The sequence below is a fragment of the Gallinula chloropus genome (genome assembly GCF_964237585.1).
Source record: "Gallinula chloropus genome assembly, chromosome: 12".
Classification (NCBI taxonomy): domain Eukaryota; kingdom Metazoa; phylum Chordata; class Aves; order Gruiformes; family Rallidae; genus Gallinula; species Gallinula chloropus.
This window is the reverse complement of record NC_140097.1, coordinates 6,614,637-6,736,532: the sequence shown is the minus strand read 5'-3', so window position 1 is coordinate 6,736,532 and position 121,896 is coordinate 6,614,637. Positions and strand designations below refer to the sequence as shown.

Sequence of the window (121,896 nt, the reverse complement as noted above, 5' to 3'; positions counted from 1 at the left end):
TCAGAAGCAATTTTAGGGGGTGAGGAGGAGATTTATAATTGTCTTTTAAAAAGCAAACTTCTATTTCCTATTAAAGCTCTTCAAACATGATGAGAAGTTTAGCACAGCGGTGGGTGCATTGAGTTAATTGAGCTGAAAATAACCCTGCCTTGAAGTCATTGGGTCCAAACGCAGCGTTTGTGTTGGTTTTACTTAATATTTGCATGATCAGTTTTTGTCATCACTGCTTTTTTTAATTTAAAAAAAAAAAAAACCAAGCCCAAATAACTAGCCATGTTGTTTTAGCAAATTCAAGGGGCTGGGAAGAGCCGACCCTGAGTGCTTCCTTTTCCCATGTGCCCAGGGGCCTGCTCTGCACGCCCCCCCCCCCCCAGTTTGGCTAAATCAGCTGAGAAGTTACACTTTAGTTATGGACTGTGTGGGGAAAAGACCTAAAAATGTTTGGATTTCCCCCCCTTTGCCTTCAGTTTTAGCGGTGTTTTGTTTCAAGTTTACCAAAACTTGGCAGATTCAGCTTTAGCCCCCCCTTGGCCAGGGATAGTGTGGAATAATGACAGGTGAGCACCAGACCAGACCCCCACCTCTTAAAGGTCCTTTCTTTTCCATGTTCAATTATGGTAACTCCTACACTTAATCAGAGTAGTCTCAGACTTTTATACCCAAAATGGTAATTTGGAGAAGGAAATAATTTGGGTTTTGGTTTGGTTTCTTTGATACACAGAAACTGAAGGGAGATGGGTAGTTAAAGCCAGAGGTGTTCACATCTGCAGCTGCATCTGCTGCCCAGTTTTCTTATACACTGTCCCACTGCTGGTGCCAAGGTAAGGGGACTGCACACATGCTTAACAAGCTGATACATTGGAAATGTATTTCTTAGGAGATGTGTCTTTATGTACAGCCCCACATCTCTCCCTGTGCACAGGTGGGGCTGCCAGGGCCTTATGCTGATCTATAGCAGCTCATGGTAAGACAGGGCCCCAGTTTTGGCAGTGAGCCTGTGTGTTCACCAGACAAAGACAGCAGAGGGTATAGCAATGGATTAGAATTTTATTTAATTCTCAACTGAAACTCCCAGAAGTCTCTCTCGACAAAGCAGCTGTAATATTATAAATGAACCTTTATTAAAGACACTTTAATGCCGTTTGTTAGACACTTCAATATCTTACACATTTTTCAATGTACAACATTGTACCAAATTTTCTAATAAATAAATAACTTTGTACACAAAAGTAATACTTCCTCTTTCACATTGCCTCTTAGAAGCAGCAAATTCACATATTTAGTGGAAGTCATAACGTTAGGCAGTTAAATTTATTCAGAAACATCATTTTCAAATGTTACCGTGGCAAATCCTCTTTGTGTCTGCAGAGGTGACAACGTGTCCACCAGTCACACCCTCCCCGTCCCCGGTTCCCCGGCTGTCCCCGCGCGAGCCGGTGCCAAAGCCTGCTGCTCCCTGGAGCAGAGGGGGAGTGACACTCGGGTTGCAGTGTTCTAACAGCCCTTTCCTTCGCTCTGGCTACACTCAGCACCTGCCTCGAAGTGCAAATGTGTCAATGGGACAGGCACAGGCCACATCCTGCTTCACCCCGGCCAGGCTCCGCAGCCCAGCGCCCGGAGACTTTCCCTTCTGTGGGCTGCGGCTTCTCAGGGTAAGTCTGGACCAGCCCAGCACAGCAGGTACCTGCTTGCTGGAACCCTGCAGGGGCAGCAGGGCTCAGGCAGAGCCCAGAGCTGTCATCAAACCTTTCTGCCTGTGTTTGTGATGCTTCTTCTGAGCCACAGTAATAGCAAAGGTGGATTTTCCACCAGACTCAGCTTCAGTGGAACTGGAGTTGAATTGCTCCTAAGGAAAAAAGTAACAACCCTCCCCCCCCACTAAACCTTCCCCCAGAGTAGTCATCACCAGAGATAGCAACCTCATGTTAGCAGAACTCAAATTACAAATAACTGGAAGGGAGTCCTCCATCCACAGGTACCAACACCAACAGACAGCAGCCTTTCTATAAATAAAAAGCGTCATAGTGAATCCAGAAGTGACGAAGATCTGTTTGACCAAGGTGGGTATTTCTTTTTCCCCCCCATTCATGGATGAACTTAAAAAGACTGCATAAAAATACCTGGGTCGTCTCCATTAGCCAGAGTACTTCCAACCATCAATAGTTTCCTTTCTAAACGACTCCCAACAGCCCAGAACTGCCACCCAAAGTAGCATGGCTCATCTGAAGCCACTAACTTCATAGAGTCTGGCTGCAGCTGGGGGTAATCGTGCTCAACAAGAGAGCGAAACGTTTTGGCACCGGACAGAAAGTATCAGATGAATTAAGGGTACAGCTGTCAGCTTCAGAGTGCCAGTTGAGTTCTGATGTCAAAACAGCTCTATGGTTTCAGACCCAAAACAGATGTCTCTGGGTGGGGAAATGCATTGTACCAGCACAGGTTATTCTTCTGACCAGGCCCAGGCTGCATAGATACACGCACCATAGAGAGGGCAAAGCTGCAGGGGCAGGGTCTGCCCTCTTAGTGCTGTAACAGCACATACAGGCAGATAATGCCTCCTGGCTATGATGTTCTCTGAAGGGTGCAATATCTGAGACCACCCCGCAGCTCACCCCATGGATTATTTGTTTTGGTAACGAGCTCTCACTGGTTCCAACAGCCTTTGTGTCTGGTTGGTTCTGGGGCTCTGTGCTGTTCCCGAATTATTTAGTGCCTCCTGTGTGGTCCACTCTAACGCCACGCACTCACAGTTCAAATACTAATTTTTATGCAGTTTTGAAAAGTAATGGAATTTTAAGTTCTTCCACCAACAGGAAAAAATCAGGTTGCTAGGGAATTTCTCACTGTGGGTTTTTTTTTTTTCCCTCCTATAAACGTCATCTGTAACAGCTGAAGATCTCTGTTTCAATGTGTTAAGTGCAATAAATTTCAAAGGGGAAAGAAATTTGTGCTAAGTAACCCAATTGATACTTGGTTTTAAGGAACTTCCATTGAGAAGAGGACAATCCCCTTTGAATAGTCTGGCTTGGTAAAGTTCTGCTTATGCATTTAAGGCACCAGGATTATTTCTCTCACAAAGTTTTAACAGCAACCTGATACTGAAAACAATATTGCCAAAATTGTAAAATTTCACTCAGTTTTCCATGCACTAAAGATTAAAATAGCCTCTGTAAAAGATATATATATATTTTTATATATATATATTTATATATGAAAACTCTTATGTACAGTTGTATCAAATACTTTTCTCTTTACACAATAATCCCTTGCATTTATGTGCTTCATATGCAAGTCAACTTTTGAATGCTTCATACTTCTCAGGGAAGTTTTAAAACTATGTACAAACAGATGACGCTCGAACAGGAGTTTGTGCCCCATACAAGCTTGTTTCTCATACCTCAGTTGTTTGCCTTTGACAGGTCATCAGTTCAAGAGTTGAGGTAGAAGTAAGTAGCCTATATACTCTGTGCAAAAAAAAAAAAAAAAGAATTAAAAAAAAATAGCGTGTTTGTTAATTTGCAGGTGGCAGTTTGTCCTCTCAGTCCTGCGCTGTGTTCGGGGGCTTCGGCTCGTGCAGGGAGTCGCAGGGCTTGGGCGCGCAGCTGTTGGCCAGGAGAGCCTGCTTCGCCTCCGCTTGGCTCTGCAGATCCAGTAGTGCTGGGGAGGGTTCAGGGAACACGTTCAGTTGCTTTAACGACCCTCCTGCTGGTGAAGCTCTCACCAAATTCAGGTTGTTAAGCTCTGAAGGTTTTGCTACTGCTTGTGAAGAGCCTGCAAGAAACCAAAGCAGCGGTGGGGTTAGGTGCTGCTCAGCCGGCCAGCGCCCCGCAGAAAGCCAACCCTGCCTCTGCCAGCTGTACTTGAGCCAGTGACAGAAGCTGATGGGAGCAAAAAGGGCTCTGTGGTCACCCCAGGGGCAGCCTACCACAGCTGGAGAGAGACAGACATCCCCAAGGAGGCACATACCGTGTTTGTCTGCAAGCAGCGGGGTGGTCAAGCTCGCAGGTCTTATTCTGTCGTGGTTGCTGGGGTAGAGGGTCCTGTCTGTTTCCATCCTCTTGCCGCTGGCAACACCGTTGCAGGGCTGAGGGTGAAGAAGGCTGGTGCCTGCAGCCCTCTTCCTGCTCAGTGTGTTGGGGTAGTTGTTATCCATGGTGTTAAGGCTCTCGGAGTAGTACTCGGACTCCTTGGGGTACATATGGAGGTTCATGCTGTCCGTGCTGCCGCTGCAATCTGTGCACACGACTGGCAGGCTGTAGCCTTTATCAGGGGAAAAGAAACAGCAACACATGAAGACTGAGCAGCTGGAAGCTGTCAGCACTGAAGCACACAACTTGGGGAAGGATGAGGCAGCCATTGAGCTCATCTGTCCCCTGGCAGAACAGGAATCTCTCCCACTAAGTGATATGGACACTTTTTGGGTTTACACAGGGCTAGTAAGTACCTGTGTTCTTCAGAACTCTGTAGCTGTCACTAAAGGCTGTTCAAATTAATACATATGTCCAGTAGTTGGATTATTTTACTCCAAAGAAGTTGTGGCTTTCTTGGTTCTAAATAACTACACATCTGTTTCCTTCTCCAGACCTTCTAGTCAGGAACTTTCCTGGACCTGCTTTAAAGCCCCAGGTTACCTTTCCTCTCCTGGTGCTGCTGCTGTATAGGGATGGCTGTCAGCTCCTGTTGCTATCTCAAGACACGTTATTACTGTTTGCAGGAACAGCAGAGGAGCAGAATTCAAAGCAGCAAATGGCAACTGCTGAAAGTTTATTTCCTCAGTGCACTTGACAACTTTCCATTATTGAACTTTAGTGTTTCTCCTGGAGAAAGTCCCTCTTGCGAGCTGCTTCTCTGGCTGTTACAATACAGCCTGAGCACAGAAATCCCACTCCAAAAACAGAAAAGTATGAGTGCAACACCCAAGACATTGGCAAAGGGCTGAGGCAGGTGTAGTGCCCAAAACAACCTTTAAATTTTGGGAATTAAAGAAAAGCTGAGATTTGAAGTTGACAGCCCCTTTAAAGACCATCAGCATTTCTAACACCCTCAGCCCGAGTGTGCTCTCACACTGTGGGAGAAGCTCAAATAGAAATTCCCATCTACCAGCTGCACCAACAGCTACCGTGAGCTGGAGTCTGCCTCTTGCTGATGGTTCCTTGAGTTCAAACTATCCAAGCTGGAGACAGGATCAAAGGAAGGAGGAGAAAGTAAATTTACTGTGCTCACACCTGAGAGCCATTCTGGGCTTTTTTTTTGTGTGTAGGTAACAATTTCTTGTCTCAAAATGCTGCCTGACTTAGAGTGCCTTCTGATCTGTACAAACACGAAATACCTTTCCAGATTAATGGATTTTGTACCTGTCTTATCTGGAACCAGCATTCCATCAGCCATGTCTTCAGTTTTCCAAGTGTCTTTATTACAGCCGATGCACAGCTTTGGCTGTCTGCAACCTACAGCGGTGGGAGCTTCAACATCTGGACACCTTCCAGCATCAGTCTGACACATACCTGTAACAAATGAACCATCTGGCTAAAGATTACAACCATCTGCTCTCAGCTGAACGACTTGTTAGTCTGATTTCTACTGTAAAGGCTCAGAAGGGAGGTGGGGGGAGAAACAGCACCGGAGATGAGATGATAGATAATTTTAAGCTAATATTTAACAGAATAAATGCTGTACAATCTCAGGAGAGTCTTCATTCCAAACACTTAACTTTTCCTTCCTAACCTGCTGTATTTAAATGCTGTAAAATCCCAGCATTTAATTTCTAAGCCTGAAGGCAGGGACAGGCAACGCTAATGTATTTTCTGGTTAACTAGAGCTAACTCTGGTGCCAAAGAACTAATCCAAAATTAGCAAAAAACTAGTCCTTAGGGCCTGACTGAGCAGTTTGCGAAGCACCCTGCTTGTGTGAACACTGTTGTTACTGGGAGAGGATAGCTCTGCGAAGGGAGAGACATAAATGCAGTAGCTGGAGAATTACACTGTGAAGATCCTGCAGATAACAGACACCAAGCACAGGAGCACTCTGTGCTGTGCTTCCTCCCTCCTCACATCACGTTCAGATAGAGCATTAGAGAAGATCATTAACCAGGCTCTCACCGTTGCTGTCTATGTGCCCGTTGGGCTGCGGGTTCTCCACTCGGACAACCACTTCCTGCCGGTCGGAGAGAGTCCCTTGTGAAGACAAGTAGCTCGGCACATCGGGAGGCACAATGGTCTCGTCTAGAGCAATGGGAAGAGAGAAATGTCAGTTTCCCAGGAGGATATAAAGGCTTCTGGTTCCAAAGGCATGTAAAAGCACATTTTCAGGAGGGATTTAGGACCAGATCTGTACCTGGTGTTCTCTGTGACTAAGGACTCCCCTCAGAAGCCTCAGGGCTGACTTCTCAAAGCTTAAAACTGTGAGAATAGAGTGCTGATAAAACCATTTGGGGAGTCTGCATTTGGCATGGTCAGTGCAAGGTAGGTGGAGGTGGAACTGTCTCTTCAGAACCAGTAAATCCTTCTTTTTCCCCTGAAATTCAAGTCCCTCATTTGACTCAACGACTCTGTCTCGAGTAAAAGACTTCTGGAGAACAGGGTCTCCGATTCACTTGAGCAGAAGTAAGCCTGAACCCCTCAGGACTCTCAGCTTTCTCCATTTTACAGCAGACAACTTCAGTTTCCCACTCCCACAAACTCAGTTATGCCAGACATGAAAAGCCTGAGGTTTTTCAGGACTGGAAAAAAGGGTGAGAACTGCAACCCCCCCCACCCTGCCTGGTCATACAGGTCACACAGTATCCAAGACTTCCTGCCTAGCCCAGTCTTTCAAATCCTATGTTGTACTCATCTAAAGCTAAGGGTAATACAGGAAGGCAGGCTGCAAATCCCAGTGAGCCTTAGGCTGGTTCTTCCATACCTCTGCTCACAGCCTGTACAGGGTTGAGGGCAGAAGAGTTATTCTCACTGCAACACTTATTTCAGCACCGAATTATCCCCTTTGAAGATCAGCAGGAACCAATAAACACCGCTTCTTCCCCTGAAAAGCTTGGGATGCCCCTCATCAGCAGGGCTACAGCAGCTCTTACAGGCAACATGCAAAAAGGGATTCAGCTTCAAAGTCCAATTTTTCTATGCTTTAAACACAAAGCCTTTGAAAATACAGATTCCCAAGAAGTGAGACAGGTTCCCAGCACTGTGGACATAATCCAGATTGTCTCAACAGTTATCATTTACGGTCATGGAAAATCAAAGTAAGAACGCAATGGGTGAAACTACTGCCAAGGGGAAAAGACCTTTCTGAAGAGCCAGCCAAGGGTAGAAATGCAGCTCTGAACATGCTTCCACAGCAAGTGAAAGCTGATTCCAGCTTTGCGAGCCAAGAGAACCATGGAGATAAGCCAACTGCCTTGCCAGTGTGCTTGTGTGACTACTGACAGGCTGATTCAGCCTCAGAGGGAAAGGTGACAGCATGGAAGGTTAGGGAAAGCCTTAGCAGGAGCCTAGAGCTACCTGTGTTGGTGACGCTGTATTCTTCACTTTTCTTCCTGGTTTGGTAGATGATGCAGACCCAGACCAGAGACGTCAGCACGATGCTGCACACCACAGCGATGGTGATGATCCCCACCGTGGTACGGTCCTTCCTACAGCCCAGAGACTGTAAGATGCTCACGTGGCTGTGCGCACGCTCCGTCCCCACCGTGTTGGACATCTCACAGGTGTATTTCCCAGCGTCCTCCAAGACAACGTTCCTAACAATCAGCAGCTGGTTGCCCGAGGTGAAGTGATGCCTGTCTGTCACGACCAGGGGCTGGTCACCTTTCAGCCAGGTAATGCGAGGAGCTGGGCTGCCTGTGGCTTTGCACTGAAGAGCCACAGTCTCACCTACGGACACGACGTGGTCTTCCAGTGGGTGAACCAAAGATGGTGTCTCTGCAGGGGAATAAACACAGGCATTAATTCCCAGGGACACAGGAACAACAGAAGATTTTTAACAGTATTGAGCATAACTGATGTTCCTGCAGATAAAGACACAGCATGGCACCACACGGCCACACACCCAGAAGCGTAGTGGCTGCAAACCTCAACAGATCTAACAGTCACAACCAAAGCCTTTCGACAACCTGTTGGTCTTAGTCTTCCCTGCAAAGAAACCCCCAAGGAGAAGGGGCAATGGCTGGCACACATGAATTATTTTGTAGGGCAAGAGATGGAGTGCAATTTCCTTTGGAATTCACTTTCCCAGACAGCAAACAGGGTGGTTGGAGGGGCTTCCTCAGCACTAGAAGGAACGCACCCTTATGGCTCCTTCTCTTCAGCAGCAGGGCATTTGTCATTAGTCAAATACAGTGGAAAAGAATGAAACAAACCCAATGCAGAGCACTGCCCCTTTGTCCCTTTCCTGTATCTCAGCTGCTGAACAGCTTGAACAGCAACCCCTTCCAGACCCCTGTGTCTCCTGGGGCACTAATGAGTCTTACCCAGCACAGTGAGGGTGGCGTTTGCAAGCACAGAGCCCGCAGAGTTCTGTGCTGTGCAGCTGTAGACGCCCATGTCCTCGATCTTCACGTCCGTGATGAAGAAGACGTCATCATCGGGCATGACGTGCATGCGGCGTTCCCGGGCCGCGGGGAAGTCTGTGCCCCCATCCTTCTGCCAGGCGATTTGTGGGGTGGGGTGTCCTTCAGCCGCACACTCCAGCCGTGCCATTGTCCCTGTGCGCTTGGTGATGTCATGGGGAATCTTGATAAATGAGGGCAGCACTGATAAAGGAAACAAGAAAAAGGGATGAGCAATTCCACGGGGAAAACACCATCTTCTGGTTTCCTTCCTAGGCAGGAGACCAGCACGTCAACTGCCCACAGACAAGAGGATGGCAAGCTGCTTTTGCAGGATACATCTCAACTGCTGAGGACCAACACTTGTTTCTACACCACAGACCTCTCTGCACTGTAGACACCACCCCCCACTCAGGATCATTAGAGCTGGGATCAGAGCTCTAATCACTGGGTGAAGACTCTAACAGAGCAGCCAAGGGGAAGCCACTAAAGCCATTAAGAACATACTGAAGTGCTTGGCTGGACGGCAGCCATCACAAGCATGGCATGTGCTTCTCACATGGCATTTCTCAGCATGCACTGCGATGCAAGCAGATGGCGTGAAGAGGTTAAGAGCTCCTCACCATCAGGAACGGACCCTTAGGAGTAACTGCCTGCCAAAAGTGGGTGCCCAGAGAATTATATACCAGCTAAGGCTGAGGAAAGGAATGAGAAAGCAGCTTCCTTACTCACCATTAACAGTGAGTCGGGCCTTGTTGGAGTAGGTAGAGCCAAAGTGGTTGGTGATGATACACTGGTAACGCCCTTCGTGAGCGAAGGTGACGTGCCGGAGGTGCAGAATGGTGGTGTACTCCATCACCTCACCGTCCTTGGCCCTCACGTGTGCAAAGTTCTCAATCTCAGCATTGTGCAGCATCTCGTTGTCTTTTTTCCACGCAAACATCATGGGGGAGCTGCTGCTGCTGGCGGCCGAGCAAGTAAAGCTGATGTCCTTCCCAAGCACAGCCACTGTTGTCTCAGGCTGGATGATGATCTGTGGCTTGGGGAAGTCATCTAAGAGAAAACAGCAGGCATAGTTAGTTCTGGAACATGAGGAAAGACTGGAGCAAGCAACAAGTTGCAATGAGAAATGAGTAGTGCATCAGTGAAAGACATTATTGCACATCTGCTCTTACATCCACTCCACCACGAGACTGGCTCTACAGTGCCATGCAGAACTCTGCTGAGTGGCTGGGCTAAGCTAGGAAAGCTAGGACTCTGTCTCCTCCTATAATCAGTGGACCAAGATCGTCACTTAGTGACCTCAAACATCAACAAGATGCCTAGCCAATATAGCTGAACCTCCTAAAGATACTATGGTCTGAAGAAAATATCCCTCCTTCTACAAATCATGTGTGAAGAGTGATACTGAACTCAAAAACATGAGCCTCTGGCCTGATTTAGTGTGAAGTAGGAGGGGAGAGCAGGACAGTTAGCAGGGCTCCACATGCCCCCTCTCAGGATAAATGCTCACGGAAAGGCGGCTGCAGCACGCGCTGTCAAAGCGGAAGCAGCTGTATTTGCCTGTCACCTATCTGAGGTGGAAAGCTTTGCACACTCTCTCTCTGCCCTGAAGATTGTTGGTTTTAGCAAGGTTCCAAGCAGATTCATTTATTAGATTCCTACAAATGGTGTAATTTAATATTTGAGTAAGGTTTAATTAAACAGCCAGGCCTCTGGAACCAGGAGTACTGGTGCCTGGAGGACTTGGCAGGCAGCAGAGAAGCAAAGCTGTCTTCGCTTTGTGATGTTGCTGTGGGGATGGAGCCTTCATGATCTCTTCTTCCAGATGAACACAGCAAGCCTCCCAGACTCGCTCAGACAGAGGCCACCTAGGCAGAGCCCTACCACTCTGGAATCGAGGGGGACACGGGAGAGCAGCTGGAACAAAGCTTTTGCTCTGTGGTTCAACGCAAGTCGTGCATTTAACTTAGTCAAACAATGTTCTCAAAGGCTCGTCTCCCTCCATCAAACAACCATGTGCAGCTCCACCCAGGATCCATGCTGGCTGGCTCCACAGCACAGGGTTTGGCTCACCAAACCAGGACTTGATTTTGCCCAAAAGCTGGATGCCTGAGCAGCATCACTCTGGCCTCCTCTGATCTTTTAAATTTGTTTTCTTTGCAAGAGAAGTAGCAGATATTTGTGTGTGTCAAGTATTGAGTAAGGCTGCTTTGCCACCACAGCTCAGGTGCAGAGTCAACTGCAGTGTTTGGGGGGGGCAAACAGCTGTAGGTGCTGTTCAGAGTGAAGAACAATGGCAGGACAAAAAAAGGGTTAGAATGAAACTGTTAGCTGCCAGTGGGCTCATGTGCAACGCCTTACTGGCTCCAAAAAAGAGCTGTGATGCAGACATTCTCCTCTGCTCCTTCCCCCTCCTTTTCTTTAACCCTTTGTTATTCTCCAGAGGGAGAAAAGGAGAGTGGAGAACACAAAGCCACGGAAGTACTTCAGCACACTGCAGAGTGAGAAAAGTGACAGCAGCTGCCTTGGTAGTATCAAACCAGAAGGACTGGAGGAATCTTTGCACAGCCCCATTTGGAACTGGAACAAGCCTTAGTCCCTTTTGATTTAACACTCAGAGCGCCCTGTGAGGAATCCACTAGATACAAGCTGTGTGCTGGGTGGTTTTGGTGGAAAATAAATTGTAGCCAATGACAAATGTTTAAAACGCAGACTGGGCTTCCTTTGATCCCACTCCATAACAAAACCAAACAGAAACCCTCTCATAACAACACGCTAGTAGGCAAAGAAAATGTTCCCCAAGTGAGTCCTCCCCTTCACACAACCTCAAAACACAGAGGCAAGACTTACCACACACAAAACTCTCTGGCAGGACGGCAAAAATGCTCTTGCTTTTCAGTGACTCGGGATGGGCGCAGGTGGCCACCACATAGGACTGCAGCTCCTTCTCAACTAACCACTGGGGCAACCATTTCAGCTGGCAATCGCAGAGGAAGCTCTCGCTGTTTATGTGGCTGCAGAGGAACAGAACAGGCAGGGTCCTGCTGTGAGTCCCCCATGGAAATGGCTGGAAAGCTCACAGCCCGTTCATGTTAGGCACATTTTCCCCCCCCAGCATGGGTGGAAGGATAAAAAGGACAGTGGAGTTGTCCTCGAGGCATTAATGATGTTGAATACATAACATGCTTAAACGGCATTTCATCCCCACACAGAGCAACCCTGCACTCCAGTGACACTCCCCAGTGCCCTGGATTTATTAACCAGCTTCCAGAGTGATCCCCAGGAACACATGAGCAATGTCATCCCTGGCTGGAGTGAGAGAAACTGAGGCAGGTCATCTACAAAGCAGAGACACAGCAGAGGCACAAGCCAGCAGCAGAGCCTGTCCTGCTCCCATTTCTCATAACTCATTATCACACACGCTCCTTCTCTGCCTCCACGGCTTGAGCATCTTTGCTGGGGACTGAATTCAGGACTCCATTGCTTAACAGCACGAGGATGCCAAGTCACCACTCTAAGACCTTTGGCTTCCTCAGCAGCCAACACCATGGAAATCCTGAGGTCTGAAACTAGTCAGGATAGGGGAGAAGAAAGAAATGGACTGGAGAGGGAGGGAATGGGGAACCTAGGGATCTCATTTTCCGAAGTTGACCACTTAGCTGTCCTACAAAGACAGGTAGCCTCTAACACACGTGATGGCATCGACACTGCTGGCTAGCTGGGACAGGTCAGAGACCCTCAGGATTTAAGACTTCAGCACAATGCATTCTGCATCTGTATGTCCCATCTGAAAGCCACCTTCTCCATGGTATAAAGGTTCCTTCACTACAGCTGGGATCTCATAAGCTCTTCTCTAAAAAGACCAATCTTTTGCCTCAGTTTTGTTTCCAGAGCCGGTGGGAAAGATAAGGTGGTTAAACAAACAATGGACACGCAATGTTTATCTTGCTTGTTCCCAGTCACTGGTATTATGTGTCACTTCTTACAGTGACTATCTGATTCCCATTTCCAATGTTAGGAAGAAGAATCTGAACCTACCCAAATACCAAATATGTGATTTCTTGTTCCACAGACACTGCATTACTCCAGAGTGTAGCACTGCACAGAGAGCGGGTTAAAAATTTATGGAGAAAAAGAGAAAAGGAAACCAGGCAAGACTGGAAACAGTGTTATAACAGTGCAGAGCCCCAGTCTGGAGCACAAACAGCAGCTCTGGTAACACAACTGTACTTTCACACCAGGAGGCTAGATGGGACGTGGATCCAGTGCAAATGGTGCTGTACACAAACCCTTAACATAGGTACAGCGAAGGAGCAGATGGGCCACTGGGAATTAAATCAGTGGCAGCTTAAGAAGGAGAGATGGCTAACAGGACCAGGGAGGACTTCCTGAGAGGAGATGAATAATGGCACAGATGTGAACCTGATGGAAGAACCTGTTCCAATGATCTAATTTAACTCACTACTAAATGCAAGATGTTCCTGTGACATCTTCTCATGTGTAAAAATACCCTGCAGAGGACAGAGGGGAGGAGGAAATAATAAATGAGTGGTAATGCAAATAACAACCCACTGGAAACACCGTGCTACTCCTCATGTCCAGGGGAAGAAGGTTCCCTGCCTCCTTAATGGTGTGTGCACTCCAGTTACTTACAGCTGCCGCAGGCTCTTCATCTTCGCAAAAGCATCTGCCTGGATTGAGCGGATGGCGTTATCCCCAAGGTTCCTGCAGAAGACAACCAAGGCCAACATGAACAAAAAGGATGTTATGGCTCTGATAAAGTCTCTTCATAGTTAAGCAATGACTCCAGTAGCAGTTGATTTGCTAGCTCCTTGTCAAGGCCATATGCACTTGACAAACGTACAAAGCTTGTTTGTAGCCATACAAAGTCACTCCATACCCCACCTTCTCACTGCATTTTCTCAGCCTCAACTACCTCCATCACCCACAGCTCAGAAATTCCTCAACCCTCTCGATAACCAAAGATAGACAGGAATGTCATATCCCAGGCTAGACTTCCAGAAAACATAAAGAAAGCAAAAACTTGCACTAAACAGCATCTGAGAAGTTATTTGACAGTGACTTTGAGAGGATACTAAGCTGTTCTTAAAAGCTCCCCTCTCTCAACTACTGCCAATTAAAAACTTCACTTGTCACTGAACAAGCAGAGTGTCAGATTTAGGGCTCAAGTTTACTAAGTGAAGGGTAAGACAGACAAGCACTGCTTGCAGGGGAAAATCTCAGCAGAGTATTAATAAGGGACCTGTTATCTGGGAATGTACCCCCACAGCAGCCCCAACCCTTCAGTGTACTCTCAATGGTCCTAACATTTCATATGCTTAACAGCCAACAGAACACATAGAGCAAAATGACATGTACTTTAACTTGTCTTAATTCAGAAAGGAAGTTATTCCTGAATCACTGCTGCAGTCATCAGCCTTGGGACACAGAAAAAAAGGAATTACACAGCAGCAGCTGAAATGTAGTTCCTACAAAGTGCTCTGAGGCAGAGTTGTGCTGAACGGGGATGCTCGGTGCCTGCACTGTAAGCAGTCATTTGCTACACGTGTCACTGCCAGAGCCCGGATTTAGGAGGAAGTTGGGGCAAGGGAGGAGGAGAGGGGGCTACATCTCAAATAGCACATTTAGCTAGCAGCCTCCAAAGAAGCAATGTGCAAGTCAAGGAGGTATTTATCCAAGGACAAATCAAAAAATTGAGAGCATGCAGATTTGCCATATGTTCTGTAACTTCGTTCCTGGCACAAAAAAAGGCCAAAGTTGAGGCGAACTTATAATGAGAAGGAAGCAGGTGGCCCCCACAAATGGACTGGCTTCTCAGTTTACAAAGACCCTATTAAATTGCTAGCAGATCTCTCAAGCAGCTACTTCTGGCAGACCCCCATTCCCAAACTTCGAGCCATGGTGGGTTACTCACAGGTGCTCCAGGGCCTCCAACCCTGAGAACGCTTTCTTGGCCACCGACTTGATCTTGTTTCCAAACAGAGTTCTGCAGTTTCCAAACATCCAGTGCCAGATAAACAGAAAAGAAAATGGGGAGAGGGGGGCAGAAAAAGAAGGAACACAATTAGTGTGGTTTTATCTGATATACACACTCAGTGTAAGTCCTGGGAAATCTGAACTGCATGGAGATTAAGAGGGTTGAAGTACACTCGCTTTCCCGCTCCTGAAATTAAATCCTTTTATCTGTGTTTGAATTTAGTAGTGATGACAGCACAAGAGGGAATGTGCCATATCATGTAAAAAGGCAGGTTTGCTCCAGTGCCTGAAAACCAGCTTGCTGAGTAACAGAAGGTCCCCTCTATTCTTTGCAGGCTGGCTGTGGACAGGATTAAGTGCAATGACAGTTTAACAAGATTTTGTTCTCTCCCCGCGACACTTCTCATTTCTGACTTATCCCCAGATAGTAAGAGAGTAGTAATTTATTCACTGCTGCTTGGTCTGAACAGACATCCACACGCAAGGGCTGAGGGCTGGCTGCATGTTTACACAGCAGCTAACTAAAGCAACTGCTGACTTCCTTCCTTGGCTGATGATAAATACAACAGTAATGCAGTAAAAAATAGCTGAGTGGTAGCTTCAAGGGGCAAAAAGGAAAGAAAAGGTAATGTACAGAGTAAGGAGAGTGCTTGCTTGCATTCCTCTGAATCAGCAGACAGTGCTACACAGCAGCAAGAGGGGAACTATCAGCAGGCAACAGCCAGCTGGAGCGATCACAGCCCAGCTGCTATCTGCAGAGTAACAGTTCTCTATAAATATTGACCAGTGGTGATCGCTCAGGGGCAGGGTTCATGCAAAATGGATAGTCTCCTCACCTGTTTTAATAAAACATCAACCAATGTCATTAATTAGGAATGCTTTCCTTCCCCAGGAAGGCCTGGGGAAGATAAAGCTTAGACAGAGGTCCAGGGTTTATCTTCAAGGTGTATCTTTTATCACCACCTGCTTCACACGGTGTCCGATACATGTCATCACTAACACCTCAGGTAAAAATCTGACATACAGGGTGCTGCATCTGCCTGAGCTTCCATTCAAGATTTTCCAGTCAATATAGGGTGCAAGCTGTATTTGCACCCTAAAAAGGATATGATGGTCTCACTGCTTGCTACCAGATGGGGCAAGGAGGCTGGGGTACAAGATGGAGCATGCGCAGCCACTACACAGGCAAACAGATTTGCAGGAGCTTGTTATGGCATTCCACACAGCACCCTTCAAGTATCAGGATAATTTGGTGTATGAACAGGCACCCAGAAAGCCCAGTTTCTGTGTGAATGAAATGGTGGATGCCACAATGAGTAGAAAGGAAAATTTGAGCTCATCATGCTGTCATAACAATGAGAACTGAGACTGAACAACACTGTGACCTGGAGTAGGTCCTCACAAAGTCAATCATCCTGATGGTGGCATTGCTGGATGAGCCTCAACTCTAATTCCTGGGCAGAAAGGAAATCTGGGTTACTTGTAGCTCCATACAAAAGGTCTGTGGCCCCTGAATCACAAATTTGGCCATTCTAGAGCAAAACACAACCAAAGCTTCAGCTTCTGGCAAAGACATCTCCTGGCCTACATAATGTCACATCCTTGAAGCCCTTTCTTACAACCTGGTACAAAACCACAGCTAAATGTTCAGAGCTGTATCCCTTTGTTAATTACCTGGCTTGAGGTGAGAGTAAGGACAGCTATCATAGGCTTGCTGGTGGCTGATTAAAGGCTCCAGAGACCTGCAACCTGCTTTGACATTATCGTTCTGAACATCTACAGTGAGCTTTACTGAGCTCCTTGTTACAGCACCAAAACCAGGGTGTCAGAGCTGCTAGTTACTGCATGAGCATGTGTGGCTTTTTGCTCAGGGTGAAATACCCCAAAGCACCATAGGACGTGTGCAATCATGTGTACCATCATTTGGTAAAAGGGATGCTGTATTAATGAGGGCTTTGAAAAATCCATTAGAATGATTAATACAGTAAATAATTTACTAGATGCAAACTCTGGTCACATGGCTGCACCCATATACGCTAATTTCTGGCGCATATTCCTAAACGAGGATGCTGTGCTGAGCTTGGGTTTGAGAACTGGGGATTTCTGTTTATTGTTTACAGTGGACCTTGGCCTTTAAAAAATGAAGATACTGATGGTATCTGTTTACTTATCTGTGCACAGATAAGCAGCCTGGGGATGCGAGTACACAACGCAGTCACCACCTCTATAGATGCACACAATTTTACCGCTACATCCATGAGAACTAGGCCGGTAATAATGCCATGCCCTAGAAAACCCATTAAAATCATCACACCTTTCAAAATCTAACTAACCAAACCTCTCCAATTCTGCCATGGTTTGAAGCCAGCAGCCCCTTCCAAAGGGCTGTGGCACGCTGGAATGCAGCTCCACAGTTAGCCTGCCTGCTGCCACCCAGAAAGGCTGCTGGGCTGTGGGCAGAGCTAGGCCCGAGCCAGGCCCGAGCCTGCTCTCCCGGCGATTGCACAAGTGTAATTACACGCCAGGCACGCAATTCATTAGAAAGCAGCATTTTCTCCTCCAGCCAGTTTTGCACCTGCAGGAAGATCTCAGTCACTGAGTGAGCCATCAGAAAACCGGTTACGTTTAGCAGCTTGAATAATTAGCAATGGGGTTGTTCCCCCGCGATTCCAGCGATGCTGCTTCTGCTCCGGTGCTTCTCACTCCCCCCTTCTTGAAGCAACGTTTTAATTTAGGCCTGTGCTCTCCATCCTGGAGAGCTTCATATATAATTCAGAGAAGGGTAAAGTGACTGGCCTCCCCAGCTCTCAGTTTAACACCTTCATTTCAGCCAACAACCCCTCCCTGTGCTAAATCCTTTCAGAGGCTAATCTGTGCCAGATCAAAGGGGAACGGCTTTTAAGGCAATCTCCACAGAGCTGAGGTGATTATTAATTCATTGGAAGGTCTCCTCTGAAGTGCCCATTTATTTTTTGTATGCTAATGCATTTAAAGCTGGTTGAGGGTTTAAACACAGGCCCTAAATCACACACAGTGAAATGCCTGCTGTGAAGGCTGATATTATTACATTATTTTATTCTATTTACAAAGAAATCCTGCCAGCAAGAATGATACTCGCTGCAGCCTCAGACCAAATTACAAGTTTGAGATGTATGCCCTGATGACCTACAATAGACTCAAGCAGATCCCTTTAAAACCAACCACTCCCAAGTGCCCCCAGAACCCCTCAAGAAATACAATGAAAGAATCTCATATTCTGAGTGCTTTCCTAGCCTTACTCTCTGGCTGGCAATGAATAATCCCTGCGATCTGTCTGTCCTACTGCAGATTCTCTCTGTTCAGAATCGAATCACTCCCGCCTGCCCAAGAACCACCTGATCCACATGCTCTTCCAGGCCACAAAATTCGCTGCAATTCCCCCCACAAACCACAGGCACATGTCCTTCCCCGTGGTCAACCAAACCCAGAACTGGCTGCCCAAATCCATGTGCAACACAAGACAGACATCACCAGTGTAAAAAAAGAGGCAAACCTGGCTGGTTTAGACTGGTGCAAGCCCCTGTTGCATCCTTTGCTAATGGCAGACAAAACTGGACACCTTTTGAAGCAGTTCAGTGTGCTGGATGATAAACATCAGATCAGGCCGTGGCTATTTCACAGGGGAGCGATAGCTGCTCTGCCCAGAGCTCCAAACACACAACCCCGCAGGCTGCCTCTGCTTCCTTCCTTCCTCCTCCCGCTCCTTGTACCTCCTGGCCTCTGCCTGACCCCCACAACTCATCAGTGCTCATTTCTCCTGGTTGCTGAGTCAATCCTTTTGCTGAACTCTTTCCCTTGATGCTGTCTCCTCTGGCTTTTCCATCTCTCCTGTTATCTGCACCCAGCATTTCTAATATATCCCAAACACTTGAGACTGACACTTCTGCCCCCATGGCAGTGGCCACACTGGAGGGATGGCCCTGCAATGGATGTGGCACCAGGACAGCTTGCTCTCTACACTCCTCCACTTTTTCTCTCCCCTGTCAAAGGAGCACTGCAGACTCGGAATGCTATAGCCTCCAAATCCCTCAGTCAAAGCCCCACTGCCCTTCTAATGGCTCGTGTGGTTTCACTGGTTTATTTCAGACAACCCAAAAACTTCAGCAACTGTAGCCAAGGACTCACTCACCCACCACACGTGCTCCTCTGCCTTTTCTCTAGTGACTTGAGAAGCTTTCCCAACTCCACCTGCGATTCCTACCAGTCTCTCTCTCTCTCTCCCTCACATTTCTTGTGCCTCCTTGCCTGACTCCCCTGGTCCTTACATCCTTCTCCGCCTTTCTGCCTCACTTTACTCGCAACTACATAGTTCCTCTCTTCTTGGATCCAGAGACTACCCTCAACGCTGATCAAATGCCCTCCTACAACTGATTCCAAAATTCTTCTTCTCCATCTAAGCATTACATCCCAGCAAATCCTGCCGTGGCTCTTCCCACTCCTGCCGGAGTCTCTAATGAGATCGTGACAATATACCGCCTGCTAGGATTCATTCTAGCCATCTGCTATCCATCGAGGTACTTTTACTGCACCTCTGGCTGTGCCATCTCAGCATCAGAGACAGCGTGATTGGGGGGGGTGCTGAGAACTTAAACAAAGGCAAGAGGTAATGATTAGAAAGACTCTTGATTTGTCACAAGCCATCAGAGGCTTCTCTGACAGGGCTGATTTATATAGCCGATTTCAAATGCAACGCGAAGCAGCACAGAGCAATGTGAAAACACTTCTGGAAGCAAAGCAAGCTGTAAACATTTGCAAGGCGCACGATTGCCTTTGGTTTCTTTTTATCCCTTTAAGAGTCTATGCCCCATGGTGCCTTTTATTGTCGCTGCACATGGAAGCAAGCCCAAAAGATCACTCTCAGAGTACCCCACAGAAATGAATCCTGTTTCAATCCTCTGTTGTCACAGGAAGTGGAGCTGTTTTTTCTCCTCTGTTTATTGTTATTTGCTGCATCAGTCGGTGCTGTGCTGACGATTGCAAGGGGTCTCTTTTGTTGCTGTTTGCTTTTGGAAGATCAGAACAGTTGTGTCAAATCTTACAGATGAAACAAGTTTCTCTCTCCTGTGTCTCAGAACTATGTGGCACCATGGGCTCATCACTTTATAAGCGCCATATTCTCCTCATACCTCAGAAACACAAGCTCAATGACCACATTTTCACTCTTGCAGTAAGCCTACAGAGCTACTAGATCTCAGATCTTCTGCTGATTTTCACGTTGTTCCAAAGGTAGGAAGGCTGTGTCAGAGACCCACCCGCACACAGACACACAACACAACCGCTCTGCCCAACTTCACACCCAGGGATACTCACAGCTTGCTTAGGCTCTCTAGGCCTGTAAAGGCTCCGTTGGTATCTTCTATGGTGCCTGAGATGTCGTTGTGGTCCAGTTCCCTAGGGAGAGCACAAAAGAGAGCTCATTATCTGTATCTTAGTACTAGGCTCATCTTTAAAAACAAACAGGAGGAGGAAGAGCTCCCCACTTTCTCCTGTCAGTTACCAGAAAAAGCCAAGTCCTGCAGCAAAGCAGCACTAATCGCTTTTCCAGCACTGATGCATGCTGAGATGGTGCATTCCAAAAAGAGCCCTGGCTTTTTCCTAGCAGAAACCCTCTGAGACAGCAGCAGTAGCAGATAGCTACTTATTTAACATGTTGGTTTAAGTCCTTTTCTAATTCTGTGCATCCAAAAAAATAAAGGAGGAAAAAAGGAAAGTCCCAAAGCAAGACTGCAACAAACAGCTGCCCTTAAATGCTACTATAATGAATTAAAAGATATTTGGCTATTCCCATGTATAAATGTCTATGGCTCTAGCTTCAGAAGATGATTTGGTGTGTTTTCTATGAAGCTGCATTTTCTTCTGGCAGTGAACTTGAAAGCTCAATAAAGAACGCCCCATCCTCACTACACAAGCTTAACTTGCTGTACTTTAAAAAAATAATAAAAGTTAGAATTCCTTTTTCAGAGTTAGCTTCTTTTGGCTTTCAAATTGACCATCAATTACAAGAGTCAAAGAGGTCTGAAGAAAAACAAGCACATAGAACAAACAGAGATCCACAAAAGCTGTTTAAACGGTCTGTTTAAAAATCCTTCCCTCCAAGCTTTAATTCCAGCTAGCGATGAATACCCAGCAGCACAGGCAGAAATTTATCATTTCTAATGTTAAGTAAAAAGAAAGAAAAAATAAATAGGCTTTGTTTTATCACTCTGATTTAAAACCTAGCAGAAACCACCAACAAAGCAAACTAAACCGTCCAGATAACCCCCCTGAACCCTCAAGTACTCCTTTCGCACCTTTTGAAGATTATCATCAGAACATTTCAAGTTTAAATATATGAAGACCAAAGAAGAAAAATACTTCCAAGACAAAGCCCTCTGTACTTTGCAGCACTCCAGACACAGGCAGCACAGTGTAGCTCCTGGGCTATGCAGCACAAACACACCATAACCCAAAAGAAGAGAACAGAAATTTAAAACCCCCAAAGTTTCAATGTTGGCCTGCTTTTCCTCAGCTGAGATGGGGCTGAGACCTTTGCTCTCCATACCTAAGGTGGCTGCAGTTTTTGGTGGTTTCTCAGCTTTGGTGCATGAATTAAAGGTGTGAATGGGAATGGCCAAAAGGCACAATTCCTGTTTCTCTGCTGGCTTCAGCCTCAGACTTGAGTCTCATGTCCTTGGGGAACCCCAGCCTTAGCCAGCATCACTGTGGATGTCAGGGTGATCTGTGGGTAGGTCTATGCCAAAGGGATCGCTAAAAACCCAACATTCCCATAGGGTCTGGGCACACATAATGCTGTGGTGGCACAAGAGACAAGTCCAGGAGAGATCCTTTGATGTGCTGACAATTTTGGCACTATCTGAGCTGGGCAGGAGCAAATAAATCCTCTTGGTGTTAAGCTTCTACATTTTCCCTGTGGTTGCCAAGCCAATACCTGTGGCTCTGTTTGTCTTTTAAGGGCAAATCCCTTCTCAGACATTTTTCCTCTTCAGTTTCACCATGAGCTACTGGCATTTGAACCAGCAAACCCTTTCCCATGGCAGAGACAGGCAAGTGGGAACAGCCTGGAGGAGCTCCCTGACACCCACTTTTATTAATTGACCGCTGAGCATTGTGCTTCCTTGAAAAAGGGAAAGAAAACGGTATTGCTTGTTCATCTAGAGGCAGCTCAAAAGGTTTAGTGTTAGAAAAGAGGAATAAAAACCTTTTTAACAAATGAGTGAAAATAGAGAGAAGGAAAGAAAAAAAAGAGTGGGGTATTTTGGCCCAGGTCTCTTTGTATTCAAACTCCTCTCCCAGCCCCTGTTGCCAATTTCCTATTCTTTCTGGCTGGCTGAGCTTGAATGCTTGAAGCCTTGTTAATCATTGTGCTCTGAGGTCTCCGGGCCTGACCTCTATTTGAATAGCTCCACATTTCAGCAGTTTCACACCCACCAAAGGCTCCCCCAACAATAGGCCATAATTAAAGCATGCTCGGGTCTTTTTCACCAGGTGCAGGACCCAATAGGCCTTTCTCTTTATTAAATTAGAGCTCGCTCACACACTCCCTCTCCTCCTCCCCCCTCCCACCCCCTTGGCCCTAGACATAAAAGAGGCTCCACATTCACTGCAGAGCAAAGAGAACTACCAGCTCCCCTTCCCCTCCATTTTTCTTTGGAAACCTTTAGTTCCGGTCTTGACAGCTGCCTCAGAGAGGTCCCTTTCTCAATGCCCAGTGGCTGAAAGCCTTTGGCTTAAGTTTAAAAAAAGGGGGGAAAAAAGCAAACAAAACCCAAACTCACTTTCCAGTCACTTCCTTCACTGTGAACTTCAATAAAGGGAAGAATAAGATGCAAAAAGTACTGTAAAGGGGGGAGATCTTTCTGTTCCCGCTTCCTTTTAATTACTCGGGCCACAATGGGCTTCTAAAGAGGAATAAAAGTATCAAAGTGTGGGTTTTTTTCCTTTGAAGGAAGAAGTAAATCAGCCTGGTTGGACTCAGCTAGCCTGGGAGCTTGGACAGCACTATAATGCAGAGCTGTGAGAACTCTGTGGTGTGCTGGATGAAGGTGCTGAGCCCACAGGCTCTGGAGGGGAGGAGAGCAGCCAGCAGCTCTGCAGGTATGAAGAAGGGAGGCAGAGGCAGCACAGCTGCAGGAATGGACAAACTGAATTTCCCATCCTCTTATGTTCTAAGGCAAGTCCAGATGTACCTCAATCTAACATAGCTCTTGAGTTTAACAGTGTGTAACAGTGTGATCCTACAGCTGGCATCCCAGAGCAGGTCAGGCTGATCTGCCCAAAGGTCTCTGCAGCCTGAAAATCTCAAAGTTGCTATCTAGAAGACAGCAAACTCATTTCCAGTGTGACACTTCCAGGTGTGATGCAGTCTCTAGTAGATAGCATAGCCACCACTGGGTGGATCACTTTGCAATTCCATATTAGGCCACATGAAACTTTTCTCTTGATAGTAGAGCACTTTAAGAGGATATTCAGATTTCCAGTGTTGTCACTGGAAGAAATAATTTACTCCTCCTGCATGCAGAATGTTCCAACAGAACCTATCCTTTTCTAAGAATTTCAATTAAAGCCAATACAATGGCAAAAGAAATTCTGCTGTAAACTGAAAGACTGCAACCTCAGGGATTATTGCTCAGCTGGGCTAGATTCAGGATCCTATCCTAAGTTCCTACTATCCTAAATTCCTATCGCTGTACTCTGTAGCCCTCTAGTCTGAATGCACCCTACAACACTGAGAAGTCCAACTGCAATTCTCCCAACTACTCTGAGTTTAAATAAAAAATTCAAGTTTACAGAAATTGAATAAGGGGTCAGGTGCTGAAAAACAACTGAGCAATGTGTTGGGGAGTTTGCTGCTGAGGACACAGGTACCCAAAGCATAGCAGAACAGTTTTACAGAACACAAACTGAGGAGGGGAGACAGGTGCTAGTTGACAAAAGCTGGGTGCAACTTACAGGACCCGTAGGTTTTTGAGTCCCTTGAAGGCACCTTCTGCAATATGGTTGATGGAATTGTGGCTCAGGCGCAGCACGTGCAGTCCCCCAAGGTCTGCCAAGCTTCCATCATCCAGCCTGGTTAGGTTGTTGTAAGAGAGTATTCTGAGGGAAAGAAACAACAGCCTTTGTCAATTCAACCAACATTTTCCAAACTCCTCTGTGCCAACCTGTTCCTGCCTCCCACAACCACCTTGTGAGAGGCAATGTGTGCTGGGTGGATACGTGACAGCTTGATGAGGAAACAAGATTGCAGTGTGCAAACATTCCCACAAGATACCCAGGGAGCAGCCTGGATGACCATATGAGAACAGGAAGCGTTATGGTTAGAGGGAAGTTTTCTCCACAGGCCACAGAGAGAGGCTCCTCCAGAAGTGAGGGCAAGCAATACACTACTGGGCCTGCTGTCAGTGATGGTGGGGAGGAGCTACCCTTTTCTCCATGGCCTGTACAGTTAGGTTAGGGCCTGGGAGCACCACCCTACCTCAGTGCACAGACATACAGGTAACACTCCTGCACTGGTCCTGGTTGTGTTCAATCCTCACACCCACTTGTGCTGCCTCTGTGGCAGGCAAAAGGAGTCTCCCTCCTTCCCCACACCCTGCAAGGTGGAGAGTGACGTCAAACAGATGGGTTTTTGAAGTTCACATGCACTCTTGGCAAGGTCCAGACTTCTGTATTCAGGAGGTGTCTTATCATTCTGCACTTGTGCACAGCAAGCCCCAGGCATCTGGGTGTGGGTGTCTTCACAGCCCGCTCCACCCCAGTGCAGAGCCAAAAGCATTTCACCACAAGGCAATTGAATGCTTCCTTTCATGCACAGGAAGGAGCTATCTGTTGTAAACCAGCCACCTTCCCTCCCTCTCCCTTTTGTCAAGGAGCATAGTCTGCTTGAAATCTTTTCCACTTCCAAGTGACTAACACTGGAGGGTTGGGTTTTTTCCCTAGTTTTCTATCCATCTCTTCCCCTTGTCTGTATTCTCTCTAGTTTGGGAGATTTAAGTGCTACTCCTGCTGCAGGTTGAAAGCTGCTACAGCTATTATTCTCTCCCAGCCAGGGTACAGACGAGGCTTCTGAGATTTGGTATGAAGGGCAGGGCACAGGAAGCTACAAGCCACTGCAGACACCTCATACAATATGCAACCACCATCCCTGCAAGCAGTAAAGCTGCAGTGTTGCTGATGTTGAAGGCCAGCTTGGCTTGTCAAATGATGGACCTCCAGGGGTAACAGCAGGCAGAGTCACTCTACGAAGGACAGCTACATAGGATTTCTGAAAACTACCTTAGTGACTTGGGAGCACAAAATGTGAGGGTTTGGGCTGCTAAACTCTTCAAAAAGTAGTGTTACACTGCTTTGAACAAGCACTGAAATCAGACAACAAGGAAAAAAAAACCCATCTCACTGAGTTCCAAGTCTCCAAATTCCTCTTCTAGTACTGCCTGTTAATGAGCCTGCTTAAAAATGTGTCTAGGGCTTGCACGAAAGTCACTGCAAAGCCAAAACCAAAGTCCAAACAGGCACATACTCTGAAGCACTGAGAATGTCATTTACTTGGCAAATGAGCTGTCGATCTTTTAGCCATGTGAGTGGGCAGAGGGCAGGCTTTGGAAAAAATTCAGCAAAGATTAATGAGTTTGAAGAAGGTATGGGACCACATACTTTCAGTGCTAAAGGAGTTGTAGTGTTAGCTATGAAGAACTGGCATCCAGCCAAAATTATGTCCTCACCTGTGGTTAAAGAATTTGGCTTTTTTTTTTTTTCTGGAAAAAAAAAGTGTTCAAAAGTAATCCTAAACCTGGCTGAGAAAAAAAAAAAATAGTTCCTTTTGATTCTACACAGAAAGTTCCTGCCACAACTGGTGAAGGCATGTTCCCCTCCGTTCGTCCTGACATCACCTCGAGATGGACAGACAGCAGCAGAGGGCTCTCAATAGCTGCAACCAGCTGGAAGGTTTCAGGAGCTAACACACCTGGCACTGGCTTCCTTCAACAGGTAAGGGCTCTGCTTCCTGCCAGTGGGACAGGTCAATTTGCTAAACAGCATGTTCCCCTCCTCAGCAGTTTGGGTTCTAGGGATTGAGAGAAGTCAGCTCCTTAGCTTTTACATCAGACCACAGCCTTGGAGTTACATTTTTATCCCAACAACTAAGAGACAACTCATCCATCAGATGACCACCTCTTTCCTTAGCACATACAAGCAGGGGTCTGGCCATCCCTCTTTCTCAGGTCCAGGACCTTGAAATTCATTTCTTGTACATCCACAATGTTTTCTGATAACCAAAACCCAGTAGATTCAGCAGTAGGGGAGGTGAGTACAGACCTTTTGGGAGGGAATGAAATGTACACATTCAAAGAACTGCACAGAAGCAGTCTAGATGTAGCTAAAGCTTCCTTTCTTCACCCTTCAGTTTCAGAGCAGACCTCTCCTAAAAGCACTCTTTGGCTGTGGGAGTTTCATTTAGGTGTATCTGATGGCTTCCTGCAGCAGCCTTACCCTAAAGGCAACACCTGCAAGAGCTTGTAATATTTTGCAGAGATGTGTGCTAACACCCCCATAATCACCTTTCCAATCTCAGCTGGTGTCATCTCTGGCCTCACACTCCAGCACAATCCTGTTTGTCAGGCCCTGCACACCCCAGTGGCTCCTACCACTTCACATCACCAGGTGTTTTCCAAATCTACCCCATCCTGCACCAGGGCAAGTGAGTCCTGCACTGGGTCACTGCAGTTACTGCAGAGGTTGGCTTCTAAGCCAGGAGAGTTCTCCTTCTGCACTACTTGTTGGCAAGGGATCCCAATCCATACCTGACAAAGGACTCAGCATGATGTGCAACCTCCCAGCTAAACCTTGAGGGTTTACAAAGAATGTCAGGCAGAAAAGACAAGCATAGTTCTCCCTGAAAAAGTTCTGACACAAGCTCTGCAAGACACAGATGGGGCTTACCCATCCCATCTGAACCCAGGCTGAAATAAAGCTTCTACAGGTACCAGATACTGGGTCTCCAAGAGCAGAAAGCTCTCAGAGCTGTGCTACTAACACACTGCAGTGATTTGAATTTGGCTGTTCCAGAAGTCCACCTGTGAGTGCCTTAGGAAGGTACACTCTCCTTTTTTGATGCTTCAGATTTAAGCAGATCATGGGTGGAGCACGATCCAGATTCTGATCTGTTGTGTTGAAGATTTCTCCATTGACACTGCATTAATCTAGTGTAATATCACATGAGGATCTGCACATGAAGGAACTGTAGCTGTCTGCAGTGCTGTGCCAAGCAAAGAAGGCCTTTAGGCATGGGCAGTTTCACAGCAATTTGAAAAATTAAGTAAATAATTCCATATGTATTTAACTAAAAGCAAAAATAAAATGTTTCCTTTGCCACAAAAAAATAATCCACATCTGAACACGTAATTTGGGTTCAAGAGAAGATCACAGTTGGTCGTGGGATTAACATGTTAATTCTACAGCTTCTAAACTTAAAGGAATGACTTGTGTCCTATCCATGTATCTCTTGAGTCCACACGCCCAAAGACTAGAAACTCACAGCTGGGTAGGCAGATACCAACCTTGAGTCTGAGTGAGGCCTCTGAAGCAGGAACCTGCTTTACCATACTGCTTTTTGGTGGCTAGGAGAACCCCTGACAATGTTTAACAAGAGATTTCTCAGCACGGAGCAGGGTGAATTACAGTTCCACCAGCCACATGTGTCAAGTTCTCCAAAGAAAAAAGCAAATCTTTCCACAGTCCCATGGAAGGGATGACAGGTATTTCTGTAAACCCTGCAAGCGTCCATATGGGGCCCTTCAAGAAGGAATTAAGCAGTGCCACAGACCCAAAAGACACCCTTGCTGGGCTGGTCTCAGCAGCAAGGCTTTCTTTCATAGAGACTGTATTCACAGGTGGGAATCTCAGGAGAACAAAGTCAATGTATTTACTTTTCAACAACTGAGCCCTGCAGGAAGGGTAAGTGTAAACAGGAGAAGCAAGGAAAACTGCCTTTAAAGGGCCAAATCTCTACTGCTTAAAAACACAACTGTTCTTTGTAAATAGAGGATGAAGGAAAGCTTCCCTCAAGCTGTACAGTCATTACATGGCAAACCATGCATGTCTTTTAACTAGCTAGCTAAAACACATTGGTAAGCCATAGGTCACAAACTCTGCTCTCCAGGTCTTTTGGCACTGTATACTCTTAGTGGGTTCTAGTCTTTGCTCCTGGTGCAAATATATTTTAATCAGGTGCTCTGAAGGCCACAACATCATGAATAACAAGAGCATCACTCAGGAGGCTGCAGTTCCCAGTACTGGATTTCTACAGGTTGGTATAGCAGGAGCTGTACTCTAAGTGAACAGGAAAAATCCTTGCTCCCTCGGTCTTGCCAACCTTACATCAGCATCAAACCCTGGCCAACCAACCACAAAAGAAAACTACTTACAGCTCATGCAGCTTCTGACAGAAGCTCCAGCCATCAGGGTTGATGCGGGATATGGAGTTGTTACTGAGGTGAAGCTGGTGCAGAGACGAAAGGCCATAGAGGGAGCCACTGTTTACTTCTGTCAGGCTGTTATACTCCAGGTGGCTGTGGAGAAAAATCAGAAGGAATTCACAGATAAACAGCACTGGTCAAATACTAATTTCCAACAAGGACCAGGATTTTGGCCATTCCTACACACCCTTCTTTGTACCCATGTGGGTACATGCATGCGTGGGCATTTCCTAAGCAAGCGAAGGAGAGAAAATCAAGGCAAACACAAAGGAAATAGTCAGAATTCTTGTGACTGCAGAGGTATGATCCACTGCAAGTAAACTGGGCTTTCCATTCAAATTTATATGTGCAAAGTCCCAGTTGTGTGACAGCAGCATCCAGAAAAATGCTGCCTTAAATCACCTGTGACCTTGGAAACACGTGAAAACCAACCATGCTGGATGCTTCAAGTATTTCATGGCAATGACTATTCAATTTGTTCTCTCATATGGAAAGAACACATCACTAAGATAAGCCAGCTTGGTTTCTAGGTATCCCAAGAGACAGAATAATCAGGTCTGTAACACATAGTTTCCACGTATCAGTCAAAACAAATTTGCCAGATGAGCATTTATTTAAAGACCAATTGAGATCTTACTGAACGTTCAAACAGTCGATTTTCCAAAGGAGTGCTGCCACAGCTTGAAAAATAGAACTTTGGGCTTGTTTTATTGAACACCAGGTAAAGCAGTGAGGTTTAGTAAACTGTGGGTCAACCAAAGAGAATCTGCTGAAGCACAGCAGAGTTCTGTGCATGCACGACACAAAAAAGCTCAAGGACTGGCACAAGTGCCCATGGGTGTCTGGCAGGAGCACTTGCAAAACTGCAGAGAAGGACATCACAGCGTGGTGAAGCCTAGGGGGAAAGTGCCCATTGCTCCAACTTACAGGACTTGCATCTTGGCTAGGCCCCAGAAAGCCCCATCAGTCAGTTTGCTTATGTTGTTGCGCTGGAGTTTGAGGACTTCCAAGCTGTCCAGTCCCTGGAACGTCAGGCCTTCAATCAGGCGGATGCGATTCCGGTTCAGCTCCCTAAAATCACCAAGGCCATACAAAAGTTTATTAAACCCCAGCCCCTTCTCATGAAATCATCTGTGCAGCATACAATGGGGACAGCAATGCCAGCAACTCCTCTGTCAACGGTTCCCAGGGGAGAGCAGAGGCACACCGGAAACTTTCAATCCCAGACCCAGCCAGTGATTGCTTAAATAAACTCACCCTGGGACAGACTCTCTCTACAGAAGAATAACAGAGACAATGTGACAATTCCTCTTCATCCCTCCCCTCTCTGCATTTCTTTTAAGCCATTTATCCTTTTCACCAGTTTTTGTCACCTCTCACACCCCGTTTGAATCAATACAGTTAAACATCAGCATTATTTCCCTCATGACCCACTGGTTTTGCCAGACCTGCAATCGCCCAGTAAAAATCTGCTCTCAAACAAGCTGTGCTGTACAAACTGGGACCCCACGAGGAAATTTTGTGGGTAAGTTTGAAAGGGAAGCTTTCAGCTCCCTGACAGATTTAACATTTTTGCCTATTATAAGGAACTAATATATAAAGAATGAAAGAAGTTGTTTCCAATAACAGCACAGCCTTAGTATTGTGCGTAGCAACTTCCACTTGGTTTATTAAGTCTCAGGGGACAGGTTTATTAAATCAGGGGACAAAAATAGTCCCCTGGGTGGGCAGGGACCCCTAAATCTTAAGACTTTTTTTTTTTTCCCCCAATTAGCAATATGAACATCATCCAGCATGCTATACCAACTCCTATGAAACAAGTGTTATGGATCACTAGACCCAGACATCCCAGGTGAAAATCCAGTTCCATAAAGTCAGCAGAAAAATTCATCAGAGCAAAGAGGGAGCTTTTGAAACAGATACCACTCTGCACATACAAGGCTAACCCCTAAGGGTAGTCCCCTAGTCAGTGTTTGCGTTGAAGAAAACTGTGGAGGTTACATCACAAACTTGTTTTGGAAAAGATGAGGAAGCTGTAGGAATTTTAAGCTTACTTTTTAACTGCCTAAAAAAAACCAACGATGTTGAACTTGCACTTAACTTGAGTGTAATTAAAGTCAAGTAAGCAATTAAAAAGTTTTCTGTCCTAAATACTCTTGCCTTACTGCACTTCCTAGGCTGTAAGGGAATTGCTCTTTGCCAGAAAAAGAACTGTACACAAATTCTACAACACATTGAGTCTGTATATCTTGCAATTCACTTATGTTTATCTATAGGGTTAAGCAACCAGCTGTGAAGACTGTCTTTAAGAGTACCAATTACTCCAACTTTCAGTGAAAACTGTGTTCCTAAACAGACTGAATTGACCCTCGTTTTTATTAGTTCTGCACATGATGCAGACACACATGGTGGATTACAAGCTCTCAGTCAATGAGCAGTAACTTCCAACTGAGAGGCAACAGACTTAAGATGTAGATGGTATTGTACAAATGCACACTCACTCCTTAGACACATCTTGGCTTAAGGATTTGTCTCTCAATCAAGAGGTGGTGTTTCAGAGGTGTGAGTTCCAACAGCTTTAGTGCTCTTTATGTTACCAGCCAGAGGTTGACCTTTTGCCTATCAAATGTGATGGAAACACTGCAACAGGCCTCAGGCTGGGCCCATTTCTCCAACAGCAGCAGAGGAGAAAAGCTAAACCATTAGCACAACTATTTCACACATAAAGCATGTTTACAGCTGCAGATGCCTACGTGTCCCCATGCAGGTCCTGCCATACCAGACCGCAGGCAGGACAGCGATGTGTGTGTTAACTCATCTAGAGCTCGATTTTCTCTGCCCAAGTATCACCACAGAGTTTAACAACCTTCCGTCATTACTGTTTTATTGCCACATAAAGATACCTGTGTGGTCTTGGAAAACTAACATCGTAGCTGAGCTCTGTCACTCAGGATAAAAACCATCTTCCCAACCCTCCTTGAGCCACAGATACTAGCAGCTTTTAAGGGAATGGATTTTTCTTACGCTCTCAAGTGCATAAGATGCTGATGTTTGCTGCAGCATCCTTCCCTTCCCACCTGATCAAAAGAATGGCCTGAGAAGCCAATAGCTGCAAGACCAAAAGGACCCTCTCCCAACATGTTTTACTAGGTGCTGGCAGAGGACGACTGCACAGTGTATTGGAAGTTTTATAGACAGCAGGTGAGGACGGGTGACATTTGGCATGTTTATCCTCAGGGATATTTTGTCTCCATAAAAGAGTGGCTGAGTTTAATTAAAGTGCACGTTTCTACTCACAGTTGTGTTAGCCTTGGTAGCCTGAACGCCTTGACAGGAAGCTGAGTGATCCTGTTTTTACTCAGACGAAGTGTCAGCAGGGACCGTGACAGACTATCAAAAGCACCAGGCTCCAGGGTGCTGATTCTGTTGCTCCCCAGGTAGCTGCAATAAATCACAAGAGAAAAATGAACGGTTCTGTCAGAAACCTCCTTTTATCAGCATTTGGTTGGTCTCCAGACAAGCTAGTGAAATTACTGAGGTGACTTCAAATCAGTTGGATTGCTGGCTGCACAAAGGGCTCAGTGCCTTTTCCCAGAGCCATGTGGCAAATATGGAGAAGTGCTGTGCACCTCTCAAGAGCTCCTTGACACCCTCCTACTTCAGCAAGGCAATTGGGATTGGCAGCCAGAAACTGGAGAACGTTCCAGTGCAGGATGACTTTATTCATTTCCTTCAGCATCTGTCCCCAGGCTCTTTCTCACCTGGACCCCAGTCTTAGCCCCAGAGGCTATTTTTACAGGACAATAAGTGAACAGCAGTCCCAACACCCTCTCTTATACCCTCTTATAACCAGGGGCCAGAAACTTTGGCACAAACTTTATTGCAAGTGGGTTATCTGTCTGCACCTCTTCAAAGGTACCTACAACACAGATTATTTTGTTTCCCTGAACAGACAAACATCTCTGTTGGGAGGGTGTTACTCTGGTTTCCTTCAAATAAGCAATTAGAGATTTCTGTTCTCAACATTCAGCAGCCATTTTTATGATGAAATAATCATTCACCTCCCCTCTTCCAGACAGATGTGCACAGGCTGATCTGGGAAACAGCACATCCACTTCCCAGGGGGGAAGAGACACAGACAGTCCTTATAGCTTTTACGTGCCTGTAAAGACACCTGAGGGATGTGGAATACCTTTTCTCTGTTGCATTCCCATGCAACACAATTAATAACAACCTACATTCTTTACAGATACATCAGAAACAAAAAACACTTCAAAGAAAAACCTGTCAGTAGGGACAAGATGCTGCCTTCTAATTCTCCTTTGCACTTAAAATCCTGACAAATAACCCCACAGTTTGCATGTTCAGTCCCTCTCTATTTTTTTTTTTAAAGGAAGGTTTGAGGCCCTTTTCTCTGCTGTGGTAACTCAACAAAAGCTGTTCCCAGCTAGAAAAACTCACAGCTCCTTTATGTGGAGTCCCTGTGGAAAGCAGCCGTTTCGGATTTCCGTGATGTCATTGAAACTCAGGTCCAATGTTTCCAGGGTAACGTAGGGCTTCAGTTGACTTGCTTCAATACTGCGGATCCTGTTGTGGTGCCTGAAACAGTCAGGAAGAGAAACAGAGACAATTTAAGTTCTCTTAGGCCCACAGGTTGGCCCCTGAGTTCATATATTCAGATTTCTTCAACAGCTGTCCAAGAAGAAACCTGCTCCAGGGAGATCTTCCCTAATCCCCATGCTGTTTGCATGGCTAGAGAGACCAGTTTACAGGTATTTGCAAACTTCCAGACACTTTTTCTCTGCACAGTACAAGACTTTCCTTTCTAAAGAACTGCTGACTCCATTCATCAGCTTTCCTTCCAGTAATTTGGGCTCAGTCTCCTGCAAACCTGCATTTCCAGAATGGCTTTGTTACTTGCAAGGACTGCAGGGCTGGATTTTAATCCCACAGGCAAGGAGTGCTGATCCATGGTTTAAGCAACCTGCCAGTGTTTTACACAGAGGACTGGATTTTCAGAGCGGTCTGTAGGTAACGGATAAGCAAATATGAGCTCAGCAAAGGTTACAAAACATTGTTTCCTTAATTCCCAAGGATCCTTCTGAAAACTCCCAGCTTTAGGCTACGTTACAATGATTTGTAATACTCAGAAATACTATAACAGGGCTTGTTCTTGCAAGCAGTTCCTCCTCTTCAACCCACCGTGCAATTAGGACAGCCCTGCAGTGCCAGCGCTCTGCCCAAGCACCTACTGCATGATGAGGCCCTACAGCCTGCATTTGCTGCCTTACCAGTATCAGCCTGAAGGATTCAATCTAATGTTTTTCTTTAGAGATGGTAGGAAGGTACTACGAGCTGTCCTCCACATCAAACAGTTAAATGCCTCTAGACCTTATCTGTACTCAACCAGGTCTAAGTAAAAATCCCGAGCCCTTTCCTCTGACTGCTCTCTGGCCTGAATTCAGTAGAGAGAACAGTAACCAATTTAAAAAATACATTGGGTATTAGTCACAAGAAGTGGAGCACATGCCTGATGTGAATTCAGACCAGTCACTGATATTACTGGCAAGGCTGCAAGTGAGGCACTCCAAACAGAGACGCTCACCAGACACTTGAGAACTTGCTGAATAATAGCAGAGAGATAGCAGAGAGGGTTCAGACAAGTACTGGGCCTTCATCTGGCTGCTACCCACTGAGAATCCAGAGGAGGAGACGCAGCAGCCAGTGAAAGCAAGCACTCCTGAATACAAAACAGGATGTCCCAGCTCTCAACAAAGCATCTCTGAAGCAAAAAAAAACCTAACAGGTGAGCTGAACGCAGCCCTCCAGGTGCTGAAGCTGATGGGTGTCTGGGAGCACATCTCCTCCAACTTCACCTTCATTTCAGGTTCTCCCAGGGGTTCAGACATGCCTCTTTCAAAGAAAACCTCTCCTTGCCACAGAAAGTACCAATAGCACATGGCAAGGGACCTATTCAATGCACTGTGATCTGCTCTTTCACCTGTTGTTATAACCAGACTGTTTTGCAACCACGTCTGCTGGTGTCTGTAACAGGAAAAGGGTGAAAACTGCATCCCCAGAGCAATTTCCAGTCCAGAAACTCACCCTTTTTAAAGCCAGCCCAGGATCCTCACACTGGAGCTTTGACTAAAGAGTTTAAATGCTACTTAATTAACTCAGTGTACGCTCACAAATCATGAAGGACAAATTTGACACCACTATAGCAATGCACTGCTAACGCGGTGCAAAAAGGTGTCAGGAAAATCAAAGGAAAGGCATTAACCTGTGTTCCCAAACTGGTTATTCCATGAGTTGCAGGAACACAGGTCTCTGCAATCACAAACTGTGGAAAAGGCAAGGTTATGGCTGCTATCCAAGTGACCAATACTCATTTACAGACAAGAGTAAGGATTGAGTTTTCACATCCGTGGCACACAATGGAGCAGAGCTCACTGAAGTTATGCTAACAGTATGACTGTGATCCAGGAAAACTCACTATACCCAGAATTTTGTGACCTCCAGAAACTGAACATGAGTGAGGGAGCTTTTGTTTCCCCAAGAACCAGTTTGCTTTGCGAGGCCTCAATTATTAGAATCAGTGAGTTCAAAAACTTCAATCATATTTCCTCCTCCAAATAAGAGTCCATTAAATGTGTGCGTGACCCTGATTCAGGAAAGTACCTCCCCACAGCTGGAAGTGAGAGCAAGCCCCAAGCATGTTTTCCATAGTTCTCCTGAAGCAGGAGCTATGAGTTCAACTCTGATCTCATCTAGGCTCTGATGGCCGAGATGAATCTGGCTGTAAATTAACAGGAAATGAAGGTTTGTCCAAATGAACATGAAGAATCTATAAATTACTGGACCATTCCTGCACGGTGCAGCTAAGTCTGCAAGGGAGTGAGAGCAGAGATTGAGCTTGGACATGAAGTGCTCTTCAGAAGCCAATGTTATTTTTTCTGAATATTAATATTTCTGTACTGTAGTTGTTCAACATATATCCAGTCTGCCTGCCTGCCAGATCTCCCAGCCCATCCCAGAGGACAGACTTTAGGAAAGGAAGAAGTGGACAGGAAAGCACAATTTTGTTTGAGCCGCATTCACAGTTTCCAGGTGACTTTTGTCGGTTTGCCTCTTGCTTTCCACATGCTGCAGCTGGCAGATGAGATGGATGCGTTATTTCACACAGGAAAGAAACAGGCTCCTTTCTCTCCCTCTCTCCTTCAAACATGGGCTGACTCCAAATGTAACTCCGGGCTCCAAACCCCAGCGGCGGCCAGTCCCAGCTGGGGAATGTCAGGCAGTTTGCTGCAGAGCACTGCACCCTCTCCGAGCGCTGCACTTCAAACAAAACCAGCCCGGCTGACTTTTCCTATACACACCATGTGATGTGAACGCAGCGCCGGCCAAACCTTTTACTAGCTTGATTACATTTTTAGTTTTCATTCTCTCAGTAAGAGCTGAAATGGGATTTAACCCTTCCTGTGATGACTCAGATCCGTTCGGCTCATCTGCCTTTGCTCCCAATCTCATCGCAAGGGTGTTTTACAGGGAGAAAGACCAGTGGTTCATGACTCTGCCTCTCCTCTTTAAGCGACTAGAAAAGGGCTGGATTTTTCCCAAATAGCTCCTTAGTTTACATTTCCTTGGCTTCAAAGGCGACAGATCAGATTTTAGTACCAATTGCAGAAACCAGGCTTTAAAGCACAAATTATCAGGGCTTCCACAACCAATTTGCCTCCAGGTGTCTTTTCTTCTCCCCACTCCTTAGGTATCAGAGCCTGGAAACAGCTTTCCCTGTCTCACTTCAGTCAGTGTTACCTCAAGAGTATAGGATGACAGGGTTCAATGTGAGATTGAGCAATTAGAGCCTGGAGCAGGAGCCAAGTCTCCACTTCTATTCCCAGCTCTGGCACTGACTCATCTGCCTTGGGCAAGTTTCTTAACCCCTCTCTACCTCTGGTTTACCAATGTGTATGGGAGCATGATAGAGGACTAGGATGATACAGGACTGCCTTTGCTGAGGGCTAAGAATTTGGAGTGAAAGCCACTCACACATGACAGAAAGCATAGGAACTAAGGACCCCATCCAAGTCCATTTGGGTTTGCTCACAAATGTAGGAGGATCAGGCTAAACCAGTTTAACTTCCCAGCTCATACCCAACCTCCTTCCCAGAGACACCCCACTTGCAGCTAATGGAAATATTGAACTGTAGCATCTTTATGCTAGACCTGAAGTCAGCCACGGGTTACTTGCAGACCCGGAGCTGCAATACACATGGCACTTGTGCAGGAAATGCTTCACCCTCAGGTCAGCACCAACTACAGCTGGAAAGGAACAGAGAGAACTGAGGGGAGCTACCCTCCAGCCACGGCCACTTAACCCACCTGCACCCCCAGGTACCACAGCCACTAAGCCCTTGCTCTCTGGCCTGCTCTTGAATGGATCTCTCCGGATTACAGGAGATTTGGATTAACCTCAGCCAGCTCTTTGCTGTGCCGAGGCTGTGAGGACCACGTCAGGCAGCGAACACGCTCTCTGCGCTCCTCCAAGACAGAAAAACAAGGCAAGTGTTGCAGGGAAGCCAAAGCGTGTTTGGGTTTGCTCTGAGTCGGGAGGGAGCCCAAGGGGGTGGCAGGAAAACAACAGGTGGCGCAAAGTCAAAAGCCCGCAGCGTTTCCAGGAACCTCAGCCTGTATTCCAGAGGTAAAGTTACACTTTAATCCCGGTGGGTTTCCTCCTTCAAATTGTCTTTGTGAATATTTATTTGATAAACAGGCTGGGAAACATTTTCCACTAGACCTAACAGGGGAAGAATTCACCTAACCCTTTGCAGCGAGCCTGTCCTTTGGAGAACTCTAATCAGTTTAATTTAGACCGTGGCTTCACACTCCTCGTGTGAAATGGATGCAGAGAGCAGTGCAAACACACTCCTTTGTTGTCCGAGCCACATTCACTTCCCTCCACCCCCCCCAAGCAGCTGCCCATGAGAAAGCTGACAGCGGGAAATCAAAGTGAGCAGACCCTCAGATGGGAATGTACGAGGGGCTTGGGTGGGAGTGATTTAAATACAACCAGCACAAAACCTCCTGGGTTTAGACAAAGCTCGAATGAAGGCTGCCTGGGCTGGCAGGAGGCTGCAGCGCAAATGTTTGGTGTGAGGCGAGGCTAAAGGCAGGAGGAGGCACATGCTTGGCCTTCATGTCGTGTCAGCTTACAGAGCTGGCCGAGCTCTTCAAGAAAAAAAAAAGAAACCAAGCTGTAATACAGCAAACCTATTAAACCAACACCTGTTATAGGCATCAAAAATAAAATCAAGCTTCAAAAGAGAGGCTCTGCACCTTGGGTAGGGTTCTATTAATACACGAGCGCATTTTTAAAACTAGCATCTGAGAGAGATCACAAGGCTAGAAAGAGATTAAAAAGTTCAGGGTTTGGTTAATATTTCCGTACTTGGAGAGTACTGAAGAAACCAAATGCTAGAGCCAGAAAGAGTTATGGGGCTTGCTACTGAAGGACAGGCAAGGTTTGGTGTCAGAGACAGGCCATGCAAAGAGGGCGAGATCAAAGGCACCGTAACAGGAGACGGATCACATACACCGTGACTAACTGATGCCTGGAATTACCTGCCCTCCTCCTCCACCTTCTCAGTTCAGAGAAGATGGAGACTTAACATTGATCCTCATAGATCTGGAGAAGATTTAAGGCATGGATTCCTACACGCTCACCTTAGATGATCTGCCATCTGATTTTAGCCCATCACTCACTACACACAAAAAGAACCTTTAAAAAACCCCAAACCAGTTGTAGTTACAGAGTGGAATGCAGTGCCTGAGCAATTTTCTTGACAGTGATGAAGGGAAACTGATAACCTGGAAGATGTGTTTGTGTTTACAACAGCAGCAGCACAACTGTTGCTCTTTGTTCTGGTCATGTTATTATAATCTGCAACTTCAGATCCATCCCAAGTGCTGCTTCTTATTGCACAGAAAAAAGGAAGGAGAACATAGTTGTGACATGGACATCAGCTTTGACTCAAAGTTCATTTCAACAGACAACTTCTTGCATCATTTTAACATGCTACTTAAAAACTTTTTTCCTTCTGAAGACTTTGATTCCAGAAAGATTCCTCTTTGGTACTGAAACTTGCTCTGGAACAGCAAAGCTCTCCCTGCAGCAGAAAATGAAGTGAACACTCAGGTGACATGCTGTGGCACACCATCCCTACATGCAAGACCTTCCCTGAAAGTCTGAACTGTTTTAAGTGCCTAACTCATGCTTCCCAGCTGCTCTGGGAAAGCCCTGCTAGCTGTCTGACACTGCACAATCACAGCAGCCTTCCAAGGATAACCCAGGAGACCGAAGCTTTTGTACCATTACAAGAACACACATTTTTACCCAACACAATGTGTGTTCTATCTGCTTATGGGAAGAGTCCTGCTGTCCTTTCAGAGTAAGGCTGCATGCGGTATTGTCTGGGCAGGAAGCAAGGATGCATAGGAGCAGCCCCCACTCCTCTCAGATGCTCTGAATCACTCCTTCCCTGAGGAATCCTGGCGGATTCCCAGGCTGCTGCAGATACAGCTTTGTTTGTTCAGGTGCTGGCTGCATGCACAAGAGCAGAGCAGCGGCAGGCCAAGCAGCCACCGCATTGTAGGGTCAGGCACACACAAAAAAAAGCCTGGACAAAAACCCTCAAAGAAAAATCACCCCTAAACCAACTTATTATATATATATTTTTACAGGTATCTACCTTTTCCTTAGAGCTGTACATGCTCTGCCCAAGCCTGTATGTGAGCACCTTGCCTCTCCCTACTCCTCCTTCAGAAGACAGTAAACAAAGTGTGATCACTTTTTACTGTTTTCATTTAAAGCTGTCATAGGTAGGTGTAAAGCAAGAACAGGCTGACATAGCTAGATCAACTATATCAAACCATGGCAGAGTGTCTAAAGACATTTCCTCCATCTGCTGTACATCATCTTCAAAACTGATGCCTTTCAGGAGGTTTTCACACATCAGGTTATGTTCTTGCTTTGTGCTGGTGGCTTAGGTTAGCCAGCTGCCCATAGCTGTGCACAGGCTGGGACAGACAGAGGCTCAAGAAAAAGTGGGTTTATTATTTTAATTTTTTTTTTTAAATATGAGGAAGAAAACACAAACAAACTTTGGTGGTGAAGTGACTGCACTTCTGTTCCAGGTCATTGACATCTGGAGTCAGAAAGCAGCCTGGGAGATGAGATTTGCTTATTCATCCATTTGGACCTTGGAGCAGCAGCCACCTGCAAGTCAAGCCAGTGGCACTGCAAAGGGCTGGGTTATGAACTTCTTATTCCCACAAGCTAACTATTACTCACACAAATAGTTCCACTGCAGTCAACAGAACTATCCATGTGAGACCAGTGTGACTCAAGGGCTGTGTTTTCACTATCCAGTAAAGGCAAACCTGTGGCCACCCATAGGGCCAAACTCATCTGCCTCTCGGTGATGGACTGCAACTGTCAACCCTGGTGCAGTCCAAGCATGGCCTCTGAGCATCCTAGGGCCCTGGATACCTCAACTCAGGCAGATGTTACCCTCCTGCCAGCCATGCTCCCACAGCTCTCCTGTGAGGCAGCCACAAGGGCAAGAGTTAGGCAGAGATCAAGAACACACTTTAGAAACTGGCTTTCAGAGCAGCTAGACAGAATCAAGGGCCTGGATTTGCTGAGTATTCATTAAGCACTTTTGTTGGGTTCAGTATGAACTACATGAAGGAAAACCTTTCTTCTAACATCACCAAAAAAAGCCACATCCAGTGAGATACATTCTCTCCTGATATTTGTGCACCAGCAATGTTTATGTAAACTTTGACTTGTTAGATGGCCTTTTGCTGTGTGTTAGATCCACTGAGGTAAGTGATGTAATTTTTAAAAGCTCTGCCCCTCACTTTGATCTGCATTTACTCTCAAGTAGATTTTTTTTTTCCTGACTTGCCACCATATGATTTTGGATATTTTTTGCAGTATACAACTTCCTAAGCCTCTGGCATTCAATCCCATCTAGCAAAGTAAAATGTGTGCAACAGCCAGGATTGCAAGCTAGTCACCTTTAAAACAGAGGCTGTCTTATCTCTTCAACAGACTGCACGACCTGTTATGTCAACAGCACATTAAGATTCATGAAGACAAGAGTCTGGCATGGGCACAGTCTACCCCCATCAGTTGCAGGGTGGTTCCAAGAGGACCAGCATCTCTGTTCTCTTCTGGTTACACTGGATGTTACATGACAATTGTACCACATGTTTTCACAAAGGGCACAGAGCCATAAAACAACTCTGCAAAGCATCTTTTATTGTCTGCCACAGCCTCTCTGTAAGGAGCTTTCCTGAACCTTTATATATAAACCCAGTATCAGAGCACAAGCTTGCCTCCCTGGGTGCAGCTCCACTTCAAAACACCTCAGCAATTATCTTCAGAGTCCCAGTGTTCATCCCTCAATGGGATGATGGTCCTGCCAAGGCTGGGACCAGGGATTTTCAGCAGGGGCTGCTCAACTTGTAATGCAGTCAGACATAACCCACTGACAATAATCAGTGCTGGTTTTCAAACAGCCCATTTGTGAACACTCATTGCTCTCCCAGTCTTTCACCCCCTTGTCCTCCAGCTCAGAGCCCAAACCACTGCTTGTCACCATCCATCTTCCCACATTCCCTGACCTCAGACTGGAGCAAGCACTGAGAACGGCTGCAAAGGACAGGAGAGGCCCTGCAGATGCTGAACTCTAAGCAGGAAGAGAGAGATCCTCTGGGACTAGAAGGAAGAGTGTCGTGCAAGGTGAACAGCAGTTTTCATACAAGAATGCAGGAAACCACATGGTTCCACACCAGCTGCTGAATGGGGTCGTGAGACTCACCAGAGCCTCCCTGTAGGAAAGCCTGCATCAGTATCTGAGAGGGGTCATTCAGTTGCCAGCAGATGACAGTCAGGCCAGTGTTTCTATGTTCTCCATATTATGCCTTTGTTCTGGTACCCTCTTGCTATGCAACTGGCTTTTCCTTTTCCACTTTCACCTCGAAGGCTTTCTTCCACTGATGTTACCCACCAGCCACACTTCATTTTCTATCACAAATTAAATGCACAAACCAGTCCTTAAAGCAAAGTGCCCAACTTCACCCCCACTGGTTTGCTGCACTCCACAACCCCACACTTGCACAGCACCCAGCCCAAGTCAGGGCTGCTGCCAGCTTCCCCCACATCCTTATCACTGGCCTCAAAGAGTCAGGTTTGTGAGGAGGAGGAACAGATACCAAGATCAGATCCAACCCAGATGTCAACTTAACTAGCCCAGAGCAAAGACTGAAAGCAGCTATGCTGTCCCACTCCCAAACAGACACAGCAGCCTCTTTTCATTTCCATGGCAGGCAAGTTTTGTGCTTCTAATCAACAAAGGCAGCATTTTCATTTGAAAGCCAATAGGGTCCAGGATCACAGGGTATGTAGACACTTTTATCCTTAAATCCCAATGCTGATTTCAGTTTCTCTTCATGTAATAAATGATCAAAGTGAAGATGATCCACCACAGCCTAGTGAATGCATGTGTTTTGTGGGTGGCTTTGTTTTGCTTTTGTCTCTCCACAGGGGATGGGGAAAATACACAAGGAGAGAAGCAATTTAAGTGCAAACCAAATGTAACGACTCTGCCTGTGATACTGAGACATTAATTCAAACTAATGCTAAGCAGACTTCTTGATAGCATGTGCTGTTTGTGTCTGAAAGCTGTGATGTGACACAGGGGCTTTTTTCACCTTTGCCATGAGTACCATAAAAATAGGTGGATTTAACCACACAAGAGCTCTGCAACCCTTATGCTTAGGCACATATATGAAGGACAACACACTTGCATAGGTCTACTCTCCAGACCAAACTCTTAAATCTCATGGGACTTCCAGCAAAAGTTGCTAAGACTTGCCCCTTGAAGGAGGCAGCAGTCAGAGAAGCACATTTTTGACTGGTCAGTCAAGCGCCTGTTAACACTTCAGAGCTGTAGATAGGCTGTCTGGTTAGTCTGTTCCAACATGACACACACTTATGCTCTGTTGAAAGGGCTTATCTGTCTTGTCAGCAAGGTCCCAGAACAGGGATAGCCTCTGGGCAGACTTTGCTGTGAGCTCTGCTCTGCTGAGACTGTTCAGCCTGCAAGAGGGTATATAGCTCCTATGTGGAAGAGCTATGGTTGGATTAGCAAAGAAAATAGCTCTTCTTAACAAGTCCAGGCACCCTATTAATATGTATGTCAAGTAGGAAGGGCTGCTTCAGGAAACGGCAGAACAAGGTGTCAAAAGGTCTATGGAACAGAAAATTTCAGTTCTGAAGTAAAAACTACCATTGTGCTAAGCCAGGCAGATGTAGAACAGTATCTGTTGAAGCCTCCCTAGAGCAGATCTAAAAATCAGTGGTATTTACCACAACCACTTTACTAGTAAATTCAAGATTCTTTAATACCACCATATACCTCATTTCCTCTTATTTTGAAAGAGAGGACAGTTGTCTCAAGAACATAATCTTGAGATAAAACACCCAAACAAACCATCATCTCTAAAATCACCAAAAGGAGTTCCTTTCCCAGGGCACCTGAGAAGTTACAGGGAGTCCAGTCCCTCTGGTCTGTTTGTGCTGATCTTCCACACAGCACGAGATCTGCAGTATATGGATTGATGGGAGAAGATAACTAAGTCTCAAAACAAGCCATTTATAGATTTTTTTTTTCTTTTGTCATCAACTCTCAGTCCTTCCCCTCTCCACAACTTATTTCTCCCTGCTCAGATCTCACCACTAAACCAGTTCTCTTTCCCCTCACACATGCCTCTTTCATTTTCCAGCTGCCTTTGCTATTTCTTCCCTGAGATGCACTTGCACATTAAACAGTCCGACAGGCAGCACATGTACTCACCCAGCCACTTATTCCCAATCAATATTCACGTGGAATTCCTGTTAACAAGCAAGAGTTATGCACACACTTGGAAGGGAGGGTGGCCTCTTAAGTGATCACTTAGATGAAGTGATCAGTCATTGCTTCCCTCATCTACCTTAATCAGCAATCAGATTCTCCACCCCACACACCCCCAGCAGGGCTGTTGCTGCAAGAGTAACATCATCACTTTTGACATCTTCTCTACTGTTCATCCCTGAAATTAATAGGGGAATTCAACATGGGTTTGAAGTCACAGAAAATCCAGCACATAGCCAGCTTTTATTCAGTTTTAAGTAAGCTTTCAAGAGACTTTTTTGCTAATCTTTTCCAACCTAGACATGGTAGGAGCACTGTTAGGGAACACTCTTTACACTAGTGCTTTCTTTGCACTGAATTCCTAATAGTGCCAGTGGAAGCAATGCTCTGAAGGTAAATAGCAAAACTGATGCTTTACTCACTGGGCTTGAATCACATGGGCAGGATTCATTTTTTAACACATCTGCTGAAACAGTTTTTGCCTTGTTATGTATGCAGAAGAACTAAAAGACACTGTTCTCAAGCCTTCAGGACACTTGAATGCAAGCAAAATTGATTTAAATATGCCCTATGTCACCATACTGTAAGAGAGTCACAACTGTACCCCCACCCTGTTCTTATTCCTCACAAGGCATCTACTTGATGCTCAGAGCAAGCACCACTGGTCTACCAACCAAGATAAACTGACAACAGGTAATAAGGTCTGACTGGGCATCTCAGTAGGGAGGAAAGCACAGAAACAGTAACACATGCTGATAGTTTTCCAATTTGGTTACAAAACTGATTCACCCAAGCTTTGGGAGACAATCCTATCCAGAAATAACAGTACTGGCTTTTATGGCAGCTGCAACTCTTACTTTTACTCACCACTAAGCAAACTAAACTGCCATTACTAGCAGTTTTTAGGCAGGAAACTCCAAGATGCTAAAAAAACCACTTTCAACTCAGCAAGCTATTTATGTTTGAAATCTGCTCAGCCTGTGAAGGCTAACAAAGGAATTGCTTTTGTAGACATGTGCTTTAGTTGCCATATGCCATTAAATGAGACAGGGAATCTACCACAGACAATAATAGTAACAAGTTTGGGCTATTCTAAGGCTCAAATATGAGGCTGTTTTTCATATTGACCTTAACAAAAGATCATGGTCACAAATGACCCCAACAACTAATCCTGGTATGTGCAGAGGGACAGAACTTGGGAACCATCTTTTGCATTGTACATGGCACACACCTGCCCTTGGACCACACACCAGAAGATGCTTCACCTTCAAGAGGTACATTTGCCCTAGGGCAATACTTGCTCTTCCTCAGAGGAATTTACTTGGTCTTGGGATGTAATGAATGTGTGGGAGAAAAAATGCAGATACTGTCCCAGCATTCCATCTCCTAATCTGCTCTGTCCCACAAGACCACTTTTGTCCTCTCCTTTCTCCAGGAGAACTGCTACCCTAGCATGCCCTGCTGAACAGCACACAGATGTCAGAGCAGATCTACCTGCAGAAGCAGCAGCCATGGCTGCACAAAACTGTTATCCTCACCAGTAAATACATAATGAAGTAGCCTCAAGGGGTAACTGGTATTCTGTGAGCTGCCACCAACTTTCACTATCTCTTTCCTCTGGCTAATTTTCACACTACTTTCTACGTGCCCAGATTGCTTTCTGATGCTCTTTTGTTCAGCTGAGGACTGTGTGCTTTATTACTGCTGCTTTTCTAGAAGAAAGGATTACTCATTTCCCTGGAATAGCCTCAGATCCTTTGCCATTTCCATGTGCTCACATTATATCTGAAAGCTTGAAGAGGACATGCAAATGATTAGGCCAGTTCCAACAGCCCAAAAGCAAAGTCAAAACAGCAAAGTCTCTTCTGGTGCTTGGGAGCACATGATTAATGAGAATTTCCTCCACTGGGAAAGGCTCTTGCAGGCTTTGGCCTCAAAAACTAGCAGACTTTACGCACCACAGCCTTGCTATGAACTTTGAGGAAAACAAACAGGAGAGGTGGGTTTCACAATCTCTTATTCCTGTACATTGCTTGCATACTCAACAGCCTGGCTGCCAGCATTCTTTCTGTTTGCTTCTCCACATCAATATATTCACGTTCAAAAACAGAAGCTGAGCAGCACAGCCTGTAGCAGGGACCAAATCCTCAGCAAGCTACTCCTTCTCCAGCCTCTAAGGAGATGTCCCCGAGTAAGCACTGGAGAATCGGTGCCCACAGACATTATGCCACACAAGAACTGATGCAAGCAGGGACCAGGGGGGCATCTGCTCCCACTGATGAGCCTACACCTACATATACCACTTCACCTTACTAGAAAAAGCCTTTTTTTTGTGTAAGCAATTGCACAGCAGGCAGAGCTGTTTTCTGAGCTGCCCAAGACACATCCTGCACATGAGCAGAGCCTGCTGACTTCAACTGGACCCTGTGCACGGCTGCCTCTGAGTCATCTGGATTTTATGCTTACAAGTACAAAACTCCTTGCTGTGACCCAGATGGAATTAACAGAGTATTCCCCTTATTTCTAATCATTAGATCATCCTATTTTAGCTCCAGCAAAGATGACTTGCAGACTAAGTCTCTTGGGGGTCAAGGCGGTTGTTTTGTTTGTACAGCAATTAGCACACCAGGATCCCAGGCCACAAGTGGCTCCCAAGGCTACATCCATGCTATTGGGTTCACTCAAACCTCAATTCTTCATTTAAGCCCAAGTTTCCCAACTACCAACACTGCCTACAGAGATTCCTGGCCTAACCAGGAACACAAAGTGAGCTCACACCTCATGGGGAGACCAGCTCAGGCTGTCCTCTGTAGCACAGATGCAGCAGTTTTGAGCTCTTTCCTCTAACAGGGGTCACGCAGAGAGGTGCATGGACTAATGCTGCAGTTCTCCTGATACTCAGCTGACTCTTTGCCATCTTCACTTAAAAAGCAATGACAAAGTGAATTCACAGATCTCAACATCACCACCTCAGCTCCCAGGAAGAGCTTGCAGAAGTCAAGTTGTGATAGCTGGATTACACTGGAATCACCATAGCACAGTGACTGCTAGCATTGCTTCAGCTAATGTGGCAAGACACATCTGTCTCAGGTGAAAGCAAACCAGAAGCTCAAAGAATCTAATGGACCACATCACATGGGCCTTTAGAGAGACTCTGCAAACCCTGTCTGACAACACTACTGAAGCAGAGCTATAGTAATAGCTGCTCTCCCAAATCTTCACCAAGGAACCACGAGGTAACAGGCCCAGGAGGACAACAGATAGTACAATCCTGATTCTGCCACGTTAGGGTTCTCCACGACCAGTCAACTCTAATCCAGTACAAAGGTCTAATGATACAACGAAAATGAAAGTCAGTGGCAGACAAGAAACGAGGGTCAAATTACTAACAATGTGACTAATTTCACTAGAATTATAATGAAAACCCCAACACTTAATGGAAAAGCTCTCCAAGAAACCACGCAAGTCAAATGGAAGCATTACTCTTGGTGCAGAAATTTCTAGCTGCAGTCTTTGACCCTTCTACCTTCATCATCCAGATGGAATACCATGGAGTACCCTCCTATTCATGAGTGCCATGCTCCCCAGTCAGCACCCATCCCTTCAAGCAGACCTAGCATGTTCCCTGCCACTCTCAGTTTCTAACTCTCCATGTATTTAGTTTTCAAATTTTACATAATATATTTTGCCTGTGGCACAGTAGATCACTTACCCCTCTCCTATTAGCCCTCCCTGTTTAATTACAGTTTAATGTGAATTGATCTTTACATTAATGAGCCTGTAAAGAAGATTGATTTTCTTCAAGAGACTTTTATGCTCAGTTTGGCAGCAGAGCAGTCCTATTGATTTCGTTTTCCCCAGTAAATACACTGCAGAGTGTCACTGCCTCCTCTGTGAATCAGCTAATCCTATTTCACACTCTTTTGCTCCAAAAATCCCTACTCTGACTTCCTTGTTATCTGTGCTTATTCAGAGTAAGATCATGGGGCCAAAGCATCTCAAACAGCTTTGACTGTTGCTAACACACAGCTGACTGCCATGGGTCACTATCCCCTTTGTCCTAAATGGTTGAGGGCTTAACAGACTTACAGTGAGAGAAATGAAAGTTATTTTTAAGTGTTTAATCTGTTAGCTTCCTTAATTCCTAGTTAGCAAAGGACATGGTAGAGTGTGCTCTGTTACCACACTTGCTTCAGAGGTCTGATTAGCAGGCTGGCCATGCGTGTGCTGGCACATCCACATCACTGGACACAGACTGAATCAGGCTGGCTACCTTGGGGACCCAGGTTGATCGAATACACCTCTATCAACCCATGCAGACATCCCCAAAGCCTTCCAGGAAGCATTTACCCACATACAGGTAGACAAAGCAGTGGCAGACAATGCAGAACCAACTGCAGCTCAGGGCCTCCTCTTACTTGGCATGCTAGCAAGGCTAAGAGACTCTCCACACAAGTTAGTGAGGATGCTGGATATAAACAGACTTAGTTTTGCTGAAAATAAATGGTTTCTTCCATCTTCCCCTTCCCCAACAGATCAGGTAACAGTCCTCAAGAGCCTACAGAGTTAACACACTGAGTTGCAGCAGAACATCGGGAAGGGAAATCCTCAGCCAAGAGCATGTCAGTGAAAACATCCTGCCATCAACTCCCAAATGTCCAAGTCTAGGAACTGTACTGAAATTACAGATGTTGTGGGAATTTCAGGCAAGACTCTCCTCTCAGCTACCCCGATGTAATTTCGGAATGAATCCAGATTCTGTCTCTCCCCCTCCCAGCTGAATTTCCTGGCTTTTGTTTGTGCTAACAGATGTTTGCATTTAATGTCTGTCTTTATTTGGTAACCCATATATAGATTATTTTCCCCTTCTGTTCTATTAAAAGCCTTATCAAGTCCCTTATGTTTGTTCTTGTCGAGATGAACGACTTTGGCAGCATTTTCAACGTGCAAGGCAAACAGACTGACTCTTCAAGGAGGAGCTGCACTCATTTCATGGCAGCATATAAGTGCACAGCATGTCTGATACCTGTGTTATACCTGCACCCATCTGCAGCCTGGAACATCCAAAGGCTTACAGAAAACTTTGAGAACTCTCCCTTTGACATTCTCATGTGTTTCCATTGGTACCTAACTGGTCCACACACACATAGGGTCAAGCAAGTTTTGGGTGATGAAGACAGGTATGGGAAACACCCCCAAAAGGAGGAATGCAAAGCAATCAAGCTTATTAAACAACCTTTACAGATGATTTTGGTGTGGCAGTGTGGCAGGCTTCTTTCTCCCAGCCCAGAAGAGTCTTTTCCCCACTTAAAGTAGATGAAGTAACTAATTCAAAAGAGCCGTTTTGAGTGACAAACACACCACCCTTGCCTTGAGAATACATCCACAGCCCTTTGGAAATCCTTAGCCACACGCAATATACAAAACCTGCTTCAGAGGTTTGTGAGGTAAACACACTTCACACACTTCTAAACACTGGCAAAAAAAAAGGAAACCTATTTATTTTTCTTTAGCAGTAAGAATACACTGTAACACTATATACTTCAACATAAACCGGTTTCTCAGTACACAGCCTTCATTATGAGTCTTCACCCTGGGTTTGGTTTGGCAGCCTCCCCAATTATTACTTCACAGGTTTGAAGGCCAGAAGAAACCAGTATGACCACATAACCCAATGCCTTACATCATACAAGAGCAAAGAACTTTACCCAACAATTTGCATATCAAGCCCATTAACCCGGAGTTGAACTAGAGGACCATCTTTTAGGAAGCCATCCAATTGATTTAAGAACTTCCAAGGATGGAAAAAGCTTCACTTCCTCAGCAAATCATTCCAGTGTGAGTTAATCAACACCAATTAAAGCAGGTACTTGAAAACATCTTTCAGACTATTTCTACCTCTGATAAAAAGTAAAAGAAAATGCAAGGAGAAATAAAAAGCAGATTTCTCTGAAGTGAGCTAAACAAAGAGATCCTTCTTGCTGGGCTATGACAGCAGCATTACAAATCCCACTATCAGAGTTATTTATGTGTAGCAGCTGAGGAAAGCAATACAGATTGCTGGAAAGTGATACTAAGCAGGTCTGTTTAGAATACGGTTCCTTTTATCATTCGGCTTTGTACCTTCCCCTTCCTTCTGCACCACTCTGAAATTTCAGAAGAGCTGTAAATCTACAGCCATCCACCAGGCATTATTCCTCCTTTCCAAACTGCTTTTTTCATTTCAGGAATTAAAAAAAAAAAAACTCCAAAGCTCCAGCAATTTGGTCCTTGGCCAACAGCTAAATTAATAGCAAAAACAACAACAGGGGCTTGTGAAGCTCAGCTCATTTAGAGAATTCATGAGAAAGAAAAGCCGATTTGGGGGGCCTAAAACTATGTCCTGGATGGTAAATCATATGCAAGCTTTCCACCCATAAATCAGATTTCTGGAGTTTTTAATCCCAATGCATAACATGCTGGGCTCTGCAGCAGCCTGGTAAGTTCAGCTCAAGTGGCAGGCAGATGGCCTCTCATGTCAGGGGATTGTGCCTTGAACAAGGGACCTGGCTGCACGGGAGTTACTGCCCTGCCCTGCAGCCAGCAGCCTCCAGATCACCATCCAGACTTCACATGTGGTCGTGCAAGTGGGGAGAGGCTGCAGCAGGAGGCGAAAATCAAACAAGCTGGTTTCACACCAACCACATGTGACAAGTTTGACAGGTCCAGTAACTGCTGAGACACAAGCCGCCCTTCCACCCAAGGAGGTGAAGTGATTACTTAGGCATTTAAGAAAGACACTTGCTAGATCCAACACTGATGATAAAGGAGCACTTTGGCTCTTCTAAGCTCTGCATGAACATGGTATACTCAAAAAACAGTGCTTTTGATCTGGGTCTCAAACAAAAGCTAAACTCACTTCACACCAGAAGCAAGAGGTGGACTTGAAGTTAAGATCCCTGAACTGAATTAAGTGAGGGAGTAGTTCAGCTTTACATATTTTAACACTGTCTAATGGAAGAGCAGGAACCATGCCAGTTCATTTCACTCCATTCTAACCTTGATTTAAGTCATAAGCATGCACTTTTAGTCAACAGATCAAGGCTGTCTCAGAGTAAGTTGGAGTCTCTTGAGCATGAGAGGCCCATCACCTTGTGGCACAGAGAGGGGCATTTTCATCTACAAGTGAAAATCCATGGCAAACACACCTGCCTACAGATGTACACCAAGAGGCCATGCACGCTGGAAACTATCCCTGGAACTGCTTAAGCATTTTGCTGGAGTCCTTATTAGCTACAACCACTTCCCCTTCCCAGGAACTTGGGAGGTATCATGCATACCTCAGCAAAATTCCTTCTTGGTGTGTATTACAAGCAGACACATGCAAAAATAATTTTAGAAATCCACTCTTAAGGTACTAAGAAGTTTGATGTTATAACTTCTTTATTCCCCCTTCAGTACTGTCCCCAACCTGAGATCCTTGATGGCAGATACACAAGGGTTCTCAGGTATCTAACACTTCTGCAGGCACCTAAACTACCAATGTTAGGAATTTCAAAGCTTCTGTAGATCTACCCTTAGAATCACCAATCATGCTTTCAAAAGAAAAAAAAGAAGAGAGATATAGAAGTTGAAAGAAACCATAAAAATGGGTCTGGAATAAGTTCCTTGAAAGACTGAAATGCAAATAGTCTCTGGCTTTAGAAGAAAAGAAGTGATCTGAATAAGGCCAAGGAAAAAAACCTACAGCAAAAAAAAGGAAAATTATATACTCAGTAACACAAATATGACATAATGGCTGAAACCCAAAGGCAGAGGAGAAAAATTTTACTCAATATGCAACTAACCTGCAGAGTTTAGTGACAGAAGTTACCACTGACCTTAAGCACAACACTAATCGAGCCCACACTCTTACAAACCATAGGACTCCAGAAGATAGTTCTTAATTTAGGTTGCCAAAAAGCCCAATAATGAAACCTGAAGTCAGCAGAAGCAGGTCTAAACAGACAAAAGATCTCTGTTGGTAGCAGCTAAGCCTAACCTACAACTATGGGGTCAAAACCTGAAAGAGGCAGCAGTGACTTACAGGTGGAGGAAGCGGACACTGGAAGCAGCCGGTCCCAGGGAAGGAATGGTGGTCAGCTCGTTGTTGTTCAGTTGCCTGCAACAAACAAAAAATAATTGTTGAAGCCAGCAGCCTAGGAACAAGCATGTGGGAGTAGGACATGGCCTCAGGGCTTCCCTATCCAACCCCCCAACTCTCCAAAAACACTGACATTTTGGCAGGGAGGCCTCCATCTCAAGCGGTTTGTCTGGGTCTCTCCAACAGACCCACCTTACACCCCCATCCTTTTAATAAATGAAAGGCACCATAACTAGTCCCACAGTATCTTCTGTATAAAGCAAGGCTGCTTCTCCTGTTCCTCCCACTCCCTCAAGTGGAGTCAGGTGCCACTGAGGAAGGCAAGGTGCCACAGCCCTCCACCAGCCTGAGTTTCCACAATCATCAGGGAGCTGAGCCCTAAATTCGAAGACTTTGCACCTACAGCAAGGAATTGAACTCACTCCCCAAGCAGCAGCACTCCCATGCCAGGGTGTGGGGACCCAGCAGGGTGCCGTGGCAGCAGGGAATGGTGGCCTCAGGCCCCCTCTCCACACTAGGCCAAGCTCTGGAAACCCGCCAAGGGCAGCCCCACAAAGCCAGCAACATACACAACAGCCTGGCACTGGGCACAGCAGTGCCACCAAAAGCAGGTGACCTGCTCTGGCCAGCCAGGGAGCACCATGCAGCCCCCCAGAGCTCATGACAGTTGCAGATGGGGCCTGCTCCTGGAAACACCAGTACAAAAATGTTGCCTTCAATGGCCTAATGTTTGAAGCACTCATCTGACTGAAAACAGATCCTTGCCATGTGACCGGCTCTTCCTTGGTTTCAATAGCCCTTGTTTGTATGGCAAATGAGTCAATTACTGTAACAGTCACTTGTTTGGCTGCTTGAAAATTACCTAATTTCTTAGCCATCTTGCTTGCTCCCCCACTGCCACACGCTGAAGCAATTAAAGCCAAGTCCCTGCCAGGCCAAGCTGGGCAGCACATGGCAGCTCCCCAGGACCCCCAACACCACCTCTGATCAGCTACAGCTTGTTCAGAGCCTCACCGGGCCTCTCCCCGCTGCCTGCCTTTAAACTGTGCCCCTTCTGCAAGGGGCTCTCTCAAAGCTCACCCCTCCTGTGCAAGCAGCAGAGCATCCTGCAGCAGGCAGGGAGCACAGTGCAGCTGAGGTGTGCTAAGCCATGGGCACAAGCTGGGGCAATCCTAAATTACAGTGTTGATTTCTTTTTCTTTCTTCCCTTTAAGAAACTATTTTTGGCAGGTGGGAGAACACAGCAATCCATCCATCCCAGAACTTCCTCCTGACTCCTGCGAGAGCAGGCAAGATATTTGATTTCATGAGGAGTTCCAGGCACCACTGGGATAAAAGCTTTTTCCTCAGTCTCAGCTCTGCCTCTGACATTATACCCATACCTTAAAATGCAAGGGGGGGGGGGGGGGGGGGGAAGAGCCAGATGCATTGCAATTCAGCAAAGCACTCCACTCTGCAACTGAAAGCTCATTGTTGCTCATATTATACCAAGGTCTTGAGCTTTCAAAGGTACAAAGCAAGCTGGAAAGAGCATCACAATGCTTGTATTTGTGCCATGCTTTCATGGACTGAGCATCTTTTTGAAAGGCAGGGGAGAAGAATTAGGCCTACCCTCCACCAGCCTGGCCCAACTCTGCTTAAGTGGCTCTGACACCAACCAGCATCTAACAGCTGGTCAAACCCTCCTGACATAAGTGTGATTTTCATCTATCAAGCCTCCTGTCAGGTCAAGAGTGATTCTCCCACCACATTCTCTCAGCTCCCAAGCACCAATTGCTGACGTAGAGGATACAGCCAAGCTTGGTATTTGTCTAGGACCTATTATCTTTCCCTTCCCACATGTAAAGGAATCAAACAACCCCAGCAGCACAACACCCCAAAACAGAATAGCCAGGCACAACAAATAAAGGCTTTCAGCCTCTTCTCTATTCCCCAGCCCTCACCTTTGGCAACACAGACCTGCTGCCTCTGGGTGCTAAGGCAGAGGAGAGGGCCACCCATTTAAAATATTTACAGTCCAGTTGCCAGGGTGGTGTTAAGCTGAAATGGAGCCGGCTCAAAAATAGCACAGCTCTCCAGAGCCTTCAGTGAGAGGCACTTTAGAAAATAAAAGGTGAGTTGTTTCGAGAGGAACTTTAGCCCAGTTACTACTACTCTGTTACAAACGAGCTTGGAAAACCTGAGAGCCATGCAGCCAACACTTTCATGGATCCCATGATCAATATGACCTGAGGAAACCCCAGAAAGGACCACAGGGTCTATTCCCACAGCAGGACCTTCCATCCCATCCTTGCAACCAAGGTATGAGAATGGATGGAACCCAAGGGGGAGTGTCATGAGAAGGAGCTAACAGGTGATGAGAGAAGGCAGATGTGTCCTGAAGGTAAGTAATTTTCCACTCCAGCCCCTACCAGCTCAGCCTCTGCCAGCACAAGGTTACTTGTTTCAGAGGAATTACAGGGGTTCATACTTTGAGACACTGAACTTCATCCAACACAGACTTAAAAGTTTAAGGGAAAAAAAACTTCTCATAAAGACCAACAACTGCACAAACAGAGGGAAAGGAAAAACTAAGGGAAATACAATTATTCCTTCACTATAATCTCACTACCACAAACGAACACCCAAGGTAAGACTATGAAATTTAAACCTTTTGGTTTGCAGATGTTTTCTTAAAATCAGAGGAAAACAAAAGGTTTTCAAAGCATATCACACTAATTCTTCACATACAAAAACACACAGAGCTTCGAGAATGCTCAGGAACCACAGGCATGGTGTTTGAAGCATCATGGGAGGCTTCAGGTCTTATCAATGAATCTATTATTTGGGGCAATTTCTTTCCCTGAGGGTGACTTGGTTTGCCCAGCACAGCACGCACAGCAAAACACTGACTCGCTCTTCAAGACATGCCACAGCATGAGGCTTATTTCATGAATGTTTGTAAAGCGCTTAAAAACCCCTCAGAAAGGAGATGCTCTGGCAGTACAGATGTGGTTCTCTTTGTGAAACGCAGTTTATTTCAGTGGTCTGTGGTTTAGCTGTTATTCAAAAGCAACCAAGATTGGTAGATAGGGCTTTTAATAGAGCTTCTCTCCCTCACACTTTCCAGAGCCTGCCTTCCAGGCTCTGCTCCAGACCTCGGCTCCCCCAGTGTCCCATTTCTGACTGCTCCCTTTCCCTCCTACTCACTCCTCTGCTGTCTCCTCTTCCCTAACCCTGCCTTTTCTGACACAGCAACCAGCTCTTATCTGCACCATTACTCTGCGGGCTGCATTACTTACCTCCCCTGAACCCTGACATCTCTTAGCAGCTGACTGTTGGGCACAGGGCTTGTCCTGCTCTCCACGCACACAGCGCTTTGTACAAGGGATCTCCCTGCCTAAGGAATGAGAAGCCAAAAGCCTTTTCCAGCCCCAGCTCCCTGAAGTCACATGCCTTCAGGCACTTCCACAAATAAAAGCTATTGCTAAGCCACAATCATGTTAGGATAATTCTAAAGCCTCATGGGATCAGGGCTGCAATTCTCTTCTTTAAGCACGGAGTAATTTAAGGCTTTCCACAGTTTAAAGAAAAGTTGAGAAAACAAATCCTATAGGCAGCATTTTGCTGACCTGTATCACTTTCTCTCTCCTGACTGCTCTCTAGGATGATAATGATGAACCTATTTCAGAGCCTTGCAGTCACTCCTGATGCATATTCCTCACTTAATCATGATTCTTAGCAAGTCCCTAGTATTTATTAGTGTAAGCAGGGGAGCCCAGGGCAGCCAGGCCAGGGGAAAGGTGTCACATTAATCCCCATGGTCCAATCCTGCAGGCATCAGGCAGGCAGAACTCCCACTGTAACAACCCCTTTTGCCTATTTAAGAATCGCAGAATCTGGCCCCTCCACAAACCCCAGAGCCAACACTTAATGAAAACAGACAGAGGACAAGAGAAAACGCACTATATACACAGAGCACAGCATTGTTCTGAAAGGAAATGTTTTTTCAGTTTCCCATGAGGCATCAGTAGCTCTTCAAACAGAGCCCAAACCTCAAGTATGCCAGCGATTCAACATTCAAACACAAGCTCATTACCTCAACCCACCACTTGCAATTTTAGTCACTTTCGTTTTTCAAACCCCAAAAATCAGAGCTCCAAGAATCACTGTGAATAGCTGACAAGCACAGCTCCTCTCTGTAACTGCTGGGTACTTAAACTGAGATCAGGAGCTGGGAAATCCTGCTATTTCCCCAACAAGGTTTCTTTTACCAGCAGGGGGGGGGGGGGTCTGGCACATCCACTCGGACCCCTCAGTGGCTCCTTCTCTTCCCCTACCAAAGCAGAAGGCAGCTCTGCTGTTTTAGCAGACTTCAAACAGAATTTGTTCTGGTTCCAAAAGGAGCACAGATGTCAGAGAGAGGAGGAGACACAGTTAAGTGCTTTGTTATCCACTACACTACACCTTTGTTTCCTGGGAGATTTGGGTTAGGTTGGCATCAGGTATCAGGAGCAGAGCTGTTCTGCCTTGCTTCAGGGTTCTGCTTTCAGCAAGAGGCTTTGTGTGTATGTTCAGGTGTGTTAGCTGAACTGCTCCCTCAGAACATTGCACAAGACTGAGGGAGGAGAACTCCAGTGATTTCCAATATCAGCTGCGCTGTCTTAATTGGTAAATTGTGTTCTGCTAATTGATTAGTTTTAAAAAACACAGCACAGGTATGACAACACAGGGGAGGAAAAAACCTCCACACCAAGTCAGATCTGCTCATTCAAGCTACGTAAAGGAAGGCACGGACTTAGCACACTACATACAAGTTCCTCCCAGCCCACAAGCCACCCTGGCAAAATACAATTAAGCCTTTGAAGGAATACTTACACTTCCTGCAGGTCTGACAGCCCTGCGAAGGTAGAAGGATCAATCTCTGTCAACTTGTTGTGGCTCAGGTTTCTGTTAAAAGACAAGACAGGAGGACCAGCATATTACAGTTACCATGCAAAATAGTCATCTTAATTATTCTAGATTGCACTGGGAGGATGGGTTTGCTTTGGGGTTTTGTTGGTTTCAGGGTTTTTTTTAAAGAAAAAGTACTTAAACAGGGCAGAGCAGCACTTTGCTGAACACACAAGTGACTGAGCTGCACGATCAGGATGTTATCTATCTCTCCCTAAGCATCTTCCTCTTTTGCATTAGTGTGGTTTTAATTTGTCTTTATATTATTAACACAATTACATTTATTGTTCTTCTATTGGTTATTCACAACCACAAAACTAATCACAGATGAATAGGATATTTCTTGACAAATTAAAGTCTGAACCAAAACAACCAAACCTTCCCCTGAACATTTGATAGCTATATTCCCATGGAGTACTTATGGACTTGTACATAAAGCAGTGGTATGTAAACACACAGGTACACATGCTTACTATGTGCAAGCATAAAATGTATTCTATGTTTTCTAATAACATGTTATATCATTAAATGGTTTTTGGTTTGGGGTTTTTTCTGTGGGTTCCTTAGGTTGGTTTTTTGATCACCAGCAATTAGAGGTTTCAGTAAGTCACACAAGAGCACACGCTTTGGTCCTGAACCCCAGCCACAGCTTTTCCAGCTACCCCACACCCCAAATCTAGGTCATATTATAGCACTTCACTGGTGGATGGCAAAGAGGTGGTGCTGCAGTATCTAATAACAGGTCTGCTTGGTGGGGGAGCCCACCTGCCTCACAGGACATCCTGGGATTGCTAAGGACAGCAAACAGCCAAAATAATGCACCAACTCCAAAAGCCACAGGCACGAGCTTTGCCACAGCATCGCATGGCACATAGTCTCCCCTCCAAGATACCTGCTATCAGCACACCACACACAGGTCAAACCTGCACCTAGGGACTCACAGGAGAGCACAGATCCATTAGGATGAAGTGACTAGTGATGCAGAAATTAACAAGTGGCCTAATTGACATGATGCGTGCAGCGTTGGCATGTTCCTGAGAGTGTGTAATCTACACAGGGAGGAGGTAAACTGATGAGTGGTAGCACAATGCCAACCACAGTAACTTGTAAGGAAATTGTGAGGGGGCCCTACTTTAATTTTACCCTGCTCCACACCCTGCTCTAGGATATTATCCTGGGTAAAATTCAACCCTCCTGTCTCCTCTGCAGGCAGGTTACACCCTCTTACAGCACCTCTGAACATGACCCAAAAGATTCGTGGCCTGATTTTAGATAAGCCCTCAAACATTCAGCTGCTTATTCAAACCACCAAGCCAGTCTGACTAGAAAACTGGCCAACCTTCTGTGTTGTATTTGCTTTGTTTTAAAGCTGTGCCCACAAAACCCAAGCAGGTCTGGAGCCCGAACAGGCAAACAAGGTCAAAGCCATAGAAGAACCCAAGTTTTACCCTTACTGCACAACCCAAGAGCTGATGGGCACAAAAGGGCTGCTACCAGAGCCCAGACAGAGACCTCCTGTTCCAAAGTCCAGCCCACTGCACTTTGCTGTAATGCAAAGAGCAATCTAGGCTCACAGCACCACTTCCAGACACCAAGACTACAAAGCTTACCAACTCTGCACGATTAGCAGGAAGCGATAAACACCTCTTTTGAGATAAAAAAGCAGTTATTGATCACCTGCCCTTCTACAATGCATTTATGGGAAGTCCTCAAAGTGTTCCCCAGCACACGGGAACCATTCAATAGTTTGTATAAACACACACACCATTCCCCATCGCTTTCAAAGCAGCCAGCTCTGAAGACAGCTCCTTGCATCTTGCCTGAAAAGTTCCATTTTTTTTTTGCCAATACATGCTGTGAAAGCAGGCTCTACAAATGAGCAACATACGCTGCCTCTTAACAGCATCTAGACCTTTAAGCTACACAGGAGTGTAAAACCTAACCAAGCATCTCCTTTTAAAATATGCTGTCCTGTAAGCCCCTACTGTCTTTTAAAACACTCCGGAGACCTTTAAATCAATACCAGCCTCCAGTAGATATCCATTTCACTATGAACTCAAAGGCATTTATCTAAATAAAAGTCAAACTGCAGTTTAAACTCAGAGTGCGTTTGAAAGCCAAGTCCATATTCATAGCACAATTACGAATTAAAGTGCAATTTGCCCACAGATTACATTACTACTATTTTTTTTTTAAACCACACAGCAAAATCAGGTTGGAGCTTGTCCCTGCCTGATGCACAGGCAAAATGAGAAAATACAACAGGTAATGTCCAATAGGCTCAACACAATAAAGATAAAGCTGACACAGAAATAGTAGTGACACACTGTAAAGGGGAAATACAGCCACGGTCATGACCGTGCATGAATCCATCTGTTTTAATGTGTTTCTGTGCCTTCTATTGCTGCAGGTCTTTGCGTTTCTTAAGGTAATATTTATCCTCAAAACATTCCTGTGCAATAGCATAAGGGGCTATTTTATGAACAGAGTCCTGAAAATCACAAGCAAAGTGATCATCCCTACTCTTGTCCAAGGGACAAGATACCTGACTTAGCCAGTGCTCAAGCCCTGAATGCTGCTCATGTGAACTTCAGAAATCGGTAAGTAAAAAGGTATCTCTCCTGGCCATGGTTTACTATCATCCCAAGCAACTTTCTGATTCTTGTTGCTGCCATTTGAGAAGCCTGAACAGTCACTGCACCAGCAGCTGGTTCTTCAAACAGCACAACTCTATTTTGCCTACTCCAACAACAGAAAAGACTTTCCACTGGTTGCAGCAGAAATGCAAGTGAACCCCACCTTCCTGGATGCTAAAGCCTTTAGTCCTCCCCATGCTCTCCATCACTCTGGCAGCCATCTATCCTCACACACACAATACACCGCTCAAGTGTCAGTGGGGAAACGAAGGCTAGAAATACAGGGTCACTGTAAAATAAACAGGAGACTTGAAATTAAATAGACAGAACAAAATAAACAGTTTACTCTGTTTCTGGGACTAGCTCTATTTTAACTTGCATTAAAATACCCAAGAATTCCTAGCCTGAAGCATTAACAATCAAAGGATGTGTTTCCCAGAACGTGGATCCCCTCTCCACACAGTATCTGGCATGCCAGTCACAGCATGCAAATGGGAGAGAAAGAATTAACGTGCTCCAATATATAGATCACTGGGATGGGAGTCAGGAAACCTCTGTCTATTCCTGGCTCTCTTAATCTCCCGCTGGGTGACCGGGTCATGGCACATTACCTCTTGGGAGCTTTTGTTTCCACAGCCACCCTTTGTCTGCCTCGTCTATTTAGACTGTAAATAAAATTGAGGCAGGTATTGTCTTGGTTTGCCTGATGCTGATGAAATGAGGCCTCAATCTTGGTCAGGCTCCAATAATGCAAATAAAGAAGGGAACTCAAAAGTTGAGGTCATGGGTGCACACGAAACTCCCCCACTACTAAGCAAGGGTCCCTTAAGTACAGCAGAGCAGGAAGCACTGCAAGGGCTGTAACATCCCCATGAGCTCAGCCTCTCCAAGCTGAGACCATCGATCCCAGCTGGTTGGAGATACCAAACTTGGGGGCACAGCTGTCCCATTCACTGAGAACTGTCACACTTCTGCTCTCCCATAGCACAGAACATGACAGTCCAAGGAGCCCCTTGGTCTGATGCCATGCAGCACTGCAACAGCTCACTGAGAAAACAGTCTTGCCATCAGTATTCCAAAGCACCTTCTTCAAAGAAAGAACCCCTAAAACCCAAAAGCCAAGACTGTCCATTCTCAAGTCAGCACTCCCCTAAACTATCTGAGGTATCTCATGGCTGAGCATCTCTTCAGTGCAGCAGCTTATTTATGAAGCATCATCTTCAGTGTTTTACAGCACCCCCAAGCACCCATGTCTTTCATGTGTGGTCAGCCCCTTTCCTGGCACCTGCATCTACATATGAGGTCAACCAAGCCCAAGGGTGAGCATACCCACACAGAAAGCAGGCTGCTCAGTGGCCTGTGTGCTCCTCTGCAGGGGCAACATGGCTTCTGTTCAATCACTCATGGACGGATATTTTGATCCCTCCAAGGCAACTGTGGAAAGCAACACAAATCCTGGACAAGAGCCTGGGCTGTAAGTCGAGGGGAACATCCTACAAAGGTCAGAAACTCCTACAGATGGCAGAGAAGACAGAGCTGAGACACCAAACTTAATGGTCCCTAGCATTTAAATTCTTTTTTCCTTGTTCAGTAGGAGCTGATATGAAGCTTGTAAGGTTTCTTAAACTTTATTTTGACTTAGTAGCATGAAAGTGCTCTGCACTTTATCTGTTGCATACTTCAGGTTCTCCTTATGTTGGCTAATCCAAACAATGTAGGTTTTTTTCCTCCTGTCACAAAGATGCACATGATGGGGAACGAAGAGCTTGTTATATCAGTATGGGGAGGGCTCTGTTCCATCTGCTCCTCCATTCCCATCTCTAATTAATAAAGAAGCATTTGCCTTCAGTTAGCATTGTGAAAATGGCACCGTGGATCACTGAACACCCCTGAGCCTGAAAGAAAAGCCTTGTTAAATAAAATAACCAGGTACACAGCCCACCTCAAAACCCACCTCCTGAAAGTAATAATCATGTCAGAGCCCTGTTTGCCAGCAAGGAGGGATCAGTCAGCACTCCAAACTATGAGATGCTAATCCTGTCTCCATGGGCAAGGTGCAGGGTAGACCAGGAGTTCAAAGATTTGGTTCTGCTTTGGGACCTTGACCAGCATGGAGAAAATTCACTGCTTTCAAAAACAGAGGTGCCTGTCTGGCTCCCCAGACAAAGAAACAGACATATGTGGCTCCCAGGCTCTGCTAACCATGATGATCGCTGAATTCTGTTCAGTGAGGTGAAGGTTTTCGACCCTCATGTCAAAACCATTTATCTGTCAGTGCAGATGATTATGTCAAAAGCATTTCTGCACCTTCTGATGACAGGCACTGGAGAGAAGGAGGATGGCTCAAAGTTCTGCCACTGCCAACTGTGGCTTTCATTAAACACTTTGTCAACCATTGTCATAACACAACTTCTCATTGCTCCTGCACAAAAGGGAGCTGAGGGCCCAGAACAATCGAGCCCTGCAATAGAAATTCCTCTGGCTAATCTGTCGAAAGATAGCTGCCTAGTCTGCAGCTTGCTGAATAGGCACCATCCTCTTCCCACATGTTTGTAGATGGCTTTACAGCACTGGAATGGAGGCCCCATGCACACTTGATTGGGTATGAAAAGCATGGCCACAGCTGAATTAACTTGGGGATGGGGGCCAGGGGAACAAGAGAGGGAACATACTGCCCATGCTAGAAGTAACACAGCTGTGCAGGGAAGAAAGCACACAAGTTTCTTTCAAACCACCTTGTGAGATCCCAGAGATGGCAGAGCCCTCATAAGCAGTGACATGTGAGGTTTAACACTGAAGCACAACGCTATCAAAGAGACTGCAGGGGTTCAGGTGGTTGTATAGACTTCAAGGACAGGAGGTGGTTTTAGTTCAATTCTTGTGCACAGGACAAGTCTAAAATCTACTCTCAAGAGAACAGCCAAAGAACTACAGCAGCTAGTGCCAGCCACCCCGAGCTGCACTGCATGGCAATGCCTTCCCTTAAATGGGACCTTTTCAGTTCCCCCTAAAACAAATGGCCACCAAATGGAGCTGCATCAACCACCACAGCGATGAGGCTCAGGAGGAGTTTTCACATACTAGACATGCAGTCCTCATTTACCTTCTAGAGGATTTCTTGCAGGCTCCTTTGAAGTGGCTGATGCACTGCCAGAAGCTGCAGTCTGGACTTGGGGCCATCACTCACCCAACCCACCACAGCCACTCCCTTCGAATCCACCTGCTAAACTGATAGAAAACTTCAGTTTCTTACACCCCTCAGCTCCTTCAACAACCTCACCTTTATTCCACTGCTCCCAAACTCAGCATAACCCCTACAGCCAGGAAGGACAGAGCACAGACATGGGTTTTTGCTGGAGGATGCACTGAGCAGCTCTGCGCCCACTCTATGGCTCATGGGTCAGTCAGCCTCAAGCACAAACTCCCACACTGCTGCACAATACCTGGGCTGGGCAGCCTCTGGTGCTCACACTCATGGGGTGCCCATGGCTGTAAGCTGAGCTGAGGCTCTCATGGTTTTTTTTATCCTGGTGTACAAGAGCAGGGACACTGCTGGGACACACTGCAGCTCAGCAGTTGCCTCCTAAAAGGAGGCAAGAGCAACAAAACACCAGGTACCAAAAGGGAGCATCCCAGGTCACTGCTTTGGAAAGAAGGGGACTCTGCAGGACATGGGAAGGACAAGCAGCACCCACAGTGACCAGGGGCAGTTTCACCAGTGAGAGGTCCTACTGGCAGCTCAGCAGATGTGCTCCTCAGGCTTCACTAATGCCCCAGCTCAAATTAGCCACAGCATATTAGCTTGGGTTAATAGCCTGCTCATATAAGGGGCTTTATGTGCTGAAGGGAGTCAACTTAAGGGCAACCCTTGAGCCATAATATGAGCTAATTTGACAGTGAAGACAAACTTTGAGAGGTCATCCAGACACCAAGAAAGCTGCTCCATGAATCACTCTCAGTCATGACCAACACCACTGTCTAAAGGAAATTCCTGTAGCATGATCACTGAAGAATCAATACCACAATTCCAGCAGCTGTGTGCAGTTATTAATGCAAAGAACACTAATTAAAACCACATCACCAAGCAGCACAGTGCTGCACTACGATTTCATTTAACATGTGCTTGATATTGTTCAAGCAGTTTAGGAATTATCTCCAAGTAACTTTCAGGGACACATTTTCAGGCCTGGCCCTTCCTCTATCTCTGCCCTCACAGCTCTTTCTGCTCACCATAGCAGAGACCACACACCTGGCACGTAAAGACACCTGGGTATACAAGCCTGGTAAGCAATCACCAGAGCTGCTAACCAAAATATCCATGGCTGGCAGCACAGGAGAGCACTCTTGGTGGCCAAGGAAGGGCAGAGAAGTCCTTTGCAGGAGAGTTGGGTAACACTACACTGCTGTTGGGGCTTCTACATCTCCTACAACAAGGACCTCTCCAAATAGACAAATAAGCCTGTAAAAGGGCAGTGTCAGGTTGTTTCACACCCTGTTCAGTTTACACAAGCCTAGGATCCCTTTTTCCTCCTATTTTAATAACCTTAGCAGAACTGAAGCGGAGTTAATAGTTGCTTTGCTTTTGTTTTGCTTGGAAGACCATCTCCTCTAAATTCCCCAAACATTTATTGGCTTGTTGGGTTGGAGGTTGTTTGTGGTGTTGTTGTTTAAGAGACAGACAGATTAGCTTCATCTTAATCTACACAGATCTCACACACACATAGATCTATACAGCCTAATAATTGTGCAAAGCACTTGGGTAACCCCAAAATGCCTCTGCAGCATCAGGAGAGATGTGGGAATACTCAGATTACCAGCACTTGATCCTGGGCCACTCAGTTAGGACCAGGGGTTAGGAGAGTGGTGAGTGTATGGAGAATTTCTCAGTATTACAAGTGCTCCATGCTCCAAAGGAAGTTAAAGGAGACTTCAAGGTGTGAAGTAATTTGAAAGTCATCCAATGGCCTTGATGGCAGAGGAAGGACTGTGAGCCCTTGTCTCCAGAGTGCCCCATCAGCCCCACCAGCACTCACAAACCCACAGAAGACAGCAGGACAATGAGAGTATGACTGATACTGTATTCAATGCTTCCTGTGCCACAGCCCACAGTCACTGAAGACACAGACATGGAGCAGGGCTGCGTGTTCCCCTGCTCCTAAGAGGGCAGCTCAAAGGCAGCATTGTATGCAGGGAACAGGGGATGCTGCAAGGGTTAGGGCAGGCAGTGTTTAATTGCAGCGATTTTCCACTTTATTTGCTGCTTCTATTAAGCTGCACTGCCTGAAGGAGACTGATCCTCTTCAAAACACACAGAGACATTAGCTGCAAGGATTGCCTCAGAGCAAAAAAAAACATTTCAAAGAGGGCACAGACATCTAAAAAATAACTGTACTTCATTTAACATAAAGCAATCCTGGTTTGCCACCTGTGACAGGTAATAAGTTGGAAGGAAAAGCAGGATGTGTAAGTCTAACCCACAAATAAAACTCCACCCTTCACCTACCCAGACACCCATAGGGTTTGTTCTGGCTTTATTGCTTTAATTAAAGTGCTACCTATTGTCATGAAAAAAACATAACCTAAAACCAAAACCCTGCATGGTGTTTGCTCCATTGTGTAAGAATAAACTCACTCTATTCTACTTGGATGGGAAGCTTCTCCCAGCAATTCTGCCTCCACAAGGTAAAACACCGTGTCTTCAACAGCTGAAGCAAGGGCTGGAGGCTTAGCTCCTAGACAAAACACTGGTGAAACAAATTGCTCCTGCTTCCATCACCACTGTGTTTCTTCAGGAAATCAATAAAGGTCATGACTTCTTTACTAACATTTTCAATTAAGGTTCCCCGCTGTGTATTCAACATAAACCAATTTATTGAGTATTAACAATTATATAATTTACTGTGCTTGTCTACCTTAGAACAACTGCTAAGCCTCCATTAACTGGTAACAGGAGCTCCACTGATAAATCAGCATTAAGTGCTATTTACAGTTTCAAAAATCACTACTTCTGCAAAGCAAATATTTTCATCTGAAGGTTGTGCAATTTTTCACAAGTACTCACAGCAGATAAACCATGTTAAACCTCTGGCTTTTTCAGATGCTTGGAAAGACCCACAGTGATAAGTTCAACTGCTGGCAAACTAACCCTCCCACCACATGACTCTGCAAAGTCCAGCTGTGGGTTACAGATAGAGCATAGGTAGATTATTCAGAAACTTCCCAAACACCATTCAGAAGTTTCCACAATTTAAGACAACTCAACAACCATTCAATAATGTCTAATATCCCATATTAAGATGCATTTTCTCCTAAAACAGTGAATCATAGCATGTTCTGCTCCCTTTTGGGATGCAAACAGCCAGTTAAGTCCACAAGCATTTCTGGTGAGCTCCAAACACTTAACTAGCCAAGAACACATTCTTCCACTGCTCCACCACTTATCAGAAACTTTAATTCAGCGAACACCTCACCAGGCACAGCTCTTCACCAGGAGGGGAGAGCACCAAACCCTGATGCTGAAGTTGCAGAACACACCTGGTATCATCCCTTTGCAGAGCCCATGGCAAACACAGCTTTGCCCATGCCTGGTCCAGCAGCAGCCCAGTCAATCATTGATGGGCAGGCAACCTGCTCCCACTGTTTGCTCAGCACTTCATCCTCCTGTGGTTCTTACTGATAATCAGGAAGGACCAATCTTTCCCTCCCCTCACCACAAATACTCTCACCCACCAGCCCAAACTGGCCACATTACACCCCTGCTTCACAGGCAGCTGCTCCTCATCAGCCACCCAGTGACCTGCTGGGCCATCAACTAAGAAACAGACTGCTGAGATTATTACTTGAAACCCTCTCATGATGTGCTGCAAAGTTTCAGCAGCTAGCTGAGCAGAGCTAAAGCAGCCAACTCAGCTGTACCCATCAGGACAGAGGCAGTGGTCATCCCTCCCAGCTCTGCCCCCTCTTCCCAGCTGGTGACACTGACTCCAGGCTCACAAAACACCAGGAGAACCCTGGAGCTTAAAAGTCATAAGGCTTACTCAGTTTAAAATCTACCCAAGCAAGGACACTCACTGCACTTTTCAGTGCCATGGACTGACATTCAGAGATTGACCAAATCCAAATAGTGATGTGTAACTCCCAAGCATCAGCTGAAGAACTGGCTGCCTATGGCAAGTCAGCAGCTGGCAGCTCTTTACACTGCTGGGCCAGCTCTAATCCCCCAGAGGTGTGAAAAACACAGGGCAGACAGATCTTCATTTTCAGTTTAAAAATAGAGCTTCTCTGTAATAAAGAAAAACATTTTAAGGTCAAAACATGCACATTTTAAGGTAAAACCTCCAAGCTGGCCATCCTGGCTAGAGGAGTGTGGTTTACACAGGCATCCACCCTCTCTCAAGTAATCAATGTCCAGTCATAATGCATTTCCATCCCAAGCACTTCTGTATTGCCAATAAAGCAGTGAGCAATTTAATGGATTTCTAACCCCAAATTGGAAGCTGTACTGCATCCAACTGACTCAATTTGTTCAGTTTTAGAGGAAGTCCTGGAACAAAATGCTAGAAATAAAACCACATGCACTGATAGCATTACAGAAATAGATACACTGAGAAGCAAATGTTCTGTCCCTTTATTTTCTGACCTCCAACCTGTTTTAATTGACCTTCAAGATGAAAAGGCTGCATTTAAAGGCATCCATTTCCACCTAGATCAAGAGAAATAAAATATAATGCATTTACTGCAAAACAAGGCAAATAAATCTCCTGTGAATCCATCTTTCACTTGACAATGAAAAGCCAGAAGACACTTTGAAGTAAATTTACTCTGTATTTTAGGTCTAAGCAGAGCTATTTTCCTCAATAAGCTTCTCTTGCTTCACAGAGCCTGGAAAGAGAGATGGCTTCCTCTACCCTCACCTTAGCACAACCCATAGCACTTGATGGCAGAGAGCTGTGGAAAGGGACTGAAGCAGATCAGAGGCAACAGGGTGACCCCAAAGTTTCCCAACAGTGGTCCACAGTGTACTGCTGCTAGCAGGAGAAAGCCAGCAGGTCAAATACTGTTTGACATGGCAAACAGTCTCCTTATATTGAATCTCCACTAAAGTGACCCCTGTAATTGCAGCAAGTTTAACCAAGAAAGACATTCCTCCAGGAGATGGTATTTTATCATGTGCTCTATTCCCACATGGACTTAGGAGCCAGGCCATCTTTCAGAAGAAGTATTCATATGCTTTTGGTGTAACTCTGGTATTGGTGGTTACTGCTGGGACTGCAGCAGGATGCCAACCAAGATTTCATAGCAGATGAAGCTGGTGCTCACTGCCCAAAGAACACCCCAAAGACAAGGGGACTGTTAAACCTATTGCTGCTTTCCATCACATGCCAGTCTGTATTCGTCTTACACACAGCAGAATGTCACAAATAAGTACATACTACTGCTTAAGTAACTTGCCTGTGTGAGTTATGTGACTTTAGATGCATGTGCAGCTACAAACACATACACATCTCTACATGCATGAGGCAGTACATCTCTAGCAGGGGATGCAGGAAAGCTTGGGACAGCTGCAGAGAATATAATTGTGAAGAGCACAGTAGAACTATGTTCATTATACTCTGCCCCAGCATATAATGCCACATCTACAGAAGCAGTATTTAAGAGTGTTTGAGAGCTTTACAGTTTTTATTGATGCTATTTTTCAGCTCCTTCCACTTACAAAGCCAGACCTCTCTGTTAGTGCAGCTCAAACTGCAGAAGACTCAGAAAAAAGTTTGGCCAATAAAGTTTTAGAAAGTTTTTTGAAAGTGAGCTTGCTTTTCCTCAAGTCTCTATCACAGGACTTCCCCTGATTAAAAGTCAGCCCCAAATTCCAGGGGCTGCAGCTTTTTATTCCTCTTGTCTAAGCTGTCATCAGTCCTGGGGAAGGGCACGGGGAAGCAGCCAGTTCAGGAGCCCACACTTGCTCCAGCTCTCCACACTCCTGGTTGGGAGTTGAGCTGAGCTCAAACCCCACATTAGCATCAGTCAGGCGCCAACGCTGAGCACACGTGTCGCCTTCAGATCAGGAAGGTATTTTTTAATCTACTTCAAAGGGCTGTGATGTACTTCACTGGATGGATGCCTTGATTTATTATTCAATGAACTCCCTCAGATTTGTGCAATTTCTCAGCTAAAAGCATCACAGCTAATTCAAAGAGAGGGCAGATGTTATTAAGGTTGAATCAAGAAACAAGCTTTCTCTTCTACAGATTTTTTACCCTTTCCACATTGTATAGGGCTAAAGGGATGGGAAGGGGAAGTTCTCCCTACTCTTTTGCTAAAGGAAGCAATCAAGGGCTCAACCCCTTACAAGACTTTGGGATTCAGAGGGTATTTTGTTAAGCTCATTGTATCTTAATTATTATTACTGGAACCATACTGCTCCATTTAGTATTTAAAATTATATACCTTAGCTTCTGTCCACCAAAAGATGACAGGGGAGGCTCCAGACACAGCTTCAAGCACAGAGAACATCTGAACAAAGGCTGCATCCAACAACATGTTCTGAGAGACAAATATGAAGACACAGACAGATCCTTCCCTCCTGCTTTGAGCCCACCTCTCTCAGGCACAGCCCAAAAGTAGAGCCCATCAAAAACCTGCCTGATGGCCTCTGAAAACAAAGTCCCATAACAAAATTCCACCAGGGTGGGCACCTGGCTATACTGACAGCAGAAAAGCTAACACTACAGCCAGGCCAAGAACAGAAAGAAATCCCCTTTTGCTCTTCCAAGTGGTCCTTGCTCTGTGCCAAGGAGCTCTCTATTCGCTCGCTCTGCGCCTCTTGGGCAAAAGGCACCCTGGCTGTGCACCAATGCCTTGAGCTCCAAAAAAAGTGACTGTTTGAAAAGCAGGGACACAGAACGTGCTCACAAGGTTTGTTACTGAATGATGGGACCACAGGTATCCTCCTGCTTGGAGCATTCAAACCTCTGCAAGTGTAGACAAATTCATCTCTATGAAGAGACTATAAGTATCATCACCATTTCTGATTACCATGGAAATTAATTCTTAGGGTTAGTGAAAATCATTGCTCTAAGCACAGATAGAAATGGCAGAGTGCAGCACTTCATATGCAAAAGATGCAGAAAACCCAAGATGAGCCATGATGGAGAAGCCAAGACATCCCACAATCAGTGTCATGGGAGAGATGATTAAAAAGGACATGTCCAAGGAGACCTAAGGGGAACAGCAGATGGCATAGTTGAAAAGCCACAGAAAAGAAACACCCACAAGCTCACTGCCACATCTGTGAAGCCACCAAGAAAAGATACTGCTTCTCCTCCAGACAGGTCACAGCCTGACCAGCAGCTGCCATGCCCTCAATCCTTCCTAAAAATCAGGCATCATGAGAAGCAGGACCCTGAGCTAGACAGGCCACCAACTGACAGCCACGTGGGAGCACACGCTGATGGAGACTCTATTCCAAGCCTGGCTCACCTACAGCAACACCCCAGCAAGAAAAAAATACCTCAATTTGTAACATCAAGCAAAGTATCAAAAAAAAACCCACTTTCTCAATCTCCCAAACACAGACTCCCCCCAAAAGCCTTTCCCAAATCAATGAAAATTGTGTAAAAATAAATTGTAGTGCATTTTATAGGGGAAAATAACTCTGCTGCAACTGGAAACACATAACCCTGCTTTTCTCTAACAAAACCTACAGGAAATGGCTCTGTGAAAGTTAACTAAGTGACACTGAACTTTCTCCAGAGTGTTGTGTAGGAAATAACACTGCAGGAACCACTGCCTGCTGTAACCTTTTGTCCAGACTGCGCTACAAAGCCCTACTACAGAGGTATCTGGCTGGAGTTAACAACCCTCTGGTGTATTCTCCAGAGCTGCAGCACAGAGCAGGTTCTCACACGTGCTCAGTGAAACACCCTTGCCACGGCTCACAGCCCAGGCAGCCAGCTGCTGATGGAAAACACAATTTTATGATTTTTTTCCCCTTTCTGTGGCTGGGGGTTGGGTTTTATTTGGGGGTTTTGGGAGGGTGGGTTTTGTTTTGGTTTTCTGGGTTGTTTTTTTGTAGTTTTGTTTGGGTTTCTTCATAAAATCATGTGAAGAAGCAACAGCTGCCTTACAGCACAAGGAGTAGAGCAGATCCAAGCATCCCACACAGTGCCAGACTGCCAGTGCAGACATACCAAGGTGTTGCATTTGCCAGACCATCCAGCTGTTGAGAGCTCATGGTGTGGTACTGCAGCATTTCTGGGCAAAACTCCCTTCAGCATCACACCTCTTTCTCCGCTCCACCACTCTTGCTAAGCTTCTCCCTTCAGCACCACCACCCCAGGAAAGGGTACTTCATGTATCCTTCACCAGCATTCATTGATCTTTTGCTCCTAGGGCATCTCAGGAATAGCACATATGCCAAGAAATTTGGTGTCAATATTTGCCTGGTGCTCTGCAATCATCATTACACAAACTGAGCAAGGCTGCCCATCGTCTCCTGTCCCCCACTATCCACATGCTCCAGCATGGAGAAGGTGGTGCTGTAAAAACCCCAACAAGTCTTTTTCAGCCTTCATTTTAGACAAGGAGCTACAGCTTAAAAAAAACGCTCCATCTACCAGATACCAAATGTATCCATCAGTCTTTGCTTTCCATGAAATACACTGCATGGAGAAGAACAGTAAGGAAGAGAAACGAGGCTTTCCCACATTCCCACAGAACTTGAGTTCCTATGGGATTAACCAGGACAGAGCTTGAGCTATGAGACACTTCTTGATCAGGTTAGCCAGCAGAAGCCATTTGATGGCTGTTTGTTGGGGGTCTTTTTTCCAGCATATTTGTTGCTCTGAGACAAAACCCACACAAACAGGGGCAAGAGCCAAAAGATAATCTCTCTAGAGCAAGGACACAACCTTGCTCAGGAGGCTGGCAATAAAACACTGCCCAGAGTGACAGTAACTCCAACATACCCAACTGGCCATCAGCAGGCAAGTCAACACAGGGCAATACTGCACCCAGCCTCTGGAACAAGCTCTTGCAGCCAGGTTCCCTCCCACAGCCCTGTGTTTACATCAAACCACGTGAATACAGTCACACAAACTGTACCTTTCCACAAAAATCTCTTCTGGGATAAAGGTCCTTATTGTGCTCCACACAAAACACCCTCTCCATGGGTTTATAAGCTTTAATTGCTGTACGAACACAGGAAAAGTGTCCAACTGAGTCTAATGGTTACACATTAACCCTCATACACCTCCAGGCCTGTGTTATCCACCTATTTGCTAAATCAATAAACTCCTTGTAAGCAAGCTTTTTAGAAGTGTTGCTAATACTGAAAATGTACCACTTCTGTTTGCTAATAACTTTATGAAATTGATTGGAAACTCCTACCTGTGGGGTTCCTGCTTGGTTCTGCTGGGGAAGGAAAGCTGGTTTGCAGTTAGAAAGAAAAAAAAAAAGGGAGAATCAAAAATGTGTTATCACTCCCATCCTCAAAATTGGATGCTGGCCCACAAGGTAATGAAAGAGCAATGCAACTTCAGGCTGGGAAGGACTTGGCTGAAAAAAAAACCCCTGTGCATGTGTGTGCCTGCAGAGACAAAGCTCCTCCAAACCCCAGGGAAAGGCCTCTAGGTAACACCATGAGCCTGGGCAGCCAGAAGCAGCGAAGCCATCTGCATGAGCACAATGGACAGAGGTTTTAGGAACCTATATATCAAAAATACTCGTCATCAGTGGAATTAAGGGCATTGTTTGCAGTGAAACCACTCCCCTGCTCTCCCCACAGGTAAGCTTGGCCAGCCGCGAGCAGCAGTGAGGGGGCAGCGGCCTGCTGCTGACCACAGCACAGCAGTGGATGGGACAGCACCCACACTGCAGAGACAACTTCATCAAATACAGCCTTACCACAAGGCATCCTAGTCTGTTAGACACCACCTGAACAAGTTGAAATCTCCTTTAAGATGTGAAGTCTGCAAGGCTGCCCAAAAAAGCAAGCCCTCTGCGATGCTCCACACACCTCTGCAGGAGAAGAGAGCATTTACTGTCCCACCACCTAAAGGGGCATCAGCAGCCCAAATGCTTTCTTCTTATGGCAAGAGCATACTGAACACCTGATCAATTTTACTGGAGCATTTACAGATGCCCCTGTTGTGCATCAACCCACCCGTCATGCAGCAGCAGGAGCACCAGGCCAACTCCGGCAGTCCCTGGTCTCCTCAGGCACAGGGCAGAGGGCAAGCAAGGCTGAGCCAAGCCACCTAAGAGTGATTTAGTGCAGATTGAATTCCCCAATTCTATACAGCTTCTGGTATCTCCAACCAGCTTCAACAGTGTCCACACTTTCCGGTGAAACCCCTGGGATATTTGATAAGTCAGAGAACAGCTCCTTTGTCACCTTCTTCCCCCCCATCCTTAATATGAAAATAGCCTGAGACTCCAGACATGCTGGGATGCCTGAGCAGAGCCCCCTCAAAGCACACTCTGCAGCTGAGACACAAGCACACTTACAAGATGTGCAAGTCAGAGGTGTCACTCAACCCTGGGACCACAGACCAGACACACACAGGGCTCCTCCAAGCACCCACCACATGCTCTCGAGCATAGGCCAGGTCACCAGAGCTCCATATCTCACCACTCTCAACCTACCAGGGACAGATATCACCACTTTCCTCCCTGACCACCTCCCTTTCCCCACAGCAAGGAAACATCTCTTCTCCCACACTTTTCCCTCCCTTCCCAGCCCAACTGCAGCCCTGCTTTCAGGGGGGCACACAGAGAGCAGGCACTTCGCACCTCCCCACAGTAAACCTGCCCAGAGCAATTATCCACCCACTCCAGGCAGGAACACACCACTGCCTAGTTTACAGCAGCAAAGCAGCAAGGGCAGCAGACAGCTGGGCTGAGGCATGTACAGGGAGAAGCCAGAGCCCCACAGCAGAGGAAATGCAGAACAGGGGGGTTCATACTGCCCACTGCTCCCCCTGCCTGCCCACATTTTAAATAAGTCCATCCTGAGAACATAGCCTGTGTCTCAGGCCAAATAAGGGGAGGCCTTTATAAAAAGGATTCACTCTTCAGAGAGAAGGAGGATTGTAGAGGTTATTAAAATTCAAACCAAAGCAGCCCCACTGCCCCCTGCTCAGCCACTGCAGCCCAAGCCCAGGCTGGCTGCCTGTTCCACACACTTTATCTGCAAGCCACAGGCAAAGCACTTCCCTGCTCCACACCGTTTCACAATCTGCTCGCTCTGAACCTTACACTGCATCAGGAATTAAACAAACATTTCCTCCTTCTTCATGGTTTCCCTCCACCCCCTGCTTCGGTTGAGAGCTCAGCTCCAAAGTCCAAAGCAGCAGGCATGAGGGGTCGAGGTCTAACTATCAGCTCAGGGAGCTTGGCACGCTCCCCACTGCCTCCAACAGCTCCCAAAAGCATCCACAGGGGTGGCTGGTGGTGGTGACAAGGCACACCAACCCCAGTGCTCTGGGAGAAGCAAGAGGAAAGCTGGGAGCAGGTGTCTGCTGCTACCTTCCATGAAAAACTGCCTGGAAGACTAGCAAGCAGCTCTGAAACCCCAAGCATCTCTTACATGGCTCCATGGAGGAAAGAAACACACCAACGTCACCAAATTCCTGTGTATCCTGCTAAAAACACTGCACATCAGGGGAGAACTTGTTTGTAGCTTTGCTTCCAACAAGGACAAGGCTCATCCCAAATAGTTGAGAACCAAGATGAGACTAGAGGGGTGGGAAGGTGAGCAAGCTCCTCTTGGGCAGCAGAAATGGGGGAGGCAGTGCCCAACACACAGCCTTCACCCCCGGCTTGGGCTACAGGGAACAGGCAGCCCCATGTGCTCCCAAAAAAACACCACAGCCAGCCAGGAGGGAAGGAGGGCAATGCTAAAATACAGAGATAACAGGAGAACTCTGCAGAAGCCAATGAAAAAGTTAAGTCAGCCCTGGAGACAGAAATGCTTGGACAACCAGACTTCATCTGCTCTTTTCCATGCATGCTACTGGCAACTGTGATTAACTGCAACAGCAAAGCCTGGTGAAGACAGACTTCTCTTCATCTGTCTGTACTTCCAAACAGCCTTGTGTTACAAATTTGGGGATTATCAGCCTTAGAAAATACTGCAAGGGCACTAGCAGGGAACCAGCAGAGTGAGAGGATGAGATAGAGGGAGGAACCAAACAATGGAGAACCACATCAGGTTGGGTGAATGTGTGAGGCTGCTGCTATTTAATGGCAGTGCCTGGGCAACACTGGGGATAAAGGAAGCTTTTGTTAACGACCTGCTCTTCCCCTCCCTGCCCTACCTTCCCTCAGGGTTTTGAGATCACATTCGAAAAACAACACATCCCCAAGCTCCTCATGGTTTGGTTTTGTTGGTTTTTTTCCCAGCAAAGCCAAGGCTGACAAGACTTGACATTCCCGAAATGTTTAAATGTGGGGAGAGGAAGAAACAACAACATTTTTCAAACCCACTTCGTGCATGAGACACAAGCAGAAGTTGGCCCAGGGCCAATTTAAAGAAGAAAAAAAAAAATTGGAAAATACTTGCTAGATCATTTTAAATACTCCCAATGTTCTGCTGGAAAAGTCCCTGGGTGTGCAGCAGACAAGCCCCCGCGCCAAATACTGCACATTCCTGGAGGGAGCTGTGGAGCAGAAAGACATAATCGAGAGGATTGACAAACCACCAGCCCCCAACTGCAGGTCCATCCCCGACCACCCCGTGGGGACATGCCACCACAGGCACTCGCCCACAGCGGGAGGCTGGCAGGGACCAGCCTCCCCTTCCAAGTAGGCAGGGAGCCCTTAAAAAACACCACCACATCCCTGGGACTTGGTAACAAGCTCAGGATTAGGAAACTTGGCTGATGAGGAGACAAGATCCAAGATATCCAATTTCTGCCAAGTACCAGGAAAGGCACACCACTATCAGTATCCAATACATTAACTCATGTACCAGCTAATTGTGTAATTCTGGCAGGTTGAGTTCTCACTTGCCCAATGCTGGGGAACAAAACCAGGCAAGAAGGGTGCAGGCTCTGCACCACAGCTTGCAATAAAACCCACTGAAGGTGATACAAACCAGATGTGGAGCCTAACTCCATGTGCTCCAAGAGACATCACAGCTTCATACGCCAGCCACAGCATGCCAAGCACTCTGGAGCGAGCATCCACACTGCCAAAACACACGTGAGCAGGCAGCATTTCAAGGGGTGCAGAAAGGGTTAATGGGAACCCACCAGAGCTCCACCAGCCAATTTTCTTCCTCTGCTTATTAGCACAGCAATCTGGGCAAGCACACTGCAGCCTTCCACTTGTGCAATAAACTCTTTTTCACCGACATCACTTCGCACTTTCCGGAGTGCAAAGTTCGCGCTGATACTGTTGGCTTTCTCACTCTTTGCTTTTCCTGCCTGCTTGGCTGTTCATTAATATGCAATCAGGACATTAAAGGCTTCATTTCACAGCCCCAGCTAGGCTGTAACAGCCTTTTCCAGCAAGCGCTGCCTTGCAGGGGGGACAGAAGTGCAAATGTGTTTAGGTGCTCCTATATACTCAGTTTAAAAAGCCCAACCCCTATAGTCCTGCCAATTGGGTTTTACAGAACAAGGGATTATCACCATCAATGCAATCAGGGGCCAGAGAAAAACTTGGCATCTACACCGCATTTATTCTCATTACACTTTACTCCTGAATGCACCAGTTACACTGGGAAAGCTCTGCACAGTTTCCAGACTGACTGATCACAGCGACACGGCAAAGGCTGCCTACACACACTGGTGATGTGAAGGCTTCCACCACTACCATGTGAGTGATTTCTAGCTGGGATGCTGGGAACAAACAGCCCCCTAAAAGTCCCAGTTGTTTTATTCAGCTACCCCCTAGTCTCCCAACTTTGGGCAGAAGCTGGGGATTCAATGAAATACAATAATGCTGAATAGATTGATGCAGATGTAGGTCCGTGGATGCTCCAATGCCATCAGTCACAGCACTCATCCCAACCAGGACAGCACTTGGCTTAAACCCCTGTGTTCTCTACAAAAGCAGCCCATCAGCTGCTGCTAACAAGCTCTCTATTAAACACTCCATACTTACTTCAGTCTCCTCCTTCCCCTAGGCTTGACCATTTCAGCTGTGGTCCAGCCTGCCCACTCCCAGCCCACCCAGCATCATCTCCTGCTCTGCTTCCCAAACAGGCACAGAGAGCTTACCCCAGCCTCCCTTAATAGGTTATTAAATCCTATCTTACTTTTCTTCCCAGGGAGACTAAACATAGGTTGTTAGTTCAATGTAAAACTAAGCTCATGCTTGGTAGACAGAGAACAAACAGTTTGTAATGAGTATTGCAAAAGCACTCTAGCTGTTTCAGGTCACTTTAAGCCAGATTAATAAATCTGTCCCAACTTTTCAGAACTTGCTTGTGATGGAGATGAGCCCAACTGGAAAACCAAAATGAAGAATCCCTGAACCCTGAAGAACAGTTTATCTGCGTTTGGGCCCATATCTGCACTGGATGCAACACAGCCAGCTAACATTTTTCCATGACTCTGATCACTATTGCTTCGTGCTCCCCCCTCCATGAGCACAAGGTCACGTCAAAATTTCTCCAGACAGCCCCGATCCCATAAGTTGTTCAAGATCTGGACTGACATCAGTGGGATTACACAAGATCAGCCAAATGTGCACATGCTGGAGGGAGAGGGGAACGCCACAGTGCTTTAAGACCAGAGAGTATTTTTCATTTGTAAATAGTTTACATTTTTTGGATCCAGTGGCAGACAACCCCCTCAGTCTGTACTGAAACCCAAGAAGTATCATGTGTGAGCACTAACCACAGTGTAACAGAGATAATAAACAACAGACAGGCAGCCATATACAATGAGGGTAGTGCTTTTGGTAGGGGAAGCAGATTGAAAGGAAGAGAAACCCTGAATTCAGCAGCCATCACACAGCTCAAGGACCTGTTAAATTTCAGAGGGACCCATTTCTCCAGGTTTGGCTTCAGGAGTGACCTCCACAAGGGAACCAGCTCCCTGCACCCCACTGTGCTCTCCCTTGCACTAATGGGTTTCAGAACTCTCACATCACTCCAGCACCAAGGAGGGCCCAGTCCAGGTGCCTGCAGCAAATGAGATAAAGTGATGTCTGTGCAGTCATGCAAAGCCATTGCAGAACACAAGAAGGTGGGTTGGCCTCCAAGCCACAGGGCAATATCCCAGGTTAACATGCATAGGAGCAGTTCAAATCCTGGTCGAAGCCAGACCTGGTGCACTCCAAGTCATATATGGAAAATAACTACAAAAACCAGGAATCTAGAATACATGGTGCATCTTGCAACCACATACCATGTTTTCACACCCCATGAGATTACATTTGCAAACTGCTCAGCATCAGGCAAGGGAGGGCTACTACACACAAAGCACTAAGTCTGCCGGGCTCCCCAGAAGCCTCTAACCTCATGACTTCACCACAAGAACTAACCAAGCTGGATTATACACCTCCAACTCCAGCCTGTGCTTCCACACCAAGTAAAACAAAAATGAATGCCGACATCTCTCCCATTCATGCTTTTACAAATGTTTTTGATATGTCAAACAACATGCCACAGAAAAGACAAATCTTAGAAGCAGGACAACTCAGTGCTTGCCAAGCAGAGGAACCTGGACTTGGGAGATTCCCTATTGCAATGAGCCTGCCAAGACCAATCCGATGTGTTTTATTACTGCAAGAAATTCCACAAACGTGCCAGTAACTTTTGAACAACACTATGGGTTCCTAGGTAAAACAACTCCTTAAAATATACACTTTCCAGATTCTGCAAACATTTACCAGATGTCAGGGAATTCATGGATGATTTGTCTGCTACAATGAGAGTGCAGACACTAGATCTAGAAGAGGCTGAGCACCCATCTCAGTCACGAGTGGAAGCCTACAGCCAGATAGGCTGGGCTGAACAAAGGGTTGTTTTCAATTACATTTCAAATTCTTCTAACAATAACTGCATGGCATCTGGCACCAACACATCTGAGCCTTTGAAGTGGTTCTTCTCTTCAATGGGAAAAGGGGGAAGGGCAAAAGAGGGAATTGATCTGCAACTTCAGTTTGAATCAAGCCTCCTCTCCAAAACCAGTCCTACAATAGTCTGAGCACACTAGACATGCATTTAGTAAAAACTAAAACCCAAAAAACCCACATTTGGTTCAAAATACCAATGGGCCTGTATTAGGGTTACTGATCTGACCTTCAGAAATGAGACTGATACACGGGTCAGTGGTCCCAAACACAGGAGCCTCCCAACACCTCTGTGCAGTTACCTCAGTGATGCAGCACTCCACATCCCCTTGCCAGCAACTCATCCTCCCACCTGTAATAAAACACTCATGGGAAGAGACACCTAATGCCTAAAGCCTAAGCAAAGCTTGCAGTGATGGTCCCCATTCAGAGCATCACTGGGACCACACTGGGAAGAGGCAGCACTTCCACAGTTCTGGGCAAAGCAGCAGCTCTCACTGAGCTCTTCCACAGAAAACTCATCACAAACATACATTTGGAGCACCCACAACAGACCAGGGCAGCAACACATGTGTGCTGCAGGATATAAACTATGGGGTGCTGAAGACCACAAGACCAAGTCACCCCAGACATGCTGAGAACACCCCCAGGGGCTTTATCAGGCTTGCAGGTACACGAGCTGCCATACACCCTCACTCCTCTGCTGCCCACATCCATCTTCATTTATCATCTAACCCCTCCTCAGGCACAGCCTTAAATGACACTGTTGGGATCACAGGGAAAGTCAGAGCAAGAGCAGGGCAAACCTCAGTTGGAAAATGCCTATCATCATCTTCATCTGCTTTGTGCAACTAAGCACAGCTGTGGTTTAACAGCAACAAGGTGGAGGAGCACAGCAGCACCCAAGAACAGGGATGGTGGTTTTGATTGGAATGATGATCATTTAAAGAGGGATAAAAATGCTTTCTTTTCCCCAAGTGCTACCAAGTTTTTTTTTGTTAGCTCAGGCAGTTTCTGGAAACTTCTTCTGGCTCAAAACATTTGCAGAATTTCAAGAATCTGCTCCACAAACCTTGAGGCTGCTTTGTTCAAGAATGCTGACACGTGGGCAAAGGGAAACCAACGTGTTCCCCTCAATGCTACAGAAAGCTTTAAAGGCTGCCCAAGAGGAGAAAAATGCAAGAGTCAAAACTCTGAAGGAAGTGTGGGTTTTCTGATGCATTCAAATAATCACCCCAAACACTTCCTTCCAGCACAGGAACGTGGCTGTGCCAGGACAGCCTGTGTGCTTAGCAAGGCTGGCGGCCTCCGTGGGCTCTCCTCAGAGCAGGACTGGAGTTAGGAATGAATAAGCAAACTCAGACTTTCAGACCAAGTTTTGTTGGCCTTCACAGGGATGATCACACTGTGAAAAAGTTCTGGGCAGAGAGTCTTCACCCCAGACAGGATCCAGCCACTTCCCAATAGCTTCCCCACCTGCAAGCACCAAAGGGCAAGTAGACACTTGGGTCTTCCACTTGTATCACTCCCAGGACAATACTTGAGCTGTCCTCTGGAAATACCCACTGCACTCACCAAAAATTGAGAAAGCTAGACCTTTAGCCCATCCAGGAAGCCTCATGTTCCTCAGATTATGGTGGGTGAGAGGGATCTTCACTGCTTTAATTACAGGAGCATTTGCAGGCTACACAGCTCTGCTCAAGCCAGCAGTCTGCCAGTGGGAACTGAACTGCAGCCCAGCTCACACTGCACCAGCTTGTCACTTGTTTTGCCCTGCTCCCCTGGAGTCCCAGCAGACATTGAGACAGGGCTGGAAGGATGCTCTGACCTCCTGACTGCCAATGGAGGTGGCTTCAGAGAGGGTAAGGCACCAGCAACCAAAGCCTCAGCTGAAGTGTTGGAGGGCTCCTTCCTAGCTCACCCTCCACCGCTGCTCCTGGGGTCCCAGACCTACACAGGAAACTCAGTCCTCTTCCCCACGCCACAGAGACACCAGGAGAGAGGCTGGCTCTACTCCTCTAGGACCAGCACATCCAGGTGGCTCCAACACCATCCAAACAAGCACAGAGGGATTCTGCATTTCAAACTGGAAAGGCAGGAAAGCCATCCAAAGGCATTTCAGCTACAGCAGATCACAGCTGCCCCAAAACATCACACCACATGTTCAATCTACTCCCCATGCCACCCCAGTCCCACAAGGGCTGTCACTGTTACTATCACAGCAGCAAGTCATTTTCCTGGGGGGGTCACAAGTTCTCCTGCCACCACAAAAGGTACAGGGAGCCCAAGGGGAGGGGACAGAGCAGCCAGAGGAGATGGTGGGCCACGGGGAGTTTGGAGGGATGATGCATCTGCAACAGCTTGGCAGTCAGCTCTGTAATGGGCAGTCAGAACTACTCAGGAAACCATAGAGGAAGCAATTGGAGATTGTTGGACTGGGAACTTCCCAATTTTGTTTCCAAACGTACAGGCCCATAAATCTGCACTGAATTCCTCCTCTTTTAGCCATGCCCCTCAAACAGAGCAACATTAGTTAGCACAAAGACCCGAAAGAGTTCAGCTGCCTCCTCCTCCCCCCCAAAAAAGGTGCATTTGTGTTGTTTTGACTTTTAAAAAAAACACACAACAGGCCTGAACAGCTTAATCACACACAGCCTGTTCCCAGCAAGCCTCACACCAGCACTACAACTCACACACAGAGTGCTCACAGCCTCGCCTTTGAGCTGGCTCAAGTATTTGCAGCTGGAGGGTGAAGCAAACAAAGTGATCAGCAGCAACCAGAGCCCTGGGCAGCCTGCACACACCACCAGCTCATCACAGCAGCTGCTGCCCAAAGGGACCATCACCTGCAGACAGCGTGGGCAGAGGGGCACAGGAGGAAGATACCAGAAAAAGCTCATGTGACTGGAATAGAAGGAAAGCCTGGGAGCTGGAGCAAGCCTGGAGATGCAGAGAGGGATGCAGCACTGTCCAAGTGTCCCTGGCAGCTGAAAGGACAGCTCGTCAGGCTCTCCTTAGTCAGACCACAAAGTGGTAGCACTTGAAACAAGTGCTAAGAACCATGAGATAGAAACACTGTAGTAAAGAGCTTGGCCTGTGATTTGGTATCTCCCAAGGATGCTGCCCAGCTGTGTGGCTCTGCCCACACTTGCTGTAAAGCCCAGACCCCATAAGCAGGCAGGAGTCTCAGGCAGCTGTCCCTGCCTTGCCACAGGGTGATGCAGACACCCCGGACCACAGCTTCCCACCTGCAGTGGCTGCACATATCAGGCCATGAAGGCATCACCCCCTCAACTCCAACAGGGGAGCAGCAAGTCACCAAAAAGTATGCCCAGCTGTGGCCACAGCAGTCATAAGGATTTGCTGAGACACTGCCCAACTCCACAGGTGCCACTGCCTTATGTGCAGAAGAGGCCAGGATTTGGGTGCTGCCCCCACACAGCATCCCTTGCTCACAGGAAGGAGGAATGGGGTACCCCAGCACTCCACTCCTACCTACAGGTATCAGCTAAAGCCAGCACTACCTCACCTCAGCAAGAGTCTGAGCCCCCTTCTCCAATCTCCCAGCAGAGGTAAGCACAGCACTCAGACATGTCTCCACCATCTGCTGCTCCTGCAGTGATGGTTTAGTGACACCACTCCCATACATGTATTCTTTGATGTCTCTTACAGGATAACCTCACACTGCTCCCAGTCCCTCAGTGGGGATACTGGCACAGCCACCCTCCCCAGCCTGCTGCCTGTGGGGCAGGTAAGCATTTCAGCTGAGAGGTCTCACCTCAAACTGAAGTTGGCCAACAGCATCAAAAGCTCTGGGGGAGAAGAGACACTTGTAACCATTACATAGCCTCTTTTCTCAGGAAACCTGGGTAAAAAGCAGTACCTGCCTCAGGTGGTTAAAGCAGGGAGAAGTAAGCCCAACTGCTGTTTAAGTATAAAGCAAACACATCCTGTTAGCTCTGTATGACTTTCTGTTCAAAGAAATTAACTCAAAGTCCAGTCCACATCTGCTGGTAAGGTCAGTAAGAATGAAACTGGAGCTCCTGGAAGGGACTCAGCTCACCTAGAAGTCAACAGCCAAGCAGCTTCACTGGGGAGCTGGACAGGGAGATGAACAGACACTTACTAGAACTGCAGGGGCTGAAGCAAGTCCCACACATGTCCCTGGGGGCTGGAGAGGCAGGGTCCTGGCTCCTTCAACAGGCAACAAAACAAGTGACACCACTCAAAGGAGATTAGAAATCAGAGGTGAGGCCTCAGCTCTGCAGACATCCCAAAGCATAAGACTTCTCCCACACACAGCAGAGGTGGACTCTGCCTAGGCACTGTTTTATTATCGTCACTAAACTCTCCTCTAATCTATTATAGCAGGAGAAGTTCAATCATGTGCTTTTATGGACAGAGTCATCCAAACCCCTTAAGTTTGTCAATCTCAACTGCTTCTAGATGGCAATCATCTCAATAATAAAGGTTGGGAAGTGGTAAGGAAGGTACACAAGGGGGTTAAAACCCTGTGAAGTGATAAAGGCAGCACAACTCTCAAAGGCTTCCAAATCAGAGGTCTAAAAATACATGCTATCTTTATTTACTGGTTTAATGAAGCACATGTGCCCCACTTCAGAAATCTAAATGCATTTGAAAGCCAAGCATGCTTAAAGATGAAAGAGAAGGAACAGAGTTGTTTATGGACTAACACATAGGAACAGAACAAAATATGCTTAGCAAAGGGAAGGTGGAAAGTATTATGACACCTTTCAAAATCAGACATCATAAAGACATCATTAAATCTCCCAGAACAGGAGAAGCCTCCCCATTTTGCCAAAGCAAATGAAATACAAGTGTGGCTGTAGCTACCCCTTGGTTCAGGAGTCAAAGGTTTACAGTGAGATACATGGACAAGCAGAGCTGGGCACGCTCTCCTGGCTCACCAGCATGGTCAGGCCACAAGCACCAGCCCAGGTGCCACCAAAATCATAGATTCCTCCTCACCCTTTGCAAGTGACAGAGGCCACTGCTGACACTGGGCATACCAGCATCCCCACCATACTCTCCACTCCCCACACCTCCTTCAGACTGCAAAGGCCAATGAGGAAGGGGATAACCCTGAAAGACTCCATATACCTTCAAGCTCAAGCGACCTGGCTCGTGCTGGGGAAGCACCAAGTTGCCTGCTTACATGCCAGGCTGCTGCAGGAACAGCCCATGCTGCTCAGACCCCTTTTTTTTTTAGGGTCTATGCTAAAAAAAAAGCTACTGGTGCCTTTTCACAGCTCTCAAACCTGGGTGGACCACAGCTGGCTAAGCACTGCTGGCAGTGAGTTGCAGCAAAGCAAGCAAAGGCTGCTCCCCAGGCACTGGAGGAAGGAGAGGCACCACTGTTTGGACAACTGGAACACATTTAGGGGCAGTTTTTCACAGGGCCCCCAGCCAAGCTGTCTCCTATGATAGCTGTTTTATTACCCATGATACATAGACCAGCAGCTCTCCCATCCACACAATCTCACACCACCCCTATGGGGACATCACCCACAGCAAGCCCCACCAATGAGGCACCTACACACCTGGGGCACCTCCTGCACCACATCCTTAAACACAACACCCAGTCAGATGGAGGCAGCAGGTTTTACTATCTCCCATCAAGCCCACAGCACACCCAGTTCAACACCTTCCAGCCCAGCACCCATCCCTGCCAGTGATCCAACAGCACCAGGCGAGCGCTGCCACACACTGAGCACCAGCCCACTGCCCAGCAGTCACTTTCCAGAAGTGTTTTCTAGATGATAGATAACATGGAAAACCTGTGTTTACATTGGCACTCAGCAGGCTAAAACAGACTTTAAGTGCAGTTATAAACCAGCCCAGTCTACACCGGCTAGGCAAAGTGCTTGGAACTTGCAGGGCAGTGTTTGGAGAGGGGATCATTAGCTGCTGGGGCTGAACTCTGGGGCAGAGGAACACTCACAGCACAGGGTCCCATCCTGGCAGGTGCCCATTCCAACACAGGCTTCAAGCAACCAGAGAGACACATCGGTAGTGAGGAGGTATTCATGTGGGGAAGCAGCACAGCCCCGCTCTCCCTTCCTCCTTGCACCCCAGAGCTCGTGCTGAGCACTAATCTGACAACTGGAAGAGGTGGTCTAGGGAAAGATTTCACAGCCAATGTTTCCCCTGAGCTCAATGGATGTTTTCTAATCAGAAAGGATTCATCTAAACAAACCAGGTGTCTTCAACAAAAGGGTAAGACCTGTGGTAACCAGCCCCTACTCCCCTACACAGGCTGCAGGATTTGCATTTAAGTTGCACCTCTGCAGAATCCCAAAGTTACTGAAATGGCCCCAGGGGTCCATAAAAATGGACACCAAAGGAAAATTCACGTAAGCTACAACCTCATTATGAGCAACATCAAGACTGTTTATACACCCCACCCCCAAATTACAACCCCCTGCACACAAAACTTCTGCTCCAGACAAAAGCTTTAGGCAGCTATCACACTTTTAAATGCAATTTGTGCCTGACACTGGACTAGACACCTTGTTAACCTGCAGTTCTGTGTAGAGCTGTTCAATGCAAAGGGCCTCTGAGGCTCCTCCTGCTGAAATCCACACAAAACCACTGCAGCAAGCTACAGCTCTGCCAGAAGTGCAAAGAGCCAACCACCCTGCCAGCCCACCCAGCGTGGCTAGGGTTAACATATTCTAGGTAGATGGGTCCTTCAGTTCTTACTCAAACCAAAAATGCAACTGCTCAGGAGTGAACCATGCTCCTGGAATGGGATGCAACACATCACCAGGTCTCAAGAGGTGCCCCCAAAATAACAGGTCCTGCTTCTGGACTCTGCCAAAATTATATAGCTGTGGGTTGAGAGGCAGCATGCTGAAAGGATAATGAGGGTAGCACAACATATTACATGTGTTGTGGTCCTGCTAAGAGGCTGGGGCTGCAGGACCCGGGCTGCAGTGCAGGACTTGGTTAACTATTAATGGATGACTCAGCTACAATAATACCACGGATTTCGTGTTCTGTGCTAGCACAATGGCTCCTGGTCCTCGACTCGGGCCCTCACACACAGCAGGGAAAAAAACCTACTTCTTAGCACATCAGTTAATAGCTGGACATAGCAGGAAGAAAGATGGGTTGTTCACCCCAGTTTCTTCCTGCAGCCTCATGCTCTGCTCCTTCCCTCCTCTGCCACTGAAAACCAGCAAGGGACCTCCCAGGCTTGCACCACAGGACTACCCAGACAAGGGGCTATATTTATTCACTGCTACTCAAAGCTGTACTATGCTAAATCACTCCCTTTGCCCTGAATGAGGTGTAAATTCCCACCCAGCCCTGGATGGGAACCCAGAGCTGATGAACCCGGAGCCTGGATGTTCTGCAGATGGCTCTTCCCAGCAAGATCAGCCTGAATTATCTCTGTTCCATTCACCCACATGACCCCAGCCAGCCACACATTGCAAAACAAGGGAGTCACACGTGGTGATTAGGTTAGCAGCACAAAATGATTACGTTAAAAGCTGATGAGCTGAGCTAACTGGATGCCAGGTGCCTCATGGGGCAGCCAACAAGATCAATTAAAAGCCCTACAGCCCTAATTGAGTTCCTGGGTGCACTTGACACACAAGTCAGGGACAATACACAAGTTTTCATCAGGGCTGGCTACCAAGAAGTGATAGCCATCAGCAGGTTTTGAAACCACCCCAGATTTCTAGATAAAACGTTAACCCCTCTTCAAGAGATCAAAGAAACCCGAGGCAGGCATTGCCTGGGCATGGCTAGGGCCATCCCTGGCTGCCCTGCAGAGGTGGTGGGAGCTGCACAGGCACAGATGAACCCAGCACACAGCTCCAGCACTTGGGGAGGGGGTGTGCTTCAGCAGGAGGCCGTCTTGACTGGAGAGCATCCTTCCAGCACACTGAGACCTCCCTGCATCAAGTGGGGCTCACACAGCCTAAAGCTCCAGCTCAGCAAAACACTTCTGCATCTGCATAAATCCCCATCAGAGCAAGACTCCAGCACCAGCTTAACTTTAAGCAAGGAAGTGAAATCTCACCTATGCTCAAGGAAGCATTTAAGTATCTGAAACGCTTTGTTGAAGCATTTGAGCTCCCAAACATAGCAGCTTTCTGCCTCTTGATGCCAGCAAACAAGGGGAGAAGGCAATAAGCCTCCCATTTTCTCCTTCATACCTTCAACTCCAAGCAGGAATGCCTGCAAGGCTCAGCCACCCCCAAACCTGACATCCCTCGGCTGCAGAGCGAAGAAAAAATATTAAGCTGTATCTAACCCATAATAATGGTCGATTTTCCTAGAGAACAATCGATGGTGTGTTTGCTTTTTCAGCTGCCCACTGAGATGCTGGTTTCCCATCCCTGGGAATTTTCCCTCACGGCAGCTCCTCCTCCCCCGGCTCCCAGACCATCCATTCTCCCCTTTTCAAACTACACCCATTGTAAACGGCACTGAATATTAACACAGCCCATTGAGCACTTACTCCTTTTGTAAGGGACCCCTGCGTTTCAAATTGCAGTCACCGCAGAGGAAAAAAAAAGCCTCAAAGTGACTAAACGCCATGAAGTTTCTCAAAAGAAGAGGGGAATATGCAGAAGAGGTTGAGGTGGGTGGGGGGATCCTACAGCTTTCCACCTGCAGCCAGGGGCTTCTGCAAGAGCCAGAAAGGCTTGAGGGATATTTTTATCTCGTTGAGGTTTCATCATGAAACTCAACGTGCATCACAGTCTGATGGAGATTATTTCTGCCCCAGCTGTGGCTCAGGGATTAAGATGAGAAGATCAGACAGCAATTGCAAAGGGCTTGCTGTTAACTGCTGTTCTCCAGCAAGCACCAATAAATACCAGGGCATCCTGAGGGTGGGTCAGCAAATCCACCGACACGTGTTCACAGGAAGGGGGGGATTTATTTGCAAGCACATATTTATTTGTGCACAAGCAGCAGGACAGAGAGGCACTGCTTTGCCAGCAGAGGCTCTGCTGTGACCTCACCTGGACCAAGCTCAAGTTTACAGGGCTATTATCCCACAGCCCAGGGGCTAGATACCTTTCCCCCAGCAAGACCACGCTCCTGAGGATGCTCCAGGAAGCACCAAACCCAATCATGTCACACCAAGCTGATCACAATTTCTTTCACAAGCCCTACCAGCTCCCAAGCACTGTCCCACTTGAGCAGGAAGCCTTCCCCCCCCAGACCACCACCCAGGAGGGAACTGCTGCCTTAGCAGAATTTCTCCAGGTTTCCACTCCCTTTCCCCGGGAGGAGGGAAGGGGGAGGACCAGCCACCTGCACAGATCCACATTCCCCTCTCCCAACTGTACTTCCAAGCCCAGCAGCCCCCCAGGCAGCCGGCACACAGTGCGGGTTCTGCAGCTGCACAGGGCCAGGCGCCACAAGCCCAAGGTGACGATTACTTAATCTTTGTTCCATTATTTCAGCAGGGCTGGAAGTGGGACATGCAGGGGAGGAACTGCCAGCAGCACTCCCCACTCCCAGGGCTGTCAGCAGGAGAGTTTTCCCCACACACACACACCCCTTTCAGCATCTGCAGAGGAGCACTCCAGAGCCCCAGAGAGACCATGCCCGTGTCCGGACAGCACCAGGCACACTGGCACAGTGTCTCCTGCAAAGCCCTGCTCTGCCAAGTAAACCAAGCAGCTCCCCTAACACATGAGCACAGGGTAACAAGACCTGGCACATGAAAGCCCCACTTTAGCAAGAAATCTAAGTTAATGGGTAATTTTGAGCCCCAACCTCAGTTTCACTGCCTCCAACAAAACCTTCGTGCGTACTTGAGCACAGCAAAGAGTCTGCTCTGGACTCCTAGCTCAAATGCACTTCCTCAAACCATTGACAGGCACCCACAGGACTCTCAAAAGCATCCAAATGCTTTGCCCAGGTCTCTCCAGAGAGCAGCAGCACCACACAAATAGCCAACATGCCCACAGCTGGTGCCTCAGGGCAGCTTCCCCATATAGCCAGAGCCCAGAGGTTCCCCAGGGAAGCTAGGAGCAGCTCTTAGCCCAGCTCTCCTGGGCACCATTGAGGACTCTGCCTTGTTCCCAGACACACCAAGCACACACAGCAGCAGAAGGGTCTGGACACAGATACCCAGTATCCCAATAGCATCCCTATGTTATCTGGGTCAAAAAAGCCCACTTAAGACATCCATGTAAAATAACCCCTTTCACTCGTTCAGACCATACCAGCAATGAATTAGCTCTCCAACTGCACTCCCACAGCTCTAGAGCCACCTCAGCATTAAAATTTGTTCCCAAATTATATTAAAGAATATTAAAAACCCCTCTCATACATGATAACTAGACCAAGTCTCTTCTACCACTCCTCAAAATTAAGATGCATAGATACATAGAAACAGAGGACACAGGGAATGTGCCATGTTGCCAACAGTACTGGAGCCCCGCACCTCCTTTTTCTGGGCATAAAGCATTTTGTACTTCAGCTTGGCCTTAAAGTTTATGCCATATATCACACCCTAACATAAAACCAAACTTCAGACCAACACACCAAAAGGCATGAAGCATCTCCAGCAGCTCTAAAGTTCGACACTGCAAAGGAATTCTACACAGCAGGGCTGGATTCCCTGGTGTGTCCCCCAGGGAGGTTTCACAGCTGCAGAGCTCAGTGACTGGGTGCTGCGGCTCCTGTAAGGACAGTGCAGGTTATGCCAGCGCTGCAACGTGCCCTGTGCAGGGCTGCTCAGCCAGCGAGTCCCACATGCTTACGGATCTGGCACACAATATCGAGCTGCCTGTTGCTTTTAAGAACTAAAACCCCAGCCCAACACACACATCTGTGCCACGCTGCATTAACTGTGAGCAACTGCAGCGCACCAGCCCCCCTGCCTGTCAGGGATCCCTTCTGAAAGCTGGGGACAAAAATGACAACCCCGAGCTCTACTGCCAACAATAGTCTCAGAAGATCCCCACGCTTTTCCTCGGTACTGATAGCCCTATTGACAAAATACACAGGCGATTAAGCCCGTCCCAGAAGCCTCCCCAGCGTGCGGAGCCGCATCTCCAGCCCTACAAACAACAGCTTTATCTCCAGCGCAAGGAAAACCGACTCCCGGGGCTGCTCCAGCCGTGCGGCGCTCCTTAGGAGCAAGAGATAACCTGCGAAGGAGGGGGCTTGGCAGTGGCACTTTAAGGGAGTTAAAGCACTGCCAGCACGAGTCGCTGAGAACAGGGTTTATCTCGCCTCCTTTCAACGACCCCACCGTGCCCAAGCGTACCGCCCGGGGGGAGCGGACAGCTCGGGTGGGAGACCCGTCCTGCCCAGAAGTGATGGGGATGAGGGATGCGCGGCTCCGACAGCGCCCATCTCCCCCTGGTTTACTGCGGGGACCCAGCACCCTCGGACTGAGCTCCTACATCAGGCCGGGGCTGCTGCAAACCTCCACGTTTGCCTTCTGCTTCTTTAAAAGGGCATGTAAAAAAGCCTCAGGCGGAAAGCCGGGGAGATAGCTGCATGGAGAAATCTCTTCCAGCACGCAGTGCTTCTATAAGAGGACATTAAACAACGAAAAAAGTTAGTCCTCTGCCCCAAAAGTTAGCATTTAAGATCCTACCAAGCAAGAGAAGTTCTTCAGCTTTGCCTGTTGTTTCACCTTAGGGAAATAATATGATTTACTTCTAGTGAACAGCAACAATGTTACTTTAACAGCAAAAATATTTGCAATAGCTTGAATGTTTGGGGTTTTTTAGTTACAGTAAACAAAAATACCTTTGATTCTGCACTGCCAGATACAAAAGGCATCGCTGACTCCCACTTCAGCCAGTGTTTCGTTAGCTGAGAATTTACAGAAAGACAAACCATCTTCTAACTGGTTAAAGGATCGACAGCCCCCGGGTCCTCAGCAGTAGATTTATACATGCTATTACTGCACCAATAAAATTTAAACTGAACTCCAAACACTCCAAAAACTGTTCCTTCTGAACAAGATACTCCTGGGTATCAGCATCTCCCCCCCCCAAAAAAAACCCATAACAATAAATTCGTTCAGGCTGGGCTATCAATGCACTGCCCTGCGTGAATGAAGGGAGATACACTGTCCTATTTTAAGAGGCACGTGGGGATGCTGGAATTACGCTGAGAAGGCTAAAAACTTGCTCTGAAAGGTGCCCAAGGCTGGAGGAAAGATCCTTCTGAGCACCCAGCAACAGGTGAACGGGATGAGTCAGGGGTTTAACAGAGAGGCCACACATTCCTCAGCACAACACCTGACAATTTCACATAAAACAAGGCATTTCTGCAGCCAAAAGCGAGTAATACCAAGAGAACCTGACAAACCTCTAATAATCCCTCTTAATAAGGAGCTGGATGATCTCCAGCAAAACTTCAGTGACCGTTCTCTCTGCTGGCAGAGCTCAGGAGGATCTATTACAGCCAGGGGTTTTATAGATTCAATAATCTATAAATCTGTTCAAACAGCTGAAAGGCCCAGGAACAGCAGCTCCCAGGCACTTCTCCTCCCTCCCCTCTCCAGATCCCTTTCTCCCCAAGGTGAGCAGAGAGCAGAGGACACTCCTGCTACAAGTTTATAGGCGCACACAAACAGTCCTCCTGCACCGGCAAACGACTTGAGCTGTCAAAGCTGGGCATAGCCAACCCCCTCCCCAAAAAATCCCCTGTACTCCCTGTGTCCGATGTTACATTTCGGATCTCACGGGTCAGGACAGCAGCAGCATCTGCGGGTTACACAACCGGCGCGGACCCGCTGCACTCCATGGGGCACTGAGCTCACGCTGCCCTGCGCTTGGGTATGTACCTGAGCACCTACACACCCCCGGGGGAGGGAAGGGAAGGGGGGCACAGCGCCCTGCTGAGCGCCAGGCTGCGAGCTCTGCTGCCGTCCAGGACACACGACACAGCGCAGGTGGATGATTCTGATGGACGGACGGACAAGGGAACCGAGGGAAGAGCTGCCAGCCACGCCGCTCGGCTCGGCTCACCCCACCTGCCTCTCCTCGGAGCACCCCGTTCCAAGCCGGGCCCGCCGGCTGTCGCACCTCGGCGGCTGGCAGCTCCAGCCCCAACCCGGAGAGCGCGGCCCAGCGCCGGGGTCCATATTTGGGCAGCCGGGTGCGACGCTGGGCAGGGCCCCCGGTTCGGCGAAGCGGGCCGGGCTGGATGTCCTAACAAGGGGTGTGGAGCGAGAGCTGCCCGTTACCTCCAGCAGGTCCCATCGTTACAGGGCGAACCCACACCAGGTCCCCGCGGGACACCCGTGCGAGGAAGGAGAAGGGGAGAAGAGGGAGCGAGCCAGCCCGGCGAGGGAGCGGGCGGCCAGAGAGCCCCGAGCCCCTGTCCCCCGCCGCCTCCATGCCCGTCTCGGGGGGTGGAGGGGTCAGAGGGGACACCGGACCGCGAGGAAAGTTTCACACGGCGCGGCTCAGCGCGCCGGCGGTCACCGCCTCAGAGCGGACAAGGCAACCCTGGGTTTCAGGCGCTTCCCTCTTCGGCTGCTCTCCCCGACTTTGCGAGCCCCCGGTGCGCCCAGTCCCCGCCGAAGCGGCGCTGCCCGAACCCCCCGTCTCGCCCCCGGCCTCTTCCCGCGGCCCCCGGCCGCTACGCGCCCCCTCCCAGGCGCGGCTGGAGCCCCCGCCCGGTACTCACACGTGCCGCGGCCAGAGGGGCAGGTCCTGGGGCACGGCGGGCAGCGCCAGCCCGCCGCAGTTCAGCAGCTCCCCGCCGCAGGCGCAGCCGGCGGGGCAGCCGGCGACGGCCGAGCCCAGCAGCCCCAGCAGCAGCAGCGCCGCCGCCCCGCCGCCCGCCCGTGACGGCACCGCCATTTTGTATCCGGCACCGGAGAAGGTCCGAGGCGGGAGGAGGAGGCGGCGGCGGCAGGAGCGGCCCCGGCGCGGAGCGCAGCGGTAACGCCGCGGGCCCCCGGGAAAGCTCAGCGCCCTTCCGCAGCCCGCAGCATCGCTCGGCCGCCGGCGGCGCGGCCCCGCGGGGCGGTCACGGCACCGGCATCCACCCGCCGGCGGGCGGGCAGACGAGCACCGCCGGGCGGGTCGGGTCCGCGTCCCCGCCGCGGGAAGCGCTTCCTCCTCCTCCTCCGCTCCGCACGGCTCCGGCCCAGCGGCCGCCGGAGCTCCCCCTCCTTGGCGCGCTCCCCCGAGGCTGAAGGCCGCCGCGACGGCCGCGCCGCTGCCGCTTCTCCGCTGCCGGCCCGACCCAGCCCGGCCCCAGCGCTCCCCGCCCGGCCCGAGCGCCGCTCGCCGCGGACCCACGTTGGCGACACCGCAACATGTAGCCGCGCCGCCCCCTGCGCGCCCGCCCATTGGTTGGCGGGCGTCCTCCGGCGGGCCCGCGCGCGCCGCCATTGGCCGAGGGGCCCCCCGGCGCGGCGCCGCGGCTCCCCATTGATGCCGACGGCCCGTCAATCAAGGGCAGCGGGGCCCGCCCCCTTTCCCACTTCAGGTGTGAACGCGGGCGCCTACCGCCCCCCCGCGCTGCCCCTCTTAAAGGGGCCGCGCCCGCCGTCCCCAGCACCCCCCACCCTTGGCGCTTCCCGCCGTGAGGACGTCCCTGCCGTGACCGTGGACACTCTGCTGCAAGAGCGGGGCCTGGGGGCACCCGCAGCCCGGGCGGCAGGGCCACACGCCCGAGGGACACATGTGAGCCAGCCGCGGGAGGGGTTTCACTACCACCCGTGTTTCAGACCAAACCTGAGCTGCTCCCCCACTTCCCAAATGTACCTCTGTTTTGGAAAGCCCGGCCCGCACCAGATGTGAGGGAACACACAGTCCAAGGCGGGTTGAAAGCATGACTCATTAGATCGCTGCAGCGAGATCATTACAGGCAGAATTAATCAGAGCATCGATACACGCCGAAGACCGGATTGAGTCCCGAGCTTAGTGGAGAGCATCCAGCTGCCTTTGCTGGGGTTTGAATCGGGCTGCACAGCAGCTCTCAGTGGGCTCGGCGCACCCACTGTGGGTGGGTACACAGTTCAACCCCTCGCGTCGGCCCAGGAGTGATGTGGGGAGAAAGAGGGATAGAAACACATATCTCAGCCCTATCCTGCTTCTGCTGCCTCTGATGAGATTTCCAACCTGCTGCAGATCCCTCCCTGGCACAGGGATGGAGATGTATTTCCTTTCTGTAACAGGACGGGGCATCGTGCCGCCGGGTGCTTTAATCACACTGCTCATCCTCCGTGAGGCCGGTGTCTCTTCAGGTAAAACAGCATGCACCAGGGGAGCTGCATTCAGAGCGGTACCCGAGCTGTACAGACATGCCGCCTCCTGGAAGCAGCAACCCCAGGTTGGTGTCACCTAGAGAAAAGATGGGCTCAGCTGTGTCAGAAAGCGGGTGCGACGTCGAATTTGCTAGTCAGTCCAACCAAATAGGTCCCCCACAGGCTGCAAAAGCCCTGTCATGTCAAAGCCTGAAGTGACTCGTCCCCATGCAGGACGTGGAGTTTTGTCAGTCCCCTGAGTCTCACAAGGAGTATGAAGTCACACCTGGCCCCTGTACCCACGTGTGAGAACCTGCAGCACAGAGAAGCACCACATTGAAGCATTGTGATCAACTGGCAGAAGAGGGATGGAGACAACAGGCCAGCCAAAACTGGCCAAAACTCTCTCTTCTCTACTGCAGCACCGGCAGTCATGATGATGGAATGCTGCTTGGGTGATGTGAGGGAAGGTGTGAAAGGAGACACAGTTTTGGAAGCTAGCACTCTGAACGAGGACTGTCTCTTCTCTTGCCTATGCTCCTTCTTTTCATCCAGATTTCTTACAGATTCATCAATGGGGTAATTAACTTCACCTGACATAATGCACAGGGCTCCTTTAGGTTACAGAGCAGGCTGCCTGCCGCAGACAGCAATCCTGTCATTCCCTGGAGCTTTGGCCACACGTGGGGAGGACTGCACGCAGCCCCCGTGCCTCCTGGCTGCTTCCCTGGTCACTACGTACGACGTGCACCAGTGAAAAAATACACATACAAATCCTACTCAAGAGGAAGAATGATCACACTCCAAAGAAGGGAAAGGAGTCCAGAAATACTGAGGGAGGAAGCTTTGGAAGAGGACATGGTAGGAAATGCAGAAACTGGGTTTATTGCTGGGGGGACAAGCTCTTGCTCCAGGATGAAGAGTTTATGATTTCAGCCTTCCCACCTGGAAACTCAGCCATGCACCACAAGAAGCAGCATTAGCTATTCCTGGCATAACGTTTCCCTGTTCTTCTCTATTTACTCTCACCAGTCCACCTGCACAGCAACTGTTTGGCCTTTGGGACAGCTTTAAACGTATCAGATTGCAGAGATTAACGATAGATGGAAAACTCAATCTCTGCAAAGGCTTCTCCCAGCTCAGCACTGGGGTGACCAGGACTTGCAGGCATCCTGTCCCACCGAGTCACACCTTCCCAGGGACCAAATGCCTGTTGTGCCGAGCCCAGGTGATGCTCACCGGTGTGGTGGATGGGTCCCTGATGACAGGCGCACCTTTCAGCACAGACACTGCACATCCTGTGTGCACCAGCCCTAAGTCTTTCTGAGAAGAAGCAATAGGCATTGTTTACAGACAGGGGGTTTTGCTAGGTAAAACTTGGGGTTTAGGCTTTTGTTACAACAAGGTGTGGGGTAATAAATTCAGGTTATTTTGGCTGGGGTCTCATTTCAGCCTTCAAGAACAGGAGAAAAGAGAACAGCTTGTGTTTAGCCCCCCCCCCCCCCCCCCATTTAAAAGCTGTTTGCAAACTAAAAGCAAGAACTCCTGTCCCTGGGGAGGGAGCCTGAGGCAGGAAGGGTACCTGTATTGCAGAAAATAGGGCAGTCTTATACAAATATATAGCCAATTAGGAATTACGTGTTTAGTTCTTCAGTGTGAGAAACCCAAAGTTAAAGGCACTTTTATGGAACAGACTTTCTCTTGCCCAGTGGGGAGGGCATCATGAAAACAAAACCCTTTTTGTTCTTTTACAGCGTTTTCAAATTTGACACCGAAGCTTTTTAGCGACTTTTAATAATGGATTTTATTATTATTTGGAGTTATTCTTGACCCCTGACGTCAAACCCCAGGGATTTAATCTCACCCATTCAATACAGGACTCTCACCTCATCCAACCACCATCACAAACCCCCCTCCACTGTTCCCCTGCTTGGTGACAAGGGTAAGAGGCTGGGCACGGGCTTTCCCATGGGGAGAGAGATCTGAACACCTTAGATAACCTCTGTAAAAAAAGAAAAGATATCCAAAAGGGAGCTCTCCTGGAAATGGGCCTGAGTGGCCTGGCATTTGCACGGGATTGCCATGCACTGAGAATAATTCAGGGAGGGCAGTTGGTAGGAAATGAGGCTGTTCCCGGTCGTGCTCTCCCTCCTACCCGAGCCCATGCTGGAGAGGAGTCTGTATACAGCACCGAGGATGTTTTTTTCCTCGAACCTCATTAAATCTAATTAAATAGCTTACAAAAGTATTTATGAAAACAAATTTTCAAAGGGCAGAGGCATGCCAACAAGGAAGATATTTCTAATTCTGCCGGTGTCTTTTTGTGGATTTGGAGTCGGTTCAGAAGTGCACACTTGGAAGGTAATTGCTGACAGCATGCAGAATCCATCAAGCTATAATTAACACTCTACTATTATTCTAATTGCCTCACTCAAGCTTCTGTGTTTTTTAATTGTAGAGCAATTTGCCAATAGAGGATTTAATTGCAATACATATTTTATACATTTTGGGACAAAGTACCATTATTTCCACTTCAGCAAAAATGATCCTCTGTTTTTAATAGCTTGCTTTATTCTCTTCTAGGGCTTTTTTTCCCCCCTCCCTCCCCGATAAAGGAATTTGATTGCAACCTCTTGTGAAATTAGCAGTGATATAATATACAGGAGTGCCTGGAGGCTTCAGTTTGGATCATGACTCTATTAAGTGAGGAACTGTACATACACGTAGCAAGACACAGCCCCGAGGAGCTTGAAATCTAAACAGAGAAGACAAACCGAGGTGAGAACAGAAGTATTATCCCTGTTTTACAGCTGGAGAGCCCAAGTCCCAGATGACTCACCTTAGGCAACCCTGCACACCCGGGGCACAGCCAGGATCTCACACGAGCCCTGAACACAGGGCACCCTTCACCCCTAACCTATTTGCTGTCTCCTGATTGCTTTAAAACTGTGTGTCTCTAATTTGATTTGCAGGCTAGACCTTCTAAATCCCTTTGAACAATCTAGGATCCACAGTCACTTTTTGGGAATGCTTTTTGGGAATGCTTTGGCTTTCAGAGCAAGACCTGTCGTTCCACAGGGGCTCTGGTGAAGCTGCAGGGGCTGCAGGCATTCTTGAGGGATGTGTTGGACTTCTGTGCCAGGCTGAAACTTGGAGGCAGTGACACAGAAACTGATGGAGCTTAGCTCACGCTGGCCATCCTCACATTTGACAATTTTCCTGCACTTTGGGTTGGTGCTTCTATCTGTAGGGTCACAAATCTCTCTGTAACAAAGTCTATTTCTAATAATACTCATGATGGCTTTCTACCCAACACTGATGGTGCTGAGATCTGTGAAACATTCCATACACATGGCTACAATCCCTTATATTGTCACTGTGGTGCAGTGATGTGTCAACAAACATCACTATGGTGACAAATGCTTAAAAAGTTTACAGGAGGTGTGTTTTGGGGGAGTGTACAAGATCACAGTGATTATTCAGAACAGCAACAGTCACATCTACACGTAGCTCAGAGTGATCTTTGGTATCAGGTGCTCATGGAGAGCTGTGTGGCTTGACTCCTGGCATCCAAGTTGTGAGAGATGGTTTCTCTAGTATGACCAGATCAACCAAAACATCAGCATTCCAGAGATTTATTAGCTGGTCTGGTTACACCTGATCTGCAAGGAAAATTCTGTGGTGTCTTGACACCCAAAGCTGGTCTCTGTCTCCCTTGGATCCCAACCCTGTTCCTCAGAGCTCGTTTTGTCAGAACAACCTCCGAGCTGTATGACGTGATCCACAAGTGCCCAGCAGCAATGACTAATGATAACATCACTTCTCAAAGCTGCAATGGGTGAAGCTGATTCAGCTTCGCAGGAGGCAGCACAGGACAGTGAGAATTAAAGGAAGAGATGATCAAGTCAAGCTTTGGTACAGGGTCACTAGCAGCGCTGACATGACAGTTTAGCTTGGGCTCAAAGTCCAAAGAGTTTGCCTTGCAATGACACATAAGCCTTTTCTTCTTTTAAAATTGGAGACTGCTGCTTGAACTCTGGTCCTCCAGGAACACAAAGTCTTTGATCAAGACCAGATCATGCTTCATTAATGTGAAAGTTCACTCAAGTAGCTGCTGTCATTTCATTTTTCACAGGCAGTGAGTTAAATTGCTTTCCCAGCCTGGGACTGGCATGAGCAGTTAGCAAAAGGTGATGCAAACAGCTAGATCCAATTAACTAAATCCATGTTCTGTCACAACGTTGCCACCTCTGATCCTTTTACCCCCCCTCCTGAAAGACTTTTTAAAAATACTTTTAAAATACATGTATGTGGAATTATTGCCTCTTTTTAAAAGCAAACCATCAGGAAAGCATAGCAGCAATTTATTGCTGAGGCAGAAGAGGGAGAGAAAGTGGACCATTAGCATGAGAAGATTGCTTGCCATTTGGATGGGCAAAGTGGGTTTGATGGAGAGGGAGGGTTTGGATGTAACCCTGTGGTACTTGGACACAGAGCTTACACTCAGCTGCTTAAAAGCGTGTAGACAAAGCCACGGAGTAACTCCAAGAGCAGGAGGAAAGCTGGAAGGCTTGAAGTCTGTCCGTTTGGGTCACATGTTGCAGCATGACATTACTCTCCCCTAATGATGCTCAAGATCCAAAATCCAGAAGTTTCCCCAAGCTCAGAGAGAGATTTGTCCCCATGCACGAGCTGGCAGGTGCCAGGGTTTGCTCTCCAGACCTGGGCTTGGACTCGGATCTGTGCTGAGCCTCTGCAGAGCTGGAGAGGCAGCTCTTCCCGACAGTGACTACCACTAATAGTGTTTATGCTATGAAGAGCTCTATTAACCGGCATAATAACCATAATTATATGGTGCAACCTCGTTTCCTTGCTTTCACCTCCAGGCTGGGATGGAAGCGTGAAGCTCTTGCAGCCCCAGAGGAACGTGTGAGATGAAATCATGCAACTGGAGCACAGAAACCGGAATTCAGCTACAGCTAAACAAGGAGCCACCTGCTCAGGGAGTAACAGAAGAAGGTTTAGAAATATCAGAGGAGGAAGAGTTTAATGTCTCTTTCAGATAGGGATGTTTAAATTGAGACTGTTTTCCTTCGCTCTCTAGAAAGTGTGAGCCACTTCAGGTACAGCTAAAACATAGGAAATGCTTTATTTTACCCCAAACCCTTACCTCAGTGTAAGAGCACCAGCTTGCTTAATAAACTAACAGGCTCCAAGGCATTTACAGACTAAAGCTTCTATTTCCTTCCTGATGGCTGTTGACTTCCACGGCAAATGAAGGTAACTCACAGCCCCCGCTCCCCAAAACAACCCAACTCTGTGCTCAGAAGGCTGATAAGGAATACAGCAAAAGGAATGAGGGCAGGGGGCCCTCTCAAAAAGCTGTCAAACCAAGTTCTGAACAGCTCACTTGAGACTTCAGACAACGGCTGAAGGGACCCATCAGACAAGGGTGGTCCTTGCCTGGCAGTATTCTTTCAGGGCCAGTTTAACTGAAAGTTGCATGAGTTATGGTTGGTCTCAAAGGTCCAGATCCCCTGTAACAATTAAAGGAAGATGATTCCAGAATGACCACAGAAGCCACACGTTGTAAGGATCTGGCAAGGCAAGCACTGCCTCGCAGGTCAGAGCTAGTTTTTTCCGACTGTTGTACTTGAACTTTATCCATACCGGAAACAGGGCGGGAGACCTTGTGATGCCTTTTATTGGTACTCAGTGGCTGCTCCTGTGCCTACCATGGGCTGTTACTACCAAACTCCCTCTCATTGCTTCATCTTTTCATCCTGCTTTGGCAGGGGGGTTGGACCCGATGATCTCTCGAGGTGCCTTCCAACCCCTACAATTCTATGATTCTATGATCTGGCTGGAAGATATTAGGCTTTGTCCACTGCTTCATCACACATTGATCCCATGTTTAGAAAAGAAGTCTGTTTTCTTGCACTTGAGGGCCTCGTTCTTGGCCAGGGACTAAACTGCAGGCTGATATTTCTGATTGGCCCTTGCAGCCAACTATTAACCACACTTCTTGTCCTGCTGGTACCACCCAGGAGCGCATCAATGCTGCAATACAAATGGCACAGCATCATTATACGAAGAACAAAATATGTGGCAGGGCCCTGCTGCGGCTTAGAGGCTCTGAGAAGAATCTCTCAAAATATCTTAGACATCTGCCATGTGTAAAATCTCATGATTCTTCTTCAAATTCTTCCGTGGATACATCAGCCTGTCTACTTCTCTCCCTGTCTCCCTCTGCTAATGCATGTGCTTCTTACCAGCAGTGTGTGACACACGGGCTGGTCAATACCTGAGGTCATTATCCTCTGGTCTGGGACATCCTAAATCACTTCCATAGTGCACAGTTGGGATGACATGAAGGATTATGACTTCATGTGGGAATGAGGAGCAGATGAAGACTTAATAGACACAAATTCTGTTTTATGCCAATGCCATAACTAATTAGAAACAGGGGGGGAAACAAGTAGATGGGAACTGTCAAACCTCTCTGAGAGTGTGCCATGGCATATGAATGAGTCTCTGGCACCATCATACCAGCATTACACTAATCAGACAACTCTGTCCACAGATGTAGTGGTGGATGCTTGGGATTTGTGTCTCCAGTGACACCATTTCTCACATGCCTTCCTCGTCTCCTTGCAAGATGCTAGCGACCACGGGAAGTTAGTTGCAGGGGTGCACAATGAGTTTGTTATATCCCAGGAGGATTATGTTCCTTTTGCCTTTGAAATGAGGTTTCCATCACTTCCATCAGTAAGGCATGCTGCAATGCAAGAGCTCACACAGAAGTAATGAGGTTGAATCCGTTACCAGCTTGTGGCAGTGCTGTGTGAAGCAGCACAAAATGCCTCATGTGCTCTGCCACCCAACTTTAAAACGCCAATCCTCCCCCAAAACAACAAAAGCCCTCCCCAGTATGATGTAATTTTTCTCTTAGATTAAAGGAAACGACATAGAGCTTTTAGTCTCACAACTGTAACACTCCAGAGAGGAACTAAATTCAGGTAGGATTTCGTTTTGCTCTTTAGCTTCTTATATTTTCCTCCAAGAGAACTAAATTACTCCCCTTACATCCCCATGTCCCAGAGCCCCTTTGTTCTGGTTACCCTGGACTACAGCATCATCCACTTTATTTTGGAAGATCCTTAAGCAGGCATCTTATTTTCAAGGCCGTATCAACCAGCTCCTTCTGCCTCCTCACCCAGCTAGAGCATCATCTACTCCCAGAGCACTAAGAAGGGGCTGTAGTTGAGGGCAGCTTAGAGAACAGGCAACGTTTGACAGAAACCCCAAATGGGAAGGTGGGAGAAGAAAAGAAAATAAAAAATACTACTCTTGCCTCCTTTTTACCCCACTCTCTGGAAGAGGCTGTTGCAGACACTGAGGCCAGCTGGCAGCAATTCAGTAAATAGCCACATCCCCCTTGCACAGGCTTGCTGCTTGCTTACATGGGCAAGCACACGCTTGTTGAGAGGAGGAAGAGGAGCTGAGCTCCTTCTCTTCTACTCCATCAGCACCATCTGATGATACACAAGACTTTGGCTTTGCAAACCTTCCCTTTGAGCCAGGGCTGTCTGCATGCAGCAGACCCACAGCCTGCACCCCACAGCATTTACAGGGTTTCAGTAGCTGTATGCTGTGGTTCCCTGGCTGGGCCTTTCCAGATGGGCTTCACCTGGGGAGGAGAATCAGCTGGGGCTTATCAGCTGCCAACCTCATATCCCAGGCACCCTGCTCGATGCTGTAAGCTTTAAATCTCCCAGGGATCGTTGAGGGTGAGGCACCTAGGCCATGTCATGTGATGACCTTGCTGGCTGTTTTGCTAGAAATACTTGGGCTGCAGCTCAGATGGCTCCTTGTTCCCAGCTCTATGACATGCTCTGGCTTCAGGCTGAAGTGGATGTCTCTGAGGTGTGCTGGATGCGTTCAAGTTCATGGTGGAGCCTCGTGACGTGGAATATCTGCGGTGGTCCCAAGCTGCAATGTGAGGGGTAAGTGAATGAGAATTGCTTCTCTTGTAAGATGGTGTTTTATTGAGTGCTGGTTTGGTATTTTCCCCTCTAGTTGTGACTAGTAATGGTGGGGTGGCTCTACCTGAGCTACCATATTGTTTGAGCTGTTGTGCCTGGGAGAGGTGGTTCTTTAGGGCTTCAGATATCCTTCTGCTTCTGCATAGAGCCTGGTCCTGGCTGTGTTCAGGAGGGGTTGCTGGTTCTGATGCCTAGGGCATTTTCAGATGGCTTCTGTAAGGGATGATGCTTTCCCTTTGCTCTTTGGCTGATGACTTTGAGGCTGGAGTGGTGTTTCTCCTCAGTGTCTTCCTTTGGTAGTTGGGCAGGAGGCAAGCAGGCAGAATGCAGTGTAGGCAGGAGGTCTGTATGCACCACAATGCAAACAGGTAACACAAAGCTCAGGCTGGCTTCTCTGAGATACCCAGGTTGTGTAAGCTTTCCCAGCTTCCTTGCCCATGGCAGCCTGTGGGTGCTCAGAACCCCCTAAGAGCTCATCCATAGTTTAATAGCAGCTACCTCCCTGTATCGATGTAAGGCTATGTGCTGGAAAAAGTCATTAATCACAAGTGAGTCTTGATGGCTGCTGAGTCTGCACCTGTGGAGCTGGAGCCTTGGGAAATAGTATTTTGAGCAATCTGCATGGCTTTGACAGACTGCCTGTAAGTTTTTCCCATTACATCATTACTGGGCCCAACACAAAGGCTATCTGGGTTGCTCAAGGAAGTGTATTGTGGAAAACAATCCTACTTTGATGACTGATCCAGGCATTCATTTAGGCAAAGCAGAAGCAGTTGCATTGGCTCATTTGATCTGTGCTGTTAATAGGAGACAGCTCAGCGCATGCTTTTGTTATACTTGCTCTTGCTTGCCTAAGTTCTTGAGAGGTTGTCTTTTTCTAATGAACAAAACTGTCTATCCCTTCACGTGGCAACCGTGCCAGTGTCACAATCTTAATTAGCACTCAGATTTTCCAGATGGGATTTTTTCCAAAATCTGGCTCAAAAGAATTTACCCAGGTTTAAGAAACTCAGTGTAATGCTGAAGGACTTAAAAGATACAGGTATGTGACAAGTGGGGGCAAAAAACAGAAGAAAAGATGGGATGGGGTAAAAATAAACCAGCTATTTCTATATGCATGTGCTGCATTTGTACCAGACACATCAGTTCATCACATCAGCAAGGATGCAAAAGTTACTGGTTCCCTGAAAGGGAAGGAAGTCTGTTACATGAATCAGCCTGATCTCTGGGGCTGTACTTGGAGGATCTTGCAAACCTCTTACTTTTTAAGACTTTCATTCTTTGTTAACGTTTCTCACATGTAAGTGCCTGCTATTAAAGGCTTGATAAGTGTTTTGAGTGAAAGACTTGCAGAAATGGCTAATTTGCCTCTTTGGTGCCAGGCTTGAAGAAACAGCATGTTCTTTATCTATTTATTCTTTCAATAAAGACAAACTGACCCTCTAAAAATGAGTGTGGCTTTCAACGATGTGGTGTCTGAAAATAAAAGGTGAAACTTGGTGGGGGAAGCTGACAAATGGGGGTTATGTTCTTCTCAGGTCTATGTAATGTGATAAAATGTGGTCTCACCACAGAATTTTTCTGTCTGTTCACAGTTTTATCCTGGTTTAGGGTTAATATTTATCTCCCCCCAAAGCTGTAGGAGAGGAATAGATTTTCAGCTGTACCTCACTGATGAGACAGGCTACAGTAACTAGCAGAGCATCACTGATCAGACTTGCAAGAACCTACAAATGAGGGGAAGTCTACTCAGCATAGTCAAAGCCGCTGGCAATAAATCTTTCCTCTTAGGCTGATCTTTAAAAGACTCAACAAGACTTGGCCATAAAATTTTTTTGTATAAGCAATAAACTTGATGTCCAACTATACACTCATAAGCACATGAGCACCCCTGGGGCAGCTCTGATGGGAGCTGGCTCTGTTACTTCTCTTCCTGCAACAGGTCAAGCAAGCAGTGGGCAATGAAGCCTTTCAGAGAAAGCTTCCAAAAAAACTAGGGGGGGAAGACCCTCAGCACCCTTTCTCAGGATATCACTCCAGCCACGACAGCTCTTTGCACACCTCTTCTCCTAAAGCACTGCAATCTGGGGTGGGGTGGGAAACAACACACTGGAAAAGCGGTGTCTGCACAGCTGGAACTTGCATCTTGTGGGATACTAGAGTGTGCAGACTTGCACTGCTGTGGGTTTGATCCAAGCTGACTGTACAGCTTGTGAGGATGCTGAAGGAGCCCAAGGGGGGAGTGCCCCACACAGCATCCATCCTTCAGCAGAGCAGTCCCTTTGCTGCTAGGTCATTCATCAGCTTTGTGGTCTCCAGTTTTGGGTAGGAATGGTGCATCACCAGCTCTGCCTAGTTCTTGGAATTAATTTTCTGCAGAAGTTGTAGGGTGTGTCTGGCTTTTCTTGGTGGTTGTTTTGTGTTGGGTTTTTGCCTTGTTTTTTTTTTCAAAAGCAGTTTTTAACTAGTGTTAAAGTGACGTCAAAAGCCTCTTCAATATGAAGTTGGAGGAGGGCAAAGCTGCGTGAGTGCACCAGACCCCGCAGCTACTCATTCCTACTTTTCCAGGCAGCTGAGTGCATGACAGTAACTCTTGGATATCACCCTGTTTTCTCCTCCCTCCTTAAACCCCAGCGTTGTCTTTCAGGTGTTTCAGATGTTTTTTGAAGTCAAAACACTTGCCAACTCCAATTAAACTTGCGGTTTGCAGACAAATTGGGAGCCATCCGGAGAGGAAGCTGGCAGGAGAAGAGCTCTGTATGTGTACAAGGCTCCAGGACAGCTGGGCTTCCATAGGTTTTGTGTAAATAGGGAGCAGGGTGGAGAAGAGACTGCCCATGGTTTACCCTGGTAAAGAAGGTGTAAATGCAGAGCTGTATTGCCTCTGCAGTGAGGGACTCCAGAAGAGCAGGGCTGTGCTTTGCTTGGGTAGGGTGAGCTCCTGTTAGAGACTGCAGAATTCAGATTTCCCTTGTCCAGCTTGTGGTCCAAAATCAGTCCCATGCCACATCTCTGGGTGTCCTTCCCACAGGGATGCAGTGAGCTGGAATTGGGCTTTACGTGAGCATGGTCTGCTCATCTCCTCTGTGTGTGTGTGTACTGTACTTCCCGCCTCCTCTATTTCAGCTGCTTTGGAGGGCTCATTTACTCTCCCCTCTTTGCAAATAATTTCTGGCCATTTGAGGTCTCCTTTCATGCAAAGGATTTCATCAGGGAAGAGGTAGCTTGAGGCTGTTTGTAATGCATTTCTTTAAAATGAAGTGGGAAATAATTTCTTTCCAGGCTGGGAATATTCTAGCAACCTTTGAACAGTGTCCTTCTTAGACTGTGCGGTGCTCAGGTTCAAACACTTGGGGTTTGTTTGGGGGTAAGGGAGGGAGTGGTATGGGGGTGTGATATGTTGATCCTTTTTCTACTTGCAACTTTGGGAATGGATGGGTTTTGAACAGGAATGTAAAAAAAAAAAGACCTTCGGTGTTGGCACTCACCTAAAATAGGACATATCACTTGGATTGAAAAACAGATCAAAATGGCCTTAAACCTAAGCATTTCCTGCAAGGAGGAGGAGTTTGGGACTATTTTGTTTTTCCTGTGGGAAAATATTGTATAGTGAGGAAACTGCTCATCACTTGCAGCATTTGATATTATTGGAAAGGTCTCTTACAGCCTTAAAAAGAAAAAAAAACCCAAAGCAGTAAGTTTTTTTGTGTATCTACTCTGTCAGCCTAAGTGGAATCTGAGATTGAAGTCAGATACAAAACTAGGAGGAAACAGAACCTGTTAGATTGGGGTGACTCTTGCAGTGCTTCTTGTGGTCCTGCCTTAGTGACCTGGCTGGCTGTGCTGCAAACACACCTGCAAATAAGTGGCCCTGGTGTTGCAATGACGTCGCTCCCCAGCATCCTGGTGGCTTGGCTCTGGGGGATTTCCAGTCCTCTTGCTGAAGTTATTTGCTGAAGGCCATATAACCATCTCCCAAAATGTCTGTGTGCCCCTGCCATGGCCTTGTGCCATGCCCTTTTAGATTTTGCTTGCTGCACCCTCTCTGCCAGGCATCGCTTCCATTTAGTGCCCCTTCTATGCCCATAAAAGCTCCACGCTGGTGCCTCTGAAAGCCCTAGGATAAGCTGTGCTATGGCAGGAGAAAAGCACTTGATTGCTCTTGTGAACATGAGGATAAAGAGGATTGGGGAATAGTGCCAAATGACCTTTTTAAAATCCTACATCTGCAGTAGGAAGTATTCTGTATGTCCCTTGTAGGAAGCATCTTTGGTTCAGGTACCACTGGGTGTTTTGGGTGACCCCCGGGGGTGTCAGTGACTCTTGGTAGCTGGAAATAAGCCCACATCTGCCACCCTTCCTATCAGTGCGACCTGTGATATGCCATCCTTGGTGTTGTTGGCCACGTGGTGTCCTGGGTGGGCAGACATCATGTGAGGTTCCAAAATCAGCTGCTTCAAACAGCCCCCAGCCACTCACCCCATGGGCAAGAGCTGTGTCTGAGCCCCTTGCCCACCCCCCCCAAGAAGGAAGGGGCGAGTCTCTGAGGGGTGATGCTTTTGCCTCCTGGAAGCTTCTCTCTTCTCCTGCAGCCTTCCTCCTGTGACCGCATTTCTGTTTTTCCTCTTGACTGTTTCTCCATCCTCCACCTCCCCCTCACCTCCATCTGGTTTCTATCTGGACAAAACAGATGTTTTTCCACTTCTTAAATGTCCTGTGCGCTCACCTCGCCGATGTCGAACAGTGATTGCTCATTCTTCTTTCCCCAGGTGTAAAACTTGAAAAACTGGAGGGGCTGGGGGGAGAGTGGGGGGGAAACCAGCTCCTCATCATACTTTTTGTGTGCACTTAGTGCTGGATGGAGGGATGAGGGAAACCTTGCAGCCTAGAACCCTGTTACTCCTTCCAGGTCCCCTTTCCATTGCCAGTGTATACAGAGGATCAGCCTGGTGATTTATGCCAGGGCAGTGTGTATAATATTCTCACTTTCATGTTACAAATGTTTAACAAATCCATAAGGTATCAAAAGGAATCGTGGAGGAGATTTGCTAAGAAGGGCTTGTGGATAAACCTTTTGGACTTGGCTGGGAAGCAGACATACACAGTTTATTGCTTCCCCCTGCTGCAGAGTGACAATAGGTTAATTGTAGATATTCCCCCCTCTCCCCCCTTAAAATAAAAGTTCCTGGCTTGGCAATTCAATCAAGTGGTATCTGTCATGCAAGAGGTCTTGTGAAGGATTTATTCCCATTTTAAGTAATGTTTTGGAGGTGCACAGTCCATATGGAACACATTAGATAGACAGCAGCAAGGTTTGCTGGCATGTTTGCGGGGCTGGGGAAGGTATGTGTCCTGTGGGCACTGGGCCTCAGCGGCAGGGATCTTCTGCAGTTCAGCAGGGATCTGGTTTCCCCCTGCCCTCTTTCTCTCCTTTTTCCCCTTACATGGCTCTGAAGGTCTTGGAAGGAGGGTTTTCCCACCCTTCCCCACGAAGGAACCAGGAGCATCGTGGCAGAGGAGTCTCTGCCCGTTGCCAGGTGCCTTGGCAGAAGGATCTCATCTCCTTGTCCACCTGAGCAGGCAGCCATGGGCTCTCCTGGTGAGTGTGGAGCAGAGATCCCAGTTCAGTCCCAAAGCTGGTGGCAGCTACTGCTGATGGCCTTTCCTGGCCATGGTGCTGCCCCACTCCTGGACTGAGGATGGGACTGAGGTGAACAACTTCTTCCCTGGACAAAAACAACTCCATTCTCTGATGGGAACTGAAAGACTGGGTAAAATCATGTCATTTGGATGCTGCTCTCTGCTTGGCTTTTGGATTTATTTAGTTTTTAGTTGGCTGGACTCTTTCTTTTGTAAAAGCAGCAAGCAGAGATGGGGCAAGCCAGCAAAATGCTTCCAGGGCAAGTGCCTGCTGGGTCAGGATGTGGGTGTTGCAGCCCTCTGCTGCCCACAGCTGCCGCCTGTTTAAGTGGTGGGTGCTGGCCACCCACCCCCTCCACCAGCTTCTGGGGCAGCCCCTCCTGCTCTGCTTTAGGTTTTGGAAACTGTCCTCCTTGGAGACCATATCTACGAGCAGTGGCATTTTCCACGCTGCCTGCCAAGGAGGGCTGTGCCGTGTGGATTAGCGAGCGGCTGTCTGTTCCTGCACTGGGCTGCAGTTCCCACTGGAGCACAGCCTGTCCCCGCCCTCCAGGGGATTTGGGTTTTGTCCTGCACTGGCTGCAGGAACAGAGCACCTGTGTTAGTGCTCCACAGGTGCCTGGCAGCCAAGGGCACTTTGCTCTGCTGCAAGCAAGCTGGGAGAAGTCCCCATGGTGTGCTTGGGTGCTGGTGAGGAGCAGGAATGGCTTTTGCTGTGAACTTGGTCTCATTGACACCCTGTGTGATACCTGTGGTGGGGTAAATCACCTGCTCCTAGCAGGCATGAGCATGGTGCATGGTGCTGCGCTGTTAGAGGGTCCTGAGCCTGGTGAACTGCGTGGGGTTCAAAACCCACCAAACAAAAAGCATCCACCTGGTCAGCTTGAGTCTGTTTTAATCTCAGTCTACCTCCTAACACTGCTGTAGCTCTGCAGCATCGTGTTCCTCAGCACTGCTCTGCCGTTCTGTGTCTGACCATTAGGGCTGCAATCTCCCTGTTCCTGCAGACGTCAGGGCAAGTTCCTTGCCATCGCTGCCAGGCCCAGAAAGGGTGAAAATCTCCCTGTGTGCCCCAGAGTAAAGCCCTTGATGTGGCAGTAGAGGGAAGAGAGACGAAAGTAGGGTTTCAGTTGCTTTTATTGAAGTACCTTGTAATGCCAGAGAAAACCCAGCCCTTTTGGCAAGGGAAAGCTGGGTCTCTGAGGGCATCTCAGCATCACACATGTGCAAGGTCCTTTCTGGAGACAGGACCGTTCTCTGGGGGAAGTTGGTGGCTCTCTGCAGCAAGGCTGGTGCTGTGTGACACCAGCACCATTGATGGCAGAAAAAGAAAGTTTAGTTTTTCACAGACTGTATTTCCCTAAACTTTCGGACCTTGAAGTTTTCGGCTCAAGCTTTTGGTATTTCATGATCCCCATCCCAGTGAAAGATGAAACTTGGCACGGAGTGGACGGGGGTGCAGCAGGCGCGTTACTAATGGGATGTGGAAGTGCCATATGGTCCTGAAAAATCACTGTCAGTGAGACAACGCCGAGGAGCCCCCCCCCTTAGAGGGGAAGGGGGGGAGAGGCAATTAATCATCCTCACCTCCTAATAAGTATGTGAGCTCTCATACCAACCGGTGCTCTTTTTGGAGGAACGAGACTTCAAAGCATGTGGTGCCCTGTAGCCCCCCCCCGCAGATGCACGGGGTGTTGCTGAGCAGAGGCTGCACCCCACTGGGTTACAGTATGTGCATCTGAAAGCACCAAGAACCAGGCGAAAACATGTGATGGGAGCGGTTGTAAATGCTCCCTTGGGATGGGGAGATTGTGTTTTACAGGGCTTCACCCACAGTCTGTAGCTCATGGCATCCATAGCTCGGCCCCTCGCTGGTCTCTTTATCTGTGGGACTGCTGGCAGAAGTGTGCTTCTGGGGATTTCCAGTTGGAGAGCGTTCATTTCCCCTCATGTGCCTGAGGGGCCTGCAATTCAAGGAAGGCTTAACTCCCATGAGCATTTGACTGTGGTGGACTCACAGGGCCCAAGTCCCTGTTGGATTGGTCTTGCCAGCATGATGATGCTTAGTGCACAGCCCTGAAGCCACTGGCTGCCTTTCCATCGCTGGAAAACCAGCAGCTCCCGCTTTTATCTTTAAGCTCTGGCTGGCTGAAGCTGAAAGTGCTATTGGGGAAAACTGTTTATTCAGGCTTTTCTTGCTTTAACAGGCTTCCCTTTGTCCCAGGCACCTCTATTTCACACCCTTCCCTCTGTGGTGCAGTCTGCAGCACCGTCCTCTGCCCACAGACCCGCTCCTACAGCCCTGTGCGCTGTTTTCACTGTGAACTTGGGGTTACGCTGGCAGAGCCTTGAGCAAATCGTGTTGCAGCGTGTCCTACTTCCACTGTCTGTGGACAAAATAATACTTCCAAACCTCATAGCACTTCATAAATACTGCTGCCTGTGTAGAGAGCAGTAGGCGCTTTCCAGAGCCCTGTTTGGCAGGCTGGAAGACACTGAATATTTGTTGGGAAGCTGCAGCTGGATCCATCCCTGCCTGCAGTGCCAGCGGTTGCTGTTTGCTGAGGAGCAGGGGTCAGGGCAGAAGCTTCCTCAGGGCAACCCTGTGACTTCCAAAGGAGTTTATGCATCCAACTCTGTTGTTATCTCTGGAGCAAAAGGATTGGTCCCTCACTGGTACCTCTGACAAGGAGGCAGACAGTGGGGTGCACAGTGATGCTGGTGCTGTAGGTGAATGGGCAGCTCATATGCAAATGTAACTGGACAATGAGTGTTGGTGCTGGGGGAAGTATGTTGGAGGGGGAAAAAAAAAACACCTTTGTATGCCTCTGCAAGCCTCTTCTCTGCTTTATCCTGAGTGTTTCTGACAGGAGGACTGGAGCAACTTCCAATTTGTTCATTTCCCATCCTTACCAACTGCAGCTCTTGCTGGTGTACCCATCCCAGTGCACACAGCTCAGCACTGACACTGCTGCTGCAGCCTCTCTGTGCTACTGCAGGAGCCACAGCACTTCATGGGGGTATCGAGAATCAAGCAAGTCAGGCAAGTTGTCCTTGGTTTGTGTTGGGCTCCAGTCAAATGAACAAGGTTTGGAGTCTGTCCTCTGAACAGGCTTCCACTTGTATTTCCATGTGTAGCATTGTCCCAAGCTTTGACATTAAGCAGCTTCCACAGAGGCTTATGTGTGAGAAGACCTCTGACCATGCAGAGATCAGCCACCAGTGTTGTCCTTGTGGAATGGTTACCTGGGCACAAGGTGCCTTTTCAGAACAGTGTGGTGGAGACCTGGAGGTGAATGCATGTGGCTTGCTGCTTAACCATAAAAACAGATATGGTTACTGGGATTTTTTCAGATGTCTGAGCCTGAAGGCTCACGTGTGTGCATGTTCTTCTCCCTCTTGTCCACCGTCAGCCCAAAGAGGCAATTTACTTTTAGCGTAAAGTTTGCCTCCCCCCTATGCCCAGGAAGGCAGCACCACTCTTCCAACAGCTCTGCACACTCAGTGGCTTTGATTTCCTATATCCACCCTTATGTATCTGGGGAGGGTGGGCAGGAAGCCCATCTGTCTGATGAGCACAGGCACATCATCAGTCACAGGCAGGGCCCAGGAGCAGCCGAGCTGGGAAGGACTGATGCTCCGAATGGGTATTGGGGACCTCCCTCTTGCTGTGGACAGGGACATGTGGGACTTGGCTGAGCACACAGGGTTTCATTTGAGAACAAGCAGCAGCAGTTCTGTACCCAGTAATCTCTGGCAATTCACTGTATCTGAAAAATGTTCCTGCATTAAAGCTGCTTTCTGAAGCAGCTCTCGTGTCCTAGCTGGGGGAGGTGGCCACTGAACCAGCTGTGGGGTTTTTCTAGTTTGTTATATTGGAGTTTTAAACTCCACTGCACAGTTTGCCAATTGCTGTTCTTTCTGATGCTGCCCAGTTGTTTTGCATGGCCTTGAAGTGGTTTCCCAGCTATTTGAACTCCCTAAATGACAATGGTTCGTTATTGTCTGATGGAGAAGTGGAATCTTCTGTTTGTATGTAAAGGTTCCTCTCCTTCCCCCTCCCCCTACCTCCTCAACATATGCAAAGGCACTGCTAAAACTGGAACCAGATAAAAAGAAGAAAACAGGCTTTTAAAGCAAGTTCTGAAGTGTAAAGATGTGGAGGCCACTTAGAAATCGTTGCCTTGTGCGTTCTCCCACACTGTGATTCATTTGGCCCAATCCATCATTGATTCAACATGCTCCTCCGCCAGAGCCTTCAAAGACAACTGTGCATCTGCTTTAGCCATTCATCAAGGAGGAGCACAAAAGAGCAGGGTGAGGGAAAATGTATTGCCAGCTCCCTTTGGTGCTGTTTAATGGGTGTGAAAAAAGGACAGTGGAGAAGCTTGGTTAATGAAAGCCAGGGCAGCCAAGAAGTGCCTCCTGGGACATATATATTTTTTATTCTGCCCAGGTATGGACCTTGCTAAATTTGGTTCTGCATATGAACTTCAAATGCAGAGCAGGAGAGCCAAAATGAGGTCAATGTGCAAGAGTAATCCAGTGCAGGTGGATGCTTTTTCCCAGATGTGCCCCCAGCCTCATGTGAATGCTGGAGGGGCTGTGGACCACTCAGCCCCATGGTATCTCTCATTCCCTGATAAACAGTGTAGTTTGTTCAGGGAGGTGATGCTCTGCTGCTCCAGAGAGCTCCTGTAGCTTGGTCCCTAAAGAGATGTCCTTATGTGCATTTTTTTTAATTGAAGAAAGCTTAAGCAGTGAAATGCTAAGACAGGCTTTGCCTTTTGGGGCTGCTCATTCAGCTGAAGTCCAGGCAGTGAATTTTCTTGTACATCTTGTACACTGCTGTGTCTCCACAGCAGTGTCATCTGCTGCCCAGCAGTCACCAGACCAAGCCTGGCTATGTTGACTCACATATTGATGTGTGCATGTAGTCCTACAGCACAGACCTGCTGCGAGCGCCTGGGGTACCTGAGCTGGCTGGCTCTGTGCTAGCACAGGTATCTGCTCTGTGCTCCCCTCCACAGGGCTGAGCACCCCCTGAAGCAGCTCTACCACCTCTGACTAACCCAATGAGACAGCAAACCCAAGTCCACGTTGGGCTCTGGGGGAAGTCTCATGTCTTAACACAGACCAGAAGGTGTTTTTTTGAGTCTGCTGGGTCTGTTCCTCACCTCATCTGTGACCTGCTGAGCTGTCTAGTGATGACATGAAATGAGCGATGTTTTACCTCATGTTTCAATATATTTTCTTGCCTTCTCAACATTGTCTTTCTTCTGGCCCTTCTCTGACCCCATCATCCTCCTTCATCCTGTCTGCCCCTCCTTCTCACACACCCTTCATCGTGTGGGAATGGAAGACAAGAGATGAGTTTTTGAGAAACGGATTTGATGTTGTTTGCTCACCTTGAAACTGAGAGTGTTGGAGGGGAAGTGTCCTTTTCCCAGTTCTCTAAGTCTACATGGAAAGAACAACAAAAGGAAAAGCAAGACAAGCTGTGGGAGTATCATGCCATCTGACTGCACACCACCATGACTTGTGAACGCACGTGAACAAATGGTGCCAGTGGACAATGCGGAGTGGGACAATAGAAGAGACATAGTGTCCATCTCCCCTTTTGCCCAAGCAGTGTCCTGCCTGGCAGGTTGGAGGTGGTGTTTGCTCTGGAGGATCTTGTTTTTGAGGCCAGAGTGCTGCCAGCTGCACAAGGAGAGTGAGGTGACAGATGACCTGAGTTGTCCTTGTGTAACATCTCCTTTCCCAAAGTGAGTTAACATACTTGAGATGTGACTGGGCTCTCCTTGGCAAGGATGGGTGTTAATATTGACAGGATGTGTTGTGGGGTTTTTTTCTGGGCATCCTTGAAGTTCACCCCAAATTCCTGGGCCAGCCAACTCTCTGCCAACAGAGATATTTATCCTTCTCTAGCAGGGATTTGTCTTGGTGGGGGAAGGTTGTTATGGGCTGTGCAGAGGAAGAAGGACACTCTGTACAGTATCACAGGGAAGACTCTTGGGCAACTTACTGGCTGGTATGGAGCAGCAAGTGATAGAACATGTCTTGCAGTTAATTATCTCACTTTTGGGGGAGGCTGAGGCCTCTTCCTGTGTTCTCACTTGATATTATTTATCACTGATACTATGTTCTTTTCAATCAAAGATGCTTAGCCTGAAGTTCTCTGAAGACTCCTTCCAAGTAGTTGAGCAACAATTTGTTCTCGGAATAAACCAATTTGCAGCTGGGGCCTGAAATGCTTTGAAGAAGATGAGTTTATACTTGCAGGCATTCTGCTTTGTGCTTATCTTGATTTGGCCTTGCAGATCTTGGTCCAGATTTATAGCTGAGTGCAGCTTTTCCTTATGCTTCAGGATGTGGAGGGAAAGCGCTGTGCTTCCCAGCAGCATGTGAATGGGTGAGCTCTTGGTCCAAAATCCTTCCCCTGTGAATTAAATAGAGCTTCTGGACATGTGTAATGTGCTGGCCAGTGCGTGCTCTTTTCTGCCCTTCCCATGCTGCAGGATATAGATGGAAGCTGGTATGAATTATTAATCTTTGTGCTTCAGCTCTGAAATGAGAGAGTTGGAGGTTATAAACCTCCCTTGGAAAAGGTTGGAAACTCTGGATGAGAAGCCTGTAGAAGTACTGTGTGTTTTTTCATTTTAGGGCATCTATCACAGAAAACCAGCTACATCTGTATTTATGTGGTTCATCTTTCAGGCCATCCCTGCAGGCTTTCTTTTTCTGGTCCACATCCTGCAGGTTGGGATTCACTTTTCCTGGTGGCATCCCCTTCAGCCTCTTAGCAACGCCCTTGCTTTAAACTTTTTGCTATTGAATTACCTTGATTTCAGCCAGTTGGGGATCTTTAAGGTCTGTGACATCCCTGCTCATTTGCTTGCAGCTCCAATCAAACACAGCAACCCCTCTCCACAAGTTCATCATTGTTATGGAAATATTAGAGACCATTCTCGTGAGGTTCAAGTTTGCTAATGAAGAAAGCAGGGCAGTGTACGCTGCTCAATGAGTGTTCTTATGTTGAAAGGCTCTCAATGGGAAACTGGAGCAGAGAAGCAACATAACCCTAGCCTGGGTGCGGTCAAAATTGTGAACAGACATCGGTTTTAGATAAAACAGTGTTCTAGCATTAGTGTGCTTTTATAAAAAGTTAGTAGCATGGATGTTGACCTTATGTTTGGCAGAAGTAGACTACCCAAAGCATGTATGCAAGGCAGATGGGGAATGCGATATAATTAAAAAAGAAAATATTATGATATTCTGAGAACAAAGTGGTAAAATCTTCTGGCTATGCAGGAATTTCTTCAGGGAAATGTAAGGCTCTGAGAGGCTGGACAGGAAGGGGATGGGATGTGAAGTGTCCTTCCCCAGCGGGGAGGGAGGAGGACGATCGTGGGGTATCTGGCTGGCAGCAGGGTTATCAGCTTCTCCCTGAAGCAGCCATGGCTGGAGAGCTTCCAAGCACATTTTTCCATAGGAGGGTGCTGGCTTGCTGGAGCTGAGGCATTTTGCAGAAGAAGGTTTGATTCCAGGGCGATAGAAGCGATGGCTTCCTGCCTGCTGGAGCTGGCTGCTGCTGGCACCCCCAGTATCACCTGCGCTGCCCACCTGTACCTGCGTTTGCCCTGGGGCTCCCCCTGAGCCCCACAGATGCTGTGCCAGAAGCCTTGTACAGATTAAACCTCAAGGCAGCAGGTGATGGGATAGGGAGGTGGGAGTTAAGCTCCATGGACAGAAAAGTCCTTCCCCCATCAGCGTTCCCATGCATCTGGGTTTCCCTCCAGTCCCATGGGGATGTTTAATAAAGACTTGGAGCCTGGGATCGCTGGCTCCCAGCTCCTCGCCAGGCAGGCGGTGCTTAGTGAAGTCCTTTGAAGCACTGCTGAAGTGAAGCAGGTTTTTTGGGACCAGGGAAGCCCCATGGGAGGACAGCTGCAGAGTCCTGTCCTGGTGGGAACGTGACCCTGAGTTCCTGTGGGGTGGGGTGGGAGCGGGCAATGGAAACCTCAGATTGTTCCCTCAGTGTCTCGCAGGCACCCCTCTGCTCACTGCTGTACATCTGCTCCTGCCTGCCTTCACCCCATCCAGGGAGGAGCCTGCAGCTGCTCCCCAGCCCTGCATGAGCCAGGGTGTCATCCATGGGTCTTCGTGGGGGGGCTGCAGATGGTCATGGGCAGATAAACAAGCAAGGACTTTCCTGAAGGGAGGGCTTGCAGCTGCGGGGGTCTCGCTCTGCTGTGGGACCTTGCTGGCCACAGCTGATGCCTCTCTGGAGGCTTGAGTGGATTGCTGGGTGGGCAGGGATTCTGGAAACTGGGCAGTTCAAGGGGCTTTTGTGTGTATTTAAGAGTCTGCACATAGACATCTTCTGAAAATATATGCAGAGGGCACCAGTGGGGAAAGGACTTGGGAAAGGATCCATGAGACTGAGTAGGTTGGGGTTTGCTGGAGCAGAGCAGGGTTCCCAAGTCAGAACAAGCTGGAGAGGGGACAGTCCTGGGTGCAGGTACACAGGAGACCTCCTTGCCCAGGAGTGAGGATCTCTGGTAGAAGAGAGATGCCTCTGAGTTCAGGGAGGGCCTCCCTTTCTGTGGAGCTGCTTACATAAAAACATCAGTCCTGCTCACAGCATCAGCCTTAGGGCAGCACAGTGGCTTCTGCCCTAGGCTCAGCCCTTCAGGGAAAAATCCCCTAACCTTTGGAGACCTGGTAATCATCACCCACCTCCTGATTGACCCCAGAGAGCTGTGGAGGAGGCAGTACAGCCTACAGCCCAGATCCTCCAGTACTGCCCCCATGTAAAACCTACGATCCATCTGCCCTGGATCTGGGGGTCTGTGGGGACTGGGGTGAGCAGGTCTGGCTGCAGCCTCCAGGTCTCCATTTGTAAATAAGCACCTAGCTGCTATGGTGATGCTTGTTTAATTCAGGCTGAGTGTTTCTGCAGCTGTTCTGGGGGAATCGTGCTGCTCTGTACTGAATGGTAATTCTGGGCTGCTCACAGCTGCAGGAGTGTGTTGGTCAGGCACAGCCCTTAGGACAGGTCCTGCTGTGTGGTAAGGCACAGCCAGGTGGGCTCTGGTATTCCTGCAAAATGCCAGGTGTTCCCCAAGAACACTTGGAGACACTGAGCCCTGATGCAGGTGCCCATGAGACCAAGGAGATGGGTGGGTGACAATGAAGTGCCAGGGATGGTCCTTGGCATCCAGGCAGTGCTACTTCAAAAGCAGACCATGGGAGGCCTCTGAGGTCCATCTCATCGTGCTCCATCGCTGCTCAATTCCTCTTCCTCTGAGGCAGGGGGATGTGCTGATCATCCACAGAGACCCTGCAGATCCCTCTGCCCCATTCTGCAGTGCACCTGTGTGAGATTTGTCACTCCATGGCCGAGACCCCTCCTAGCAGCAGGATGGGCAGATGCTGTCAAACCCTCCTGCTGCAGCAGGTGGCTCTGCTGGCAGGGAGGAGCTGCAACAAGAGCTCACGGCTTTCAGCCCTGGCTCCACCAGCCCTGTGAGCAGCTGGGAAGCTGCTGCTGTTGGCCAAGTGTGATAAAAGTCTCCCAGCAGCCTCCCCTGGGCTCGGGTGGGTTGGAAAGCCTGGCTTAGTTCATGCTGGGGCTGAAGACACTTTCTGCACAAAGCAGATTTTAGGGCATGCTGGTCTTCAGTCAGCTTTCTATGCTTTGGAGAGCAGCAGGGTTCTGGTCCCATGGCATGCTTGGGACTACAACTAAGCTGAGTCCAACCACGCTGTGGACCCAGCAGCTCTGAAACTTTGCGCCACCTGAGATGATGCTGGTCCACGTCCCAGGATGAGCTGCGGTCCCAAGTGTGCCACAGCATCATCTCAGGTCCTTGGCGTGCCTGGACCCAGTGTTGGCTCCTGGGGTACAGAGCTTGCTTCCCCTGAGGTGACGCTGGGTCTGTGGCACGCGAAATTAAACCCCGCTTTGCCAGGAGCCTGTGCGTGCGCGATCACGCAATCTGTTTATAGCTCAGGATTGTCTCTGACTTTTAAACACTGCAGCAAGGAGTAAACCCAGCAAGCCCAAGGCGGGCTTTGTTATGACATTTTGTTGCAGGCAGGAGGCAAGCTCCGGCTCCAATAACAAACACCCAGTGTTATGACACTTTTACCTTTCCAACTATTTATGTAAGCACAAATATTTTATTTTAAGGTTTGAGACACGCCGCTAACATAAAGCAGCCTCATTCCTTTCAATGCAGCCTGCCTTTCACTTGGGGAGCTGTTGCTTAGTGAAAAGGTTAATTGTGTTTTATTGGGCTGTATTGCCTGCCTACCAGGTTCTGGCTTAGGAGAAGGCGAGGTGTGGCTCCTGGTGCTCATGTCAAGTTAGGGGCTGTGGATGCAGGCAGTACCTGGGGAGAAAACAAAAGGCACTGCAGGAGGTAGCTCAGAAATCTGTCTGTTTGGTGGTGCAGATCCATGTAAGGGCTGCAACATGAGTTTTGAGTGTGATCATAGAATCATAGAATGGTCTGGGTTGGAAGGGACCCCAAGGATCATAGAGCTCCAACCCCCCTGCCACAGGCAGGGCCACCAACCTCCAGGCCTGGATCTACACAAGGCTGCCCAGGGCCCCATCCAACCTGGCCTTGAACACCTCCAGGGACGGGGAATCCACCACCTCTCTGGGCAGCCTGTTCCAGCACCTCACCACTCTTGCTGTAAAAAAACTTCCCCCTAATATCTAATCTAAACCTTCCCTCCTTTAGCTTTAGTCCATTCCCCCTTGTCCTGCCATTATCTGCTCTTTTAAGAAGTTGAATCCCCTCCTGCCTATAAGCTCCCTTCAGGTCCCCCCACAGCCTTCTCTTCTCCAGGCTGAACAACAAGGCTGTTGGCCATGACAACACCCTGTGTGTTGGAAGAGTAGATGGGAGCTTCAAAGACTGTTTCCCACTCAGGCAGTGAACACGCTCAGCCTTTCCCTTCCATAGCTGCACCACGTTTAAGCAGTCCTGCATGTATTCCCCTCTCCTGAGATTGAATTAATTAACTTGAAGTTTCTTCTTAACAGCACATAATGAGTGGGGAGAGCAGGAGGAACTGCAAGTTTAATCTGGGCTTGTCAGCAGATTCCTCCTCCGTCAGCCGAAGGAGCAGCAGCCATGCACTTGCATAATGCCCTGGTGCGGCCGCCGGACTGTTTTGATTAAATGGATTCTGGGGGTTTAGGAAAACTACAAATTTTATAGCTATGGTGTTCTTTGCAGAAGTGATGTAAAATGTCATAAAGCTGCCAAACCACTGCTGTGGTGCAGGGATTCATGCTGGCCTCCTCTGCAGTGCTGACTGTCAGCCCCAGAAAATGCTGTTCCAGAAGAAATCTTGGATGGAGTTGGCGCCCGGGGCTTGGGGGGAGGTTTGTGCATTGAAGAGTTTTGGTTCCCCCCCTCTTTTTCTGAATGTTTCATGTCTCTTGGTGTTACTTAGAAGCCCCAGCTGAATTTGGCGTGGTGTTTGAGGGCGGACACTGGTGAGCCAGGTGTTCCTCTGCTGTGGCATCACTCATGGCATTGCACCTGGCCTTTCCTTCCTCTATTTCAAAAGAGATTTACACCAGCCCTGTGTCAGGGTGCTGACTGTTTCTGCCTTCAGGCTGTGTGGAGACAGATCCTGGCCAAAATTACTACCCAAGCAGCATGGTTTCAGAGCAGTTCCTTGAAAGAAGGTGCTTGTGTCCCAAAACCTCATGCAGGGAGCTGTCCCCTGCCCTGTATCCACCCTGTCTTGCCTCTTGGTTCCCCATGTAGTTGCTTCTAGTCCCCCCTCAAGGGTGAACTTGTGCCTGGGTGTCTGTCAGGGTGCCAACTGCACACTCTGGTCCCCAGGTTGGGCTGTGCCCCCTTACACCTGATTCAGGTGGCAAACCATGCTTCATTGGCTTGCTTGTGAGTGGGATGGTGACACGGTGCCCTGCGGTAAACAGGCTGGGATGGGCAGCCGGGATGGGCCTGTCTGTAGGCATTTGCCTGCTCCTCCTGATGCAAAACCTCCCAGGCTTTGGGCTGATAGAGGGGCAGGAGCAGTGCACCCCCCACCCAGAGGGACCATCTGTCCCCAGGCGCTTAGGGAATGCTCCCTCTCTTGGCAAACTTTGATATCTCTTCCTATGGACTGTAGAGGCAAAAGGCAGCTGGGGGATTCTCAGGGAGATTGAAAATGAATTCCTGAAATGAAATGGTTTGAATTAAAATTGCAGCCACCCTTTCTTGTGACTGGTGTCAGATGGGTCAGCTGTGTATTGTAATGGCTGGGATCTGAGTGTTTCAACACTTCAAGCCCTGAAGAAGAGTCAAATTCAGAGTGGAAGGGGGGGAAAATTGAGTCCTGGTCACTGTCAGACAGGGGCAAGGTGTATGCTGAAACGGTGCTCTTGTCAGCATTGCCACCAAGCTATTTGTTTGAAGCATTTTATTCTAGTTTTTAAAGATTTCTTTAAAGAATAGAATAATTTTTTTAAAATTTTATTTTCTTCTTTTCATTAGAGCCAACTGTGCTGCCAGCAGCATCAGGACAAAGCATTACTGGAGTTAGATAAGGCTCTTGCTGCATGACTGAGCTGAAGTTTTGTACTGTTGAGGGTATGCAGGTTCACGGTAGGGTATGTGGCACACTTGGACCAGGCATCGTCTCAGGTGGGGATGGGACTCCTGTGTGGGAAAGTTGTGCTCTGAATAAGGTCTCTGCTTGGAGCTGGTGGAAAAAATTTGGAATCAAAATACTGTTAAATGCCTTGCACATATAAATATAAGGTCTCTAAATCTGAAGGTTTAATTGATATTTTTTCTTCAAATAACGGACTAAAGTTGAGTAATTTAAGCCATTTTACAGCAAAGGCAATTGAATAATTGCTAATGGCTTTCAGCTGAACATATTTAAAGTCAGGTCACAAACCTGAGCCGAATCAAAGACCAAGGGGCATTCCTTTCTCTTGAAAAAGAATTAGATAACAATGGTAATTACAAGATGGGATTCAAAGGAAAATTGAGATTTGAGTATACGACTTGGCAGGCCAAGAGCAAAAGAACTGACCCAGTGAAGAAAAATGGTGAGCAATTACCCTGTGGAGTGCTTGAGAGGAGCAACACAAGAAAGCAGAGACTTTCACATCAGAGATCTGAATTGTATTAACGTGCATTAAAGGGTGAAAATGGCAGGATAGTTTTTAGCCTGGTGTCACAGTGTGGAGGTCAGGCTGCTGTAAGGCTTCCTGGGCTGTGGCTGCAGCTTGCATCCATTCACAGGCGGGAAAATGGTCTGGATGTGGGATGATGGGCACCTTAGTGAGAAGACCCTGTGGGGGTGTTGTGGTATGCAGAGCGGTGCAGACTGATGGGAGCACTGCCGTGGGCTGCATGCCTAGGGATGGTGATGGGGCAAAGTCTTAAAGTACCTCCAAAGCCAAGGAGAAATCCATGCCCCCGGATGTTTGTGTGGGTGTTCTCGGAGCAGATAAGCCTCATGCTCTTCCTAGGAACAATTTATTGATACATCAGACAAGCCGGGACTCCTGCCCCAAGCTGCTGTTGGGGCAAGTCATTGTTGTATTTGTTTGTTTTCCTGCTGCTGGCTCTGGAATTTGTTGGCTTTGGGATCTGGCAGGTGTCTGTCCTCACCTTGCTGCGTGGCCATATGTGTGTCACTGAGGCAGCACTGAACTCCAGCACCAGGCACTGCCACATCCGCTGCCTGCTGTGCTGGCACTGCTGCCTGTCCTTGCTCCTGTGATGGGGGACTCATCCTGCTGCTGGGGAAGGCAAAGAAACTTCGCACAGCATCTCTGAAACTTTCTCTATGTGATAATTACAAGATGTAGTGTGTGAGCCCTGCCCAGGTTCTCAGTGATGATTCAGGGTGTTCATACACATCTCACTTGCAGCTGTCTCCTGGAGCTAGTGGGGGCTGCAGTTTCAGAGGCATCTTATGGTAGTGGCCTCCACATCCCAGTGATGAGGTGGCATGAAACTCTGCCTTCTGATGTCCTCTGAACTGGTCTTGCTCTGCTAGTTCCAGCATTGCAGGAGGAGGAAAACAGGAATTCCTCACCAGCTTTCTTCAAATAGTAGAAAGTGGATTCCTTTTTCTTCTCCTTTTTGTTTCCTTTTAAGGTAACTTGTGCTGGCTCTTCAGAGGATAACTTTTTTCTTGCCTCAGTGTTTGCTCAGCTTCTCTGAACTCCTCCTTGCTCTGTTCCCTCCCAGGATGGAGTGTCTGTAGTGAAGCAGCACATGTCTGCTCAACTCCGTATTATGCTCTGCGATGGAGTCTTGAAGTATGTTCTTTGTCCCTCCTGCTTGAATGCTATCGGTCCCTTTCTGCTCCATGCAGTAATGTGAGCACCTTCCAGCATGTACAGCTTTGCCTCTATCAGCACTGAACTTTGATTGCTGGTGCTTTGTTTGTGTAAGGCAATAGTCCTGTCTCTGGAGTGTGGCTGTTGGGGAGCTTGTACACATTGCAGCCTGCCTTCTGCTGTAATTTATCTCTTCCCTTCTGCCAGCCACCACATGTGGCATGTGGAGGTATGACCTAGTAATACAAAACTGCATTGAACTTTAAGTCAGAGTTACCCAGGATGTGCTGTGGGTACTTTTGCTATGACTCGCAGGCCCATGACTACTTTTTTGGCAGCTCATTAGGGCTAATGAGGCATTCTTGCAGCCCTTCATTGCAATTCTCATGGACTTTCTTCAGGCTTTATAGCTCCTGGCAGAAGATCTTTCTTCACTGGAACCCATCTGTTCAGTGTCCTCAGCTGAGGACAACCTTGGCTAAGGTCGTGTTCCTTGCAGATTCCTTTCTGGATGGTCCTGTTCTCCATCACATTTTGGCAGTCTTCATCCTGAAGTGATGTCATCAGAGCACCTCCTCATCTGAAGTTATGGCTGCCCTTTCCCTTGCACTGTTACTTGCTCCCTAGGACTCCCAAGGCATGAATTAAGGACAAACCAAAGAGCAAACAAAGCTGCTGGTGAACGTTTAACATCCCATTGCTTTGGGAAAGGCGCTGGGTCTTGTGCTTTCCTGTTTTCTTTGCTATCACCCAACTTTCCACCACACTCTAACATGGGAACAGTTAAGCAGCGTAAATAGCAAACAGGTTCACATGCCTAAGTACTTCCAGATGCCTGAGCAGGTAATGCTTTGAAATGTCTTTTAAATGAGTGCTGAGTTTTGACCTGCAGGATAAATGCTGGC

General features: G+C 47.6%; 1 protein-coding gene across 1 annotated transcript; it reads right to left on the bottom strand.

Moving 5' to 3' along the window:
- Positions 1–1,029: 1,029 nt before the first annotated feature.
- LRIG1 (leucine rich repeats and immunoglobulin like domains 1) lies at positions 1,030–91,685 on the bottom strand. The gene is made up of 19 exons (XM_084269697.1): positions 91,396–91,685; positions 56,012–56,083; positions 51,098–51,172; positions 32,510–32,647; positions 31,346–31,489; positions 28,976–29,119; positions 27,998–28,141; positions 23,529–23,672; positions 19,890–19,970; positions 14,479–14,550; positions 13,197–13,268; positions 11,394–11,557; positions 9,273–9,593; positions 8,463–8,744; positions 7,495–7,914; positions 6,100–6,222; positions 5,355–5,504; positions 3,967–4,260; positions 1,030–3,771 (listed from the first exon to the last, which is right to left on the bottom strand). The coding sequence occupies exons 1-19, from the start codon at positions 91,569–91,571 to the stop codon at positions 3,539–3,541; spliced, it is 3,249 nt and encodes a 1,082-aa protein (XP_084125823.1). The 5' UTR covers positions 91,572–91,685; the 3' UTR covers positions 1,030–3,538.
- Positions 91,686–121,896: the final 30,211 nt, after the last annotated feature.

Excerpts from the sequence above, each read along its gene's own strand:
- LRIG1 (XM_084269697.1), bottom strand. The coding sequence starts at position 91,571 with ATGGCGGTGCCGTCACGGGCGGGCGGCGGGGCGGCGGCGCTGCTGCTG. Across the intron at positions 31,490-32,509 it reads GGACTCCACATAAAGGAGCT|CTACCTGGGGAGCAACAGAA; the intron begins GTGAGTTTTTCT and ends GATTTATTGCAG. Across the intron at positions 29,120-31,345 it reads CTACCAAGGCTAACACAACT|GGAGCTGAACCGGAATCGCA; the intron begins GTGAGTAGAAAC and ends TGGTGATTTTAG.